General features: G+C 38.8%; 2 protein-coding genes across 3 annotated transcripts in view; both read right to left on the bottom strand.

The window, feature by feature from the left end:
- Window positions 1–21,252: 21,252 nt before the first annotated feature.
- QSER1 (glutamine and serine rich 1) lies at window positions 21,253–95,482 on the bottom strand. 2 transcript variants are annotated; one of them, XM_048215701.2, is made up of 15 exons: window positions 95,387–95,455; window positions 94,337–94,478; window positions 93,533–93,631; window positions 63,532–63,644; window positions 62,989–63,150; window positions 56,442–60,128; window positions 43,981–44,303; window positions 42,898–43,014; window positions 41,986–42,119; window positions 40,130–40,347; window positions 33,971–34,108; window positions 31,361–31,458; window positions 27,693–27,845; window positions 25,956–26,051; window positions 21,253–24,944 (listed from the first exon to the last, which is right to left on the bottom strand). In XM_048215701.2, exons 5-15 carry the CDS (start codon window positions 63,083–63,085, stop codon window positions 24,804–24,806), a joined length of 5,202 nt encoding a protein of 1,733 aa, XP_048071658.2. In that variant the 5' UTR covers window positions 63,086–63,150; window positions 63,532–63,644; window positions 93,533–93,631; window positions 94,337–94,478; window positions 95,387–95,455; the 3' UTR covers window positions 21,253–24,803. The 2 variants fall into 2 exon arrangements, with proteins under 2 accessions (XP_048071658.2, XP_026367946.3); XM_026512161.4 differs by lacking the exons at window positions 93,533–93,631; window positions 94,337–94,478 and having other exon boundaries at window positions 95,387–95,482.
- Window positions 95,483–111,820: 16,338 nt separating this feature from the next.
- The window catches only part of PRRG4 (proline rich and Gla domain 4), a 15,732-nt gene continuing 5,656 nt past the window's right edge, over window positions 111,821–121,896 (bottom strand). Inside the window, exons 3-6 of the mRNA XM_026512162.4 lie at window positions 121,685–121,848; window positions 120,025–120,073; window positions 118,250–118,382; window positions 111,821–113,382 (exon numbers count right to left, since the gene is read on the bottom strand). Of these exons, the coding sequence (XP_026367947.1) occupies window positions 113,148–113,382; window positions 118,250–118,382; window positions 120,025–120,073; window positions 121,685–121,848 (581 nt within the window). The 3' untranslated portion in view covers window positions 111,821–113,147. The remainder of the gene's footprint in view (window positions 113,383–118,249; window positions 118,383–120,024; window positions 120,074–121,684; window positions 121,849–121,896) is intronic.

Genomic DNA, 121,896 nt, shown 5'->3' with positions numbered 1-121,896 from the left:
TCCTCTGTAATTTCTCAGCTGGTTCCTGCTCACAGACATAAGATTTTCAGGCATTCAACAGACCCGTTAACTTTAGTCTGTCCCAAGCTGCATAACTGAATAAAAACACACGTTCATCGTCACTGCTTGGGAGACAAAAAAAAAAAAAAAAAAAACTCACACCAAACTCTAAAAACAAGTCTTGACAAACACTAGTATTGGGTCTTTTGAAAAAGACAGGTGACCTTAATGACCATTTTGGCAATTTATATAACATTTCAAATAATTTTTACCAGCTTGTGCTATATTTGTTTATCTCACCTGAAATGCTGTATTTCCTCTTCTGTCCCTAACCACATTCTATGCATACTGGAGGCCTAACTCAAACCCCACCTTCTTCGCTGGACAGGTTGTACTCTGATATACTCTCTGTGACCACCCGTGGCACCAAGTACATTACTATTCAGTGCGCCCTCCCCCAGCTTGTACAGATATTACCTAATGCTTTCAGCACCCACATGCTGATTGCCTAACAAAATTGGAAAATTGTCCAGGGCAGAGAGCATATTTTAACCTTTCAGATTTCTTTCAGTACCTAGCATTAGGCATATAATAGATAACTTAATTATTCTTATATCAAAATAACGGGGTTTTTAAAAAAATAACAGCTTTACAACCTAAGTGTCCATCAATAGATGAATGGATAAAGAGGAGGAGTATACATATATGTAATGGAATTTTACTCAGCCATAAAAAAGAATGAGATCTTGTCATTCACGACAACATGGGTGGAACTAGACGGTATTATGCTGAGAGCAATAAGTCAGACAGCAAAAGATGAATACCATATGATTTCACTTATAGGTAGAATCTGAAAAACAAAATAATAAACAGACATACAAGTAAATAAAATGCTTATTCATTTAGGCTATTACAAAGTCTTATAAAAACTTAAAGAGTATAGATACATGATGCTGACAATATCCCCTTCTGTTACTTAGGAAGAAGATTTTGCTCAGAGGTATTTTGCATTATTTGATATAGATTAATGTCAGTTCAAATGAGTGCATTTCAACGAATTTGAATCCATCCACTCATAATTTAAAAGAAAAAATTTAGATTTGCATGTCCTTAAAATGGTCTTTTTTGAGGATACCAAAGACCCTGGGTCTATGAGGACTTTAAAGATACTCTAGGTCCTGGGGCTTCTGGGTGGCTCAGTCGGTTAAGTGTCAGACTCTTGATTTCGGCTCAGGTCATGATATGGGGACTGTGAGATCAAGCCCTGAGTTGGACTCTGCACTCAGCAGGAAGTCTGTTTCTCTCTCTCTCTCTCTCTCTCCCCATGCCTCCCCCTCTACCCCTGCTTGCATGCGCTCTTGCTCTCTCTCTCTAAAATAAATGAATAAATGTTTTAAAAAGATACTGTAGGTCCTGAAACCAATATTACACTCTACATTAACTAACTAGTATTTAAATTAAAATTTTGGGGGAAAAAGATATTCTAGGGGTGCCTGGCTGCTTAGTCAGAAGAACACGTGACTCTTGATCTCAAGGTTGTGAGTTTGAACTCCACATTGGGTGTAGAGATTGCTTAAATAAAGAAATAAAATAAAATAAAGATGCTGTAAAAATCACAGTCTAAGGGCACCTGGCTGGCTCAGTCTGTAGAACTCTTGATCTCAGGGTTGTGATTTCAAACCTCACGTTGAGCATAGAGCTTGCTTAAAAGAGAAAGAGAGAGACACACACAGAGAGAAAATTAGTATCACAGTCTAAAATAAAATTTTCTACTGATAATGGTTTATACCATTATACACTTTTTAAAAATGCAGATTCCTGCCCCATCCCACTTTTTGATTTCCTGCTTCTGGGGTGGTGTCCCTAGCAATCTCCATCATTTTTAAGTTTATGGTCAAAATACACAGACCTTCATCATATTTAACGTGCACCACTGATACTTATAATGCAGAATGTCCGTGAACCACATTTTGAGAAATACTACTCTAAAATCTTAAGGTTTCCTTTTTCCTGAAAGAACTTTTTTCATAGAATGTAAGTTCCAAGACCACAGAAATTTTTGTCTTTTCATTACTGTATCCTCAGCACTTAGTTCAGAAGCTAGTTTGTAGTTAGAGCTCAACAATTTTTGTGAATGCCTGAAAAAAATAAAATATTTCAGATGCAGTAACTATCAAGCAAAAAGTTCCATCCCAGGGGCACCGGGTGGCTCAGTCGTTAAGCATCTGCCTTTGGCTCAGGGCGTGAACCCGGGGTCCTGGGATCGAGCCCCACATCAGGCTCCTCCGCTGGGAGCCTGCTTCTTCCTCTCCCCCTCCCCCTGCCTGTGTTCCCTCTCTCGCTGGCTGTGTCTCTCTGTCAAATAAATAAATAAAATCTTAAAAAAAAAAAATCCATCCCAAATGTATCATTTTCTCTATACATAGTGTACTTGATATAATGGTATATCCTAAGTTATTTTTTTATTTTTATTTATTATTATTTAAAGATTTTATTTTTAAGTGATCTCTACACCCAACATGGGGCTTGAACTCACAATCCTGAGATCAAGAGTCATGTGCTCTACCCACTGAGCCAGCCAGGCAACCCCTAAGTTTCTTTTTTAAAGAAGCATAAAATTTTAATGTAAACCTCTGTACAATTTTACTTGCATATTTAAATTATAGAAGATTGAGGAATAAGTAGCCCTTCATGCGATTTCAAATACGGAACTTTTTAAGTTTTCTTATTAGTTGAAAGCTATGGATGCTATGGAAGAATTAGAATAAACTATGTTTACCATAAGTGTTTTGTAGAAATATTCCAGTTATCCACAGTCCACCTTCTTTTTTCTTTATACAGACCATAAATCAACAATGACCCTTCTCATGGAACAGTGAAGTACACTAAAACAGTTGTTTTACTTTTTTTGTTCTATACAAGTTTCAATTAATTAGAAGCTAATATATATCACGGCTAATATTTAGAACAATAATGTCTCTAGCAAAGTCATGTGACTACTTTGGGCTGGTAAACTATTAAATAGAGATAAACTAGGGCCATTGTTGCCATGATTTTATTAAGGCCCCACAATTCGGCTTACATCAACCATCTTCTCTTTCACAAATGGTGTTTCTTCCCACCCCCGCCGTCCCGCAAAATGGATATAGCTTTATTTTTCTTCCAAAGCAATACGTGCAAAGTCTAAAAAATTACCTCTGGATATTTAAAGCTACAAAACTTTTTAGATTCATAAGCATTTAATTTCTCTAATTAAAAAGGAATTCAAGATACCGTTCATATATTACCCAAGGGTCAACATCAGTCAAGAAGAGCCTTTGCCCTTCAAACTTCTCTTCAAACGATCTTTAAAATCCTAAAACTAAAATGATAATAGCCTCTGCCGATAGCCATGAAACACAAAGCTGAGTACTCCGAATATTCTTCCTGTCTCACGGGTTGTTATTCCTCTGTCTCCCTGCCTCGGATACCTCTTCTTCTCCCTGCCTACTAATGTTCAAGTGTCCCAGGGCTCGGTGCTTTGTCTTCTTCTCTCTTACTCACTCCCTCACCTAGTCTCATGTTTGTAAAAACCTCTCGAAGTCTTCCAAAATTATATCTCTAAGTATTTCATTAACACTCCAGCCTCATATTTGCTGCCAGCCCTACATCTCCACTTGGGTGTCCAGTAGACACCCCATACTTCACATGTCCAAAACCCAACTTCAGGTCTTCCCGCCCTAGATCTGTTCCACACGGACTTTCTCCAGCTCAGCTAATGGCAGTGCCAGCTCTCTGGTAGCTTAGGCCAAAAGTCTTGAAGTCATCCTTGACTTTTCTCTTTCTCTCACCCCCTACACCCAATTCATGAGAAAACCTGTTGGTTCCATTTTCCAAATATATCCAGATTCTGACCATGTCCCACTATCTCCCTTCTTCCTATTACTCTGGCCTGAGTCTCTTTTGTCTCTTGCCTGGACTGCTGCAGTAGCTTCCTCATCAACCTTGCTTTTCTTTGTCCCCACCCTTCTCGGTCTTTGAACAGAGCTGCTAGAGTAGTCCTTGAACCGTAAGTCAAATAATGCCACAGATTAAGCCTCTGCATACTCTACCTTTCCATCTTTCCATTCCAGGCACACTAGCTTTCACCAGTTCCATGTACACATCAGGCACATGCCTGCCTCAGGACCTCTGCACAGCTGCTCAGTGTGCCTGCCGTCCTCTGTCCCCAATAAACACACCTTACTTCTCTCCTGATTTATTTTTTTTAAAGATTTTATTTATTTATGTGACAGAGAGAGAGATAGCCAGCGAGAGAGGGAACACAGCAGGGGAGTGGGAGAGGAAGAAGCAGGCTCCCAGCGGAGGACCCAATGTGGGACTCGATCCCGGAATGCCGGGATCACGCCCGGAGCCGAAGGCAGACGCTTAACGACTGCGCCACCCAGGCGCCCCCTCTCCTGATTTAAATGTCATTTTCCCAACAAGGACTTCCTTAACCATCCTATTGAAATACTGCAGTCACGACATCATCTTCCACAGCGTACCTCAGCACTCTAGGTCTTTCTTAATGTGGTCTTTCTTTTCCAAATTTCTTATCTCTTTCTAATACATACACTGACTTATTTTTTTAAGATTTTATTTATTTATTTATTTGAGAGAGAGAGATTAAGAGAGAGAGCACAAGCCAGGGGGAGAGGCAGAGCTGAGCAGGGAGCCTGATGAGGGGCTCGATCCCAGGACCCTGGGATCATGACTTGAGATGAAGGCAGACACTTAACTGACTGAGCCATTCAGGCATCCCATAAACTGACCATTAAAAAAATCTATTGTTTATTATCCTTTTCCTCTCCCTCCCTCAACGTAATCTCCATGTAGGCAAGATTCATTGACATGTACTGGGCACCTGGAAGAGTGCCTGGCACACAGTAGGCACACAGTAGGCACACAGTAGGCATTCAATGAATAGCTGATGATTTAAAGATTGAAAAGTAGACTCTTTCCTCCGTGCTATTAGGTTCTTTTATTTACATTGCAGAATTGTCCCATAAGCTCCATTTCAAGGTTTTGTGGTTTTTTGAGATGTTATTTATTTATGTATGTATTTATTTATTTGAGAGGGAGAGAGTGCAGATGTGCACGAGGTGGGGGAGGGGAGAAGGGGAGAGAGAGGAAGAAGGAAAGAATCCCAAGCAGACTCTGCACTGAGGTTGGAGCCTGACGCAGGGCTTGATCCCACTACTCTGAGATCATGACCTGAGCTGAAACCAAGAGTCAGTCGCCCAACTGACTGAGCCACCCAGGCACCCCTATTTCGAGTTTTTTCTTTTTTTCTTTTTTTCTTTTTGTCATTCTTGAAAGAGGAAAGGTCCATTCAAGTCTAGCATTTGCTTTAAAACAGGGGGAAGAGGGGCGCCTGGGTGGCACAGTGGTTAAGTGTCTGCCTTCGGCTCAGGGTGTGATCCCGGCGTTATGGGATTGAGCCCCACATCAGGCTCCTCTGCTCCTTCTTCTTCTCCCACTCCCCCTGCTTGTGTTCCCTCTCTCGCTGGCTGTCTCTATCTCTGTCAAATAAATAAATAAAATCTTTAAAAAAAATAAAATAAATAAAACGGGGGAAGAGGTCCTTCTTGGATCTCCACATTATACACTGTTGTGTTGTTAAGTACTTTCTCTCCGATCTTTAGACAGAGAGCTCATGGATGTAAATTTACTTTATTTTTAAAAAATATTTTATTTTTATTTATGTGTCAGAGAGAGAGCACAGGCAGAGGGAAGTGGCAGGCAGAGGGAGAAGCAGGCTCTCCGACGAGCAAGGAGCCCGATGTGGGACTTGATCCCAGGACCCCAGGATCACAACCTGAGCTGAAGGCAGATGCCCAACTGACTGAGCCACCTAGGTGTCCCTCATGGGTGTAAATTTACATGAACAGTCGATAACCCAACATCCTGAGAGCTTCTTTTCTGTGTTTGATGAAATCTCTGTATGCGGGCCAGCCTTCTCCCCTCAGATTTGGTCCAGTCCCCACTCCATATACATGGTGTGACTGTACTTACTGTGTTTCCTATTGCAACTTCCTCCTCGTGGGGAAATACCACACCACTTGCTGGCTTCTGTTCAGCGTAGAGGTGCCTGGCCTGAGGCTTTCCAACTCCTGCGGCTTTGGAAGGCCTTTGAAAGGTGGGGAGGGTGTTTCAATTGAAATGCTCCGCTGAAGTCTTGTGACCTATCCTTTCTGCCACTCTTTCTTCCTTTGAATTAGAGGCTGAGAGTTGGAGTCTGCCAAGATCTCCATTTACGCACTGTATCAACACCCTGTTTTGTTTGGAAGGACGGGTGAATGTCATCTCTGGTGTTTTTCTTCAATCTCGTCTCATTCAACACTTCGCTTGGCAGGATTTTTTTTAAATTTGGAGCATTTGGATTGTATTGACTTGTTGATGCAGAGGTTTTCCCTGTTTTTAAATTCCTCTGGCTTTTTCAGGTGCAGTTTGTCAGGAGCCAATTATAATTGGTGCTTGGAAGTCCAAAGAGTATATAATTTAATAATTACCAGTAGGGTGTGTACAAAATTTTCCATCTCTTTTGCACTTGGAAATAAGCTTGCTAAATGATTTCAGGATGCAGCCAGATTTGGGGACTGCTGGAATAGATGACCAGTGAAGCTTCTCTTTAGGATTGAGATGAAGGCAAACTCTTGTGCCGATTCTAAATGTACCCGAGAGCCCTTAAGCAGCATCCTCAACTGTCACCACTTAGCTGCTTTTTTTGTTTCAGTTCATTTATTTTTTTTCCCAATACCAAAAGGCAGGGGCGCCTGGGTGGCTCAGGTGGTTGAGTGTCTGCCTTCGGCTCAGGTCATGATCCCAGGGTCCTGGGATCGGGCCCCACATTGGGCTCCCTGCTCAGCAAGGAGCCTGCTTCTCCCTCTCCTCCCCACTCATGTCCTTTCTCACTATCTCTGTCTGTCTTTCTCAAATAAATAAACAAAATATTTAAAAAATTAAAACAAAACAAAACGAAAAGCAAAACCAAAGGCACGACTCAGAATATCAAGATACTGAAGATACCCAGTCAGCATCACTGCTTGAGGGGTGTTTCCAATTAGATTTTTTTTCTTGTAATTTTCCCGTGTTTCAGTGGCATCATTCTTTGTAGGATTCAATGTCAAGTACCATAATTTCATTAGATCTTAATTATGGGATCAAATCATTTATCCATTTAAAAATGTCTATTGATTTCTTATCAGGTGCCAATACCAGAGGTAGATTCAGGTTGGCTTGAAACTTATTGCAAATCTGTGGGCCCCCTTTAAAAAAAAAAAAAAAAGAGAAAGAGGGGGAGGGGGAGGAGGAGAATAATACAAAATTATAAATTCAAAATTAGGTACAGACTTTTGTTTCCAGGAAGATGGACTAGAAGTACAGTTTCCCATTCCTTCTAGTAAGTACAACCCAAACCCCTAAACACTACGTAAAAACAAACATAAGAAGACTCTGAAGAGTGTAGGAAAGAAGTCAGACTGACTAGGGGCCTTGGGACCCAAGAATGACATGGTGATGAGTTTTCTTTTTGCTGCAGATATTCCAGATTTAGAGATGAAGAAGCCAAGAACCTGGATATGCCCATGAGCACAGACAAAAAAGCCCCCCGAAACACCTGCTCCCTTTAGCTAGAGAGGGATGAAAACTTGAAGGTAGAAGGACTTGTTTCTACTCGTGACTCTGCCACTAACACCGTGTCTTGGTAAACACTTTCTCTCCTGCTCTCCATTGTCAGCCAGTAGCTAAATCCAGAATTTTGATTTCAAGTAGGAAGAGGAAAGGAGTTGTGGTTTTTTTTTTTTATGATTAAAGATTTTATTTATTTATTTGACACAGAGAGAGAGAGAGCAACAGAGAGTGAGCACAAGCAGAGGGAGCAGCAGGCAGAAGGAGAAGCAGGCTCCCCGCTGAGCAAGGAGCCCAATGCTCTTGATCCCAAGACCCTAGGATCATGACCTGAGCCAAAGGCAGACGCTTAACGACTGAGCCACCCAAGCACCCCAAGGATTTGTGTTTTAAGCAAAGTCTACTTTTCACTGCTTAGAATAGAAGTAATTGCACCCTGTAGAATATTTGCAGCTTGAAAAATGTATTAAAAAAAAAAAATCTCGAGGCGCCTGGGTGGCTCAGTCAGTTAAGTGGCTGCCTTTGGCTTAAGTCATGATCCTAGGGTCCTGGGATCGAGCCCCATGTGGGGCTCCCTGCTCAGCAGAGAGCCTTCTTCTCCTTCTCCCTCTGCCTGCTGCTCTGCCTACTTGTGCTCTCTCTCTAGCTCTCTGTCAACTAAATAAATAAAATCTTTAAAAAGAAAAAAAAGTTAAAAAAAATCTCACCACCCAGGAGCAATCACTATTAACATTTGAGGCATTTAAAAAAAATTTTTAACAATGCATATATTTTATGTATTTGATATTTTACTGTATATAAAATTTTGTATTTGCATATCTATGAGAAATATCTGCTTTTAAAAATACATCTAAAGGGGAGCCTGGGTGGCTTGGTTGGTTGAGCAGCTGACTCTTGGTTTCAGCTCAGGTCATGATTTCAGGGTCTTGGGATCCAGCCCCACCTAAGGTCCATGCTCAGTGGGGAGTCTGCTAATGGATTCTCTCTTTCTGCCCTGCCTCCTGCTCATGCTCTCTTTCTCTTAAATAAATAAATAAGTAAATCTATTAAAACACACACACACACACACACACACACACACACACACACACACACACACAGAGGGTGCCTGGGTGGCTCAGTTGGTTAAGCACCTGCCTTAGGCTAGGGTCATGATCACAGGATCCTAGGATCAAGTCCTGCATCGGGCTCCTTGCTCAGCTGGGAGCCTGCTTCTTCCTCTGCCTGCCACTCCCCCTGCCTGTGCTACAAATAAATAAATAAAATCTAAAAAAAAAAAAAAGAGAGAGAGAGAGAGAGAGAGAAATGACTCAGTGCATACTCTTGATCTCAAGGTTGTGTATTCCAGCCCCACGTTGGGTGTAAAGATTACTTTTAAAAAACTCTTTAGGGGTCCTGAGTGGCTCAGATGGTTAAGCGTCTGCTTTCAGCTCAGGTCATGATCTTAGAGTCCTGGGATCGAGCTCCACGTCGGGCTCCCAGTGCAGTGGGGAATCTCCTTCTCCTTCTCCCTCTGCCTCTCCCCCTGCTTGTGCGCTGTCTCTGTCTCTCTCTCTCTCAAATGAACAAATAAAATATTTTTTAAAAATCTTTAAAAATAAAAAATAAAAAAATAAAAGGACCCAGGATGAATGGCCCAAGTATCCAGAAGAAATAATTTCTATTTTCACTACTAGTTAATAAATCTTAGCTTATCTTCATCTTAATTTTTATTGCTGTGTAAATCTCAAAAGTAAAGTACCTCATACAGAATGGGTGCTCAGTAAATTAGGTAATGAATTATAAGTATTGTTTTCCAGTTAGCCAAAAAATAATATTGTTTACAATGAATGGGATTTGAGAGCTAATGTCTTTATAGGCGGTGAATGAAGAGTAAATTACACCCACTAAGCTAATCATCTACTTTCTTTAATAAAACACATATACACAGAGCAGTTAGGGCATGGACCATAATAGCATACATAGCAAGATAAACAACAAGTGGGAGGTCAGATTATGACTTCTAAGTTCAGAACAAGCAGTTCTAAATCCAATAACAGAAACTTTCTTTTAAAGAACTGGATACAATGTAGTTAGTAAATCACTTTCCTATAGTCACAATATATAATAAAAACCTAATCATGCCAACATATGTATTTGGAGTATTGCTTAATTCCCAATTAAAGGAAGGAGGTTTTGATGTTCTCTGATTTAGAAAAAACAGACCCTGCTTCTATTAAGATTCATTTATAAATTCTACATATGATAATAAAAAATGGAACATGAAGAAGAGGACTAAGGGACAACAAAAGGTAAAAGAAAATATATTCCCTAATATTTTATGGATATAATACCTTCAAAAAAACCTAATGTGAATTTGAAAAATCATTTTTATTACATGTATGTTATATACTATATATATATATATATATATATAATTTTTAAAAGATTTTTTTAAGATTTTATTTTTAGCAATCTCTACACCCAACATAGGGCTTGAACCCACAGCACCGAGATCAAGAATCCCATGCTCTACTGACTGAGCCAGCCAGGCACCCCCTATTATTTTAAGTATATTACAATTATATATAATTATTATTTTTATCATGTGCAAACATGATACAAAAACTCTTATACCAAACCAGTGAATTTTTTGCATAATATACTTAAAAATTTTTAACAGCTGGAGATTGACATCTGGCATGATAGTGCAAGGTGTTCCACTGACCCCTCACCAATGAACCTGTAAAAATTATTTTCAAAAAGCAATCAGTGGAACATGCAACTCTTGATCTCAGGGTTGTAGGTTTGAATGCCATGTTGGGTATAGAGATTACTTCAAAATAAAATCTTAAAAAAAAGTATTTAAAGCCTCTAGAAATGGCCCTAAGTATAAACAAAACACAAAGAAACATCTATTCAAGAAAATGTGTGAAAATCAGGTAAAAAAGGCAAGAGTCTTCAGTACTCAATGAACCAAGACCACCCCCTCATTTTCCCCCAACTCAGTGAGGCAGAGACTAGGGTTTCTTATTCCCCCAGCTCCCAGTGGGAGGACTTTCTTTCTGGGAGGAGCAGAATGTCAGCATTTCTCATCCTTCCCCCAACCACTTGTTTTGAGGCTAAGTCCTGGGTGAGTATGGTTGAGAGGTGGGGACTCCCTTCTTCTGCCCAGCTCCCACTCATGGAATGGAGGCTCTGCCTTGGGTGTGACAGGCTGAGAATACTGAGACCTTGATCATCCTTGCCCTGGCTCTTAAAGTAGTGGTTCCAAGCCAAGAGAGGCAAGCCAAGAAGACCCCATCTGACTTCACGGCACACACCCCACCCCAACAACAAGCACTCGGCAACCAGAGTGGTCATGTTATTCAGAGAGAAGCTTGCCTTCCCTGCCTTTAGAACCCTTGCTCAGAGATTTTGCCCAGTGGGAGAAGCAGATCATAAAAAAGATAACTACTAAGCTCTTCCCAAAAGAACTGACTTCCTTTGCAACAGAGCATGGAGACGATCAAGTCTAAGAGTACCCACAACAAAAGTGCAGTTTACGGTGAAAGACAATCAGGAGGAGATCTAGGACACAAGCTAAACTATAGGCTGGTTTTTAGAAGAGAACTGGAAATGACAGCTGAGGTCAGAACAAATACAAGACACTGAACTCAGAAACTCTTCCTTCAAGTGAGCGTTGACTGGAGTAATTTATAGACCAATTTATGCCCAGGCACAAATTGTTAAAAATGGAGCAATCAGCTGGAAATTAGTGAAGTTTAACAGCTGGGTGTGGTCTCAAGAAAAGAGAGGAAGACAGCTGTACCAAAACCACCGTCATCTCAGTGTAATTGTGGGCATACCCAAAACTGCACTTTTTCTGAGGAGCGACACCAGAGGCTTACCACCATGCAAGGGCGTAGTAAGGAAGGGAGTCGTCACTAAAATAATCCAGCCAGGCCCTAAATAAATAAGCATGTAACAAGTCCCAGAAAGGGGTGAGGACCAATACTCAGAGTTACTACAAGCTACAATATATTGTCCGAAACATCCAGTTTCCAACAAAAACTATAACAAATGCAAAGAAACAGAATAGTATGACCACACCCCAGGAAAAAGCAGGCAACAGAACTTATCTAAGAGAGTGACCAGATATCAAATTTATCAGAAAAAGACACCAAAGAAGCTATTATGAACATGTTCACAGAAATAAAGGAAGCCATAATTAAAGAAGTAAAAGTAGGTATAATGACGATGTTCCTTCAAATATCAATAAAGCTGTAGAAATCATTAAAAAAAGGAAATTATGAAGTTGAAAAGTAAAATGAATGAAATTTTAAAACTCGTGGGGCGCCTGGGTGACACAGCGGTTAAGTGTCTGCCTTCGGCTCAGGGCGTGATCCCGGCATTATGGGATCGAGCCCCACATCAGGCTCCTCCGCTATGAGCCTGCTTCTTCCTCTTCCACTCCCCTGCTTGTGTTCCCTCTCTCGCTGGCTGTCTCTATCTCTGTCAAGTAAATAAATAAAATCTTTAAAAAAAACAAAACAAAACTCATGAGAGGGCTCAACAGTACATTTGGACTGGCAGAAGAGGGAATAAGTAAACTTGAAGATAGGCCATAGAGATTATGCAAATTGAAGAACAAAGAGAACAAAAGGAATGAAGACAAATGAGCCTCAGAGAAACGTGGGATGCATTTCATACCAACATATGTATTGGGAGTACCAAAAGAGAGGAGAGAGAGAAAAGAGCAGAGAAAAATATTTGAAGAAATAATGAAGAAAAATTCTCAAATTTACTGAAAAACAATGATCAAAGCTAGACAAAGACATGACAAGAAAAAAACATACTGCAGGCTGATATCTCTTAGGAGTATGGATGCAAAAAATCTTCAACAATGTACTAACAGACTGAATCCAGTAACCTAAAAAAAGAATTACAGGGGCACCTGGGTGGCTGAGTGGGTTGAGCATCTGACTTTTGATCTTGGCTCAGGTCTTGATCTCAAGGTCATGAGTTCACGTCCGGCATTGGGCTCTACATTCTGTGTGGAGCCTACTTCAAAAAAGAAAAGAAAAGAAAAGAATTATACACCATGACCAAGATTTACCTGAAAAATGCAAGATTGGTTTAACATATGAAAACCAATTAATGTAAGAAATTGCAACAGCAGAGTAAAAAACAAAAATCGAATGATCAATCTCAATATATGTAGAAAAAGCGCTTGGTAAATTTCAATACTACACTTCATGATAAAAACCCCCCAACAAGGGGCACTGGGGTGGCTCAGTCAGTTAAGTGGCTGCCTTCAGCTCAGGTCATGATCCCAGGGTCCTCGGATGAAGACCCACATCGGGCTCCCCATGTAGCAAGGAGCCTGCTTCTTCCTCTCCCTCTTCCCCTATCCCCTGCTTGTGCTCGCTTGCTCTTGTTCCCTCTCTCTCTATCTCTCTCTCAAATACATAAATAAAAATCTTTAAAAAAAAAAACCCTCAACAAGTTAGGAAAAGAAAGGACTTTTCTAACCTGATAAAGGACATCTGCAGAAAACCCACAGCTCACATCATCCTTAATGGTGAAAAACTGGATGCTTTCCCCTAAGATCGAAAACAAGACAAGGAAGTCAGCTTCCTTTCAACATTGCGGTGGGTGTTCTAATCAGAGCGATTAGGTGACAAAATGGAGTAAAAGCATTTAGATTGTAAAGGAAGAAGCAAACTATCTCCATTTGTGCATGACATGATCTGGTATATAGAAAATCTCAAGGAATCCGGGGCTCCTGGGTGGCACAGTGGTTAAGCGTCTGCCTTCGGCTCAGGGCGTGATCCCAGCGTTCTGGGATCGAGCCCCACATCAGGCTCCTCTGCTGGGAGCCTGCTTCTTCCTCTCCCACTCCCCCTGCCTGTGTTCCCTCTCTCGCTGGCTGTCTCTATCTCTGTCAAATAAGTAAATAAAATCTTTAAAAAAAAAAGAAAGAAAGAAATCTCAAGGAATCCATGAAAAAGACCTCGGCTCAGGTCAAGATCAATAAGAACGTTCAGCAAGTTTACACAGTACAAACCAATATACAAAACTGAATTCAAGTTATCACGTTATCTAACTCTGATCGTTTCTGTTCAAAGAATTTGTTCATTTGCTCTAAGTTGTCAAATTTATTGGTATGAAGTTATTTATGATAATTTCCTTATTATCTTTTTAATGTCTGTAGGATCTGTAGTATTACCTTCACTCTCATTGCTAGTATTGGTAATCTCTCTCTCTCTTTTTCCTTTGATTATTCTAGTCCTCATTGCTACATCATTAATTTTTTTACCCTTAGGACACCTGGCTGGCTCAGTTGGAAGAGCCTGTGACTCTTGATTTTGGGGTCATGAGTTCAGGCCCCACATTGGGTGTAGAACTTATTTAAAAAAAATTTTTTTTTGTCTTTTTTTCCTGTTTCATTTTGGATAGTTTCTATTGCAGTATCTTCAAGTTCAATAATAATTTCTTCTAAAATATCTAGTCTGATGTTAGTCCCATCCAGTATATTTTTCATGTCAGAAATTATAGTCTTAATCTCTAAAAGTTCAATATATGTCCTTTTGTATATCTTGTGTCTCTCCTTCTCGAACAACTAGAGCATATTTATAATAACTGTTTTATAATCATTGTCTGCTCATTTCATTTTTCTCTTTTCTGGGTCAGTTTCTATAAATTGATCTTTCTTCTCATATGAGTTGTATTTTTAATTTTAAAAAATTTTTAATTGAAGTATAGCTGACATATATTAGTTTCAGGTCTACAACATAATGATTCAATAATTATAGACATTATCAAATGCTCACCACAACAAGTGTAGTTCCCTTCTGGCATCATACAGAGTGATTACAATATTATTGATTGTATTGTCTATGCTGTTCTTTTATCCCTGGCTTTATTTTATAACTGGAAGTTTGTATCTCTTAATCCTCTTCACATATTTCACCCATCCTCCCACCTATCTCTGGCAACCACTAGTTTATCCTCTGTATTTATGATTCTGTTTCTCTTTGTCATTGTTTGCAAGTTTGGTTTGTTTTTTAGATTCCACATATAAGTGAAATCATATGGTATTTGTTTTTCTCTGACTTATTTCACTTAGCATAATACCTTCTAGGTGCATCCATGTTGTCACAAATGGCAAGATTTCATTCGTTTTTATGGCAAAGTAATATTTCATTGTGTATATATACCACATGTTCTTTATTCATCTATTTTTTAAAAGATATTTATTTATTTATTTATTTATTTATTTATTTAATTTATTTAGCAGAGAGAAAGCACAAGCGGGGGGAGCGGGAGAGGGAGAAGCAGACTCCCTGCTGTGTGGGGAGCCTGATGTGGGACCTGATCCTGGGTTATGACCTGAGTGGAAGGCAGACACTTAACTGACTGAGCCACCGAAGTGCCCCCACTCATCTGTTGATGAACAATTAGGTCACTTCCATATCTTGGCTATTGTAAATAGTGCTGCAGTAAATTTAAGAGTACTTATATCTTTTCAAATTTGTGTTTTTGTTTTCTGGAAGAATTACTAGCTCATACAGTACCTCTATTTTTAGTTTTTTTTTAAAAAGATTTTATTTATTTATTTGACAAAGATAGAGACAGCCAGCGAGAGAGGGAACACAAGCAGGGGGAGTGGGAGAGGAAGAAGCAGGCTCATAGCAGAGGAGCCTGATGTGGGGCTCGATCCCATAACGCCGGGATCACACCCTGAGCCGAAGGCAGACGCTTAACGACTGCGCCACCCAGGTGCCCCTATTTTTAGTTTTTAAAGAAATTCCATATTGTTTTTCAGAGTGGCTGCATCAATTTACTTTCCTACCTACAGTGCCCAAGGGTTCTGTTTTCTACAAATCTTCACCAGAGTTATATTTTCTTGCTTTTTGCATTCTGGTTATTTTTGATTTGATGACAACGTGAATTTTACATTGTTGGGTGTTGGATTTTTAAAAAATTCCTTTATATATTTTTGGGCTTTGTTCTGGGATTCAATTAAGTGACTTGGAAACCATCTCTTTCAAGCTAGCTTTTAAGCTTTTTAGATGGTCCAGAACAGCCTTTAGTCTAAGTTCAATTCTGTCGCTCTAGTGAGATAATAATTTTCTGAGAATTCTACTGATGTCCTGTGTTAGGAAGTCTTTCCAATCTGATTGGTGGGAACATGAAGGCTGCTAATCCCTGTGTGAGCTCAGAGGATTGTTCTACTTGACTTTCTGGTGGTCCTTTATTTGGCCTTGGTAGTTTCCTCCTACATGGGAGCTGGTCAGTCTTAGTCGGAATCAGTACTAGTTGGAACCCTCTGCGTATCTGCAGAATTCAATCTTCATTGACTCTCTTCTCTCAGGTCTTCTACACTGCAAATTCCAGCTGCCTCAGCCTCCCCAAAGACTGAAGTTTGCTTCCTTAATTTGAGAAGACCTACAGGCTCCCTTTGGATTCACTCTTCCTGTCCTGTAGCCTAGAAACTCTCTCCAGGCAGTAGTTGGACAATTGTAGGGCTCGTCTCCCTGCTCTCAGGATTACTGTCCTTGGCTGCCTATTATTTAATGTTTGAAAACTATTTTCATAACTTTGTTCTTTTTTAAGGAAGGAAGTTTTATCTAGTCCCTGCTACTCTAGTGGGGAGACAGCAATTCATAGGTGACCGTATCCTGACAGTTGATGGTGGTTTGGATCAAGAAAATGACAGTGGAAGAGAAAAATCGGGACAGGTAAGGTTTATTTAGGAACTGACAGTATAGTATTGCCTATGTGAAGTTCAAAGTGGCAAGTCTTTGACCTCTACTTTAAGGGAGTTTCATTGTGACCCTCTGAAGACAGGGGTTGTATATAAACTATGTTCTTGATTCTGGAGAGACCAGAGGTAATTTTAAGCCTTGGGATGGCTATTTGCAGGGCAGGGTTTCAACTTCTCACAGCTGACGCCTCCGTTACTGTTAGGGACTGAACGATTTTGTCCCCTGTCCCCAATTCATATGTTGAAGCCCTGCCCCTCAACGTGATGGTATGTGGAGATGAAGCCTTTGAAAAGTAATTAGGGATAAATGAGGTCATAAGTGTGGGGTGCTCATGTTGGGCTTAGTGACCTTATAAGACACCAGAGAACTTGCTCTCTGTCACATGAGGATGCAGCAAGAAGGTAGCTATTCTGCAGGCTAGGAAGAGAGCCGTCAGCATGAACTGACTTCTGGACCTCGATCTGGGACTTCACAGCATCCAGAACTGTGGGAAATAAGTCTCTGTTGTTTAAACTACCTAATTCTAGGGTAGTTGTGATGGCAGCCCAAGAAAGCGCATGCAGTGGCGCTCAGCTACCGCCGTGATGACTTCTCTCCTGTTTCCCATTTGGATGGCACCGTGTTTGTTCACGAGCATGGACACTCTCCAAAACGGCGAGTTTTTGCTTTACCACGCTTTGTGAACGGCGCTTTAATACATAATCTTTTTGATAGTGAATTGTTTGCCAAGTCCCGCGATAACGTTAATGCATTTGCGTTAACATTACCTGTAAAACCCTGACTTCCTGACTTCTACTTAAGTCGAATACTGTTATCTTTTAATAAGTTCAATGGAGAACTGGCACTGAAAAGACCTGCTACTGATTGGCCCATTAAGTTTTTAAGTCATTGATAAAAGAGTAGGTAAACAAGGCTAATTAAAAAAAATTCATTCTGAAGCCTGGTTCTTTCGGTTAAGCTGTTGCTAGTGTTTCGAATTCTCTTGCTTCACTGCTTAAAGACTGCTGCTCTCTCATGATAGTCCTTTCACGTCCGTAGATTAAATGAAAATTAAATATAAGAAGAGAATGGACTTTGGTCTGTTGAGAAGCAAGCACGGTAAGAACTAAGAGCATGACATGCAAAGGATGGGTATAATGAGATTTTTTTTTTTTTTTAACATACCCTCTACACCCAACGGAGCTCGAACTCACAACCCTGAGATCTAGAGTTGCATACTCTTCCGACTGAGCCAGCCAGGCGACTGAGAGATGTTTTCTTCGAAGACAGAAAGAGAAAGCAGGGAGTGGACCACTGACAACAATGGCATTTTGAACCATTTACAGGTCGGCTTGAAAACACTTTAGACTGATTCCAAACGACCACTCATGTATATATCACCCATCTGTTCAACGCACACCTGTTAAGTGCCTATTGTGTAAAAGACTTGGTGCTATTGGAGCTAGAAAGATGAAGACAATGTAGATATGGCTTTAAGTACTTCACAACAGACTGCTGATAGCAGACCCGTTTCTAATTAATCTTACACTACTGTCACGAGATCAACTAAGGGCTGCCGTGGTGCGTGTGTGTATAAATTACCCGCTTAATCATTTTGCTCTAAGTCTTGCAAGTTAGTAAAAGCTTGGAAATAATGCAGTAACATCATTCTTCCTGTTCTGCTCGACCTCCCTTTTGGTGCTGCCACTGGACAACTTTGCATTTCTCTCAACATCCCAGTCTCTCTGGAATCAAAGAATATTAATAGCTTTAGAACTTCGTTTCTTACCTCTCAGGATGAGAAAATAGATCCAGATTAGGCTTCGTGCGACATGCCTGAGGACAGAGCTAGTTTAGTGGGAAGTAGAAGCCATTTTCCTGAATACAAACTAAGAATTATGCCTTTTTCGGGGCGCCTGGGTGGCTCAGTCATTAAGCGTCTGCCTTTGGCTCAGGTCATGAGGTGCTGGGATTGAGCCCCGTGTGTCCTGTCGGGCTCCCTGCTCAGCGGGAAGCCTGCTTCTCCCTCTCCCACTTCCCCTGCTGGAGTTCCCTCTCTCGCTGTGTCACTTTCTGTCCAATAAATAAATTTTTAAAAATCTAAAAAAAAAAAATTATGCCTTTTTCTTCATCCAGCTTTGTGTAAAATTCTTCCCAACCTTTGAGACTGGCTTAATCATTACTACTTCCATGAAGCCCTGCCTGAGATTCCCAAGTAGATAAACTCCCCTCTTCGGAGTATTTCGCTCACAATGAGTACTTTTAACAGAAACATTCATTTACTTTTACTGGGACTTTGTTCCCGAGTTATTCCAGCTTGAGTCTCGAGCCCAAGGGACAGAGGAATGTGAAATCACGGTCCCAGGGCTCTCTCTGCAGATGAGGACAAAATTGTGAAAAATCATGGCCCCTGCATTTCACTTCTTCATAAAATTCCAGTAATTTTTCTATTGTACGAACTCTTGCTATTGTCACTTCTTCCGATGTTGCAAGTATTTCTTGCTCACTGAGGTCATTAATGCCTTTATTGCAAAATCCAATGAATACTGTCCTGTTTTTACCTTTTTAATGTTCCCTGTGATTTTTCTTTCATATGTCCAGTTATTTGTTAACTATTTAATGATGATCAGATATTGCACTAGATGCTGGGAATGCAATGGTGAGTAAAACACACATAGGTCCCATCATATGATAGCACTAGAAAGACCACCAGTCAACCAACCTTAACAAAGTGTAGTAAATGCTACATTAGAGGAATCATAGGGTAGATAATCTGGTTCAGAGGGTTAAAACCTAGTCTGATCCAACAGAAGTGATGTTAAAATGAAATCTGGAGAATTATGTAGGAAGACTAGTTCAGCAGAGGGAACATGAAGGACTGGAGGCGAGAAAAAAAACATTGGAGGAATTTAAAGATGTTCCTTAAGCCTGGGTCACAAATGGGGGAAAAAAGGGCAGAAGTGAGGAGGGACTGTTTCATTTCATATAGTGCTTTCAAAAGTCTGGGTTAAAGGCAATGAAAAGCCATGGAAAGATTGTGAAGAGTGGAAGGACAAGACAAAGCTCATTCTTGCTGCAATTTGGGAAAAATATTTCTACCACGTCCATTATTTTTTATTCTAGGTTTTAAGTGATTTTCACCGTTGCCTTATTCTAAATACTATAAAAGGAGCTAAGTTTAAAGAAAATCTTTATTTGATTTGGGTGAAAACACCTCTCCATGGGTCACAAGTAAATTATATGTAAAACGTAAGTTACTCTTGCAAAGCAATTTCTTGACTCCTGATTAACATCACAAAATAGATAAGGTTTAACAATAGACTAATAGGTAATTGTATCTTCCTTTTATTTGAAACCAGTCAGCTCTAAATTATTCATGCTATCTGAAGAACAGATACATATACATAACCTAAAATGATCAATAATCCAGATAGTTTCTATTTCACTTTGGAATGTGCCTTTTAATCTTCATTTAAACCCGAGTATCTCTGGAATCCAGGAATTTACAAAGCCACACCAGATTGCTGGAGAGGAGGTGGGTGAGGGGATGGGGTAAACGGTGATGGGCTTTAAGGAGGCCACCTGATGTAATGAGCACGGGGTGTTACATGCAACTGATGAATAAGAGAACTCTACATGTAAAACTAATAACACGGTATGTTAATTGAATTTAAATAAAATAACATTTTAAAAAAAGCCACATCACAGAAAAGGCCAATTCATAATGCCTAATTTTGTGATTCACCCTAAATTGGGCATTGAAAGCACCTTCTAGGCTGATGTCAGGACTTAAAGTGTAGTTTATACCTTTTTCTTTACACTTTCATATTTTTTGACTTTTTTAAAAAACAATAAGTATGTAGCTTCATGATTTTTCTGGTAATAAAAACATTTCTGTATGGAAAACAAAGAGAAGTATCCTCTTTCACATCTTCCTTGAGGTCAGGTTAAATAATTGATTTTAGAGAGCTTCTCTGAGATACAAAATTCATTTTAAAAAACACTGATAAAAAGAACCAGAAAGCAACAAGACATTAACAAAGCAGGGGGAAGTGCTATTATTTAGGTTTGCAATATGGATAATTTTAATAATGACTATTCATTTTGTAAGATATTTGAATGACTATTTTCTAAAATGAACACAATTTTAGCAACCAATGGAGAATAAAACAGTGATGTTACAGAATTTTAAAACTTTTTGATAGAGATCATTGATTAGATTTAGTCTTGAACAACATAAAGTAAGTCAAAGAATGAAAAGTGTTTTTACAATCAAAACTAACTGGAGCACCTGGCTGGCTCAGTCAGTGGAGCGTGCAACTCTTGATCTCGGGTCGTGAGTTCGAGCCCCATGCTGGGCGTAGAGATTATTTTTATTTTTTTTTTAAGATTTTATATGAGAGAGAGAGAGAGAGAGGAAGCAGGAGCAGGGGGAGAGGCAGAGGGAGAGGGAGAAGTAGACTCCCCACTGAGCAGGGAGCCTGATGAGGGGCTCCATCCCAGGACCCCAGGATCGGTGACCTGAGTGGAAGTCAGATGCTTAACTGACTGAGGCACCCAGGTGCTCCTAGAGATTACTTAAAAAAGAAAAAAAAAAAACCTAATTAAAACACAGCAAATATGCTGAATATATATTTACTTGAAATACTTAATGTTTTTAGATAGCAATATGAAGGTAAAGGCAGGGCCGTCTGATTCTAGAAATTAAGGAATCAGGATAACTCGTTTTTACCTATTCAATAGCTTATATAGATATGCTCCTAATAACTTTGTTTAGGACTTTACAACACGCTATGGGTTGTGAGAAGAATTTATAACATGATGATGTTTTTGGATAATAGAATACCTCAGTTTTCAGTTCTTAAAAAAAAAAAACCTCAAACCATTCTGATTTTGTTGTTTAAAAAATTGTTTTCATTTTAATGATCTGAGTTAGTAACAAACAAATATACAAAATTGTCTTTCACATTTCCATACATTGTATTATGGACCACTTAAAACTCTGGGCTACAAATGCAGGTTTCTTTGTATCCTTAACTTCAATTACTGTCACTTATAAATAAAGGTGATGTTTGAAAACATGCATTTGTGAACACAGATGCCAAAAGTTGTACATGTAAGTTAATGCACAACCAAAAGTGTGCATTGTTCATTTGTGCAGTTACGTGTCGAATGCCATCGACACAGGTAGAAGCAGTTGTCCTGGGACAGTTTACTCTATTTGAAAAGCATTTCTGAGAAGCAGATGGAACTACAGTTTAAAACAAAAACTGTATTCTACAAATACAGTAAAATTCACAACTTGCACATCTGAAGCAACTTTTGGGACCCAAAGCTAATTCAATAACCTTGCTGCTATGTTGGTTTTATGGGAATATCTTCAAAATCATAGACTGGAAAACAGCTGTTTCAACAAAAATAAATATATATATTAAAAGGAAAGTGAGACTTTAAAAAATGTGAGGAAAGCTCTGAAAACAATAATAAGGTATGAGTCATCTGTAATTGTCATTTTTAAGTTTTAGAAATTTAAAGAAATTTAGAAACGTAAAGGTAATCTGAACATTTTCTAAGCTGTTTTAAATTAGGATTTTTCCACCTCACCAATGTTTTCTATTTGATAGTGTGAAAAAAAGCGGACGGTTTCCGGTTTCTGTTGTTAACTTACCATGATAATTCATAAGTCATGATAAATTTATGACTTCATTAGAAGATCAAATAAGTGGATACTGGGTTATCATGAAAATGGGAACAAGGAAGCTCCTTCTATACCCACTAATCTGAACTACAAATAAACACCAACACAGAATGATTTTTTATATTAAATTATTTCCAGGTATCTGGAAGGAGGAAAATCCAATCATTCTTAAAAATGTTTTCCTGAATGGTGGCAATATGTGCTTTACCTCTTTAAGTCTATCTACAACCTAAAATTATTTCTATATCATAAATTTCAAGCTCTCTGGCAGGAATGTGAATGCTAACCAGCTAGGTATTTATTCAACTTCCTACAAAGAAAGGACTCATGAATGGACATCATAATAAGAGTCCCACTTTTTGCTAAGGCCCGAGTTTGATGTCCTTGCCTATAATATATGATCAAATGAGAGAAGATGGTGCAAAACAACTGGGTCTCCTTTAGGCAGTTATCAAAGACTTGGCCTCTGATATGACAAAAACACTTGTTTCACTAAAATGAATACAACCGCCAACACTTTTCAGGGCAACTGCAGTTGAAAAGGAAATGGGTTATTTTCTATAGGAAACATACGATCAACTTGAAGGAAATGTCCCTGTTTTCCATGGGCCTTACAAAGGAGATGTGGCTAGTGATTTCAAACATGTACTTCAAGTGTTAGCTAAACTCATGACGGCTTTTAAAAATGTTTAACCATCAATGATTCAGGAAAGTAAGCTGGGGGAGTAAAGACATGTACGTATAACACTACATTAGGAGATGTAGTTATCTACTCTGCACTTTAGAAATGAAAGAAACCAATTCTGTCCAGAGTCAATAGCAGAAAGAAATATGGCTGCTTCCTACTCTTCTCCACTTAGCAAATCAATTCTATGATGCTCTCACTGCTGGTAAGTCTCATTTGAGTTAGGCAAAACAAATCTAATAGGTTACTTTTGTTTTCACAATAAACCGTTTAAACGGGTCTTCTAAAAAACGTTCAGAATCGGAAATTTTAACCATTGAGAGAAACTTCTATTATTACCTTGTCTAATGGCAGGTACAAAGATTGTTGGATTAAGGATTATTGCTTTTAATAGGATAACCACCAGAAATAAATATGTAAGCTTAACTCAGATACTCACTTTCTACCCAATGCTACAATGTTTTATTCTCAAATCAAGTCACATGTTATCTTTAATTTTTTTGCCAGTTTACCAAGGTTTTAGGTATAAGAAGTTGGCCTGTTCACTCAAAATCAAGACAACAGCAGTGTCCACATAAGCACCTCTTATTTGGGCATAGAGCAGGAACACTGCTTTCTTGATAGGACTTAAGGCACTAAATGGTGGTAAAAGAAACAAAAAGTATGATGATTAACAACTTCTTTAGAATCCTAAAAAAGGAGATCGTTTAGAAGGACACTAGTAAATCTTTTTCTCAAACAAATAAGGCATCCTGTTGGCAAACACGAATAAAACAAAAGGTCATGTTGAACCTAATACATTCACTGTCTCAGCTACACTACTTGAAACGCTAGCTATCAAACTAAAGAAAGCTACAACAGCATGTATAAAGGTTGGAAAGGCACCAAAAGGAGAGTTCTACCACTTCCAGTTCTAAGAGTTAGGTAAGCTGTGTTTAACACTGCATGTAGCCTAATTATAAAAGTATAAATTTTATTCTTCCAAATGGATAATGGTGGTTATTTTTGACTTTGGCAAATCGGTTAATCAAGTATTAGTTTAGTAAGGAACTGATTTTCATGAATTAGAAAATGACTGCAGTGTCTAACACAACTCCATTTATAAAGCTACACTAATTCTAGTATTGAATGCATATTCTGGATAACACTGAAGCAAATCCGTATAAACAAAAATGGTTACCTCAAGATAGAATTCACAATAGAAATTCAATATATAACTAAATAAGATTTACTGAAAATAATGAAAAGTGTAGTACAGATACATCAAACATAATTATAACCACATTTTCCTTGTGAAAAATACAACTATTAGTGAAATAAAATGTACAATTGAAAATTTTTCCAAAGGAAAAAACAGTATAAAGGAAAATACTTTTCTTTGAGATAGGGAAAATAGTATGTCATTGTTTTTTCATTACAATATAATTTGACACAAAAAAGCAGTCCTAGAATTGCACCAATTCCACATCCAGTTTCCTGAACATGTTAAGAGTAAAAGGAGTTCGTAAAGCAGAATGTAGTTTCTGAATTTCATATTTTAAATTGAGGATATTCTCATACAAAATGTCACATCACACCAGATCTGTTTACAGAATGTACAACACTTTCCATTTTGTGGCCAGACACGAATATAAACACAGGCGTTTGGCGCCACCTCTCTTTCCTTCTGGTGTTTAGTCGGAGTCAGGAAAAAAAATAATCAAGTTACTTAAGTGTTATCTCTCTAGCAATAAAGAAAAATTATATTTAGTGCATGCTTCATCATTTGTCAAAAAACATTTCTGAAAATAAAACTCAGTTACCCAATGGTTTACAAAATAGAAAAATCATTCATTAGGATAAAAATGTGGTGGGATTTTAGGTCCATTTCCAAAGGACTGACTTCCTTGGCAGCACCACTGTCCTTTAGCAGAGGTCATCGTGTAAGTTCTGTGATCAAAGCAGGTGTGCCCGCAGGAGACCACTGCCTGACATTCACTTATCTGAGGCCCTACACCCCCTGTGACCACCCGCCTCCGCCAGTTCATTAGTGCTGTAACATAGAACTGTCGTGGAAATGTTAGGAACACTTCTGCTGTACATGATTTAGAAGTTCTCCGAATTTTTCAAATAGGTCTTCCACCCATTTTACATTTTTCATGCAAAGTTGAACAATTTCTTCCTGTCCTAAGTCTTCATTTCTTTTCTGCACAGAAGAAATCTAAAATAAAGAGAATTATCACATTAGCTTATACTTAGCACTTTGTTAGCTCCTCGTGAGGGTTTACCGTTTCTATATCTTGAATGAAAAGGATTTTATGAATACCACCTACAAATACTAATTAAAAAAAAATTCCATCCATGGAGAATGATTATTTCATATAAATTTGGGTGAAGCCTAACCCTATCATTTTTAGCTCCGTGAGGGCAAAGAGGAAGGCTAGAAAAAAAATGGCTCAAAGCTTCTGAATTCCTTCCAATTGTGTTAAAAGGTAAGTGACAAATTTTGGGGTCAATTCTGCATTTCAGAGCATTGTAAAAATAGTCATCATATTTTGCGTGACCATATTTATTTTCTCCTTTGCTAGAGGCTAGATTTATGAACACCTTTCCACCGCTTATCATCAAATACATAAGTATAGCCTCAATCCAACTTACCTGTTAGTTAAAAAACTGGTAGTACTGATCAAAAGAGATAGTCTACAGCCATTTAAGCTTTGAGGAAATTGATCATTATATCCCACACGAAGTGGTATTATTGTATTATATACAACTTCTGAGCAACTTGAATTATAATACTTAAAAGTTACAATTAAATTTTAACTATCATTTCTTCCTGCCAACGCACAAAAATCCCTTTCTCAGCAATTAAGTGGGATAAGGCCATTCTGGTGATAAGGAAGACGGCAGGGTATCAAAACAGTGACTGAAGTGAATTAAAGCAGGATCATTATGTATTATGAGGGAAGAAAATGAAATAAAGTACCATTTATTATGGCAATGTAAAGCAAGCGTAACAGCTTAAAAACATTACCACTTACAGCTCCTGCAAGAACCTCAGATTAGTACGAGCACAACACATAAGAGAGATTCAGAATAACATTCTTTATAAGACAATGCAGACACATGTATTTTTTAACAATTCTCTTTAAGACATTAAAAAAGACTCCAGCTATAGTCTCCTTAAAGTTCAGAAAAACATTTCTTTTTTAAATAAATGAAAAAAAATTACCTCATCTTTACATATCAGATAAACATGATATTTATAATGATGGAGTGAATGATACAAAGAATACAGCTGTATTTTCTCTGGATCAACAGCAAACTCCTATAAAAAGAGAAGAGTTTATAGGCATATTTATTTCACAGAATGTTTGAGCTATAAATACTTTTACAAAAATACTAGACCAAAAGTGTCAACGGGAATGTTAAAAATAAATGACTAATATGGCTAGATATAGGCTTAAATATGGACAAGAGGCTTATTCAAAATAAGAATTTAAACTGTATTTTAGACTCTTCGTTGTTTTCTGAATATAAACACACAGTATTCCAAAAAAAATTTAAGCAGAAAAATTTAAACAGTAAACACGTAAGATGACTTATAAAGTAAAAGAATCTGTATAATCTCTTGCTTCAGAGATAAACAAGGTTAAAAGCATGGTATATATTCTTCCATAGTTTCTCATGTATAACATATATTAATGACACAAATTCTGTAATGGGAAGGCAATCCTACTACACATATTGTATTGCAACTTTATGTGTCATAACTTGTTTCTAACCTAACTAAAACTTGCATATCTTTCTATTTATTAAATATAAACCCCAACCACTATAAATTATATAAGGGCAGGGAATTTTGATCGTTTTTCACAGTTCTATTCCTAGTACTTAAAACGGTATTTGGCACACAATAGGCACTCAAAAAATTTTATTGAAAGAATGAATGAGTCTCTTTTTTAAAAGTACACAGTATTACATTATCTGGATGGCTCTTCATTTATCCAGTTTCCCACTGGTGATGCATAACTGGATAGTTTTTACAATTGCACAATGAGCAAAAGCATACGTTTTTATGCTTTTGTGAAATGTGTTTCTACAGAATATATTTTTGTTGTGAAATAGATACGTTGTTAAACTGATTTCTTTTTTTTTTTTTTAAGATTTTATTTATTTATTCGACAGAGATAGAGACAGCCAGCAAGAGAGGGAACACAAGCAGGGGGAGTGGGAGAGGAAGAAGCAGGCTCCCAGCGGAGGAGCCTGATGTGGGGCTCGATGCCAGAACGCTGGGATCACGCCCTGAGCCAAAGGCAGACACTTAACGACGGCGCCACCCCGGCGCCCCACTAAACTGATTTCTAAAAAGGCAGTAATTTTACAGACACGGAATACTGAATCTTGTGGAATATGTGCACACTCACTTATCTGTACGCATTTGTATCTAATGACAAAAAATATAGAAAATATAAATACAGGCATCAGGTAATTCCTTATCTATTCAACTATTTTAAAAATCTGCAAGCACTGGGTACCGGGGTCGCTCAGTCGGTTAAGCGTCTGCCTTTGGCTCAGGTCATGACCCAAGGCTCCTGGAATCCAGCCCTGGAGCCCTGCCTCCGGCTCCCTGCTCTGCAGGGAGTCTGCTTTTCCCTCTGCCCCTCCTCCCACTCGTTCTCTCAATCTCTCTCAAATAAAATAAACAAAATCTTAAAAAGAAAAAAACCCTGCAAGCACTAACTACATGCAGATACTGCGCAGGACAATGGAGAAAAACAAGGTAAGATGGAGTCTCTGTTCCTTGAGCTGGAGCTGCTCATTCCCACCTGAAAAGACTTCACAGATAATAACAATAGAGGAAAGTATTTGCTTGTTTCAATATTTTAAAGAGGAATTATATTAACTAGAAAAGGTATAATTATATTAACTAGAAAAGGTATAATCGTATCAATCCATGCATACTTACTTGTGCAGATTTGGTAGTTGTTTTAGAAGTCCTTAGAGTTTTCTTATTATAAGTTTTCCCATTCATTTTGATTTTAGAAATAGCAGAACCCCCACTTTTTGCTTTAGAGTCTCGAGTAATTATTGTTAGTTCGGGAAAGCTTTCCAAAGCATTCTTTAAAATAAAGCAAAAATAACTGACATCAGAAGAAAACTAATCCAAACTACTTCCAGCTATTCAAAACTTATTTTAAAAAATACAGAACTATATACATACATTTATATATGGTACACACATGTATATAGGTGGGGTGTGGTAAATATACACAATATAGAAATACACGTGGGTATTAAACAGAGCCACAAATTCTTTGCACCTCCTCCATCAAGACGTGGAATCTATTTCCTCATCCCTTGAATCTGGATGAACTTTACCCTATGACCTGCTTTATGCCAAGAGCACATGGCACAGTAGGGACTCCGTAACAAGCCAGGGAGCTCTAGAAATGCCTCTCTGCGGCTTCAAAGTAGGAGAAAGAGAGACATGGGTTTCTTCCAAGCTCTACCAATTCAACCACTGTCAACACCCTGACTCTGGGCCAAGCCCTGCTATAAAGATGCATCGATCCCAGATGAACGGGATCTCTCCCTGATGAGAACAGTGAGAACAAGGGGCATTACAATACTTCCCTGGCTTCACCACTTCTCTGCGTCTTTTGACCTCAGTTGTATGAAGAGTCTAACAGACTTTGATGCATTTTCTGGCCACAATGACACAGTAGTTACTCACTGGTAACTTAGTGGCCATGTGGCCAAATCAATTCTAGTCCACTCTTTAAAAGTCTCTGGCATGTTTTGCCCTTATCTATTTGGCAAATCATCTGGACATGAAAAACTACAAAAAATAACTGAATGATATTTGTAGCTAAATTTAACCAGTTTAAGTACTGTTTTGAGGGACACCCAGCTGGCGCAGTGGGGCACTGAGTTTACTTAAAAAAAAATGTTGTTTAAAAAGATTAAACTGAGTTACCACTATCATTTACTATTTTGACACTAAAAGGGTTCAAGTGCTCCCATTATATTTATTATTCAGAATGAAGTTCCCATTCGATAAGCTACACCATTTTATAAACAGTTACAACCTTCAGGGCCAACTCTCTTCCAGACTCGGAGTCCCCAAGCACCTTTTGTGACAAGATGCTAAAGATGATTGGAAGCACACGGATTTCAGAGAAAAACAGAACATGATTAACTTCAAAAGGCTTTAGGATTCCTAAAGTTATTGAGTTCACCATATGTAATGATGTTAATTATTTCTAAAGAACAGAAAATCTTTTAATTTTTATAATCTATTTGTAATACTTTACTATTTGAAAATTATATTGTAGTACTATGTATGTATTTTGGCTTTGAAATGTTAATTCCTATAAATGAAAATAATCAAAATTAACAACTGTAATTTCAAAATTAGAAATTTTGTGCTTTTTTCTTTGAAAATAAGAATATGAAAACTAATTTTTCAGTTGTTCGTCATAAACTATTGCACGAGCCTTAAATAGCTACTGAATCTATTAAGTTCCAAGTGGTGGCCTTATTTTAATACAAGTTATTAGAGAACTGGTTTAACTATCCTAAATGGTTAGCCAGTGGGTGTCTGGCTGGCTTAGTCAGTGGAGCATGTGATTCTTGACCTTGGGGTTGTAAATTTGAGCCCCATGTTGGGTGTAGAGATTATTAAAAAAAAAAAATAGAATCTTTAAAAATAGAATGGGTAGCCAAAACTGGTCATTTTTAAGATTTAGTAAATTTTTAGAAAACACCCACATAACAGCATTCTCTTCTCTGCAGAAAATACTGGACTAGGAGTCAGTAGACCAGATTCTTAATACTAGGTTTTATACTACCTTTTGACTTTTTTTTTCTCTGCAAGTGAATGTCAGTAGAGAATACAGGACAATTAGTAGGTTGGTGTCATTTAACTTTTTTTTTTTTTTTAAGTAAATTCTGCACCCAATGCGGGGCTCAAACTTACAACCCCAAATCAAGAGTCACATGCTCTGTTTGCTGAGCCAGCCAGGCACCTCTGGTGTCTTTTAACTTTGAACTCAACCTCAGAGCTTTAATTTTCACCTAGCTAAAATGAGTCAATTTTTACTTTTATGTGTTCAGATAAAATAGGGATGTGAAAAAGCTATACAAATTACCCAAATGAGTTGAAAACTTATATCCACACAAAAACCTGCACACAAATGTTTATATAGTAGCTTTATTGATAACTGCCAAGATTAGGAAGCAACCAGTATGTCCTTCAGTAAATGAATAGATATACTGGTATTATTCGGACAATGGAATATTATTCACCAGTAAAAAGAAATGAGCTCTTAAGCCATAAAAAGACATGGTAGAAAAATTCTTTTTTTTTTTTAAACGAGTGATTTTTTCGATCTTTTTTATTTTTAAAAGTAAGCTCTATGCCCAACGTGGGGCTTGAACTCAAAACCCTGAGATCAAGAGTCATAGGCTCTACCTTTTGAGTCAGCCAGATGCCACAGAACCTTAAATTCTTATTAGTATGTGAAAGAGGCCAATCTGAAAAAGCTACATATGGTACAGTTTTCAACTACAGGACATTCTGGAAAAGGTAAAACTACAGAGACAGTAAAAAGATCAGTGGTTGCCAGAGGTAAGGTGGGGAAGGAGGGAGGGATGAATAGAGCGCAGCGGATTTTCAGGGAGTGAAACTACTGTATGACACTTTAATAGTAGGTAACATGTCATTATACTTTTCTCCAAACCAACAGAAGGTACACCACGAGTGAGCCACGCAAACTATGGACTTCAGGTTAGAAAGACGTGTCAATGTAGGTTCCTCAGTTATGACAAATGCACCACTCTGGTGGGACATGTCGATAATGGGGAAGCTGTTCATGTGTGGTAGATGGGAACTTCCTGCACTTCCTGCTCAATTTTGTTGTGAAACTAAAACTGCTATAAAAATAAAGTCTCTTGATAAAAATAAAGAGCTATACAAATGCATAAAAAAACTTCTCCCAAGGTAGATATGACCAAATGATTCTAAATGTTGTATTTTATAATTTCAATAAGAAAAGCTGGAAATTTTTTGACTACAAAGTAGCTTCTGTGATAGATTTTGTGTTTAGATTAGCTTTTTGTTGTTCCATATTTCTGATAACACCAAAACCAATTTAGAGTTCCCAGATACATTAACGGATATAACTACATGTATCTGCCATTATGTTAAGACCAGTTTTTCCTCAGATACTGAGTAAATCAGGCATGTGAGGGAAGTTCAGTAACTATGCTGAGGAAAAGCCAATTCTAATCATAGATGAAATATGAAAATTTTGAAAAGATTTAAAAGAAAAATGACTGAAATTTGGCAGTTTAAAGGAAGTACTTTTGAAAACATTTGGAAATTATGTAGAAGGAATTCTAGATGAATGTAAAAGCCTAAAAAATGAATTTAAGCAGGGAAAAGCAAATGATTAACACTAAGAATGGGCTTAATAAAAAGACAAGCTAAACAGATTCATAATGAATAAAAATCAAATTTTCATTGGGTGAAAAATTGTATAAAACTGAGACTGACTTTCATAAGTTTCCTGCCTATTACACTCAAGACTATGATCACCAGTGAGTTGCTAATAAATCATCCGAAGGAAATACCTTGAACGACTGATCCAAATGAAGGTTTAAGAGAAGTCTCTTTCGGTTATCATTCAGCATGCTGTCTATTTTTTTCATATGAGGCAAAAGTAGCTCATCTAAAACAAAATAAAAATTGATTTTAATAGGATAAACTATCAACACAAACACGTGTTAAAAATCCAACTTTTCCTCAAAGTTAAGACATTAAATTCATTGGCGTATATAAATATTACTTTTAAAATAGTGGACACGTAGCTTTCTGAACAAAAACTAACTTGAAAAATAGGTCTGCAATAGCCAAGCGAGAAAGCAGCAGCATAGCAGGGGGACAGGATCAGAAGTCCTGGGTTTAAACCTGTATCTGCCACTAGAATTGACTGATGACAGATAAGTGACCAGGAAGCAAAATGCTTAATTTCTCTAGACCTCATTTATCATCCAAACAATAATTGTATTACAAGATATAGATTTATCTGACATTATAAAATTCTATAAAATACCAAATATAGATATATAAATATATATTTTAGATTTTATTTATTTATTTATTTGACAGAGAGAGAGCGAGTGCACAAGCAGGGGGAACAGCAGAGGGAGAGAGAGAAGCAGACTCTCCGCTGAGCAGGGAGCCTATGTGGGGCTTGATCCCAGGACACTGGGATCGTGACCTGAGCCGAAGGCAGATGCTTAACGACTGAGCCACCCAGGCGCTGCCCCAAGTATGACATTCTTAATTTAACTGTAGTTTGGGCCAAAGAAAAAGTAAGGGAAGAAAAACTATCAAAATCCAGTTTCAAAAACACAAGAGACAAACAGTTATTCCAGAAAAGGGGAGAGTAAAAGTATGATAAAGATGCCTAACTAAAACCGTTCACTTCCTTTCTCTAAAGAAGCTTTAGAAAAACTTTAAGCTCCTTTAAGAAAAGCACTTTCATCAGACTATTAATTATTTTTGGTGCTGTATTAAATATTTTAGGTTACTAGATTATTTCTTAATTTATCAGCATAATAATATATTTCATAACACTAATCACCTTTAGTAAACGTTTCTGAAATGTATATATAATCCTCAGAATCTGGCTACTAATTTCGTAGCTGAATGAAATGACTCTTTATATTTGGAATACAACCACAGCACAGCGACCAGCAAAAGAACACGCCTTCTTATTGAAGAAAAAGTCCTTTAGTGAGGAATGCATTCTAAGGTCACTATAACACACCTTGACAGTTTTATCTTTCTAGTAGTGATTAAATCTTTTCAAAAATGTTAAGAATTAACATTTCACAAAACAAAGTTTTAAACATTTGTGGATTATTTTTAAAACAGAACAAGTAATGTCTTTCCCCCTTATAGCAAATGGAGAAAAATCATAAAATAATGATAAGTATCAGGAAAAAAAATCAATTAAAATCTAACTACCCAGAAACGACCAGTACTAAGAAATATATATTCTACGAACCAAGGAGATTTGATTGAGTGAAAAAAACATATAATGGCAAAAATGCCGAGCTAGGGAATTAACTATTGGGTTTTAATTGTGGTTATTCTACCAGTAACTTGTTCTATAACTCTATGAAATACATTTAATCCCTTTGAGCCTTAATCTACAAAATAAATGTTTTAGACTAGGTAATCTCTACATCTCTTCCAGCTCTGCATGATTCTAAAATGACAGATGTACAGATTACTATCTCTGATTACGGTAAAAAAAAAAATGACGGACCAGAAATTAGCCCTTGGATTTTAATCCTTTCTCGGCTACTTGGAAATTGTGGGCTATTAAGCAGGTCGCTTAACTTCTGTGGACCTCACTGTCCTCATCTACAACATGGCTGTCTGAACTGTTTTGGGATTAAAACAGAACGGTGTATATCACAGTGTACGGAAGTAAAATATGCATTATCAGGCACTGCTGTTGAAGTATATTGTTAGTGATTTTTCTTTATTACTATCTTTGATCGCACATGTATACAATTCATTTCGATAGAAGGTAATGGAAACTGTCTCATTAATCCTTTTGCTCCTTTTTTTTAGTTGTCCTTGGAGAATGCCATAGTAGCTGAGGGGTAAATATTAGTGAGCAACATTAAATGAATGAATCACCAGTTTATTTCAGATATTAATTTCATCTCTATTTTACTGTAAGAAAAAGTTACTAAAGGAAGAGTATAAAGGACTAATATTAATGAATATAACACAATGCATGCATTGTTTTACTATTGATTGGTTAGAAAATAATTATTCTGTGATGTATCTTTTATTAGACACAAATATATGATTTTAATCTTTATGCCACTATTATCCAGTTCATCTTTCCAATTATTAGAAAGCAGAATCTATTGACATCTGGACCTTGCATGTAATACAGACACTTAGTGAAGACTTGTGGGTAGTTACATAATTTTTCCATGAGTAGAAATCAATAAAAATACATTCAATATAAAGTTGTTCAAGTACTGACAATTCAAGAATTATAGGACTACTTTATAGAATCAATATCATGGATTTGTGAACTGACAATGTACGGATATCTGTAACAAAATCCATATATTAAACACGTAACTAACAGCCAAGAATAAAGAAGATCCATGAAGCACCACCAAGAAGTACTACTTAGCAGACTGTACCATTGCTCTTCTCTAAGGCTTGCATTGTGTCAGGGTCCAAAGCAATGCTAACAAGCAGTTCCATGTAGCTCTTAAAGGTTTCCTTCATCGCTCTTGTGTTCAAAAAACGAGTGACAAAGGGAGCTGGAGGATCGAATTCTGGGAGAGTAAAAAGACGAAATATTAAATATCCTTCCTAATAACTTTAAAAACACTTATTTATAACAAGAGTTTTATAAGCAGAAAAAAGGCTGTAGATAAAATTTCTTCAAATTCAAGTTTTGCCCATTTGGCTTTTAAAAACATCCCGGGTTAGAGAGTCTCAAAGCTGGTTTGTACATCGCAATCACTAGAGAGCTTTTAAAACAAAACAAAACAAAACAAAGAACCCAGACTGCTGGACTTATTAAAACAAAATCTTTGGCGGGGGGGCGTAGGTGGTAGGTGGGTAGGGGGCGGTACCAGTAGTAATGAAGCTCAAATATCATACTTCTAAAGGTTCCCAGGTGACTCTGAAGCCCAGTTCCAGCCCAGCATTTGTAAACGTCAGCCCCACAGGAACCGGTTTCTTCTCCCCTGGCCCCCCTGCAGACATCTGCCACCAGCTTGTGCTACTCCAGAACTGATGGGTTCCCCAGATTAAAGAAACCATAAGACATCTAACATGTAAGTTAATATGCAGCCATCTCCTCTTCACTTCTACACTTACATTATGTAAAATTCTGGTCTAGAGCCAAGGCTTGTAAGAAATTTATAAAAAAAATATAAAACAGCACATGCAGAGAGAAAATTTCACTGAAATTCAATGGCAAAAACTCTAAGATTAGAAATTCCTCAATTTTTACTTTTCTCATTCAAATACATAACTTGCTAAAGAAAAAAAATCAAAAAACAAAAAAAAAAAACCCCACAGGTCCAAAATGGTGTCACTTAGGTTAAGGCCCAAAGTCAGTAAACAACCAAGACTTACTAACACCTAACCGAACTGTAGCTTCAAGCCCCCGGAAATGTAACCTTTAACCCATCAATGTGGGAATTTCCCCGGTCAGCACTAGCAAATTTACCGATAGACCCCTTTCATTCCACCTTAGGAGGGTGGCCTTGCCTAAAACAATGGATTCTTTGCTAATAATTTAATTTTTTCCACTCTCTCTCTACCTTTAAAAACCCTTCCTCTTCTGTAGTCTTTTTGAGCTCCCCTCTACTTGCTAGATGGGATGCTGCCTGATTCATGAATCGAAAAATAAAGCCAATTAATCTTTAAAATTTACTTGGCTGCATTTTTTGTTATTAACAATTATCATAGCCTTTAATCGCAGCTCTTAAAGTATGGTCCAAGGACCTTCTGGGGTTTCCCCCAAGATCCTTTTTCTGATTTCAAAATTGTTTTCATAAAAGTATTAAATGTTATATATCTTTTTCACTCTGTTTGCATTTATAAAAATGATGGGTAAAACTGCTGGTGCCTCAGCATACATCAGGGCAGTGACACCAAATCGTACTAGCAGCCATATACTTTGCCATCGCACTGCCACGCACTGTAAGAGGGGGAAAAGCCAGTTTCACTTAAAAATAGTCCTTGGGGCGCCTGGCTGGCTCATTTGGTGGAGCATGCAACTCTTGAGGTTGAGATTGTGAGTTTGAGCCCCATGTTGGGTAGAGATCACTTAATAAAAAAAGTTAAAAAATTAAAAAAAAAAAGAATAGTCCTTGGCGAAGCAGTAAAAATTATTATTTGTATTTACTATTGAGTAAATGTCTTAATATTCTGTGTGATAAAATGAGGGCTACACAGCACTTCTGTCATGAATTATGATGGTTATCTCTAGGAAGAGTTTCTATGCAACTGTTTGGGTTACAAGATGAACTAGCCACTTTTCTCCCCCTCCGACACCATTTTCACTTGAAAGGATGATTGACATACACACTATGCCCATTCAGACTTGCGTATTTGGCAGACTTGGTATTCTTAAAAATTAATGAAGTGAACTTGTCATTCAATGAAAACAACTGAGAGCATTTGCTGCCAATGATAAAATTTGAGGTTTCAAATGAAAATTAGAATTTTGAAAAACGTGTATCTACCACTATGAGCTGACAACATCCTAACACTTAAGGAGTTCACTGATGAGATCAGTGGTAGTATTAGTGTTATTTTTTGATACTGTAAAAATGATTAACTTCAATGTAAGAGCTAAAATCATGAAACTCTTAGAAGAAAATATAGGGGTAAATCTTCATGACCTTGTATTTGGCAATGGATTCTAAATATGACACCAAAAGTCTAAGCAACAGAAGAAAAAGCCATAAATTTGGCTTCATTAGAATTTCAAATTTTTGTGCATCAATGGACATTATCAAAAGTGAAATGTCACCTACAGAACACGATAAAATATTTTCAAATCATATATCTGATAAGGGTTTAATATCTAGTTTATATAAAGAATTCCCACAACTTAAGAACAAAAGGAGAAATGACCCAATTAAAAAATGGGCAAAAGATCTGAAGAGACATTTCTCCAAAGAAGATAAGGAAATGGCCAGTAAACACTTGAAAAGACGCTCCACATCATTAGTTGTTAGGGAAATACAAATCAAAACTTCAGTGAGACACCACTAGGTTTACCTACTAGGATGGCTACAATAAACAACAACAACACACCAAAACCAAAATAGAACAAATATTGGTGAGGATGCGAAGAAACTGGAACCCCATGCATTGCTGGTGGTGATGTAAAATGGTGCAACCACTGTGGAAAATAGTTTGGCGGTTCCTCAAAAAGCTAAACATACAATTATCATATGACTCAGAAATTCTACTCCTAGATGTATTGAAAAAAAGATACAAACAGATATATGTATGCCAATGTTCACTGTAGCATTATTTACAATAGTCAAAAGGTGGAAACAACCCGTGTCCATCAACAGATGAAAAGATAAACAGAGTGAACATATAATGGATAAACTTACAATGGAATAGTATTCAGCCATAAAAAGCAATAAATGTGAAAACATGCTGTAACATGGATGAACCTTGAAAACATCATGTTAAGTGAAATAAGACAGGCAGGTTTATCTGAGATATTTAGAGTGGGCAAATTCACGGAAACAGAAAGTAGATTCAAGATTACCAGCAACTGTGGGAAAGGGAATGGGGAGTTATTGCTTCACGGTTACAAAGTTTCTGTTTGGTGTGATGAAAATGTCCTGGAAATAGGTAGTTGTGATAATTGCACAACAGTGTGAATATAATTAATGCTACTGAATTGTACACTTAAAAATGGCTGTAACAGCAAATTTTATGTTATATATATTTTACCACAATTTTTTTAAATGTGGAAAAAATTGAAATAGAATATGTACATTAATGAGCTAACAGATATTTTCACATGACCAATGGATAATGTTACAAAACCATTCATGGATTAAAGATACATTCAGGGGGTAAGACAAACCAATAGATTTTATGTAACAAGCATGAGAAGTTGAAGAAACTACTACTTGCCAAGTTTATAAGATAAAAAACCTTTGAGTATCAAATAAAAATATCCATAATTGTCTGAAAATTAAAATATTTTAATTAAAATATTCTACCCTTTCCCAACTACAAATCTACATAAAGCTAGGTTTTCATCTTTTCTTTCCCTTCCTTCCTTCCTTCCTTTCTTTCTTTTTTTTTCTTCCTTCCTTCCTTAAGACTTTATTTGAGAGAGTGAGTGAGAGAGAGCACAAGAGCAGGGGGAGGGGCAGAGAGAGAGAGGAAGAAGCAGACTCCCTGCTGGGCATGGAGTCCAATGCGGGGCTCAATCCTAGGACCTCGGATCATGACCCAAGCCGAAGGCAGATGCTTAACTGACTAAGCCATCCAGGTGCCCCAAGGCTGGGTTTTCTTTATATACTTTAGCCGAAATAATATATGTAGAAGCAAATATGAAAATGCTACTCTTCGAACTACTGTTAGTCTAGGAAAATTCAGTTGTTAAAAAAAATATTAATATGTAACGGGTTTATTTTAAATAATATTTTAAAAATTTATTTTAATCGACATTTGGTAAATACCAATAGATAAAGCCACAAAAACACAAGTGTTTTGGAATCATCAATAAATCTGAAGATGATAAAGAAGTCTTGAAACAAACAGTTTTGAAAATCACCAGCCTATAAATCTGTTTATTATCAGTATTTGCCTTTTTAAGAAGCACTAAAAATGCTTACCTATTAGTGACACCTAGTGGCAACAACTCAAGTTACCAATAAAGAAAAATTTTCATCTTCAAATGTCATGTGAGGAAGCGGTACGGCTGTGTGCACATTCGGAACCAAAACCACTCCACTCTCAACAGTAGGCAGGAATGCAAACTGCAAAGATTATGTATATTGCCTTCCACACATAGTCAAAGCACTGAATTTCTTTATAAATTCTGATGTGCACACTTTAAGTAGCTTTTTTTAATTATTTTTTTTTAAAGATTTTATTTATTTGACAGAGAGAGAGCCAGCGAGAGAGGGAACACAAGCAGGGGGAGTGGAAGAGGAAGAAGCAGGCTTCCAGCGTAGAAGCCTGATGTGGGGCTCGATCCCAGAACGCTGGGATCATGCCCTGAGCCGAAGGCAGACACTCAACGACTGAGCCACCCAGGCGCCCCTAAGTAGCTTTTAAAAACAACACATTTAAACTAAACTTCTGCACTGAAGAAGACTTTTTGTTACAACTCTACTCTACTCAAATAAGCTTTAAGATGAGCTCCCAAACAATGATACTTGTAATGTCAGAAGCCAACCTGGCCATCAACCTCTACAGCACCCCCAGTGCCCAATTCATCATTCACGTTCAGCCTGAATTTCTTATGCGTCCGCCTCTTCCACCCCTACTGCAGCAACTTAGGTTCAGACTTTCAATTTATACCTGAACTATGATGTCCTGTAAATTCCAATTTTACCATGTTTTCTCCCTACATAAATCCCTCCAGGGACTCTCCTGGGCTTACAGGATCCCAGGCTTTTTAGCTTTAGCTTGGCATATGCAGCCTTCCATCGTCCTTTCCATCTTTTTCTGCCTACCTCCAACTTTATGCTCCAGAAGAAGGGTCACCAAATTTTTTCTGGAAAGGGCCAGGGGCAAGTATTAGAGGCCTGAATGGTCATATGGTCTCTGTAGCAATGACTCAAATCTGCCACCATATTAGAAAAGCAACTATCTGAAAATATGTAAATGAATCCGTGTTCCAGTTAAAACTTTACAAGAATAGGCTGCCGGTCAGATCTGGCCCACTGGCCAGTTTGCCAACCTCTGCCCTGGACTGAAATACTTGATGTTTCTTACATATATTACACAACAAGCTTGATGGCTAATGGAATGTGCGCTGGTGTGTTCTTGTGTTTTACAACTTCCTCAGATTTAGTTTCTAATAAAGTAACCACAACAATTATCTACATCTATACCTACATCCAGCCTACAAAAATGCTCTTTGGTATCTTCAACAGTTTTAAAAGTATAGAAAGGTGTTCTAAGGTCAAGGAGTTTGATAACTGCTGATCTGTTTCAACCTTTTCATTTTATAAGAGAGAAAACTGAGGCACAGAGAGGTTACCTAGCTTAGTCAAGGGCAGCTGGTTGGCTAGGGGCAGATACACAGCGGTATGAATGGTATTACATAGGTAAACATATTCAATACACACTTAAGTACACATTATCATATACATACATATATACATAACTATTCCCTACTAACCACAGTTGCAGAGTTGCTGCTTCCTAGGCTCATTTTATTCTTCCCTTCTAGCATAAACATGGACTCAGAACTTCAGAACAATGGGACTTTTAGTATAAATCATCTTATCTAATCCCCATCCTACCCAAAGAGATCGATAACTGGCATCACTATGGTTGAAACTCCAACAGTCTTTTCAGTTCGCTGCTATTTCTACTTTACAAGGTTGTATGTGTGGGCAAACCGTGCTTTCTTTTAGTGTTCAAGGAACGTGAATTTGTGTTTGTATGTACGTATATATGTATGTCTGTATTTTTTGAATTTATTTTTATAAAAGCTAGGCCGAACTTAATTAGGTAGGTAAATCCCCTGAAAAATCAAACAGTGTTGAATTGTGAGCACCACTGCTTCTCTCTGTTTACGTAGATAATCTGCAGTTATCACGGTATTCATTTCACGGAGAACTTACCCTCATCATCACTACTGCTCGAATGGACCTCAGGAGAGGAGTCCGACTGGGATGATGAAAACTCTTCTTTCCATTTCTTCCGTTTCTTTGGTGGTGGCTCAGCCTTTACCTTCAGCTGTTTAACTTTGGGTTTCACGGAAGGGGCTTTTGTAGTTGTAGTTTTTGGTGCTGGAGGGTCAGAAGTTTTACTGCTACTACTTGGCTTAGTCTGAACAGTTCTGCAATGGTACCGACAAACTTCATTAACACACTGAAATCTTGTCAAATTAAAATAAATTAGACCAAAAAGGAGTAATGCTAGTGAAGAGAAGTATATTTGATTACTTCACCAACACCTCCAAAATGAAGTCCAAGTCCTATACATCTCCAACGATGATCCCCCCCAAATCCTCTTGAAATACACTCTAACCACTGACATTCAATATTCAGGTATTAAAGGACTATTATTATTAATTCAATCTCTACTTCTCTCTCTTCATTCTTTCTCTCCCTTTATGAACTCATTTTCCTGTGGATGACGTTGTACAACCAGTGATCAGAGGCTTTGGGAAGTAATGCATGATATCCCTTTATAGTCCTATCTAGCTCTGACAATCTCAAACACTCCCAGGCTTTGGTGGAACCACGTTTTGATGTGGCGACCCAACTATATCTGTCCGAGAGCCCCTCAAGATTTGCTGTGTCAGTTCTGGAGATTCAAGTGGATATAATTTCATCATAAAATAAGGTGCACAGGGGAGCCTGGGTGGCTCAGTCATTAAGTGACTGCCTTCGTTGGGTTCCCTGCTCAGTGGGAAGCTTGCTTCTCCCTCTCCCACTCCCCCTGCTCGTGTTCCCTCTCTTGCTATGTCTCTCTCTGTTAAATAAAAAAGAAAATTGAAAAAAAAAAAAAAAGGTGCACAGCTTCCAGTAAGTTGGAATCTTAATCAAACTAGACCTTCCTAGCATTTGATTGAGAATATCTAGGGTCATACCCCCTTTTCCCATAGAGATCCCAGGAATATGGCTAGGTCATCTATCTTCCAGGTTCATGTTCCAGACAACCCAGAATCACAATAATTAATATGATGATAATTCTATTGTACACTTGCTTAGTAATGCACAGGTTTTACAACTTTTTCCAAAATTCATTTCATTTAAAATTTGAAACTTCATTATAATTTTCATTTTTTGGATTAAAAAAAGGGCTTCAAAAATGTTGTGTTACTCTAGGTCACAAAAAGCTGGACTCGAATCTTTTGACTCATCCATTTCTCCCCCCTACATTAGGGTGACACCCAAAGGACTCTGGGAAATAAAAGAATGCCCATCCCACCACAGACAGTCACGAAATTTATAGCCCCTATCTCATTACTTCAAAAGGAATCACTTCTTACATTTATTAGCTAGTACTGAATTTTCAGACTTGTATATAACGAAAAAAAATCAGGCTCTTTCACTGATGTTATTTTTTTTTTTAAAGATTTTATTTATTTATTGGACAGAGAGAGAGACACAGCAAGAGAGGGAACACCAGCAGGGGGAGTGGGAGAGGGAGAAGCAGGCTTCCTGCTCAGCAGGGAGCCTCATGCGGGGCTTGATCCCAGAATCCTGGGATCATGATCTGAGCCGAAGGCAGACGCTTAACGACTGAGCCACCCAGGCGCCCCTAATTGATGTAATTCTTTATATAAAACACTGCCAGCGTGCCTGGCTGGCTTGGTCAGAGGAATGTGCGACTCTTGATCTTGGGGTCGTGGGTTCGAGCCCCACACTGGGTGTAGAGATTACTAAAAAAATAAACTTAAAAATTACATAGCCAAAAATAAGTCTTCCAATAATTTCTATATAAATATATTACATACAAAAATAAATACCTGATAGTTTGTGAAGGCTTACTTCTTGGCTTTTTGGAACACACTCTGACATATTCCTTTTTGTTTGTGTTTTCAATGAACTTCACATATATCTTTTTGTATTTACTCTTTGCATCTCCAAAATACCCAAGGTACTAAGGAAAGAAACACTCTGAATTACATACTTATACATTCGGTACATAAACTATTTGTTGGCTTGACCATTACATTGCCATTCTTCAAGTTTTCCAAATGCAGCTCTGGCCAGGCTACTTTTCACCCTCAATAAAAATGACCTCAGGCTTATTCTTAACTGCAAGCCCGTCCATAGAAGCAATCTCATTTGGCTAATTACCAGATGCTTACTTACTTGATGCTATTAAGTAACTACATAAGTATAAAAGAATCATTTCTGTAAGTCTTCTGGTAAAGGATGTTTGACTGGCAGAATAATCAATATAATAGCCTCTGAGTCCATATGAACTCTTCATAGACTAATCACAATTAAAAAAAGAAAAAGCTTACGTATTAGTATAAAGTGACTTAATTTTAAAAAGCTGATATTCAGAGGGGAAGGGGGTGGGGGATTGGGCTAGGCCGGTGATGGGTAGTAAGAAGGGCACGTATTGCATGGAGCACTGGGTGTTATACGCAAACAATGAATCATGGAACACTACATCAAAAACTAAGGATGTATTGTATGGTGACTAACATAACATAATAAAAAATAAAAAAAAAAAAAGCTGGTATTTACATACTGACTTTATTTTAAAATCAGACTATCAGAGTATCATGTATCAAATTTTATGCTATTTTATATCATAAATGTTCAATATAAATTACATTTAAATTTAAATCATTCTGTATTTTCCTCAGGATCACTATTTTGTCAAAAAAATCAGGAAGACTAATGTAAAGAAGCATTTTACTTACACTATTGGTAGCAGCAAATTCTCTTTGTCCATCTCGAATTTCAGGAACAAATTTCTGTAATAAAGCTTTTTGTACTTTCCAAATCGCTGGGGGTTCTTTTCCTGTTTTTAAAGCCTCCTGTAATATGCAGAATTAATCACATTTATAAAAATTGACAACAGATTCTAGATTTATAGAAATCTTAGAGCTGAAAGGAAAATTAAAGACCTGTCTAGCTAAACTTCTGTTTTACCTACCTGAACTTTTGCAATAATTCTTATAAACTGGCTATTCGGTCTCTGCTAAAATTCTTCCAGAATCAGGGAGGACATCAACATGCACAGTAGCCCATTGCCCTTTTGTGTAACTATTGGAAAGTTTTCCCCCTAATAATACTGTCGCCCATTATTGACTAAATTTTATAAGAGCATGTATGTATTCAAAAAGACCAGAAACATATATGCTAAAATATTAGCAGTTAATTAATGTATGAATGGAAGGCATACAGATAATTTGAAGGTTATGTTCCTCATTACACTTTTTAATGCCATTCCTCTCTGCCCCAATTTAAATATCAAAAGCAAGCAAACAAAACCCTCCAAATCAGATTTTCTTACACCTATTTTTTAACAACAGCTACAAGTTTCCAGTATGAAATGTGACATTCTACCCATGGTTCTATAATTTGCAATCATGAAAATAAGTCAACTCTATGTTTACATCATATTCCTGTTATTTTCTTTAAACTGTTAAATTAAAAAATCATTTTCTCCAAACTCCTAACGATACAATGAGTTGGGAGCCTTAAAAAAAAAATTAACACTTCAAAACAGCTCTAATTACTAGTATCTATTGCAGCACAGGGACTAGTGAGAAATGATTATAAAACTCAGATATAAGTCAAAATTATTTTAAACTGTTTTTCAAAACATCTGACACCTGCTAGTTTGATTTTAGTATTCAACAATTATAACTTAGAATAACTATCAAAATGTAACTTTTTGCAATTCAAGCTAGATCATACTATTAAAGTCATTATGAAGGCTTATTATAGGGCACGCCCATTCAACTATGACCTTTAAAACCTGTGAACATTCAAATCACCTTAAAAGTCTCTATGTCTTCTATCTTTACCACAAATTCATCACGCTCTCTGTATTGGCCTTCTCCTCCACTTTCTGTGTTTTCCTCATCTGTAAAACCTTCTATGGCAACAGTGTCCTGTCCTTTTGCAAACTGGTCTGAAGGAAGACCATCAAGTTCGCAGGGTTTTGGGGGTTCTGTAGAGTTTATATTTTCCAGGATATTTACTGCAGATGAAGTAGAGTAGGGAGGTTCTTGCTTAACTGCACCCACAGTGGTGGAGGAAGTAGTAGCAGTAGTATTGGCAGTTGGGCTAGCAGTTGCCACCCGTAGGGCTTCTGAAACTAGATCAAGCAAATGCAAATCAGTAATACAAATAAACATTTATTTGTTCTGAGTAAAATCTGAACAGTTTAAAAAGAAAGACTTGATTATTTTTACCAACAAATTGTTTGAAACAATGAACACTACAATAAGAAATTAAAGAATGGTTGTTAATTTCGAAGAATCAAAGTGATGGAATTACACCTGGATGACGATCAGACTGAGCCCCCATCAACCTACACTTACCCCAAGTCCATTAAGTAGCAACAAAGATATTTTAAGTAGAGTCACAAAAGTGATGCAAGATAAGAAAGGGTCAACTGACCAAAGCTGTGAAGAATTCCTAGAAGAAACACCAATCTGATGCAGGAAGGGAAAACAACATCCCCCAAAATACTTTGAAGAGCTACAGAAATAAAAAGGATTATAAAATATGAAAAACTGTATGCTAACAACTTGGATGAAATGGACAAATTCCTAGAAAGATGAAAACCACTGAAAAGGACTCAAGAAGAAACAGAATATCTGAATAGACCAACAAGCACAGAGAATAAAAGAAATTAAAAAGTATCCCACAAAGATAAGCACAGGCCCAAATGAGTTCAAGAGTAGATTCTACCAACAATTAAATAAGAATGACCACCAACACATCATAAAAATACGAGGAAGCACTCATTTTATAGGACTAATATTATTCCAATACCTAAACCAGACAAAAACATCATGAAAAACCATAGGACCATTATCCCTCATGAATATAAACTCAAAAATCTTCCAAAATATGTGCAAATCAACCAACGTATAAAAAGAACTATACATTGTGATCAAGTGGGTTTTATCCTAGGACCGCTTACTTAAACAGCAATCAATCATCATATTATGATCAAAGGACAAAAACCACAGGATCATTTCATTAGATGCAGAAAAAGCATTTGGCAAAATTCAACATCATGAACTTAAACCTTTATGATAAAAACACTCAACAAGCTAAAAACAGAAGGGAACTTCTTCAACCTGATAAAGGGCATCTACAAAAAAACCTGACATCATACTTAATGGTAAAAACTAGATACTTTCCCCTAAGAAAGCCGTCTGAAGAAATAAAACAATCTTTATTTGCAGATGACATGATCTTGTACACAGAAAAGCCCAAGGAATCTCCTAAAAAAAAAACTATTAGAATTAATAAGTAAATTCAGCAAGTTTTCAGGGTATAAGATCAATATATAAAAATCAACTGTATTTTTTTTTTAAGTAAGCTCTACACCCAGCCTGGCTTGAACTCACAACCCCAAGATCAAGAGTCACATGTTCTACCTACTGAGCCAGCCAGAAGCCCCCGACTGCATTTCTATATACTTGCAATGAACTATCCAGAAATTAATTTAGGAACACAATCCCATTAATAATAGCATCAAAAAGAAGAAATATTTAGAAAAGAAGTGCAAAGCTTACATTGTGAAAACTAATACACATTGTTGAAAGAGTTCTAATGTTCGAAAGTCTTATTATCCAGGAGGAGAGTAAGATTATTAACAGATTTTGAGAATCTGAAAACACTGTAATTCCTATTATAACCAGGGAAAGAACAGAAATATTTCATCAAAATAACGAGGGGTTGGGATAGTAGATAGATAGGAATGAAACAAGACTGAGCACGTATCAATGATTATTAAAACTGAGTGATACATAAATTGGTTTAATTACACCAATCTTTCTGTTCATATTTGAAAACGTCCATAATAAAAAGTTAAGCAAATATATTTTCAAAAAGAATGTATAACTTTCATATTAGTAGAGGAAAAATGTATCAGTATTGTATAATACCCTTTTTATGAAGCTTTAAAACAAGCCAGACAAAGTATAGTGTTCAGGTATAGTATAGCATAGTATAGTATAATATAGTATAGATAAAGGGGTTATTAAGAGGTACAAATTCCAGTTATATAATAAGTAACAGAGATGAATTGTACTGCAGAGGAAATACCGTCAATAATATTGTAAAAAGTCATATGGTGACAGATTGAGAAGTACATGGAGTTGATGAAGCAGTAAGTTGTACCCTGGAAACCAATATAACATTGTATGCCAACTATACTTCAAAAAAAAAGTACAGATAGTGCTTAGGGATGTATATACAGGTGGAAAAAATTATAAAAGGAAAACAGGGAAGTGATTACTATCTCCAACTCAGATAACGGTTAGTTCTAGAGGTTGTAAGTTGGGTTTAATTTAATATTCAATTTATTTTTGTACTTTCTTGCTCTCTAATGAGTTGCATTTAACACTATAAATTTTCTTCTTTGTTCTACACTTTTGGCACATCCCATTGGTTTTGAATTGTAAATGAATTGTCCTAGATTCTAAGCGGTTTATCATTTTCAGTTTTGGTTTCCTTTTAAATCCTTGAGTTATCTAGGATAAGTTATTTAGAAGTTTTAAAAACAAAAACTTATTTTTATTTCTTTGTCCCTTTCTTTTTATCTTTCAACTAGTATTTTATAAAATGATTGCACTGTGGCCAAGGAATATGACTTAAGTAATGTCTGCATTTTCACATTTATAGGAATTTTGTGTGTGTTTTTCTTACATGTTTTATATTTCCATATGTGAGTTACATTTCACAAGAAAAAATGTTCTGAAAGAAAGAAAACAGAGATATGGAAAAATATACCAAAACAGTAATAAAATTAGTATGGTAATATTAAAAACAGAAATGGGAAATTAAATTAGAAAAAGAGATTTTATGAAAAGTAAATTTAACTTAGTAAAATTTTATGTACCTAATCACATGGGTTCAAAACATATCAAGTAAACAGGATTAGAAAAACAATCAAACATAGTTGGAAACTTTAACACACCTTTTTCAGGAATCAACAGATCAAGCAATCTAAAAACAAATAAGGATAGGGAGGATTTTAAAAACTGTTTATTATTAATAATTTCAAACATACATAAAAGTAGAGAATACAAAACCTCAGATACCATAACCCAGCTATAACAACTACGAACATTTGATATACTTCTTTTATCTGTCCGTCAACCCCTTTCATATTTGCTGGGATAGTCTAGACCTGTCATTTACCTCCAACATACACATACACATTTTCTTATATAACCTAATGTCATTTATTACATTAAACAAAACACAAAAAGATACAAAGGATTTGAACAGCATTACCAAATAAAATTTACTAGCACTTGGTATTCATGGAATATTTATAAAAATCGACCATTTACCAAGCCACTGACAGAATTTTCATAAATTTCCAAAAGCAGGCATTATTTAAGCATTCCCTTGACCAAAATACAGTAGGGGCATAAATTAGTAATAAAGGAATACCACCACCACCACCACCAAAAACCTACCAGGAAACAGGCAAAACCCTACTTTTTCTTAATAACTCTTGGGTTAAAAAGGAAATCAAAACTGAAATGACAAACCATTTAGAAAGGATGGTGAGAGCATTACAAATTGAAACCAAAGACATAGATAAAGCCAGGTATAATGAAGAAAACTTAACACTTTAATGTCATTCATTAAAAAGCAAGGATATATAAAAATAAACTAAGTATTAAACTCAAGAAGCCAGAGAGAGAACATTAAGTTGAACCCAGGGAAGATAGGGAAAAAGAACTGATTAAAGAAATTAAGAAAAAGTGAGTAAAAAAAAATGAAAACAGGAGTTAAAAAAGAAAAGTACATTGGTTCTTTGAAAAGAACCATTAAATAGGCAAACTTTTCATAGAATGGTAAGGAAAAAGATTCAAACATTTGGAGCAAGAAAGAGAACATAACTACAGAAAAAGAGGAGACTAAAAAAGTGGAATGCTATGTACAACTTTATAACAACAGATTCAAAAATTTAAATGAAAGGGATGATTTTACCAGAAAATATACCTTTATATTCTTAGAAAGTTCTACTAAATCCCTATTATATGTGGTAAACGTTTCATAGCTTAGACAAATATAAAAACTTTCCCAATTCAATGTATAAGACCAGCATATTCCTGAATATAAAGGTAAACAAGATTAAGACAGAAAACAAACAAAAAACAGAAATGAAAAACTACAACAAAAAGATTAAGACAAAAATCACTATAAGCAATAATCTCACTTATGAATCCAGGTATAAAAATCCCAAATAAGGGGCGCCTGGGTGGCATAGCGGTTAAGCGTCTGCCTTCGGCTCAGGGCGTGATCCCGGTGTTCTGGGATCGAGCCCCACATCAGGCTCCTCCGCTATGAGCCTGCTTCTTCCTCTCCCACTCCCCCTGCTTGTGTTCCCTCTCTCGCTGGCTGTCTCTATCTCTGTTGAATAAATAAATAAATCTTTAAAAAAAAAAAAAAAAAAAAAATCCCAAATAAAACAGTAGCAACTTGAATCTTGCAATGGATTAAAATCATTAATCATGACCAAGCAGAGTTCACGACAAAGTTTTCTTAAAAAGGTTCAACATTAAGAAATCAAATAAGAGATTGGGGTGCCTGGGTGGTTCAGTCACTTAGGACAGTCTCTTGGTTTCAGCTCAGGTCCTGATCTCAGGGTTGTGAGGTTGCGCCCCTCGTCGGGTCTGCTTGAGAGTCTCTCTCCCTCTCCCGCTGCCCCTCCCCCTGCTTGCACACAGGTTTTCTCTCTAAAATAAATAGGTAAATCTTTAAAAAAAAATCAAGTAATAGATTAATGTGGGAAAAGAGAAGCAGATTTACCAGAAGCTCAAAAAAGCATCTGACAAAATTCAATACCCACTGTTAATTTAAAAATATTTTTTAAGTACCTCAAAACAGGTTCAGCATTAGGAAATCAAGTAACAGGTTCATGTGGAGAAAAAAGGAGATTTATTAGCGGTTCAAAAAGGCATCTGACAAAATTCAATACCCATTGTTAATTTTTTTTAAAAAGTAAGAACCTCAAAACAGAAGGAAATTTTCTTAAAGAGTATACAGTACTAGAAACTGACAACAAATATATTTGATGGTCAAACATTACATATTCTTTTTTTTTTTTTAAGATTTTATTTATTTATTTGACAGAGATAGAGACAGCCAGCGAGAGAGGGAACACAAGCAGGGGAGTGGGAGAGGAAGAAGCAGGCTCATAGCAGAGGAGCCCGATGCGGGACTCGATCCCAGAACGCTGGGATCACGCCCTGAGCCGAAGGCAGACGCTTAACCACTGTGCCACCCAGGCGCCCCCAAACATTACATATTCTATTTAATATCAAGGAGGAGGTCAGGATGCTTGCTCTCATTGCTACTATTAAACAGAGGCTGAGACAATACGTTAAATTACCAAAGAGAGAGAGAGAGAGAGAGAGAGTGAAAGATAAAATTCCCATTATAATTACAAGACATAACTGTCTACCTAAAAATACAAGAAATGCAGGTGGAAACACTGTTAAAATAAAAATTCAACAAAAATGCCAAAACCGAAACAGAGATATAAAAATCAGCAATTGCCATACACCACCATCAGTAGCCAGTAAGAAGACAACGTGGGGAAAACTATAGTTGAAAAACTGCAGAACTTATAATATCTATGTAGAGAAAAATGAATATGAAAATACTTAATATAAGATCTCAGTAAGTAGGAAAACAATATATTCTATAAGTGGATGAGAAGACTATACTGTAAAGACAGATTTTTTTCCCTTAAAATTAATTTATGAATTCAACGTAATCACAATAAAAATACCGAAGCATTGAAGAGACTCCTACTTTCCCCTTACAGGACAATTTGAGCATCAGAAATCATGACCGTAAATTGATAAAACAATGAATTTTTACAAATTCACAGCTTCTGGTACCAAGGAATATGAAGTAAGCCCTCTAGAGCCTATTAGCACCCACGTATTACAAATAAACCTCTGAACAAAATGTAAAATTCCACTACCTGAAGACACTGAAAAGTGAAGAAAGCAGGTAGATTGGAGAGGTAAGCGCAAATTTAAATAACAATCTTTATATGGAGAGGTTTCGTATTTCTTTCCTCTCTCATCACCTAGCATTGACCAGAGGGTGACCCCGACGCAGAACTGCACAGGACACAGACAACGAAAACTCCAAGAAAATCTGTTTTTCTAGACAGGAAAGAGAAGAGCCCCATGCAAGGTGAAGAATGTGCGGGGCAAATGCCATTTCTTTTTTCTCTTTTCTCTCTCCCAGCCCTGCGCCAAGGGCAAACCAAGTCGCAAAGCTGCAATGGTGTGGCGGTGAACCAGACATCTTAAACCCTGACAGAATGCCTTTTTGGAAAAACCTGGAAACAGGGCCACTATGGCATGAAGAGTGAAGGGAATGTTACAGGACATACGTAATTATACATACAGTTACATAGTCAATTATAGCTCAATAAAGCTGGGGAGGCAGTCTATTTTTTCTCTTCTCCTGCTGTATTGCCTTAAGCCCGGGTTGCAGGTAATTGTGTCAAAGCACCAGCAGCTAAAACTCCAAGCAAAATTCCAGCTTTCTAGCCAACTGCCTAAGGAAATGGAACCCAGGGAGCTGGGCAGTATGGGAAATTCCCAGGGAGGAAACAGCTGGAGAACAGTATCCACTGATTTTGTATACGAACACATACAAGTCCCAGTTTCAGGCTTAGACTGCACCTAATGCAGAGCAGAACCAAACTAGCACAACGAAGGCTTTGAGACCTAAACTCTAACAAAGTCGACCCTTCACCCGAGTTCGGACTAACCACTGAGACAGGGACAAAGCAGCAGAGCAAAGGCTTGGAAACTGAACCAACAATGGAACCACCACCCAAGGACGAGACAGAATTTGTAGTCTGACTGACTGCTAAAACCACACAAATCAACATTCTCCAGAGGATTTTAATAGTACTCAAAATGTACAGGATACAATCCAAAAGTGCTCAATATACAAAGAAACAGAAAAATGTGACCAATTCTCAAAGTGAAACTAGATGCCACTCTTAACATGACTCCAATGTTGGAATTATCAAAGTCTTGAAAGCAGCTGTTGTAACCATGCTCCATGAACTAAGGTAGGCATACTTTAAAATGAATGGAAGTTTGTAAATTCTCAGTAGAGAAAGAGAAACTAGAAAAAAAAACCAAAGACAAATTTTATAATTGAAAAAATATCTGAAAAATTCACTGGATGGGATCAATAACAGAATTGAGAAGGCTGAAAAATCAATGAACTTTAAGATAGGCCAATAAAAATTATACAATCTGAAGAACAGAGGGGAAAAGAAGATTGAAAAAATGAACAGAATCTCTGGAATGAAAAAGTTTTACATTTGTGTCACTGGAGTCCCGTAAGGAAAGATTGGTACAGAAAAAATAATGTCCCCAAACTTCTTGAATTTGGTAAAAGACAAACATTTTACAGATTTAAGAAGCTCAGTGAACTCCAGACAGGATAAACCCTACCCAGATAAACAATTACACCACTGAAAACCAAAGAAAAAGTCTTGGAAAAGGAAAAGTTTTTCAGGCTGATGGGAAATGATACCAGAGGGAAACTTGGACTATCAGGAAAAAAGGAACTGCAACAGAAATTATAGATACCTAGGTAAACAGAATAGGTTTTTTTCCTCCTCTTAAGTTATTTAAAGTATATTTGACTGTTGAAAGCAAAAATTACTCCTTTATTAGGGTTTTCAATATATGTAGATAGATGTAATATATAGGACAAATATGTGTAACATAAAGGCAAGGGTAAAGGGACCTGTATGATTGTTAGACTTTGACATTTTACTTGAAATCATAAAAATATTAATTTTAAGTGGATGGTAATCACTAGGTCAACTACTAGAAGCATAATGCAAAAAGATATAGCCAGGAAAAGCAGAGATAAATTTAAAAACAAAATACTAAAAGTTCAAATAATGTGTTTTAGAAAGATAGGAAAGAGGAAACAAAAAAAAGGGGAAAACCAGAAAACAATAAAATGGAAGATCTAGCTATATCAATAATTACATTAAATGTAATTAACCCAGCAGAATATTCTTTTAAAGTACACATGGAACATTAATCAAGATCAAGCATATTCTGGGCCATAAAGCTAAGTTTAACAAATTTAAGAGAACTGAAATTACACAAAGTAGAAATCAGTAAAGGAAAGGTTATCTGGAAAATACCCAAATATTTGAAAATTAAATAAGTCATGGATCAAAGAGGAAGCATCGAAGAGTACTGAAAGAAAATAAAAATAATAAAAATAAAATTTGTGGGATACAGCTAAAGCAGGGTTTAGAGAGAGGTTTATAACATTAAATGCTTATAGCAGAAAAGAAGAGGGGTCTTAAATTAACAAGTTAGGCTTCTACCACAAGAAACTAGAAAAATAAGCATAATAAACCTAAATCAAGCCGGAAAAAGGAAATAATGAGAACAGCAAAAATCAATGAAATTGCCAACAAAGGAGAAAAATAATCAATAAAATCAATAAACTTCTATCCAGACTGACCACAACAGAGAAGACACAAATTACCAACATGAGGAAATGCTACCAACAACTCTAAACCCATAAATTTGACAACTCAGATAAAATAGACCAATTCCTTCAAAGATACAAACTACCAAAACAGTCAAGAAAAAATAGACAAGGTGAATAGTTCCATATCAAAGAAACTGAATTCATAGCAAAAAACTTTCTGACAAAGAAAATTCCAGGTCCAGATGGTTTCACTAGCAAATTCAATCAAACATTTGTGGAAGACACAGTACTACCCAATCTCTTGCAGAAAAGAAAAAAGAAGGGGACAGCAAGACATTACAAAAGGAAAACTACAGACCAATATCCACTGCAAAGATGGAGGGAAAAAATTAGAAAATTGAATTCCTCAACATTTAAAAAAAGATAATATATCACAGTTGTTGGGATTTATCCTGGGAATGCAAGGCCATGAATATATTTGAAATATCAGTCAATGTAATTCACCATACTGAAAGACTAAATAAGAAAACTACACAATCATTTCCACAGATGAAGAAAAAGCATGTGGCAAAATTCAACGTCTGTTCATTATAAAAACTGTTAGCAAACTAGGAAATGTAAAGAATTTCTTTAATGTGATAAGAAATCTACAAAAACCTACAGTTCACATCACACTCAATGGCAAAAGGTTGATTTCTTTCCTCCAAAGATCAAGAACATGTTCAGGGGGCGTCTGGGTAGCACAGCGGTTAAGCGTCTGCCTTCGGCTCAGGGCGTGATCCCGGCGTTATGGGATCGAGCCCCACATCAGGCTCCTCTGCTGGGAGCCTGCGTCTTCCTCTCCCACTCCCCCTGCTTGTGTTCCCTTTCTCGCTGGCTGTCTCTATCTCTGTCGAATAAATAAATAAAAAATCTTTAAAAAAAAATAAAAAGAACATGTTCAGGATGTCGACACTCAACACTTTCATTAAACACTGTTTAGGAATGTTATTCCTGTGTGTTAGGAATGAAAAAGATAGAAGATTGGAAAAAAAAAGTAAAACTACACTTATTTGCAGATGACATTATTTCCTATATGAAAAAGTCCTAAGAAATCTGAAAAAAGCCCCCTAGAATAAAAGAATTGTAAAGATTTGTAGGATTTAAGATCAACATATAAAAAAACTACTGTATTTTAATAATCTACCAATAAATAAATGAAGTTTGAAAACTTTCAAAAGTATCATTTATGATAAATAGCACCAAAAATATGTAGGATCTATATCCCTAACTATAGAGCATATGCAGGATCTGTTTGCCTCAAACTGTAAAAGACTAGTGAAAGAAATCAAATATGTTCATGAATTATTAAAACTCAGCACACTATTAATAATTCAGCTTTCTTCAAATTGCTATAGATTCAAGGAAATCAAAGTCTTAATTCCAGTGGGATTTTTTTTTTCTCTTTTGGTAAATATTGACAGCTGACTTGAAATTTTATATGGAAAAGGAAAGGAATTAGAACAGGCAAAACAATTTTGAAAAAGAACAGATTTGGAGGACTCACAAGTACACTTTTGCAAGACTTATTGTAACGCTCAGCAATTAAAACAGTATGGTATTTTTGAAAGCATAAACACATAGATCAATGTAACAGAATTCAGAGTCCGGAATCAGATTCATATAAATATGGTCAAACGATTTTGGACAAAGATGCAAAGGCAATAAGAGGAGAAAGGACTCTTTTCAACAAATGGTGCTGGAAAAACTGGACTTCTCTGTATGCCAAAAAATTAACTTCAACCCCTTACCTCACCTTACACAAAAACAAAATCAAAAGGGATCAGACTTGGGGGTGCCTGGCTGGCTTAGTCAGTAGAGCATGTGACTCTTCATCTCGGGGTTATGAGTTCGAGCCCCATGTTAGGTGCAGAGCTTACTTTAAAAAAGGGGGGTGGTGGAGATCATAGACCTAAATACAAAATGCAAAAGTTAGAAACTTCTAGAAGAAAACAGAACATTTTTGTGACCATGGGTTAGGCAAAGATTTCTCAGGACCCAAAGCATAAAAGGAAAAACAGATAAATTAGACCTCATTGCAATTTAAATTTAAATTTGCGTTTCAGAGATATTTGAGGGCTTTGGGAATTTAGAGGATACAGCGCTAATTCTGCCTGAAGTAACTTCCACAAAGTGACTTTGAAGATGGTCTTCATAGATAACAAAGTGCCCGTTAGGCTGAAAAAAATCTAGAGGGCATTCTAGCTAGAGAAAAACCTGTCCAAAGACAATTGTGAAAGGGGCTTACAGGTCCCAGGAACAATGAGAAATTCAGTTGTTACAGAAGAGGAAAAGTGGAAAGAGTGGAACCAGAAAGTAAAATAAGGAGAGGGAGAATTTTTACATATTATTCTAATGTTTTTCCCCAGAAGCACCGAGAAGTACTTTACTGGTGTGAAGGATTCTAATGAGAAGCAAGAGAGGAGTTCTTCCACAGCAGGCGGCAGTGGGGATGGTAGCGAGAGGACCTCAAAGACCTAGTATTAAGAACTGGGTTGACGGTGATGATTTTAACCCCAAATGAAACAATAACACCTGTCTGGAAGAAACTAGTCTTAGATTCATCTTTAGAACAGAAATTACAAAAGCTTTGTTCTACAACTGGAAGAGGGAATAGAACGGTAATTACAAAGCACCCTGAACTGGGGAAAAAGGAGTATAAAACCTTACTAACTAGGATTAGCCACATCCATAATGTCTTTGACTCTAACCTTGACTTTCCATTACATTAATTTCGCTGTATAACAAAACGAGAATTCTTTAGAAATGTATTAGCAGATGTTTCTGCTAATAGATTATTTGGGATACCGGTTGTTTCAGATCACTTCAGTAGTTACAGGTAGTCTTGAGTCCAGAGAGAAGCAAGGAAGTACATCACAAAGCAAGGTTTAACTTTCAAAGCACCACTGGACTTACACAAAAGAGCTAGGCAGGAATATAGGCTCTACAACCAGACAAACCTGAGTGCAGACTCCAGCTCTGTCACGTACTAGTTGTATGGACCTGCACAATGCATGTACTTGCGGCTACACCATCTGTATACTGGAGATAACAGTGTATATCTCACAACACTGCTACTAGTTCCTAGCACAGAGGTGGTGGCTATTTTATTGTAATAAATGTCTTCCCTTAGCATGTTTCTCAAAATAGTTGACATGAGGCCGAGCTTCTTGAAACAATTCCTCCAAATGTTCCCTTAACTACAGAGTAAAGTGAAACACGCACCCAAAGGTTTGGAGACATAGTCTGGAGCCTACACAAAATTTTTAAATTTTATCTTAATTATATTCATGTCCATGCTACACATACTATAACCATATTTAATAGTAAAATATTAATCATCAGGTAAAACTGACATACCAAGACAATACATCAGCTTATACTACAACAGGGTCCCCAATAAAATGCCTCATATCCATAAAGCCACTTTGAGATGTCTCAGATTAGAGAAGTCTGGATACATACTATGTAAATTATGTGTCATGTGGTAGAAAGTCAAAAAACCAGAAGTTTTCAACCTAAACCCCAAAACTTTCCTATAGGGAAGGAGCATTAAAAAAAAAAATAAGTACCTAAAATACCCACCTAAACATTTTGTCCTGCAAATTTATTTACAGACCCGCTTCAAGCTAAGAAAGCTTCAAACCTAGTCTATTAGCATAAAAATTAGAGTGGGAAGCTCTAATTATGAACCTAAAATTAAAAACTTTACCTATTTTCTTCTTTTTATCAGAAGTCGCATCCAATGTGGGTAAGGCAGTGGGGGCGCTTTTATAAATCTCATGACTGCACACTCCGGGATCTTCTTCATCAGAAGAAAATGAAGATACATGGTCTAAGTTTTTAAGTTCATTATCAACTTTTTCTGACGGGCTGTTACCCCCAGTTTCAGACACTAAAGGTGTGGGTGTCATAGAAGAAGTCTTTGGAAGTGGTGGGGGGCACAATGTACGAACAGTCTGGGTCCCTGGTCGTCTAGTCCTGTTGGGCATTCGGACGGCAAGAGTAGAAAACTGCTGCTTGGGCCCGGATTTCAGAAAATCTAAGAAAGAGGCAATAAATCCTGTTTTGACTTCTGGCTGTTTTTCCTCTACCTCTTTGATCTTCTGTCTCATTTTTTCTTGATGCTGATAGCCATCGTGGCAGCCTTCTGAGGAAGGAGGGGCATATGGCGAATACACATCCGTTCCCCTCAGATTCTGGCGTTTGCCCTGGGCAGCTCTTTTCGGCTGTTTCTGATTACTGTTGTCTTCCTCTTTCATTTGCCCCTTTCCGGGTTTTTTCTTCTGCAGGTGAAAATGCATTAAATCGTGGTTTTCTTCTTCAGTCTTGACACCAACGGCCTCCCCGGGTTGGGCCATGGCCAACAGTGCAAGAGCACTTCTAGTTGGGTTCACCGACACACCGCTGTCATCACCCCCTAAGGTGAGCTCACTCTCCGATGCGGCACTCTCTCCACTTATACTTCTACTAGAAACAAACTCCTGGCTTCTGTTATTATTTAACGTATTATCAATAGGAACTTCGCTATCCTCTTCAGATTCATGATTGGTAGCAGGCTGTTTCTTGAATGAGCCAGAACTTTGCTCCTGGGCTTCATGACTTGGTCCAACCACTGGTGAAATGACTTTAGATGCTTTATTTTGACCAGTTTCAATATGCTGTTGATCGAGAGTCATTTTTGACTGGAGGGTAGGTACTGGTGAAAGGTTTACAGCGACTTGATTTCCATTTAAGGAAATATCACTTATATTCTGTGGCTTTCCTACCGCAGCTGTTATGGAGTTAAAATCTGAAGTCACGTGCCCAACATCTAATGACTGCTGAAAATGAGATTTAGAATCACCATCTTCAACTGCTGGAATGGTTTCATTTGAAGCTGACTTGGAAAAATCAGAAGGAGTAACCCCACAAGCTGCTGCTGTAGCTGCTAAGATATCATCTACATTTGATAAAATATTTCTCTCATCACTGAGAAGCATTGCCTCTGGGAAACATATTGATCCAAGAGAAACAAAATGATTCTTTGAATCATGTTGATTTGTTTCACTGAAATGGCCCTTTGTTGTTAGATGTTGTTGTAATGGTTTTGAAGACTCAGAGAGGTCCATTTTCATGATTTCAGAACTTTGAGGATGGAGTTGCTGCTGAGAATGATCCCCATTGCTCTGAATAATATGGCCATCCATCTGAAGGAAAGGATGGACTATTTGTTGAGGACTTTGAACACGCTGTACTTGTAAAGATGCCTTTACTTGTCCTAAACCTGCCTGCAGTATTGATTGCTGAAGAATTTGCAGATCACAGGTAGAATCTAAAAGAACCTGTGTATTAGGAAGAGATGCCTGATGGCCATGCCCTAAAGAATGATTTGGAATTTGAATCTGAGATGAAGCATTAATTATGTGATCATGTTGCTCCTGGACCTTGGCTTCATGCACCTTGTGTATAAGAGCATGCTGTTGGTTGAGGTCTTTAGCATTCAATCTTATTTGTGGAGTTTGCATTAAATTAGTTGCCTTCTTAATATCAAGGGTTGGTGCACTGACTTGGCCAATTTGTTGGGTAAGCTGTGTCACTGAACCAACCATGCTTTCTTCCTTTTTTGACCCTTGTAGGGCAATCCCAACAACTTGATCCTCCAGACGAGAATTACTTCTGATCACACTCTGAGAATATCTGTCCTCTGCCTTTGACACCTTGTAAGCTGATTCTTGAACATTAATTTCTCCATCAGATAGCCTTTGGGTGGATGACTCAAGAGATACTTGTGGCTGTAATACCTGTAACTCCTGCATTGGAAAATCCTCTTCTTGCTTTGAAGATGTATACACGTTTGAGTCAAGTTTTCTTTCGGCATAAGACTTTGGATCAGGGGAAGGTATGTTGTTCTGTAAAGTCTGACGGTGAGTAGGGGATGCAAAAGATGATGACTGGACAGCAGGCAAAAACTTTTGGGACTGGGGCGATGACGACCCTTGAGTCTGAGCATTTTGGGAAGAATGCATAGAGATATAATTCTGGGTTGGGCTAGAATCTGGTAAATTCTGAGCCCGAGAGGCGGAAGAATAAGAGAGAGAAGGGGCTGTTAACGTTAGGGACTGTCCTGAAGCATAGCTTTCTGAAGGACTAACAACTGACAATACTTGTGACTGAGATGAATAACTAACCTGTGTCTGGCTAACTGGTGATAAACCCTGAGAATGACTAGATGAATAACTCTGAGACTGACTAACTGAAGACAGATCTCTCGTTTGAGCAGGATAGCTCTCATTTGTAACTGAAGATAATACTTCCTGTTGATTAGAAGAATAATTAAGTGTCTGATTTTCAGAAGTTATAGTCTGAGATGATCCAGAAAAAGTCAATGTTTTATATAAGGATGGCAACTTCTCCACTTTGTTGGACCTATAAACCTGTGAATGAACAATAGATGGCACATTATGTGGCTGCACTAAACCATAATTCTGGGACTGACTAACTGATAAAAGGCTGGGTAGCTGCGCCGTAGAATAAATTTGTGCTTGGCCCGATATGACAGAGCTCTGATTATGTAAAGGTTTGGAATAGCTTAACGTTTGCACAGGAGGAATTATACTTTGGGGCTTGGGGGTCTTAGTTGATGTTAGTGGTTGTTTTGCAGAACAGCTTTTTACTTTTGTAGCAGAAGGAGGAAACCCTGATGACGGAACTGCAGATGAGTAAGACTGAGCGAGTCCCACTGACACCTGGGAGGTCTTCTGTTGTAACCCTCCACTGCTCACCTGAGTAGACTCTCCGACGGGGCTACAGGATAAAGATGACTGCCTGCTTGGTTCCTGAAAAGTAACTACACTTGCATTTGATAGATAGCTATGTAAGGAATGCTGTGAACCAGTCAGTTGTGCCTGAACAGACTGGGTACCTGAAGGCCGCTGATGGTGTTTAATAACACTACATTCTCGAAGAAGAGCTCTTTCAATGGAAGAAGTAGAACTAGTAAAGAGAGTTGAACTGTAGGCTTGAGGAGTCTGCTGGGCTCCCCCAAGTGCTGAAGGCAACAAACTAAACTGAGGTTGTAAAAGATGGGGTGCAGACTCTTGAGCTGAGCGATATGTCGAAGACTGAGGTGGTATGCTGTTACTTAACGCAGAAGTGCCCAGGCGCTCAAATGCCAAAGCAGTTGGAACAGTTCCCTGGGAAGTCTTGATTTGTAGCAAAGGGTCATGAGGATTTAAAATTCCATTGGATGTAGTGTTAAAAGATGAATCCTGAAGCACCAGAGGTGAGGTGGTAGCAAAGTTTCTATTGCTGAAGGTGGTGGGATGCTGATAAGCAGAGAGGGCAGAGGGTGGAAGTGTTCCAGTGGTTGGCAAAGGTCCAGTAACAAACAGCTCAGTTGCTGCTGAGGAATGCATACCTAGGAAGAGAAAACATAAAAAACTTTATGCAATTACAGCACACGCGCGCGCACACACACACACACACACACGTGTCTTCACCATAGAGACTTACATAACCTTCAACCCATTAAACTCTCTAAGATTGAAAAGTCTGACAAATTAGTTCTGCATGTAAACTTCAAAAATTACATTTCAAAAACAGCTAGCTTTCTTTTTCTATTTTTATTTTTGAGAGAGAGAGAGTGTGTGCATGTGGGCGAATCTTTTTTTTTTTTTTAAGATTTGTTTATTTTCTGAGAGAGAGCGAGCGAGTGTGCGCAGTGGGGAGGGGGAGAGGGAGAGAGAGAGTCCCAACCAGATTCCTCCCTAAGCATGGAATACAATGCGGGACTCCATCTCATGACGCTGAGATCATGGCCTGAGCTGAAACCAAGAACTGGTTGCTTAACTGACTGAGCCACCCGGGTGCCTCAAAACAGCTAGCTTTCTTTCTTTTTTTTTTTTTTTTAAAGATTTTATTTATTTATTCGACAGAGATAGAGACAGCCAGCGAGAGAGGGAACACAGGCAGGGGGAGTGGGAGAGGAAGAAGCAGGCTCCCAGCAGAGGAGCCTGACGTGGGGCTCGATCCCAGATCACCGGGATCACGCCCTGAGCCGAAAGCAGATGCTTAACCGCTGTGCCACCCAGGCGCCCCAACAGCTAGCTTTCTTAAAGCAAAAACAAAATTATAAAAGTATTAGCAATTCCTACCTATAATTATTATATAAATGAGTTTATATGTGTTAGATAAGGTCATCTGAAAATTAAGAAAATAAAAATGTACATAATCTCCAGTGATTAATTTATCCTGAAATCTCAATGCAATAGCAACAGACAAGCTAAAATGTTTGTAACATTAAAATTAAAACCCAAACTGCCTACATTTAACATGATAAGTAAATCTAAAAATAAATAGTGAGGTTAACACTGCAAAGTTTCTTTTATCAAAATATATACATTTTGGGGGCACCTGGGTGGCTCTGTCGGTTAGGCATCTGACTTGATTTTGGCTCAGGTCATGATCTCAGGGTTGTGAAATTGAGCCCCACAACAGGCTCCTCACTGAGCGAAAGTTTGCTGGAGCTTCTCTCTCCCTCTCCCTCTGACCCCCCCATCCCATGCACTCTTTCTCTCTAATAAATAAACCTTAAAATATATATACACACACTTAAAAATATCTTGGATTTCAAGTTTTGGCTTCCTATGAACAAATTTCAAAGAAGATGCACGCTTATCATAAAAGCTGATCAGAATTTAGCATTGTCAAGAAGAAAATGCTTTCATTTCAGGAAAGCATTCTAGCCACATATAGCAAAAGTTAACGTATGTATACCCTTATGATCCAAAAGTTCTACTTCTAGAAATTCATTCCACGGAAATAAGTGGACACAAAGATATTTGTACAAGATACTCTTTATAGTTATTTTGCGTGCTAATAAGTAGACACAACCCACATGTCCATCAACACAGGACCGATCAAATAATTATGGCATAACTGATTAATACTATTGCTATAAACACTGATTAAGAGAATATATATGTTTTGATATGCAAAGATATCAAAGAAGAGTAAATATCAAACTGTTAACTCTTCTCTACAAAAGTGGGACTGTAGTAAGGAACTATCACTTTCCCTTTTGTAGACCTTTTTATTGTTTATATGTTTTTCACTGAACTGCCATTAAAATTTTTTTATTTAGAAACATAGGGGGAAAAAGATTCTCTGGCCTTTTCAAAAACCTTCTCTCACTTCTTCCTATTAAATGTCAAAAAAGTATTAATACTATGAAGACAGAAAAAATATAGTTATACTTAAAAGAATGAATAACATTTAACATTTATGTTTAAAATAATAATCATAGAAACTGGAATAGAAAATCTAACTAAATATATATAGTACAATTATTCCAAGAAGCAAAAAATGAATCTACTTTGTTTTATAATATCCTCTTTTATGTCACACTAAAACATTACCTCCTTGGAGCACACTGAAAACCTCTATTAATGGAATTTACAACAGAATGATAAAGTATTATTTCCTATAGCGATTACTTTGAAATATCTCCTCAAATATGCTATGACATTTCTTATTCTTTAAAACAAAACCTTAAAAAAAATCACCAACTTTCCTGTCACCCTGAAAAAAGTAAAAATATATACAAATAATTTGGGGGGAGAAATAGTTGAAAAATGGAATGTATATGTAAATAGGGAAAATACAGTAATATCAGCCAATAATGGCCTTTACTAAATAGTGATGTAATCTGTTCAAGTCTAGATAACTTTACATAACTCCAGTGATGAAATCAGTCCCAACGTTGTTTTTGACTATACTACCTACTTAGCCTGAAGTCACGAGAAACGAACTTAGCACCCAAAAAACAAAAAAGATAAACACGTGAGGTGATGGATGTGTTAATTAACCAGATGGAAGGGGACTTCTTTCACAATGTAACATACAGCAGATCACCGCAACGCACACTTTAAACATCTTACAATTTAATCTATCAATTAGACCTCAATAAAGCTGAAATGGAAAAATAGAAGAAACTGAGTGTTTGCTTCTATTAAGTAGACAAGTAACCACTTAAATTGCCAGATAAGAAGTTGAGGTCCAGGGTTTATCTCTAATAATTACCTTCTTCAACTTGTTAGTTTCTATCAGCGATAAATTTGAATTCTGTCCAATGTAAAATTGTGAAAAATCCCAGGTTTTAAAGTTCACTGAAAAGCCAGTAATTACTTTCAGCCACACTACGTAGTGACAAGGGCATAAAAAGTGTATTTTTATCAGTATTTCTTCTGGACTTAAAAATTCTGAAAACAAAGCGTCACCTGTCTGCCAGGATGGAGCCCTGAATTGTGGTAAAAGAGTAGTTCCTGAAGAAGCAGCCTGAGCGGTTCGGGATTCAACAGCAGAGAGAAAATTCATCACTGAAGATTCTTTAGTGTTAGTGCTGGCACTGTTCACACTAGTATCGAATATTCCAGAAAGACCTACATTTGAAGATAAAATATGTCATAAAGTAAAAATATGTATTAATATAAAATTATTATTTCTGTTCTTATTTTAAAAAGGAATCTCTGAAATTTGAGGCCAGAAGTTCCACAACCCTGTTTTGAAATAGCAAACAAGTATTAGTTTGACCAAGTATAGTTATAATTTAAAATCCACAAAGACCTATGAAAAAAGATCTCCCCACCAATTATATAGATATTCTCTATCAGTAAAAGATAAAGCTTTTGATTTCATTTTCATTTTCACTTTTCCCACAGCTCCATTATGTCCTGCCCACATTCATAACCCAATATGCGAAAGCTGATTTTTCTTCTTAATCACTAAATGTAGCCAGATGCATTTTATAAGAGCATTTTTACCAGTTGGCTGAGGTGTGGTAGCGTATCCAGGAAGCTGATGAGAGGCTGCAAAAGTCTGTCTCTGAAGGAGATCTGTTTCAGAGTGTGAGGGATGTCCTTCTTCATAGCTTAAACTAAAGGATAATAAAAAAATAAGTGACTGAAAAAACACATAGCTCAAACAACTGGATCAAAACATCTCTAGGAGAGCAATTATCAAAGGTAGTGGAAGTCTTTGACTAAATTCCTGACCTACACATCAATAGATCAAACACAGTCTGACAACACTGGCAAAATGAGCGAAATATATTGAGGATAGAGTAGGAAGAAAAACGATGCATAGTATTTTCCTTAATTCAACTTTATTTCCTTTTACTGGTAGAGAAGTGACAAGGCATAGTGGAAAGAGTGATATCCTGGAAACCGGGACAGCTGAGTTCACTGTCAAAGCTCTACCACTGGCTTACAGTGGGATTTCACTAAGGGACTTAATTAATGTCAGACTAAATTCCTCGTCTGTGTGAATGAAGGACTAGACAAGATAATCTCTTAAGTCCTAGTTCTAACATTTTATGGAATACCAGATAACTTGAATTAACTGATAATTAAAATAACTCACCTAGAAAATTTCAAGCCTCGACATTTTGAGAGTAATTCAGTAATTTTTCTCCCCTTGATTTTTACTTTGAGTATTTTAAACCCACAGAAAAACTGAAAAACCGCTTACTTCTCCCGTTGATTTTTGAGTATTTTAAACCCACAGAAAAACTGTAAAGAGTCCAATGAAAAACTTATACTGCTTACTTAAGACTCAATAATCGTTAACATTTTGTGACCTTTGTTTTATTTTTCTTTACACACAGATATAAACATACACACACTTTTATTAAACCACTTGAAAATAACTGGTAGACATGACACTACATCTTTGAATACTTCAGCTTTATCTCCTAGGAATCAGGTATTCTTCTGTACAATTATCATTATTAGACTTGAAGAAATTTAACTTTAAGTCAGTAATAGCACGTAATAGAGGTCATATTCCAATTTTCCAATTGTTGCCAAAATGTTTGGGATTTTAAAGCTCTTTCTATGTGGAATCCAATCAAAATTCAAGAACTGCACTTGGTTATGACTTTTTAAATTGAGAACAGTGCCTCCACCCTGCCTCTAATCCCAGATCCCTTTGGTCTTGATTTCATGGCACAGACTTGTTATTGTTGTTGAGGAATCCAAGTCAGCTGGATGTAACCTATTCCAAATCCTGGCTCTGTCTGATTGACTCTCCATGAGAAGTAAGTGATACTTTGTACTTCTTATCACATCAGATGAGGATGCACATATCAGTCTGTCTCATAATTGGTGATGCTAACCTTGAATTGGTTAAAGTACACCTGTCGGATCTTTCCATGTAGTAATTTTTTCTCCTTTGAAATGCAACTGTGAGGTGTTACTTTAAGACAGTGTAAATATCTTATGCCCAACAGTCAAAGGTTTCAGACATCATCCACTAATGATTTTTAATTTAATTAGGACACTGGAGATGTGTGGTAATTGTCGTTTTCTAATTACATCATTCTTTTAATATTTAAAAGGCGGTCTTCTTTTATAAAATAAAAATGAGCTTTCCCCCCTTTTCTCCCTCTTATGTACATGGATATATATACTTATATTTTCATATTTTTCAAAAATGCATATATCTTACACTTCAAAAATATATCACTATAGACTTAAAAATTGAAGTATAGTTGACATAATATTAGTTTCAGGTGTACAACATAGTGATTCAACAATTATACACATTATGGAATGCTTACCATGACACATGTAGTTACCATCTGTCACCATACAACATTATTACAATATTATTGACTAAATTCCCTGCTAGGAACATTTGTATACAAGTCTTTCATGGACATATGTTTTCATTTCTCTTAAGTTAAATATCTAGGAGTGGAATTACAAGGTCATAAAATAGGTGCATGTACCACTTTATATTACCATCAGTAATGAATCAACACTCCATTTTTGCTTTACATCCTTGTCATGACATGTTTTCAGTCTTCCTTTTTAAAAAAGATTTATTTATTTCTTTGAGAGAGAGAGAGAGAATGAATGGGAGGGGCAGAGAGAGGGGAGAATCTAAAGCTGACTCTGCGCTCAGCGTGGAGCCTGACAGAGGGCTCAATCTCATGACCCTGAGATCATGAGCTGACCCAAAATCAAGAGTCAGCCACTTAGCCGACTGTGCCACCCAGGCGCCCCATCAGTCTTTTTAATTTTAGCCATTCTAGGTAGGTATAGTGGTATCTCATCGTGGTTCAACTTGCATTTCCTAATAACAAATGATGAGCATGTTTTCATATGCCGACAGGCTATTCTTTCAACTCCTCTTGTGATGTTTGTTCCCATTTTTTGCCTTTAAAAAAAGTGGGTTAAGTTAGCTCTCTTATTAGGTTGCAAGAGTTTTTCTTATATTCTGGATCCACATTTTTGGGTCAGATATATGTACTGTGAATGTTTTCTTCCAATCTAATGGCTTGCCTTTTTATTTTTTAGTGTCTTTAAATAAAAAGCTTTCATCAAGTTAGTTTTATTGTGGTAAGAGCATTTAACATGAGATCTCCCCCCTTAACAAAGCATGTGATACATTAGTGTTAACCATGGGCACTATGTCCTCCAGATCTCTAGGGCTTATTCATCTTGAATAACTGAAACTTTATATCCTTTGAACAACTCCCCATTTCCCTCTTCCCCTAGCCTCTGGCAACCACCATCCCACTCTCCGCTTCTGAGTCTAACAAGGTTTTAATTTTTGATCAGCCTAAGTACATTTTTTCCCCCATAAAATCGGTGCTTTTATTTTATTTTATTTTTTTAAAGACTTTATTTATTTGACAGAGATAGAGACAGCCAGCGAGAGAGGGAACACAAGCAGAGGGAGTGGGAGAGGAAGAAGCAGGCTCATAGCGGAAGAGCCTGATGTGGGGCTCGAACCCAGATCGCCGGGATCACACCCTGAGCCGAAGGCAGACGCTTAACCGCTGTGCCACCCAGGCGCCCCAAAATCGGTGCTTTTAGAGTCGCTAATATATTCACCTACATTTTCTTCGAGTTTTAATGTTTTAACTTTTATGTTTAGATCTATGAACCATTTTGAGATAAATTTTGTGAGATAAGGGTAAAGATTCATTTTTTAAACTTAAAAAATTAAGGTACAATTTGCATACAATAAAATTCACAGGCCAGTGAGTTTCGACAAGTAAGTAAACACTGCAAAAACTAAGGGAGAAACAGCCCCATCAATACAAAGGATGCCCCCATGCCCCTTGGTAGTGAACTCCTCCCACCATCTCCTAAAGATCTAGTCTCTCTCCTTAGTTTTGCCTTTTCCAAAATGTCAAATGAATAGAATCATTTAATATGTAGCCTTTTGTGTCTAGCTACTTTCAGTTAGCTTAATGTCTTTGAGATTCATCCATGTTTTTATTTTTATCAGTGATTTATTATGTTTTATAGCCGAGCAGCATTCTGTTTTACGGACACATCAGAGCTCCGTGCTTGTTTTAAATCCATTAACAGTTTAAGAACCTTTGGGTTCTTTCCTGTTTTTAGCAATTATGAATAAAGGTGCCACAAACCTGTCCAAAAGTTTCTGTGTGAACATTAGGTTTCATTTCACTTGACTAAAAACATAGGGGGGGATGGCTGAGTTACATGGTAATGCTGAACTTTAGAGAAACTGCCTATTTTCCAAAGTGGCTATCCCTTTTGCATTCCTCTAGTAATGTATGTGTGGTCTAGTGACTGCATCCTCACTAGTGCTAAGTATTATCAATTTATAAGCTGTTTCTTTTCTTTTTAAAAATTTTAACTGTTCTAATTGGTGTGCAACAGTACCTCATTGTGGTTTGTTTTTTTAAAACATTTATTTGAGGGGGGAGGGGCAGAAAAAGAGGGAGAGAGAATCCTAAGCAGAACTCACACTGAATGCGGGGCCCCATGCGGGGCTCAATCTCACAACCCTGAGATCACGACCAGGGCCGCAACCAAGAGTCGGCTGCCTGACGGTGCCACCCAGATGCCTCCTTCACTGTGGTTTTAATTTGCATTTCCTTAATAACTAACAATGATGAGCACATTTGCTCGTCTACCATGCAGAAATCTTTGGTAAAATATCTACTCAAATCTTTTGCCTATTTTTTATTGGGTTATTTATTTTCTTGAGTTTTAGGTATTGCCTATATATTCTAGAATCAAATCCTTGGTGAGATATATGTTTTGCAAATATTTTCTCCCACTCTGTGGCTTTCATACTTATAACAATGTAGTTAGAACAGAACCATTTTTTAAAAGATATTATTTTTAAGTAATCTCTACACCCAATCTGGGTCTCAAATTTATCACCCCAAGATCAAGAACTGCATGCTCCACTGACTGAACTAGCCAGGTGCCCCTATGAATTGTATTTTTGCTGTTGTTGCTGAGAGATCTTTGCCTACTCCAATAGCTCAAAGATTTTCTCTTCTGATTCCTTCTGGAAGTTTTATAGTACTACTTTTTCCATTTAGGTCTACGATTCATTTGGAATTAATTTTTTGTATATGGTGTGAGGTAAGGGTTGGGATTCATTTTTTTTTTTTAAATTTGGATATGCAATTGTCCCAGTACTATATATTGAAAAAACTAATTTTTTACCTATCGAATTGCCATGGCACCTCTTAAAAAAAATCAACTAGCCATATATTTGTGGTTCTCTTCTTAAATATTTTGCTACATTAATATGTCTGTTCTTAGGCCAATAACACACAGCCTGATAAATGACTCATTCAGGTTGTAAAAAACTTCCAATTTTGTTCTTCAAATTTTGGCTATGCCAGGTATTCTCACACAAATTTTAGAGTCAGCTTGTCAATTTCTACAAAAAACACTGCACTGAAACTACACATCAATTCGGAGAAAACTACCATCTTAAAAGTACTGAGTATTCTAAACCATGAATATATTTATTTACTTAGGTCTTTAATTTCTCTCAGCAGTCTTTTGTAGTGTTTAGTACATAATTCTTGCAAGTATTTTGTTAAATTTATCCCTAAGTTTCTCATTTTGTTCTAAATTTTTTTTAAATTACAGCTTTACTGATGTGTAATTCGCATACCTTAAAAGTCATCCGTTTAAAGTCTATAAATCAGTGCATTTTTAGACTATTCAGTTATGCAACCAGAACCATAATCTAATATTAGAACATTCTCATTGCCTCAAAAATAAACCTGTACCCATTAGTATCACTCTGCATATCCCCCTCCATCCAGCCCCAGGCAATCACTAATCTACTTTCTGTCTCTGTGTATTTGGCTACTCAAAACATTTCACAAAAATGGAATCATACTATATGTGGGCCTTTTGTGACTCAGTATAATCTTTTCAAGGTTCATCTATGTTACAAAATGGATATACCAGTACTTTACTCCATTTTATGGCTGAACAGTATCCCATTGTACATTTTCTTTAGCCATTATAAGTTGATAGATATTTGGGTTTTTTCCACTGTTGGGCTATTATGAATTATGCCGCTATGAACATTCATGAACAAGTTTTCATGTGGATGTATGTTTTCTCTTGGGTATATACCTAGGAGTGGAATTTTTTAATCATATGACAACTCAAACATGTTCAACATTTTGAAAACTGGCCAACCAAATTGGCTGTACCACTTTACATTACCACCAGCAATGGTTAAGGGTCACTATTTCTCATCATCTTTGCTGATACTTCTTATAGCTTATGTTTTTATTATAATAGCCATCCTAGTAGGTGTGAAATGGTACCTCACTGTGGCTTTGATTTGCATTTACCTAATGATGTTGAACATCTTTATTTTATTTTTTTTTAAGATTTATTTATTTGTGGGGGCACCTAGGTGGCTCAGTTGTTAAGTGTCTATCTTCGGCTCAGGTCATGATCCCAAGGTCCTGGGATTGAGTACCGCATCGGGCTTCCTGCTCAGCGACAAGTCTGCTTCTCCCTCTCCTTCTGCCTGCCTCTCTCTCCCTGCTTGGGCTTTCTCTGTCAAGTAAATAAATAAAATCTTAAAAAAAAAAAAAGATTTATTTATTTGAGAGAGAAAGAGCACATTGCAAGGGACAGCAGGAGAGAATCCTCAAGCAGACCCCTGCCAAGTGGGCAGCCCAATGCGGGGCTCAATACCATGACTCTGAGATCATGACCTGAGTGAAATCAACAGTTGGACGCTTAACTGAGCCACCCAGACATCCCCATTTTGACTTAATTTTTGTATACAGTGTAAGGTAGGAGTCTTAGTTTATTCTTTTGCTACTCTCCCCGTTTGTGTGCTGTCTCTCTCTCAATTAAGTAAATAAAATCTTTTTAAAAAAGTAAAAAAATAATCTACACACATATATTTCCTTGTTCTATTAGCTGCCGGAGCCTAGAAATGAAGACTCCCTGGATGCAAAGAGCATACTTCTTACCCGGATCATGGCTCCTAATATCATACTTCAAGAAAAAGGAACCAGTGCTCCCTGAAGAAATGGGTCATTCTAGTACTGGGGCAGGAAATACAGAAGAACTCAAGCATCTTATAGTACCAGAAAGTAAGAAAGTGCTCATGAAAAAAAAAAAGAAAGATAGGGGAAAACCCCTACATTTACAAAGGCGTGTTAAAGGAAAAAAAAAAAAAAAGACAAAACAACAACGGCATGTCAAGGGGACACAGAAGCCAACTGGAAGACCTCCCAATGGCCAAAGATTTTAACCCTTATAAAAATCTGATAGTCACTGATTTGTTGACATTGATTATTTTTAAAGTTAAAAAAGTTACTTTATGGTTTTGGGGTTGTTTTGTTTTGTTTTGTTTTCGTAGTAATCTCTACACCGGAAGTGGGACTAGAACTCACAACCCCAAGATTAAGAGTCACATGCTCGGGGTGCCTGTGTGGCTCAGTTGGTTGAGCGTCCAATTCTTGATTTCCGCTCAGGTCATTATCTCAGGGTCCCGGGATCAAGTCCAGGGTGGGCTCTGTACCTCCGCAGGGAGTCTGCTTGAGGATTCTCTCCCTCTGCTCCTCCCCCACTCACGTTCACACTACCTCTCTCTAAAAAGTGAATAAATACATCTTAAAAAATAAAGTCACACACTCTTCCAACTGAGTCAGCCAGGCACCGTGACATTGTTTATTTTTTTAAACAAAGGCCAGATTTTTTTAAGTGTTTAAAAATTTTTTTTTGGGGGGGGGGGCGCCTGGGTGGCTCAGGCATTAAGCGTCTGCCTTCGGCTCAGGTCATGATCCCAGCGCTGTGGGATCGAGCCCCGCCTCGGCTCCCTGCTCAGCAGGAAGCCTGCTTCTCCCTCTCCCCCTGTTTGTGTTCCTTCTCTCACTGCCTCTCTCTCTCTGTCAAATAAATAAATAAAAAATGTAAAAAAAAAAAAAAAAGATTTTTTTTTTGAGATTTTTATTTTTCAGTAATTTCTGTGCCCAATGTGGGGTTTGAATTTATGACTCCGAGATCAAGAGTCACATGCTCTTGAATCAGCTAGCCAGGAGCCCCACAAAAGCCAAGGTAAAAAAAAAAAAAAAAAGATTATCCTGGCCCGGGGGCGGGGGAACAACACATCTCAAAACATGGTCAACAGATTCCCACATTTGAGCCAATGTAAGATCTCCTTTGAATAAATGTTCATTTATTTAATATAGGACCTACCCTGATAGAGTCCTTCCTAGCCCCCAAGGCTAGGGTGGTAGGGAGGAAAACACAGAACTTATATTATCCCCATACATACTTCAAAAATTACAGGAGCTAAGGCCTAGAGAAGAGGGAAGGAGCCAAGAGATAAGAGTCACAATTGTTTTAATGTTCATATTCCCAGCCTAGCATGAAACGTCAATCTTCTATCTCCTCCCCACACACTCAAAGTAGGGTAGATTCAATGTTGAAGATAAGAAGGATCAGAATTTTGCAGGGGGTAGTATCATCTCCCTTCAGTTGCTGTCACTTAAACGCCAATTAAAAAACTGATATTTTCCTAAAAATTAAAACAAACCGAAAGATTAATTATTCAGTTACTACTTTCTGGCTTAAGTCTGACTATTCTTTCCTAAGCTTCTTAATTTTTAAATTTTTATTTATTTTTTTGAGAGGGGGAGAGAGACAGACAGAGAGAAAGGAGGGGGAAGAGGCAGAGGGAGAGAGAGAATCCCAAGCAGGCTCCACGCCCAGTGCCAAGACCCATGCAGGCCTCCATCTCATGACCCTGAGATCATGACCTGAGCCAAAATCAAGAGTCAGACGCTTAACTGACTAAGCCACCCAGGTGCCCCTACACTTAATCTAATATGTTTAGCAAAGAAAATTAACTTTTAAGGCAGATGAGAAACCGGAGACAAAAAAATCTCTTCTAAATGACAGTTTGTGCAGTGATGGCATATGATCATAAGAAAAAAAAAGTTTTTGAATATATTACTGAGAATAAGCTATATTATGGTTTATATCCTGATAGCAATAACATACAAATCTATTCTTTGGGTAGCATACTCTTATGTCCATAGTAGTTAAGAAACACATTCCAAGTTTTAAAATCAATTAGCAAAAGTTCCATGAAATATGTTAAATCCCAAGGAAACAAGCCAGTACTTGCACACAAGCAATAAGTTTACCTAAGCACTGAATGAATGATTTTGCCTTATGTAGTCTGGTTTACTTTTTATGTATTTATTTTAGAGAGAGAGCCTGGCAGGGAGGGGCAGAGGGAGAGGGGGAGAGAGTCTTAAGCAAACTCTACACTGAGCAGGGAGTCCAACACAGGGCTCGATCCCACAACCCTGAGATCGTGACCTGAGCCAAACCAAGAGTTGGACACTCATCCAGACTGTACCACCCAGACACCCCACATTTAGTAGCTCTATTGCTCTCTTCTCCGTGTTAAAGAATTTGGCCACTGAAGATAGAGATATTCTGGTATAATAAAAACAAAATTCGGGGCGCCTGGGTGGCACAGCGGTTAAGCGTCTGCCTTCAGCTCAGGGCGTGATCCTGGCGTTCCGGGATCGAGCCCCACATCAGGCTCTTCCGCTATGAGCCTGCTTCTTCCTCTCCCACTCCCCCTGCTTGTGTTCCCTCTCTCGCTGGCTGTCTCTATCTCTGTCAAATAAATAAATAAAATCTAAAAAAAAAAACCCAACAAAAAAAACCCCACAAAATTCTCTTTAAGCTTTGAAAATATGGTTTTAAACTTTTCATAGTTGAGAAAGATAAAAATCCTGGATTGGAAGTTAGAAGGCCCCAATTTCAGTCCTGATTCTGCAAATGACACTAGAAGACTTTCAGCAAAACATGTAATTTTGTAGAGGCTTCATTTTCCTACTTATGAAGCCTAATGCTCTTTGTATTAACTCATATTCTGAGTCAAGCTAAATATTTTTACTTCATCTATCATACAGTATTCTTTAGTATAAAATCTGTCTTCAAAATTGAGTGTAGAGATAAATCACATGGAGTTCATATAATTAACTTTGCGTGTGGAACTCTAGCATGTCTGTCCCACTCATACCTAAATGTCAAGTAATTTATAAATACTTTATTTTAGCTAATCATAGTCTGAGAATTAAAAACAAAAACCTGAAGTATAAGAATAATCAGCCCCTGGGTGGCTCAGTCAGTTAGGTGTCCGACTCTTGATCTCAGCTCAGGTCATTTTTTTTTCTTTGAAAGACAGAGAGAATGTGCACGTGCAGGGGGGGTGGACAAGGATGTGGAGAAACCAGAACCGTCATATGCTGCTGGTGGGAACGTAAAATGGTGCAGCCACTTTGGAAAACAATTTAGCAGTTCTTCAAAGTGTTAAACACAGAATTACCAGAAAGACCCAACAATTCCACTACTAGGTATCTACCCAAGGAAAACAAAACATATGTTCAAATACTTTCATACAAATGTTCACAGCAGCATTATCTGCAAAAGCCAAAAAGTGAAAACCACCGAATATACACTAACTAGTGAAGGGGTAAACAAAACGAGCTACATCTCGGCAATGGAATACTATTCTCAGTACTTACAGTACTGGTACATGCTACAACATGCCTGAATCATTTTTTTAAAGATGTTATTTATTTATTTGAGAGAGAGAGAGAGAGCGAGAGAGGATTTAAGCGGGGGGTGGGGGGTGGAGGGAGAGGCAGGCTCCCCACTGAGCAGGGAGCCCAACGCGGGGCTCGATCCCAGGGTCCCAGGATCATGACCCGAGCCAAAGGCAGTCGCTCAACTGACTGAGCCAGCCAGGCGCCCCGACATGGATGAATCTCTAAACCATTATGCTTAGTCATAAAACCCAAACACAAAAGAACATGTATTGTATTATTCCATTTATATGAAATGCCCAGGAAAGGCAAATCTAAAGAGACAGACAATGGATTAATGGCTAGGGCTAGGGCTGAGAATGAGGACTGATTATAAAGAGGCACAAGGTTTCTTTTTGGGGTAATGAAAAAGTTTGAAGATTAGACTGTGACGACACTGTGGTAATGAAAATATACTAAAAATCACTGTAAACAATATAGGAGAATTTTATGGTGTGTAAATTAAATCTCAGTAAAGCTGTTAATTAAAAAAAAAAGAGCTGGAAGACTCAAACGGCTTAGATTCACTATCTCTAAGGAAACTTGGGCAAAGTATAGCTTCTCCGAGGCTTCACTTGCTCATTTGTAAGGCTACCTCAGAGCACAGGTAACTCCTATTCACTGTACAGCATAGGTCTTTAGGGTCATTACAAGTGGGTTTTGCAGAACATCAGAAGGCAGAAGAGAGGAGTCTGAGTATTATTTGTCCAATCCCTCCATCACAACCATGATTCCAGCCAAGCCACATCCCTCTACAACCATAGCTCCTTCTGGGCTCCAATAACTTGTCGCCCCACCCCTTCATGGGCCCGGAAGTGGCTTCACACTGCCACAACTCATTCAAAGTCTCATTATTCTTTTTTGGTTCCCTTAATCCTGCCCCCAACTATAAAACTGAGCCCCTCATTAACATGAATCAGATGAATCAAAGGAACGAAATTATGTTTCAGGCAGGGCCCTTAGCTGATAATTAGCGTAAAGGAAGAGCAACTGGTACTTTGTACCAATAAGCTATTGTTAAAACAAGTATGATTTCTTGAGATAAGTAAAATTATTTTAACTGTTCCATACATCTTTTTTTTTTTTTTTAAGATTTCATTTATTTGACAGAGAGAGACACAGCGAGAGAGGGAACACAAGTAGGGGGCGTGGGAGAGGGAGAAGCAGGCTTCCCGCAGGCTTCGTTGCGGGGCTCAATCCCAGGACCCTGGGATCATGACCTGAGCCGAAGGCAGACGCTTAACGACTGAGCCACCCAGGCGCCCCTGTTCCATACATCTTTAATGATCTTTACCTATTTCATCTTATACAAATGATACACTGAAGTTGGCTAAACAGGTGTTTTTCTTTACACTAAGAAGGTGAAATGAAGACTAGTACGGTATTTCCTGCCTGGTGGCATGGTAGAGCATATTCAAAAATCAGTCTATCAGTTCCAAGCATTATTCACACAAAGAGAGACAGACTTTGGCATTTGTAACAGATGCCCAAGAAAAACGATGCCAAAGTCAAGGCTATGAAGAGTTTCCGTCTGTTGTTCTGTCAGGAAATAAATGAAATGTGATGGTGATGTGGCATATGCTTGGCTATGTTCATAACAAGAGACACCAAGGCCTGGGTTGGACACAATTCCAAAATTCCATTTCATCATCTTCCTTTTTTATTTCTGTCATCACCTGCATTACTGACCTTTCCTTTGAACAAAGACAAAATTTTCAGATCCAACTTTTCCCATCTCCAGTATTTTTCTGGAACACTTTTCTTTTAGAAGAAATACATCTGTATAGCTACATGCAAAAGAATGAAACTGGATCACTTTCTGAGGCCATACATAAGAATAAACTCAAATATATCAAAGACCTAAATATTAAGACACAAAACCATTAAACTCCTGAAAGAAAACATAGGCAGTAAACTTCTGGACAACAGCCTTAGCAATATTCTTCTGTACCTGTCTCCTTAGGCAAGGGAAACAAAAGCAAAAATAAACAACTGGAACTATATCAAACTAGTAAGCTCCTACACAGCAAAGGAAACCATCAACAAAATAAAAAGGCAACCTACTAACTTAGGAGAAGATATCTGCAAATGACATATCCAGTAAGTGGTCAATACCCAAAATATATAAAGAACTCATACAACTCAACACGAAAAAATCAAACAATCCAGTTAAAAAACAGAGGACCTGAACAGAGGACCTGAATAGACATTTTCCCGAAGAAGACATATAAATGGCCAACAGACACAGGAAAAGACGCTCAACATCACTAATCATCACGGAAATGCATACCTAAATCACAATGAGATTATCATCTCACACCAGTCAGAATGGCTAGAATTAAAAAGACAAGAAATAACCAATATTGGCAAGGACACCCTCATGCACTGTTGGTAGGAATGTAAATTGATACAGCCACTGTGGAAAAAAGTATGGAGGTTCCTCAAGAAATTAAAAATATCATACACTTTAGTAATGACAGTTGCTAGTCTAGTCTAATAATGACAATCTATGACAAGAAATGTCATACAATAATTCTACTTCTGGGTATTTACCCAAACAAAACAAAAACACTAATTCAAAAAGATATATGCATCCCTATATTTATTGCAGCATTATTTACAAAAGTCAAGATATGGAAGTAACCTAAATGTCTATCCACAGAAGAATGGAAAAAGATGCGGTATATACATACACACACCAAAATATTAAGCCATAAAAATGAAATCTTCCCATTTGCAACAACATAGACGGACTAAGAGGCTATTATGCTAGGTGAAATAAGTTAGAGAAAGACAAATACCACATTTTACTTCTATGTGGTATCTAAAAACAAAACAATCAAAAAACAGAAATAGGCCATAAGTACAGAGAACTGGTAGTTGCCAAAGGGGTAGGGGTTGGAGAAGGGGCAAAATAGGTGAAGGGGATTAAGAAGCACAGATTTCCAAGGGCGCCTGGGTGGCTCAGTTGGTTAGACATCCGACTCTTGATTTCAACTCAGGTCATGGTCTCAGGGTCCTGGGATTAAGCCCCTGGACGGGCTTGTGCTGGGTGTGGAGACTGCTTGGGATTCTCTCTCCTACTCCCTCTGCCCCGCCCCTCACACACATTCTTTCTCTCTCTCTCTCAAAAAATAAAATATACAAAATAATAAATGAGTCACAGGGATGACTAGAACAGAACAGGGAATACAGTCAGTAATACTGCAATAACTTTGTACAGGGACAGATGGTAACTACACTTATCATGGTAAACACTTCATAACGTACATAAATGTCAAATCACTACGTTGTACACCTGAAACTCATATAATACTGTATGTCAACTATACTCAAGTTAAAAAATTTTAAAAAGAAAACCAGGGGGAAAAAAACCCCAAATACATCTGCCAAAGCAAATTATTTTGTGATTTGAATTGTTGCAATGTATTAAGTACCTCTAATGTCTAGACATTAACATATTCATTTAAGAGGTAGACAAAAATGGTCATGTGGGCCCTGGATGATTATATCTCTTTTCAGGCTCTGAAGAAATGATAAGAAATGAACAAGTATACAGCCGGTTATTTCTCACAACACAAAACATACTTCAAATTTCCCAGATTCAAATGTATAGGTGCCACGAAATGTTTTTTATTTTAGCTTCTTTATTTTATCTTATTGTTTGTGGCCTAGTTACCTTACCACATTAAATTTCTCCCTTTTATGAGAAAACTAGTACAGCTGAATTTTTACTGTATCAAAATTTTGTTCACTATTAACTTGGTCTAGGATTTCTGGCATTAGGTAAGTCAAATCTGTCTAAAGATACATATTCACCTTAACAATTCACATTTATGCATTAGATTTCTAGACAAATATTTATATACCTTTTATTTAACATAAGAACCTAATAACATTTCATAGAATAGAGAAAAAGATTTTCAGGTGAATCAAAATCCAAAGTTATGATATTCACACTTTGATACTCAATATACGGTTTTTTCTTTCTCTACAAATTTTAATACAAATTAACCAGAAATTTTCTATAAGCTCAAAAGGTTTGCTACTTGTTTCCTTAAGGATATTTCCAGAAATTTGTAAGCCCATTAACCAGACTTTTAAAACCACTACCATTTTATATCATTGTAGTTGCATTATATTATTTGTACTATCATAAGACTGACTTAGATAGCAAAGTGGGTAGAATGCTTAGGCTGCCTTAAAAAATCCTACATATTATAGCTATGTTAAAAAAATTTTTTTAAGTCTTTCAGAGACACACTATGGTTGAAAGAGAGACACATATAGCCTGAACTTTGCTTTGAAGTAATACAAAATAAATACAAAGTAGGGAGAGAAAGCAGGTGGGGGTATATATGAAACAAGATTGACCACATGTTGAAGTTTTTAAAGCTGGCTAATGAATAAGTAGGGTCATTGTATCATTCTCTCTAAATGTTTGGTTGGAAATTTTCCTTAATAAAAATACTATTGTCTGTTGTAGAGAAAAGAAACTTCCAAGTGGCTAATTCACATTCTGGATTTCTGGTTCACAAAAAATGATTAATGCAAAGGAAGAAATCACAATAAACACTAAAGGAAAGGCATATACCATATTTTGAAACAATAGGTAAAAACAATTTTATAATTTATAATTTACTATCTTAAAACTTTTTATAAACATGTCTGTTAAGTATGAATAACATTCATACTCACTCCAGAGCACACTTTATGAGGATGATGCTAAAATGACCATAAGGTGCACAACAGGTCAAGGTTAATTAGCTAATAGACCAGATTAGCTTTTAATAGCAAGTTTGAAACCATCATCTCCTATGCTATATTAAAACACAATCTATAAGTCTTAAAGCAATTAATCATTCGCATGATACAAAGGATCAGACTGAGCCCAAACCTGCTCTCGTTAAAAAAAAAAAAAAAAAGTAAGACAGAGATATTAACCAACAACAAAACACTATCTCTGGATTTGTTTTTTGTATAGCCACAGTTCTACTTAAATCCTATCCTTCCAAATCGTTCACACTTTTATTTTTGGCATTATTCTACTAGACCCTTTGTGGCTCTGGGTAAATCAAACTTTGACTTAGTCTAATGTCTATTTTAGTGAGAATACTACCAGTTGCTTTACCAGAGTAATATTCATTATGAGAAATATTTTTAAATGTTAAGCCATCTAATTTAAGCAAATCCAAGCAAAAGTATTTTAGCTTATTCACATTTTTGTGTTTGTCATGCTTCATTGGGTCAGACAAATCTGGTCTCAAGTTATTTAAATAGGATCAGTGATCACACAGTAATGAGAATGATGAAGTCATATGAAAATTTAATTATTTTATGCTTAGTTATACCCCATAAATACCTACAGGCCTACCAAACATAGGACAAGCTACAAGGTCAGGACCCCAAAGGAAACTTAAACATATGGAGGCCAAATTTAAACTCTGAATATGAGATAACAAGTCAAAACAGAATATGTAACAGCATTAAATATATTTTTTAAAAAGATTTATTTATTCTAGAGAGTGTGTGTGTGTCTGCGCGCACACACACACACACACACACACACACACAGATCAGGGGAGGGGCAGAGGAAGAGAATCTTCAAGCCGACTCCCTGCTGAGCGTGGAGCCCAGAAGCTGGGCTGGATCTCATAACCTGAACCGAAACTTATAGAAGTACCCTGCTTCTCACTATAAAATATTTCCTTTTTCAAAAGCTTATCACCTTCAAGAGTTGGATGCTTAACCGACTGAGCCACCCTGGTGCCCCAGAATTAAATATTCTTTAGTAAATCATTATTTATTGAAGTTATTATATGATGGACACATGGTAGAAAAAAACCCAACTGCTCAAGACTGTTAAACACCCAAGTTAACGTAGATGGACCAGCAATAAACGAGAGAAACATTTACTATCAAGGATTGATGTACTATAAAGAAACTTCAAGCAGGGTATTAGGCTACACAGTGATGGGGGGTGTATACCCTTTCCACTGAGGGTACTAAGGACAGACCTCTCTCACAATGTGACATTTTGAACTGAATGAAGTGACGGAAAAAGCCATGCAGATTATCAGAAGGAAGAGTGGTCCTAGCTGAGGAAACACCCCAAAGACCCCAAGATAAGAGCATTCCTACTGTAGCTGTCCAAGAACAATGAAAAACGTGTGCTTCATTCAGAGATAAAAGAGACTGAGGGCAAGGGAGAATCTGTGGTCATATTCTACAAAAAATGAAAGGAAAACAAGCCTGTGTCCTCCCATTTACCTCTTCATATTATGCAATATGTCCACACATATTAGCATACAACTAGCACACTGGTTAGCAAACGTCTACAACTGACCAAACGAAAAGAGAACTGATGGCAATTGCAAAGGCCTAGACTGGAAAGGCCTAGCTAGGCAGGCCTGAGCAAAAATTAGGAAAAAGATCACAGCAGCCCGGTAGTCATCTAGCATACTTCTAAAACTGAGAACAGCAGTAGAAGGAACAAAGGATAAACATGTAGCAAAGAATTAAGATTTTTTCGTAAGCAAATTTAGCAAAGCAGTCGACAATTTTTTGAAACAAAACTTGTAGTCTCATTTGAATTGGTGGCCAAAAAACAAAGCAAAAACACCCTTATTGAAGTACCCTGCTTCTCACCGTAAAGTATTTCTTCCCTTTTCAGAAGATTACCGCCTTCAAGCCTTTGTTCACATATCACTATTTCAATTAGCCAGTCCAAACCATTTAATCTGCACTGCCCCCCAACCCACCCTCCATTCCTCCTTACCCTGTTCTCTTTTTCCCCATCACTTCCAAATATACTAGATAATTTACAGTTATGTTTATTATTTATCATGTCTCACTCCATCTACCGCAGTGAAATTACAGGACAGAGTTCTTGGTTTTGTTCACTGATGTATCCCAAGCTCCCAAGTATTTAATAAATGAGAGGTGCTTGGTAAACATCTTGGAAATTCCTTTACCTTATGACAACCATTCAATCTGATAGAAACTCACATATCTAAATTTCTTCAAAAACTTCATGAAAGTATGTTGTAGGAAAATAATTCTAATTTTTGAAGTAACTGAGAAAGTATAACTTTTCTAGCATACATGTTAACTCCAAAGAGACTCAACATTCTTCTTAAAAGTCTCCCATCACTAATGGCTCTGACTTCTTTTCATTTGCTGACTCTACTTCATCCCAAACTCCCACCCCTCTCAAAAGTGTTCCCTTGAGAGCCAGAACACCTTGTGATGAACAGCACAGTCTCTGAAGTCACACTTCATGGGTTTAAATCCTGCCTCTGCCACTGACTAGCAGTGCGATCTTGAACAAATTAGTTAACCACCCTTGCTTTAGTTTCTGTAAAATGAGCTAACAATAGTACCTATCTCACAGACTTGTGAGAATTAAATGAGGTAACTTAAGTATCAGAACAGTGCTTGGTAGGCATTCAATAAATGCCAGTTATCACCAACAGCTAACTTCAGTTCTCAGCTACCCACTCTTCATTCTCAGAAACCTTTATCTCTGAGATTCTATTGTCTTCTATACAAATGGCTATTCAGACTCCCATAGTCACCTTTCTGGTCTTGTCAAATGAGGACAAATACTTTATTTTTAAGCAGAGATAAGAATGTCAAGAAGATAAGGATGATAAGAGACAAACAGCATCAGCATCACACAGAGATGAAAATTACTGGGCTTCACCCCAACCTACTAATTCAGAAATTCTGGGTCTAGGCCAGCAACCCATGTTTCAACAAGTCCTACGGATGATCTGAAGGACTCAAATTGGAGAACCACTGATCTAGGGTAAGATCATGTCAGGGAAGGGAATTACCAGACCCCTTTCTTCCTTCGGACATTTGTACGTGCTCTTTCCTCAGATCTCAGGGAAATGCTAATTCCACATGCAGAAAATTTTCTTGTTTATTTGCTTGTCTGATCTCCCCCCAACGCCAAGAAGGTAAGATGTACAAAAACGGATTTTGTTTTTTTAAAAAGATTTTATTTATTTATTTATTTATTTATTTATTTATTTATTTGAGAGAGACAGAGGTAGCAACAGAAATAGCAAGAGAGAACACGAGTGGGGAGGAAAGCGAGAAGCAGGCTCCCTGCTGAGCAGAGAGCCTGATGCGGGGCTCAATCTCAGGACCCTGGGATCATAACCTGAACAGAAGGCAGATGCTTAACTGAGCCACCCAGGCAACCCGAGATTTTGTGTTAATTGCCCCTGAACTTCTAATGCCTAGAAGAGATGCACAGCATATCTGTTGACCAGAATGAATTAAAGTTTCTACTTTTCTTTACTGTAACATCCTTTTCCCAGTCACCAGAAAAAGGTATTTCCCTTTTCCTTATCTTCTAACATGTACCCTTTCCAACAATCTCAGCCAATTTTCTTTTAGGTCTCCTACACCCATCTCATCCTTTCTATACCAGTATTACTACCAATCTCCTATCCCCTGTGAGGGTTAATTTTATGTGTCAACTGGACTGGCCATAGGGTACCCAAATTAAAATTATTTCTGGGTGTGTCTGTAAGACTGTTTCTGGGTGAGATTAGCATTTGAATCAGTGGACTCAGTAAAGCAGATGGCCCTTCCCAATGTAGGTGGGCATCATCCAATCCATTGACAGCCTAAATAGAACAAAAGGTGGAGGAAGGAAGAATTTGTGCCTTTTTTCCTGCCTCACCAGCTGGGGCTGGGACATCTCATCTCCTCCTGCCCTTGAAGTGGGATTTACACCATGGGCTCCCCTGGTTCCCAGGCCTCGTGAGTCAGACTGAATTATGCCATCAGCTCTCCTGGTTCTCTGGACTACAAAGAGCAGATCATAAGACTTCTCAGCCTCCATAGGTGCATGAATCAATTCCTCATGATTAAATTCCATTATATATATAAATTTCCATTTATATATGTGTGTCTGTATACATGTATATATCCACTCTATTGGTTCTGTTTCTCTGGAAAACACCGACCAATACAGATTCTGGTATCAAGAGTGGTTCTAAAGGAACAGAATTTTAAGGATGAGCTTTCTGAAATGGTTCTGGGGTTTTTGCAATTGGCTCTGTAATCTGATTAGATTTAATGATGTGAATGACTCTTTCCAGAAGTAAAGAGAGCACAGATAGTCCACGGCATGAACTTACAGAGAGGTATGCAAAATACCTGCACTGGATACTCCTTATCATCCCCTCATAAGCAGCAAAGACCTAAATAACTCTATATATACTTTCAAACATTTTTGGAAAACTAAATATAATGGATATAATGACATTGGTTGGTTGTTCCTAATGCCACTGGAGAAGTGGTGAAAAAAAGGGATGAGCTCAGGGATTTGAATTCCCAGCTCTAGGGCAGCATAAATGACCTACGAGCTTCTAGGTGTTCCTGAAGGAGAGAGAGCCTTACCTCCTGCAGCCACTGGGCTGAAATTGCTGAAAATCAGTGCAGAACCTCTCCTGTGGCTGAATTACAATGCAAGTTGAACTCTCAGCCTCACAGGGTGTGTCTACTGTTAAAGTGAGAGCATTGATTGGGAAAGGATGAGATCCTGGAAGTTGGGATGAGGAGGAGTGGGAAGACAGATGAAGCTGGGGACACTGGACCTCTAAATTCTTACTGGTCTTTACCAAAGGAAGAGGTTTCCCCACCGCCAGGGGAAGCATCCTTTCTCCCTCCTTCTGAAGGGATGAACCCTGCACTGCCTAATGAAACTGTAATGGCTTCCCCCCGAGGCATGAGCTATGTAAGACAATGCTGAGTCTCCTCAGGACCCACTCCTACCACCTCGCTTTGCTTCTAGACCTATAACTAGGACTCAAGTCCCAGCAGGTCCCTAAAGGCAAGGTACAATGTGTTAGGTCCGTGACAAAGTGTGTTTGTATACATATATACAAACTGTTTAAAGAACTACCTGGATTTTTATTTTATACAGACAGAAATCTGAGGATGATGTGTGGGAATGGGTATGTGTGTGGATCTAATGATAACATTCTTTGATCAGGCCAAATTCATAGACATGGGCTCACAACGCAGAGATTCTGCATTGAACACTGCAGCTTAGGGAGTCAGAAAAGGCTCTCGCAGTTTGGTTGGTTAGCTGATAATAGACTAAAAGGTGGCTACCATGAGTGAACTGGAAATGCCAACATGCCTTGGTTTAATGTAGAAGAAGGGATTCAAAGGCTTATGGAGATTGGAATGTTCCAGTAGATTTGTCAAGACCTACTTCCCCACATTGGGAAGGTCCAGAAGACATACCTTCCACCAATACTGTGAGGAATAAATTTCGGGGGGGGGGGTGTCCTGGCATCCTTGAAGAGCTCTAAGACCACCTGTTTCTGTGTCTCTGTGGGCCAAATCTTACCATAGAAACTGCAGTCAATCAATCGGGAAACCTAAATACAATGGGAGTCATTAGACTCCAGGATGGCTGGGTCAAGTCATTCAACCACCAAAGGAAAGGCAAACATGATTACCGTAATGGTCAGCAAAGTCAAAGCAGAAATCAGAACAATCTGAATCACATAGACCTATGATGTTGATTATGGTGCCCCTTGAAAGTGAAATAGATAGGAAGTCTACCAAATTCTTAATCTGTATAAGCACAAAATTTCTAAGTCAAGTGAACAAAAGCCTAATTCAAATAATAAAAACAGCCCTTAAGTCAATTCCCAGACTTGGGCCAGACTGCAGACTCAGAACCCTCTGAATAAAGGGGAGGCCAGGTCCCCTCAAGGGAGGACCACAGTACATTACTGAAAACGTACACTACTCATCTTTCTCCCAGCCTTCCCCAAAGGGACCTATGTATAGCCTTTTACCAAGGTAACTGTACATCAGAGAAAAGGAAATGTCAGACTTTTCAGGAACTACTGGATATGGGCTATAACCTGACACTAATCTCAGGAGACCGAAAACATCACTATAGCCCACTAGTCACAAGTAGGGACTTATGGAGGTCAGGCTCAAGTCCATCTCACAGTGGGTCAAGTGGGTCCTTGAACCTGTTCTATGGTTATTTCCCAAGTTTGAGAATGCATAAATCCCTACACTGATTTCCTGACCTGTGGAATGAGGGTTATTATGGAGGGTTAAGGCCAACTGGACGCCATTACAACTCCCTCTATCTCAAAAAATATTAAACCCAAAGCAATACCAAATTCCTAGAGGGATTGCAGAGATTGGTGCCACGATCAAGGACTTGAAAGATGCAGGGGTGGTAAGTTCCATCATATCCCCATTCATCACTATTTGGCCTACGCAGAAGGTGGATGGGTCTTGGAAAATGACAGCAGATTACTCTATGTTTAACCAGGTGGTGAATCCAACTGTAGCTCCTGTACCAGATGTGGTTTCATTGCTTGAACAAATTATAACACATTTCCTAGTACCTGGTATGTAGCTATGGATCTGGCAAATTCCTTTTTCTCCATACCTCCCATAAGCAATTTGCTTTCAGCTGGCAAGGCCAGCAATGCACCTTTACTGTCTTACCTCAGGGTTATGTCGACTCTCTGCCCCTAAGTCATAATTTAATTCACACAGATCTTGATCACCTTTCCCTTCCACAAGATATTACACAAGCCTATTACACTGATAATATTAATGCTGATTGGACAGAATGAACAGGAAGCAGCAACTACTCTAGACTTATTGATAGGACATTTGCATATCACAGGGGCACCCTACTTCAGTGAAATTCTAGGGGTCCAGTGGTACGGGATATGTTGAGATATTCTTACTAAGGTGAAAGATAAGTTGTTGTCTCTGGCCTTCGTACAAGCAATGGTTTGGCTGGATGGCCGGGGGCTTGGAAGGAACATGATTGGAAAATTGGTGACAAAGAAAGGTATATGGATACGTGTCTGGATGGGCAAAAAAATTGAAGATATTTGTTTTCTACGTGAATGCTTACCAAAGAGTGACCTCAGCAGAGGAGAATTTTAATCAAGTGCATAGGATAACCAGGTCTGTGGATACTAGAGAGCCTCCTTCCCCAGCCGCCCCTGGGCTAACGAGCAAAGTGGCCATGGTGGCCGGGATGGATGACATGCAGGGGCTCCGCAACATGCACTTCCCCGCGCTAAGGCTGATGTGCTTACAGCCACTGAGGAGTACCCAGTCTGCCAGCAACAGATACCAACACTGAGCCTCTGATAGGACACCATTTCCCAGGGTGATCACACAGCTGACTGCGCTGAACAGCTGCCCTCATGGAAGGGGCAACACTTTGTTCTCACTTGAATAGATACTCTGGATATGGATTTCCTTCCCTGTTTTCAGTGATTCTGCCAATACTATCATCTGTGGACTTATGGAATGCCAACACCTGATCCACCATTATGGTATTCCAACACAGCACTGCTTCTGATCAAGGAATTCACTTCACAGCAAAAGAAGTGCAATAGTGGGCTCATTCTTATGGAATTCACTGGTCTTACCGTGTTCCCCATCAACCTGAAGCAGCCGGCTTGACAGAATGGTGGAATGGCCTTTTGAAGGCTTTTTTATTACCAGCTAGGTGGCAATATCTTGAGGACTGGGGCAAGGTTCTCCAGAAGGCTGTATATGCTCTGAATCAGCATCCTGTTGCCTAGTACAGTTTCTCTGATTCCTAGGCTTCATGGGTCTGGGAATCAAGGGGCAGACTGGGACTGTCACCGCTCATTAACATCCCTAGTGAGCCACTAGCCAAATTTTTACTTCCTGTTCCAATGACTTTACGCTCTGCTCTTCTAGAGGTCTAAGGTCCAGCAGGAGGACTGCTTCATCAGAAGACCCAATAATGATTCTATTGAACTGGAAGTTAAGATTGCCATCTGGCTACTTTGAGCTCCTCATGTCACTGAACCAATAGGCAAAGAAGGGAGTTAACAGTGTTGGATGGGGTGAATGATCCTGACTATCAAGGGGAAAATGAAATACTCCACAATGGAAATAAGGATGAGTATGTCTGGAATACAGGAGGTCCCTTAAGGTGACCCTCAAGTATTACCATGCCCTGTGATTAAAGTCATTGGAAAACTACAACAATTAAATCCAAGCAGGACTAGTAATGATACAGACCCTTTAGAAATGAAGGTTGGGTCACCCCACCAGCTAAAGAACCACAACCAGCTGAGACACTTGGCTGAAGGCAAACAGAATGCATAGTGGAAGAGGTTGTTATGATACCAGCTATAAGCATGTAACCGGTTAAAGAAACAAGGACTGTAATGTCTTATTTCTTCCTTATTTTGTTTGTTTTTTTTTTAAAGATTTTATTTATTTATTCGATAGAGATAGAAACAGCCAGCGAGAGAGGGAACACAAGCAGGGGGAGTGGGAGAGGAAGAAGCAGGCTCATAGCGGAAGAGCCTGATGTGGGGCTCGATCCCAGAACGCCGGGATCACGCTCTGAGCCGAAGGCAGACGCTCAACCGCTGTGCCACCCAGGCGCCCCTGTTTATGTTTTTGTATGTCTGTGTGTATATATTTGTTTTCTTTTCTCTTATTTCCTTATCATGTGACATAAAATGTACTGATTTTCTATCATAGTACTTAAAGTATTGCTAATTTTACATCCTAGATTTAAGTTATGGGATAGCAAGGAGAAGAGCTAAAGGACTTAATCTGCTCTCCTGGGGAAGGGATTAGCATGTTTTCAGTTGTACACAAGATAGCTGTATCATGTTAGAAGAAATTATGATCTTGCTATCTTTATTTCGAGATTAAGAAAAGTTTAAAGGGATGCCTACAGGTATAGGGGCACCTGGGTGATGTGGTCGGTTGAGCATCTGACTCTTGGTTTCAGCTCAGATTGTGACATTAGGGTTGTGAGATCAAGCCCCGCGTGGGGTTCTATGCTCGGCGAGGAGTCTGCTTAAGCGTCTCCCTCTGCCCTTCTCCCTGCCCTCTCCTTAAAATAAATAAATAAATCTTAAAAAAAAAATAAAGAGATGCCTATAGGTGTAAAGTTGATAAGGGGTGGAAGTCTGATGGTTCATTTTATTTGTCACCTTCACTGGCCACAGGATACCCAGATTAAGCACTGCTTCTGCCTCCTTTTCCCCAGAAGGAATCTGAGCCCCACCCCCACCCCTGCTCCCTGCCTCATTCTCCTGCCCTCAGATTTACGTCATGGTCTTCCCTGGTTCTCAGGCCTTAGGACTCAGACTGAATTACACAACAGGTTTCCTGGTCTCGAGATTGCAAAGAGCAGAGCATGGAACTTCTCAGCCTCCATAATTGTGTGAGCCAATTCCTCATAGTAAATCATTAATAAATAGATAGATATCACAGTTATCATATACATCTCCATCCATATCCATAACAAATCACGTATTTCTCTGGAGAGCACTGACTAATAGAACCTCCCCCCTGTCTGGTCTGATGAATTGTCTCTCATTTGGGATCCTGTTTTCTCCCTCTGCCAATTCTAATGCAGTATGTACTCAACTGCCAAAATAATCTTATTACAATACTTTTTTTGTTCATATCATCATCATCATCATCATCATCATCATCATCATCCTTCCCAAAAACCTTTCAAAGCTTCCTACTGATGTAGAGGCTATACTCCACGGCCTGTCATCAAAGCCCTCTAAAATCTAGCACTAACACACTGTGGTAGAGTGTTACCCTGATGACCCCCCCAATGAAACACACCTTTGTACAGTCTCTCCCCCATAACTCTGCACTGGGCCCAGGACTGCTCTGACCAGTAGACTGTAGCAGAAGTGAGGCCATGCCAGTTCAAAGATCAGCCCTTAACTGGTCTAGCAGATTCCACTTTCTCCCTCTTTGTAACACTTGCTCTTGGATGCTCCCTCTTCGTGTTAATCCCTTATTCCACTCATGCAGCATGAACAATAATTCAGATCAGTTGTATGCAATATACCTGACATGCTTCCATGCTCTCCTTGAACTTTATATAATTGTTCCTTCTAAGTCTCCAAAGCATTTTTGTAACTCTTAAAAAGAAACAAATACTCTGCCTAGTAGTACAGTTATTTAATTCATTTGCTGAATATTTAACAGGTACTTACAATGTGTCATTGTTTTAAGTGCTGACAATAAAGCTAATATTCTATATGCTTACAATGTGGATACCATTCTAAACACTTTTCTGAGTTATCTCATTTAATTCTCAAGAACTCTAAAAAGTTTCCTTATTTAATACAAGGAACCTCAGGCACAAAGAGAGGAAAGGCCTCTCCACGTTCAGAGAAGGCCTGTGTGAGGTGGTAACATCTGGGAAAAGACCTGGAGGTCCAGAAGAAGCAGCAAAGCGAAGACCTGTGAAGACAATACACAAAGAGAACAGCCAGTGCAAAAGTCTTAGGACACAAATAATCTTAATCTTAGCATGTTTTAGGAACAGGCATAAAGCGTGTGGCTGAAGGATGGTAGAGGGAGTAGAATGATGAGGATGGAGAATAAGCTAAGGCTCAGATCACACAGGGCCTTGCGGGCCATGATAAAGACTTCGGATTTTCCTCTGCGTAACGCTGGAATGTTTTACATTCCAGGGTAACGACATTACCTGATTTATATTTGATTTATATTTAATAAACTCTAGAACGGTTAAAATGGAAGAAAGGAAAGCAATAGGAGGCAACTGAAATAGTCCATGTGGGAAATTATTGATGTGGAGATCAACCCAGCAGGATTTACTGAGGAAATGAATATGGGAGCAAAGAAACGAATCACAGATGGCTCCCATCTTTTGGGCCTGCACTACTAAGCAAATGGTGGTATTATTTACTGAGGTCAGGGAAGGTTAAAGGTGGACCAGGTTGGGGGGTTAAGGTGATAATCATGTTTTGGACATATTATGTTTGAAATCTTTACTCAATACCCAAGTGGAGATGACAGGGAGGCAGCTAGCTAGATACGAATATAGAGATATCGATTTGAAAGTTATTTGATTTAAATGGCAACTTCATCTAGGGTGAGTGAGGAGAGAAGGAAAAAGGATGGAACTCCAAGCCCCTGGGCACTTCCACATTTAGAAGCCAAGTAGAGAGGCACAAGTGTTTACCCTGTCTCCCCTCTGGATGACAAGTTCTTCGAAAGGCAGGACAGTGTCTTTTTCTTTTTCTTTCTTTTTTTTTTTTTGGTACCCCACAGAACTTAGCTCAGTAACAGAAACTCAAAGATGCTCAGTATATTCTAATGAATGAATGTCATCTGATTTCTCATGCTTTCACTACAGAAATGTAATACTTGAGGATAAAGGCAACCATGACTCATGTATTGTGGGCACTCAAATATTTGTTTAATAAATGAAAAAAAAAAAACTTGGACCAGGTTTTGCCAGATACATGTTGGTACTCATTGTTTCAGAGAGCACAGCGACAAAAGGTAGAAAGCAAGCAGCAGCCTACATCTTCACACTTCAAACAATGATGATCGTGGACACCCTAAACCCTTCATCTTGGTTCCCACTACAGGGTAGAGGGGAAAGATGGGGAATGGCAGTAGAGGCTGAAGCAGCAAGAAAAGGGCTTCCCATTCCCACACTAACTCAAGAGTTTGGGCCATCATGTCATAAATATGTATTAAGCACCAACTATATACCAGGCAGCAGAGTAAGTATCAAGTATACAGCAGTAAGCAAAAGAAACAGTGTCCCTCAAAGAGCTTCCATTCTGAAGAGGAAGATACCTATTACATAAATAGCATATAGATATATAATTGTATTCCTAAGAATTATATGAAAGTACAATAAAATGTACTGTGAAAACATCCATACCATCGCATAAAATACGGGACAGAGGTTGGAAGGCAGTAGGGTTCTGACATGAGATACTTTAAGAAGTCAGGTTAAGAGGTGGGGAAAGGGTTGAGTTATCTAGGTGGAGGTATCTAGGTGGATGAATGAAAGTTTTAAGGTAGGAAGGAATTTAGAATGGCCCAACTATGAGAAGAATTAATTGAGGGAAGGAAAGAAAAGGTTCAAGATTATTTAGTTTGGAGGCTACGGCAGTTACTGTGAAAAATTATGGTGGTTTGGGTCAGGATGGAGCAGTGGAAACAGAAAGCAGCAGACAATTTCAAGATATGCTTAAGAGATAAAAGGGCAGCAGGGCTTGGTGACTGAGCACACTCAACTCCCAGGTTCTGACCTGAGCAACTAGACGGACAGAGGTGCGACTTACTGAGATAGGCCTCCCTAGAAGCAGAGGCGGGGCAGGTGCAGAGAGCATGAGCTCATCACTACACGGCCGTGATATCACCAAGTAAAAGCTCAGAGAGGTTATGTGATTAGCTGATCAGAATAGGCTTGGGCCTTATAGACCTATACACAGGCATCTCCAGAGATGATATATAAAGTCATAGGCATGGATGCAATTATCCTCAGGAGAAAGCACAAGAAATTTTATCAATCCAAAGCACTGGAAAAAACGACAATATGTAGAGATCAGAAGAGTAAGAACTATTGAAGAACAGGGAAAAGCAGTGAGCCAGGAAGGCAGAAGGAAAACCAGCAAAGTACACTGCTTTGGAAGTGAAAGAAAGTACATTTCCATTGGGGGAAAAAAGTAGTCAACAGTGAGATGAACATTGAAATAAGGATACTAATGATACCCGGTCAGCCATAAAAGCTCATTTAACCCATAACATAGTCAGAATGCACTATCAGACGATCTTACTATGAAGCAGTGCAGTACAGTAATTAAACGTGCAGGCTTCAGATCCACAACGTCCAGGTTGAAATCCCGGCTCCCCGCCTTACTGGCTAAATGGCTGTAAGTATAGAATACTTCATTACACTTTAAATATATACTTACTGTCTCTGTGCCTCAGTTGCCTCATTTATAACAGGAAGGGAAAAATAATACCTACTCAAAGAATTGTTAACATTAAGTGTGTGTGTGTCTGTATGTGCTCATCACTTAAAACAGTGGCTAGCACAAATGAGTTCAGTAAATGATAGCTATTATTACTCACAACATTGTTTCTATGGGAAAATACTTTCTGAACAAAAGAAGTTTGCCTGAAATAACTTTTCACTAATTTGGGACTGTCCCTACTCCCCATAAATTGTGATCTTACAAGGTCTTTTTTCTTTCTTTCTTTTTTTTTTTTTTAAAGATTTTATTTATTTATTCGACAGAGATAGAGACAGCCAGCGAGAGAGGGAACACAAGGAGGGGGAGTGGGAGAGGAAGAAGTAGGCTCCTAGCGGAGGAGCCCGATGTGGGGCTCGATCCCAGAACGCCGGGATCACGCCCTGAGCCGAAGGCAGACGCTTAACTGCTGTGCCACCCAGGCGCCCCCCCAGGTCTTTTTTCTAAAAGCCTTGAGGGAAACTCTAGATTTAAAATTTACTCAAAAGGTCCTTACTGGAGTAGCTGACCAGTTTTTTGGGGGGTTTTTTGTTTCTCTTTTTTAAGAGAGAGAACACACCTGGGGCGGGGAATAGGCAGAGGGAGAGAATCTTAAGCAGGCTCCATGCCCTGTTTGAGCTCAGCTAAGGGCTCCATCTCATGACCCTGAGATCAAGAGTCAGACGCTTAACTGCCTGAGCCACCCAGGCGCCCCAGTAGCTGACCAGTTTTAGAGAAGCTAATATCTCTTTTTTGTTTTTTTTTGGAAGGGTACCTCTCCCACTCATTACACATTCATACTATGATCAGAAAGAACTTATATACTAGAAAATTTGAAAAACTGGTGGTAAAAAAATTGACTATTTCAAGCGACAAAGTTACAAAAACAGATATAAATCTACTTTAAACAAAGTATTTTTATTTAGTCACTTTCTGGTGCACATTCAAATACAAACACATCTATCATCACAATGATGAAACAGCCTCTCGATGTTCTGTGCAAGATATAAATAACAGGTAGAGAAAAGGAAGCAGATCTGCAGCTTCCTGATGATCATCTTATTTCCAAAAGGAGGCCAAGGTATTAACAGTATCTAAGACAGCCCCACCAAAAGTATTTCCAACTGTAACACGACAGGCAAAGATATGCTCATTCGGTCCCTAAAACTAACTTGAGAAGAACACAAATAAATGGAGATTTGTGAGACCAATTTTTATCCTTGAATTTCCCACTGACTTAGCAAGTATTATTTTAGAAATTTTCAGAAAACTCTCTATACACCCTACGGTAAAATGTTGCGAGTTTCCCCTTAGTTCTTTATTTTTTAATTGTTAAAACAACAGAAATACCTAATACCTGACAGAGATGTTATACAAAAAAAGTATTATTCCAAAGTAATGACAAATTGTTTACCATGTTCTTTCCCCATCAACTAATGAAAACCCTCCATTTCAGGACTAAGCAAAGACACAATGTAGGGACATGTCAGTAACAACTGAATGTCATTACCATCTGTTAGCTTCTGAATAGGTTACTGGAAACAAGGTGACAGACAGGCTAATTCTTTATGGATAAGTATCCATATCACATCATCACAACTAGTACTCATTTGCACCTTCAAGAAAAAACTGCCACAAAGGGGAACAAAAACATTCAACTGATATATGAATTATGAAAAAGCTTTCTGAAATGTTACAAAAATATGAATAGGCTTCTGAAAATGCAGAATACTTAAAGATTTACAGGCCATATTTCAGATTCAGTATTTTCCATACAACTGAAATGAAAGAGGACATTACACAATTTGAAGAATAAAACGAGGTACAATTAAGAAGTGTGTGTAGCCCTGTACAGATGGCCTGATCCTAACACAAGATGTTAACAAAGCAAGTTGGTGGGGGAAGGGGAAAGCCTGCATTTTCTATGCTAAAATTTAGTTGACTCCACCCCCAAAATACATATTTTTTTAAAGGGGGGGCTTAGCATTTAAGAATCAATAACTTCCAAAAAACAGAAAATAAACCTCTTTCAGATTACGTTTTCCAAATGAATCTACTTACTGTTTTCAAATGTGTTTGGGAAGTCATTCTTTGTTACTTTGATAAATAACATTTGGAAAATATGACAAGTAGATTTTAGTTTCTTGCCTCAGAAGTATTCTGCTAAAAGAAATAACAGAAATAACTAGATAGAATTTGTTCCATTTTCCTAATAAAATACTTTTCATTTAAAACATTAAAAATGCTGCACAAATACCTATCATCGTTCACTGAAGAGAAAGCAATTTTAATTTGTAAATTATCGCACTCAATGCAAAAGCTCCTTGAAAAATGATAGTCGAATCAGCACCAAAAAAAAATTAATAATGGGAAAAGTGCCAAACATCTTTCATAAAACTCCTTAAAATGTCTTAATAGTACATAATACAAAGTTATGACTATTTCTGAAAAGTTTCCGCAATTATTTAGCTCCAAATTGGCACATCACATTATTATTCTTTTTCTAATCCCAGCTCTTTTAAACAAAGGACCTAAAATTTTCTGAGAAAGCTTATTTCCCTTTTCTTGAATCAAATTTTTCTCATTCTCTCTCAATCATCCCAAGGTATTATTTAAGACAAAGACCAGCTACTCTTCACACATTATTTTCCAAATCATTAAGGTGGAACTTTCATAAAAACAAGGACGATAACCTAGAACACTGTAACATATAAAGTAAAAAAAAAAAAAAAGTTCACTTTTGTCGTGACAATAGTAAGAAATCTGATGAGATCATAAAGCCACGAAGCTTCCCGTTGGTAGCTGAGGATGAAGTCATTAGCAACCCAGGATTCCCTGGTCCTTGTAATCAGAAGCGGCACCTACCAGATTCTGCATTGTTCGGCAGAGGTGGCTTTAAAACACCCCGCTCCCGAATCGTCCAAAGCAGACCACGCCTTCCAGTTATCATTCAAATGGACCATTTCACCGTGTGGCACTACTACACATTTCCCGCGAGCTTAAATATCTAGTAAGAGTCAACATTTTAGATTTCCTTGGTCATGATGGAGCAAAGATGAACTCTTGAACCCCGCGCTACATAATGAACCAGGGTTTCAGAAGCCGAGATGGAGAAGCATGCTTCTGTTCTTCAACCTTTATGGCCTTCACTGACCACCCCCCCCAATTTTTTCCCAACTCTTAGTCACCCCACGACACAGAAGGCAAAAGAGATTCCTTACTTCCTGCTGTTGTTAAAAGGGGAGGAAACCCAAGAGTAACTTTGAACGCGTGGAAGAGAAATAGCTTAATCTTGGCCACCACTGCAAACATATGTCACCCAGCCCCGTCGCAGCTTTCGCGCCCCTCCAGGCCCCCTCCCGGGCCCCACGCCCCAGGGGTTCTCCCGCAGCCCAGCCCTCCCGGGTCCCCCAATGCCAGGGACGCAGCTCGGCGCCTCTTCCTCTCGCGCCTCCCCCACCCTCACATTGCCGGGGTCCCCAAGACCACATTGTCCGTTCCGATACAATGGAATGTCACTGCCCGGAACTCCTCGGAGCCCTCCCTCGCCCCCCCGAAGCCAGTCCCGGGTGTCCCTGATCGCCCAGTTCAGGCACGAACCCAAACTTCACCATGTGAGAGAGCCCAAGACCCGCGAGGTGACGGAGACCCACGACTCCCGCCCAGCCCTCCCTTTTACTCACAGTCCCCTACCAGCCCTAAGCGCGAATCCTGCACTGGGCGCCCCCACCCACCCCAAGACCACCTCATAGGAGTCATCATCCGCCTCTCCCAGCGCGGGCAAGAGCGAGGTAGAAGAGCGGAGGGCTCCCCGCCCGGCCCGGACCCCTGGGCGGCGCTGCACAGGGGCGAAGGCCCCAAACGCATCCCCGGCCTTTCCTGGCCCATCACGACCCCGCCGCCCACCCTCCCTACCTGGCCTTGAGGCTGGGGCTACTGCCGCTGCTGCAGCTGCTGCTGGCGGCGGCGGCCGCCGCGGCTCGGGGTTCGTAGGCCCAGGCGGGGGCGGGGGGTGGTGCGGCGGCGCTGGCGGTGGCGGGGGCGGCGGGGGGCGCGGGCGGCGGCGGCGGGTCGGCGAAGCCGGAGGTCGCGTAGTTCCTGTCCATCGTGGGGGTTGCGTAGGGAGGGCGGGCAGCAGTGGGGGCTCCTCTAGGGCCCTGTGTATGGGGGGCGGGAGGGGAGGGAGGGGGCGGGGGGAGGAAGAGGAGGAGGAGGCGGCGGCGGAGGGAGCTGCCCCCTCACATGGCCCCGGCGGGCGGACGGGCGGAGGGCGCGCGGGCCGGTCTCTGCCGGGGGAACCCAGGCCGCGGCGCGCGGCGAGGCCCCAGCCGGACGTCAGAGAAGCGGCGGCATCCGCGGCCGGGACTCACGGCGGCGGCGGCGGCGACCGCTTCGCCCCATGTTGGTGGATTTCCCAGGATGCACCTCCCGCCCCCCTCCGCCCCGCGGCCTCGCCCCGCCTCCCCTCGGCGCCCCGCGCTCGCGGCTCGCGGGCCAGGCGGGCGGCCCGCGAGGCCTCCACCGCCACCGGCCGCCTCTCCCAGGCCAGCGGGGCGGAGAAGGCTCGAGGCCTGCCGGCCCAGCCCGCTCCGGAAACCCGGAGCGGTGCCCGCCGGCGGTAGCCAACGGGCCGCGGACTTCCCGCCCTCGGCTGCTCCAAGGGGAGCTGTCCACGCTCGCCGCGCCCCGCGTGGGAAGGGGCCTCGCCTGCACTTCGCCCCGCGAGAGGGAGGGGAAATTGAGCGGAAACCCGGCGTGGGTGCTGCAAAGGGGGAGGCTTGTCAACGCTTTGCCTGGAGTTCGTTATTTGACCCTTCGAGTTATTTTGAGTGTCTCAAATACTCAGTTCCCGCATCGCGATTTCTTTCTCTGAGCCCAGTCCCAAACCAGAAACAGCTGAGCGGGCTGTTTTACAGTTCCGTTTACTCCCTTCCTGCACGAAGCTTGCTGGGCTAGAGGACCCTTTTCCTGCTGTTGGGAGAGATTTATATTCAAAGAGATTCAAATTCAAACGTATTATTTTCCAATCCTCGTTGAAAGGACCTTTCCCAGGGGCTCTTATTAACTGTCCCCACCCCCACCTTGGGGATTTTCTCATTCTGGATTTCAGAATCTTCTATCCCAAGGTAAATACTGCCTCTTCATTGATTAATCCAACTACCATCTGGATGACTTTAATTACAATACGTTTAAACTCACTATGCACACTTTGTGTTGGGAGTTTTTTGTTTGAGACTTGGGACTTCAGGACTTTACCCAAACATTTCCTACGTGACCTCCACGCAGTTTGGCGGCGGTTAATTTAATGATTATTTTGAGGATCTTATGTTATATATCAGAGGTGTGTTTCTTCTATAATCATGAGTAGTGAAACCTAGGGTTCATGGAAATCATCATTTGGTCCTTAAGGCATAAAGTTAAACAGTAAAGTTTATACTTATTGACCATCCCCCTTTAAAAAAAAATCAATACTGGTTTAACACCTATTATGTGCTTAGCACAGAAATCTGCCACTCAAGATAAGCTTAAAGGTTTAAACAAATCATGCAAAGTAGAAGACCTAATAAATTTGATACACTATCACTAATCACTATATTAAAAGCCAGTTTAAATTTCGGTAATACCTGATACTGAATCTGCTATTCCTTATGAGATGATTTTTGTTCTGGGAGATTCTGTTTTCCTCCTGGCGCCAACATCCTTTTGTTCCTATTCCTTCCTTTTTGTAAGTCTTTCGGCACCTGTGATGCTTAAGAGTCTGGTCCGGGAGTGGGGAAGCAAGGAAGTGAGTAGTCGTTATTTACAAATGAATTCAAACGTGTAGACACAAGTGATCTTGCCAATTTTATGCTGATTTCAGTATGCATTTACCCAGAATATCTTTGAAAAGTAGTTTTCCTTGGGGAAGGAATTTGCCAGATAATTTGAGATCCTGCAGAGAAGTAACGTAAATCTTCCTTACAACCTTTATTTTTCTTACTGCAGACTGGAGATCTGTAATCTAAATAAAAGAGAAAAGTTCTCACTACTAACTATTACACTTACAAGTGTTTTTGTGAGCACTAAAGTTTTGCCTTTACGAAAAGGGTAGGAAGTGGAGTGGCAGGCTATAAATGTTTTATGGCACTTAGTTTGAGATACCCACAACTGGTACTCAGAGTGAGTTATGCAGGCAATACCAAACAAGTGGCAATAAAGCCTTTATAGTCCCTCACACCATAATGTAGTTTATTTATGTCACATAAATCAGAGAAAAGATATTAAGGGAAGTTTTGGGTGAGTATTTTAAAAATAATATTACTCTGTCACCATGTGCAATGTTCCTTTGCCTGCTATTTCTATTTCAATTCTAAAATTGGGGGACAAGTTTTGAAAATCAATGACATCAAAGGCAGTTGGGTTGCAAGATGAATTGAAATCTTACACTTAAGGAGTCTTTCCTCGTCCCCACCTCCATCTTCACTTCCTTCTGAGTTTATTGTCCAGGAGTTAGTAATGCCTCAGAATACACCCATGAACCATCTCCTCACATTTCCCAGCTTTCCTCCCATCCCATCAGAAAATCGCCAAGTATTTCAACTGGTCGGAAGCTTGGAGTTAGACTGAGTAGTTCATCACCCTTATTTTGTTGAGGAAACGGAGGCCAAGCATTCAGCGATTTGCTTTAAGGTGATGGAGGCAATCAGTTGGAGGAGGCAACAGTGGAACCCCATTTCCACTGAGGCAGCCTTGTTTATTTGTTTGTTGGAAAAGGCAGAATTTGGGCTTGCCTGACTGGAACTGTAGTCATATCATATATTCCAGTGTTACAAATAGACCAGCTATTAATTGGAAAGATCCAAGGTCAAGTTTGTGGGTTGGGTTCTTGTTTTTGGGGTTTTTTTTTGTTTGTTTTTTTTGTTTTTAGTTTTTATTTATTTATTTGAGAGAGAGAGCACGCAGCGCAAGCCCGGGAGAGAGAAGGAGTAGGAAAAGCAAGCTCCCGGCCAAGCAGGGAACCCCACTCGAGTCTTGATCCCAGGACTCTGGGATCATGACCCAAACTGAAGTCAGACGCCTAACCGACTGAGCCACCCAGGCGCCCCCAAGTTTGTGGTTTTACCGAAAATATCAGGAGTATGTTTGTGGGCAGTGGGTTGATGAGGGGAGGGGGCTTAGTTAGTTTTCCATTTTTCCTTTCTCTTCTGGCATTGAGGAGAACTATGAGCCCCTGCCTTTGCCGGGGAAGCCCTGATTTCTGTCCCTTAAGCCAGCGTCAGAAATTAAAACATCAGAAATGCAGTTAAATCCCACTATGATTTTCTCTGTCTCAGGGGCTGGACCCTATCGCACTCATCTCTTACTGCTCACCATTGCCTGTCATACCCCCCAGGGAGACAGCTATGGAGGCAGAAGAGCCTGCTTCTTTGGAAGCCACAGGCTCACTCAGAGGTGTCCCTGAAAGACAGTGAGGAGGCACATTCCTCCCAGTGAGCAGAACTTCAAGAAGCATGCTTGATCAACAATTTTGTATGTACAGGAAGTGGTCTGAGCTATGGCTATGGGTGGACTCAGGCTCTGGTGAATGGCTTAGCTGATCAGGGGTCTGAAAGAATGAAGGTTGAATGATTGGAGACCAGGAGGTCTGGGGATGAAGGAAGGTAGTGGTGCAGCTGATCATGAGGTCTTTCAGTGAGTGTATCTTTTATCTCCTTGAATAGATTACAGGAAATTTAAACCTCATTCTGTAGATGATAGCTATTCTCATCAGAATAACCAATAAGTAGGAGCAGTAGAGAATGTGACTCTTGATTTCACAGTTGTGAGTTCAAGCCCCACGTTGGGTATAGAGACTACTTAAAAATAACATCTTAGGGGTGCCTGAGTGGCTCAGTCAGTTAAGCACCTACCTTTGGCTCAGGTCATAATCTTGGGGTCCTGGGATCGAGCCCACATCATCAGGCTCCCTGATCATCGGGGAGTCTGCTTCTCTCTCTCCCTCTGCCCCTTCCCCCCATTCTCTCTTTCTTAAATAAATAAACAAAATCTTAAAAATATTTTTTTAAGTCTTAAAAAAAGAATACCCAATAAATATTGAATATATATGTCCTAGGTTCTGTGCTTTGGGCTTTACATGGATTGTCTCAATTAATTCTCAAAATATCCTTACGATGTGGGTATTGGTTTTTATTAACTCCATTTTATAGGAAATGGAGGTGTAATGAGGTTAAGTAAGTCCCCACACTATGAAGCGTGTACAAACTGGTGCAAGTGAAGGCCAGCTGTGTTTGGCTCCAAAACTCAATAAGCTTGGTTCAAGAGCTGCTGCCAGGTTTCTCCGCTGAAGAGTTAACTATAGTTTCCTTTACAATTAATGCATATTTTGCGGGTACTTTAAGACTATGTAAATTCGAGGCATCGTTCTCTCACCGCTGGTTTTAGCATCTGTATTAGTTTCCTGTGGCTGCTGCAACAAATTACCACAAAGAAATGGCCTAAAACAACAGAAATGTATTGCCTCCCAATTCTGAAGGCTGAAATCAAGATGTCTGCAGGGCTGTGCGCTCCCCGTGAAGGCTCTAGGGGAGAATCCTTCTCTTCCTCTTCCAGCTTCTGGTGGTATTCCCTGATTTGTGGCCACGGCACCCAATCTCTCTGCCCTGGTCTTTATAAGGCCTTGTCCTCTGTACATCTGTCTTCTTTTATGTTTTGGGGTTTTGTTTTTGTTTTTTTTTTTAGTAATCTCTACATCCACTGTGGGGCTTGAACTCATGACCTGGAGATCAAGAGTCTCATACTCTTCTGACTGAGCCAGCCGAGCACCACTTCTCTTATGTCTTTTATAAAAGCACTTGTCGTTGCATTGGGGGCCCACTTGAGTAATCCAGGATGATCTCATCTCAAGATCCTTAATTTAATTATCTGTAAAGACTTTTTACCAAATAAGGTCACATTCACATGTTCTGAGGATTAGGATGTGGACACATCTTTAGGGGGGCCACTAATCCACTCACTGTGGCATCCACTAAGGATTCTTGTTTGAAGCAACTATTATTATGGTTACCAAATAGTAATTTTCCCAACTCCATCATTCATTCTCTAATCATTAGTTTCCATTCTTCTACAGGAAGGAATTTTCTTTCTTTCTTTCTTTCTATCTATCTATCTATCTATCTATCTATCTATCTATCTATCATCTATCTATCTATCTATCTATCTATCTATCTATCTATCTATCTCAGTACAGACTCATGAATTCTTATTTTAGTCAATGGATTTGTGCAGTAAAGGATTAACTAAGCAGGTCCATGTTGTCCAAACACTGTACATCACAAAGAAAGATTTGGCCCTTGCCAGGCTCCCGAGCGATAACTTCTAAGCAGTTGGAATATCCTGCCTAATAGTATCTTTGTTCAGGGACGTCTGGGTGGCTCAGTTGGTTAAGTGTCTGCCTTTGGCTCAGGTCATGATCCCAGGGTCCTGGGATCTAGTCCCGCATTGGGCTCCTTGCTCAGCAGGGAGCCTGCCTCTCCCTCTGCCTGCCACCCCCCCTGCTTATGCTTACTCTTTCTCTTTCTGACAAATATATAAAATATTAAAAAAAAAAAAAGGAGTCTCTTCATTTACCTGAGGACTTGGGCCATATAAGATATGCTAATGATGTGACTAATGGTGGGGTCTTTGGACCACACAGTATCAGCCTGACCTCAGGAGGGACTGGAAAATTAATGTCAGCCACCATGGCAGTCAGTCATGCCTGTGCGAGTACTCTCAATAAAAACCCTGCACGCCAAGGCTCAGATGAGCTTCCCTGGTTGGCAATACTTCACTGATTAATGCCCACAGGGCTTCACTGGGCAGAATACCGCAAGCTTGCACCTGGTCTCCTTTATACTCCGCACTATGTGCCTTTTGCCATTGTTGATTTAATCTGTATCCTTCCACTATAATAGATTCTAACTATCAGTATAACAACTTCTCTGACTTTTGAGTTCTTACAATAAATCATTGAACATGAGAGTGTTCTTGGGAAGGTCATAATCTGTTACCATATTTATTTATTTAAAACACAGGATTTATAATCTCTTACCATACTTATTTATTTTGCATGTGAGGGTGGTTTTGGGGGTCCTTGAACACAGGATTAGAATCCATTACCGTTTTGTTTTTTTTTTTAAGATTTTATTTATTTATTCGACAGAGATAGAGACAACCAGCGAGAGAGGGAACACAAGCAGGGGGAGTGGGAGAGGAAGAAGCAGGCTCATAGCGGAGGAGCCTGATGTGGGGCTCGATCTCATAACGCCGGGATCACGCCCTGAGCCGAAGGCAGACGCTTAACCGCTGTGCCACCCAGGCGCCCCCCATTACCGTATTTTTATGTTCAAACAATCCCATATTTGGCCCAATACCCGACCATTTAATTACTTTAGTATACTTTCTCCCATGAAGGACCCAAGAGAACCTCTTAAGCTGGGAATGACATGATCAAAACCATGGAAAACACTCCCTTGCCCTTCCTAATGTCCCACTCTGGCCTGCATCTTCAGGCTAGATGGAACATGGGCGTGCCAACACAAGAAGCACAATCCCTTCATAGATTTCCAAGTGTACACACTACTTAGGACTGTCCCACTATCCTCCTGTCGTCCTAGTTGTATGCAAATACAACTTGAGGCCCGTACTTTCCAGGGGTTTTGCTGCTGAAGGACCCAATTTCAACCGACAGTGGTAGAGCATGTGTTCTCAAGGCTGCAGATTCTTCAGCTACAGCCTAAGCTTAAGACACTAACGCACACTCTGCCTGAGCAGAAAGCCACCTGCAAAACTGCTTTATACCCTCCCACTTCTCTTGTTACTTCTCTGTTCCCTTTGTCCCAAAGCCCTATATATGGTGATGGTAAAGGAAGCTTATTGGGAGTGGTCTAGACCTCACCTAATTATCATGCATGATAATGTTAGTATATAGATACTAACTACTAGCATCTCATTATTTGATGTCAGGTTTAATTTTGTCGTATGGAATTTCTCAGTTACTTAAGATTCAGATATGGCAGGCTCAAATATCTTGTGGAAGTCCAAAGCCTCTCCCAAATTTCTGCAAATTCTGGGGAAACTTATAGTCTCTTGTTCAACATGTCTTCAAGTTTCTTCTGCTTCTTCCATTGAGTGATTGCTCTGTTCAAGGTAGAAACGGAAACACAGTGTGTTCATAGTTACATGAGCACATATGCGCGTGTGCTCATGGAGAACATTTGTGAAAGTAACAAAGTAAGCACTGGACTATTCATTGTACCAGTTTTATATTTCTGTTACTTATGTGTATGTACTCATTTTTCTGCTGCTCATGCAATACGGCTGCTTGCTTACAACTTTAAAACTCAGAGGAAGCATTGCTCATGACCTATTGCAGCAGACCCCTCTGGCGCTCACGTCTCATACCCTGGCTCACCTCTGAGACAATTTTGACCTACCTCATGCTCACAGCATCCTATCCCAAGACCCTGTCATCTGTCTTTCTCTATTCCGCTTTTTATGACACCACTGGAGCTCTCCAGAGTGTAGGGAGGTTTGCATCTCCCCATCAGGAGAAACACTGAATCAATGGAGAACGGAAGTCAATGGGTAAGTCAGCCTCTTGGCTTCCAGGTGGCTGCTACGGGGGAGGCATTTTGTGCCCTTCTCAGTGGTCCTCATGGAAGGGAACTCTTGCTGCTAACAACAGCAACTTTGATAATAACGCCCTCTGGCTTGTCCTTCTGTCCAGTCTCTCTCCCTGCTCTGTCATTCCTGCTGCCTCCCAATTAACTACCTGTATTCAAATCATTGTCTCAGGTTCTGCTTTCCGGGAAACATGTCTTATACTGTTATTTGATATAACTACTTAATGTTAGTGCTTTTGATTTTTATGTATGTCTTTTCATAAATGCCTGTCCCCAAGTCAAAGCAGTCATTGAATCTTCTCCTGTCAGGTAGGGATTGGCTTAGAGGACAAGGTAGAGTGAAGGAGTGTTGTGAAAAGTGTTAAAAGCTACATTCTAAAGTCATCTTCAGGAGGTCAGAACTGGGACAAACAATCCCAAAGAGGTTATCAATATAAAGTGTGAGACAAGTGAGCTTAGGTCTTTTTTTAAAAAACACCATAGTTCTTTCAAACAAACGCTTACATGCCTCCTTAGTATATAATACTGATAAAAGTGGAATCCTGAGTCTTGCTGGCCCTTTCCCTTGCTCCCCATGTCCAACTACCAACACACCTTATAAAACTCCGAGGCCTCTAGGAAGACAGTTTCAAAACTCTGGGGCTAGACAAGTAGCTAGAGCCCAGGTAGAAAGCAAAAACTGGACCCAAAAATAAGAGTTGCTGATATTCAGGAAATGGGAAGGTGGCTGCCTAACTCTTGGTGCTAGAATTTAATCTATAAGAGTTTTCTCATTTTGTGAAAATTCCATAGCTGCATCATAGTCTACTGTATTGGAATGCCATCATTCAACTAAGTCTTCATCTGTTGTTGGACATTCATTTTCAATTTTTTTAGTTTTTACACTACAAGGAGCAACTTTCTAAAAATATGTAATCCCTTTGATGCTTTAAGGGACAGTCCTACAAGTGGACTTTCTTTGTCATGGAACACAAATGCTCCTCAATGATCCTTCATGTCCTCGATGCATATTGTCAAATTATTTTCCAGAAAAAGTGTATCAATTTGTCTTCCGCCCACAGTCCATGAGAACACTATGTTGTGTGTACCCACGTCAGCATGAACGCACGGGTCCTTTCAGCCTTACCGTGTGGAAAATAAGGTCACAGCAGCCACACTTGTGCACTTTGCTTTATAGTATTGAGGAGCTTAGAATCACAACTGGTTCCTTTTCTCTTTATAGTTAGTTTTAGACCGAAGTCCCTTTGCCCCAAGCCCTATCTGAGGTACCCTTGTGACCTCAGCATCCTCACCTTCTGTGCCATCTTGATTAGGGACGCCTACCAACTACCAAAAATGCCTACCAATTTTTTCAGACACTATCTATCAAAGTCAATAAAGTTCAGTGGTTCTTCTCTAGCTGTCCCGATCTATAATGAATAAACAAAATGAAAACCTGAGGTTAAGAGCAATTCCACTTAAGAAACTTAACCTAATAGAAATGAAATCGGTTAGAGGGGCTGACATTATGAGAGTACCTATGATTATCCTTGTAAACAAAACGAAAACTAAAGATGTACTCTTTGGAGTGATGGAACACCATAGAGGTTCAGAGCGTATAGACTCAGAAGCCAGGCTTCTTTGATTCAAATATGGCTTCTGCTGCTTACTGTGTGACCTTGGGTAAGCTACTTAACCTTTCTGTGTCTCAGTTTCCTCTTTTGTAAAACTAGATAATAACAGCTGTTTCACAGAGTGTTGAGAGAATGAAATGATTTCATATATGCTTTGAACAGTGCTTGGCATGTAGTTTTGGGGTTTGGTTTCTTTAAACTTTTTATTTTGACATAAAGAAGGTCAAAGAATAGTATGAAGAATACCTTTATATCATTCATTAACATTTCATAAGTGTTAACATTGCCACATTTTCTTTCAATCTCTCTCTCACACACCATTTTATTTAACATTGCCCTAGACATTTAGCAGCACGATAAGGTGACGAAAATATAAATAAAAAAGTAAAATTCTCTTTGTTTGGGAATGTCATGATTATGTCGTAGAAAATCCTAAGGATTTACTGTAAGAAGTAGAATAATTGCGGGGCGCCTGGGTGGCGCAGTCTTTAAGCGTCTGCCTTCGGCTCAGGGCGTGATCCTGGCGTTAGGGGATCGAGCCCCACATCAGGCTCCTCCGCTATGAGCCTGCTTCTTCCTCTCCCACTCCCCCTGCTTGTGTTCCCTCTCTCACTGGCTGTCTCTATCTCTGTCCAATAAATAAATAAACAAATAAATCTTAAAAAAAAAAAAAAAGAAGTAGAATAATTGAATTTAGCAAGATCGCAGGATACGAGGTCAATGAATTTAAAAAATTGTATTTCTATATAGTAACAATAAACAATTACAAAATGAGATTTTAAAAAATTGAGACATGGGGGCACCTGGGTGGCTCAGTTGGTTAAGGGTCCGATTCTTGGTTTGGGCTCAGGTCATGATCTCATGATTGTGAGATTAAGCCCCACATTGGTCTTCATGCTCAGCATGGAGTCTGCTGCAGATTCTCCCTCTTGCTCTCCCTCCTGCTCTCTCTCCAAAATAAATAATTAAAATCTTTTTAAAAAATTGAGACATAATTCACAAACATAAAATTCACTATTTTAAAGGATACAATCCAGTGGGTTTCAGTATATTCATAAGAATATACTGCAGCCATCACCACTATCTCATTCTAGAACATTTACATCCCTCCCCTAAAATCCCTCATATCCATCAGCGAACACTCTCCGGTATCTCTTTCCTCTAGCTCCTGACAGCGACTAATGTACTTTCTGTCTCTATGGATTTACCTATTCTGGACATTTCACATAAATGGAATCATATACTATGTGTGGCCTTTTTGTTTGTTTCAAGTTTTTATTTAAATTCTAGTTAGTCAACTTATAGGGTAATATTGGTTTCAGGAGTAGAATTTAGTGATTCATCACTAAACGACACCCAGTGTTCATCACAAGTGCCCTCCTTAATACCCATCACCCATTAGCCCATCCTCCACCCACCTCCCTCCATCAACTCTCAGTTTGTTCTCTATAGTAAGAGAATCTTATGGTTTGCTTCCTTCTTCTTCCCGCTTCCCCTATGTTTATCTGTTTTGTTTCTTAAATTCCACATGAATGAAATCATACAGTATTTGTCTTTCTCTGACCAACTTATTTTACTTAACATAATGTCCTACAGCATCATCCATGTCATTGCAAATGGCAAGATTTCATTCTTTTTGATGGTTGGGTGATATTCCGTTGTAATATGTATACCACATCTTCTTTATCCCTTCATCAGGCAGTGGACATTTGGACTCTTTCCACGATTTGGCTATTGTTGATAATGTTGCTATAAACATTGGAATGCATATGCCCCTTTGAATCAGTATTTTTGTATCCTTTGGATATATACCTAGTAGTGCAATTGCTGGGTCATAGGGTAGTTCTATTTTTTATTTTTTGAGGAACCTCCATACTGTTTTCCAGAGTGGCTGCACCTGTTCTGTATGGCTTTTTTGTGTCTAACTTCTTCCATTTAGCATAATGTTTTCAAGGTTCACCCATGTTGTAGCATATGTCTGTATTTTGTGCCTTTTTACCACTGAATAATATTCCATGGCAGGGACACACCACACTTGTGTATTCATTCACAGGTTGATGGACATCTGAGGGTTTCCACTTTTTGATTATTATGAATAATGCTGCTATGAATATTTGTACACAAGTTTTTGTGTGAGTGTATATTTTTAATTCTCCTGGGTCTATATCCAGGAGTTGGAAATTAAATTTTTTAAAATACCATTTGGAATAGTATAAAAATACATGAACTACTTAAAGATGAATTTAACAAAATATATGCAACACTTATACACTGGAACCTGTGAACATTGCCAAGAGAAAATTAAAAGACCTCAATACCTTGAAAAATATATTATGGACTGGAGGACTCACAATCATTAAGAGGTTGATTCTCTTTAAATTTTTCTATAAATTAAATGCAATCTCAATAAAATTCCAAGAAGTATTTTGATTAAGAAGTTGACAAGGTCATCGAGCCTTACATCGGAAACCGGGGATGTACTGTATGGTGACTAACATAATATAATAAAAAATCATTAAAAAAGGAAAAAAAAAAGAAGTTGACAAGGTGATTCTAAAATATATATGGAAATGCAAAGTACCTTGAGTAGCTAAGATAATTCAGAGAAAGAATAAAGTTGGAGGACTTATACTACTTAATTTCAAGACTTACTACAAAGCTACAGCGGGCAAAATAGTATGGTATTGGCATAAGGATAGACAGAGACCAATGGAACAGAACAGAGAACCCCAAATATATCATCAATTGATTTTCAACAAAGTCTCCAAGATAATTTAAATAATTTGGTGGGGGAAAAGGTAATCTTTTAAATAAATCCTGCTAAAATAACTGCATAGTTCAACACGGAGGAAAAGGAATCTTGATCCTAACTTCACATACACACAAAAATCAGACTTAATGTAAAAGCTGAAACTATAAAATGTCTAGAAGAAAACATGGGAGGAAATCTATAACGGTGGGGCTATATATACAACTGTGGGGATAATAATTTTTTGGCAAGATACACACAAAAAAACAATGAACATTAAAAGAAAAGCTGATAATTGGACTCTTCTACTCTTTGAAAGACATGTTAAGAAAAATGAAAAGGTAGGGGCGCCTGGGTGGCACAGCGGTTAAGTGTCTGCCTTCGACTCAGGGCGTGATCCTGGCGTTATGGGATCGAGCCCCACATCAGGCTCCTCTCCTGGGAGCCTGCTTCTTTCTCTCCCACTCCCCCTGCTTGTGTTCCCTCTCTGGCTGGCTGTCTCTCTCTGTCAAATAAATAAAATCTTTAAAAAAAAAAAAAAAGAAAGAAAAGTGAAAAGGTAAGCCATGACCTAAGAGAAAATATTTGCTAAGCACATACCTGATAGAGGACTTATATCCGGAATATATAAAGAAATTTTAACTCAAAAGTAAGAACGTAAACAAGCCAATTTAAAAAATGGCCATAGATTTGAACAAATACTTAATAAAAGAAGTCACATGAATGACTAATAAGCACATAATAAGATATTCAATATCATCAGTCATCAGGAAAATGCAAAGTAAAACTACAGTGAAATACCACTACACACCCACCAGAGAGTGTAAAATTAAAAGACTGGTAATGGCAAGCATTAGCAAGGATGTGGAGCCATGGGAACCTTCATACATTCCTGCTGGGAGTTCCACCACTTTGAAAAACAATTTGGTAGTTTCTTATAAAGTTAAACATAGACCTGCCTATTACCAGCAATTCTACTCCTAGGGATTTACCCAAAAGAATTGAAAGTATAGGGGCGCCTGGGTGGCTCAGTCATTAAGCGTCTGCCTTCAGCTCAGGGCGTGATCCCAGGGTCCTGGAATGGAGCCCCACATCAGGCTCCCTGCTGGGAGCCTGCTTCTTCCTCTCCCACTCCCCCTGCCTGTGTTCCCTCTCTCGCTGGCTGTCTCTCTCTGTCAAATGAATAAATAAAATCTTAAAAAAAAAAAAAAAGCGATCGCTATAGCCAGCGTGGGACTCAAACTCATGACTCCGAGATCAAGGGTTGCGTACTCCACTGACTGAGCTAGCCAGACAGGCCGAGAATGCTATTCCAATTCTTAATGGCAATCAGATGCTAGAAGATATTAGAGCAATATCTGCAATATGCCAAGGAAAATGATTTTTAACCTAGAACACTACACATAGCCAAATTATAAATCAAATGTGAAAGTAAAGAAGACATTCAGAGGCACGCAAGGACTAGGGTTTGACCCACTCTTTTAGTTCCTTTTCCTTTGGGTATGCCTTGGCTAGCTACGGAATAGGCCCAATTTCCTGAAATTGTTCTCGATATTATTGTCTTTGATATGAGTACTTTAACCTGTTCAAGACTATAGGAATTATAGGAAAATGAACAAGATGAATGAAAATGGTAAATAATGAGACATTACAAAGTTTTCAAGAAACAGCAATAATATTAGTATTAGGTGTTAACTTGCATTTATATGACTTTTTAACATGCTCATATGAACTGAAAGATCATAGAGAAAGTATTTGGCCTAGGAACCGGCACATGATAAATGCTAATGGTGTACAAACCCTAAGGTGATCCCCAATGATCCCTCACCTCCGGTATTCCCACTTTTGTTAACTCTCCTCCCCTTGCATGCTGGTGGAACTTGTGACTTTGTTCTAACCAATAGAAAGTAGCAAAGGAAATGGGATATCACTGTTGGGATGGTGTGACATGACATAAGGCTTGGTTTTGCTAGCAGACACACTCCAGAGATCTCTTTGTTGGCTTGAGGAAGTGGCCATGTTGACGAATCCTATGTGCAAGCACCTTCTAGAACCTGCAAATAGCCTCTGGAGTTGAGGTTGACCTTTCGCTTCCAGCCTATAAGCGTCTTTGGTCCTACAGAGGAAAGGAAATGAATTCTGCCAACAACCTGAGTGAGCCTGAAAGTGGATTCTTCTGCATTGAAGCCTGCAGAGGAGAACACAGCCTGCTCAACACCTTGACTGAAGTCTTGTCAGACCCAGAAGAGGACCTTGGTAAGCTGTGCCTACACTCTTGACTCATAGTTACTGTAGGATAATAAATGTGTTGTTTGAAGGCACTAAATTCATGGTAATTTATTATACAGCAGAATAAAACTACTACGGTGCTCAGCAAGTGTTAATGGGTTTGAATAAACGAGGTTAGGGCTACTATAGCCTTCTTTCTGACCATCCTCTTGGCTCTGGACTGTTTAGCCCCTGCCCCAGCTCATCGAGTTCGGTACAAGAAATTCTGATCGGTCTAGTCACCTGTCTCAGGATGGTTTTTGATGTGCGATGTAGAGAGCTGTTGGTTTTTCTGTTCGACATCTATTTGCCCCTGATTTGGTAACAGCATCAACTTCTTTTGGGGAACTGTCTCTCCCCAACTTCCAGAGATAATATTCTGTACTCTGAATATAAGATGGGCACATGTACCAGGCCTGCTCACAAATTGGACCAAGTGAGGTCCCTGCATTTGGCCAATTCAAGTCTTGGTTTTATTTTATTTTTTATTTTTTAAAAGATTTTATTTATTTATTCATGAGAGACAGAGAGAGAGAGGCAGAGGCCGAATGAGAAGCAGGCTCCCCACTGCGCAGGGAGCCCGATGCGGGGCTCAATCCCAGGACCCCGGGATCATGACCTGAGCTGAAGGCAGCTGCTTAACCGACTGAGACACCCAGGTGCCTGATACATCCTGTCTTATATTTCTTTTTTTTCCTTTTATTTATTTAAAGATTTTATTTATTTATTTGAGAGAGAGAGAGAGTGAGAGCACATGAGAGAGCATGAGAGAGCATGAGCAGGGGGGAGAGGGAGAAGCAGACCCTCCGCCGAGCAGGGAGCCTGACGTGGGACTTGATCCCAGGATCCCGGGATCACGACCCGAGCCGAAAGCAGAGACCCAGCCCACTGAGCCACCCAGGCACCCCTTAAGTTTATTTATTTAAGTAACCTGTACACCCAACATGGGACTTGAACTTAACGACCCCGAGATCAAAAGTCGCATACTCCTCCAACTGAGCCAGCCGGATACCCCTGTCTTATATTTCTATTCACCCTAAGAAATACATGTGTGTGAGAATACATATACATATATGTAATATATGAACCTATATACATTTACGTACGTATGACAGAGGGTCATACATTTCTCATACAGACCTAGAATTAAGTAATAAGATCCCTGTTCTTCATAATTTAACATACCATAATTCTATAGGTTTGAGATGGGCCTGGAAAAGTATGTTTGTTTCTTCTAAACCTAGCTTTCACCAACATGTTAGATTTAGGATAAAGTATACTTCTATGCCTTAGTCTGATTTCTACAAAGTGAGGAAAATAGAGTTTGCCTCTGACCTTTCTTTCTTTCTTTTTTTAAAGATTTTATTCTATTTTAAGATTTTATTTATTTATTTGACAGAGAGAGAAGAGCCAGAGAGAGAGCCAGAGTCGGGGCAGGGGTAGGGGGTGGAGGGAGAGGTAGTAGCGGGCTCCCCACTGAGCAGGGATACCAGGACTCTGGGATCATGACCTGAGCCAAAGACAGATGCTTAACCGACTGAGCCACCCAGGCACCCCTGCCTCTGACCTTTTAAAGAGAATTAAAATAAGGGCAGAGTGCAAAGTTACATGAGAAAATAGTCCTTGTGTAAAGTCAAGGTATGACTAATGGTCATTTTTTTTTTTAATTTTAAGTAATCTCTACACCCAAAGTGGGGCTTGAACTCATGACCTCAAGATCAAGAGTTGTATACTCTATCGACTGCGCCAGCCAGGTGCCCTATAGTAGTAAAATTTTTATAGGTAATGTAGGTGGCTTTAAAAAGACTACTTTTCCTGAGGCGCCTGGCTGGACTCTTGATCTCAGGGTTTTGAGTTCAAGCTCCACGTTTAAAAATCTTTAAAAACAATAAAAAGACCACTTTTCCTAATTATATCTAAATGTTGCTAGATGATTTCTTTGTGATAAGCAATTGAAGAGACCCCAAAATCTAGAGGATAAAGTGTTTGGCAGTCTGCAATGATTGTCTTGCTTACATCTGCCTTAATTAAGATCGTGTTGTCTTAAAAGTGACATGAAAACTCATACATACGTTGTAATGATTTATACTTTCAAAACATTTAATCGGAAGGAATTACCAAATACATGTGGGTTTTAGTCTCACTTGTGTAAAAATTATAAAACAAAATACAATTTTACAAATGGTCTTAAATAATAGGAAAATGCAGTGCCTAGCAAAACAACAAGAACAGAATTTTCTGTTTTATTTATCAGGAGTATGTTATTTCTTGAGTTCCTGCGAAGAGAAAACAAATTCACATCTCCATCCACACCCACTCACGTAAATGTGTGCAAACACACTCGCTCTAGAGGTTTATAGCTTATTTTCTACCACATTCTTAAGGAAGACTGGTCATATATACAATTAAAAGAAGAGACAAAGTATAGGTTAAAATGATTATTTACGGTGTTTAGGGTCCTGTCATTAAGAGATACAAGGGATTGCTGGGTAACTTTAGTTAGTATTATTTTAATAGCAGAAAAGTAAATTAATTGTTCTAGATTCTCGAACTATTATTTATAAACTTCAACGCATTTTCAAGAGAAACAATTCTATGTAGTTGTATATAGATAATTTAGCAATGAAAATGGATGTGTCTACTCCTCAGTAGCATGGGCAACTTTATCAAGTTCTAGTCACTCCTAGATGTGAAGCCTATGTATTTGATAGTATAACAACCCTTGCAAATCCTTGCCATTGCAACCCTGTAACCTCTGAAGAATTAACTCCCTAGCAAGTGACTTTTTAAAATTACTTATTCCACTCCCATAACAAAACATGACTGATAGCGATCGTTAACAACTAAAACCTACAAATTATGGTGAATGCTATGTAATAATTTAAAACGTTAAACCAAGTGATTATATTAAGGCCACCGGTTTATATTGAAATGTCCAATTTTATGAACTATTTCCAACTACAAAGAAATCCTATTTAATAAAGAGTGGGTCTAATATTCTGACTTCGGATAACCTAACGATCAGAAATTCTTTTTTTACATATAAGACGAGAAATGTACAACCTCTATCTGTACAAAAGATAGTTCAGCGGTTCTAGCTATGACACCCATAACACAGATTTTCTGAACCATTAAAATAAACAAAAAAAGTGCTCTCTTCTTTATTGCAAGGATATGGAGTCCAAGGTTCTTATCCAACTGGTAATGGTAAGTTACTTATCAAGCTGATGATGATCAAGTTCAGGTCCAAGATGCCAACGGAACTGCTGTGGTGTCGTATACACCTGCTTATTTTTTCTTTGCTCCTTGCAGTTTGTCATAAAGGGCTGAAGGAACATGTCTCTTTGGTTCAGGGAGAACGAACCATTCAAATAACAGGAATCTCCTAAACCACCATGGCGGGCTTAGTGCGATGGGAGCGACATAGACTTTTTAAATACCCGAAACCCTTTGGCAGGCCCAGGATATGGTGGTGGTGGGGAAACGCTGTGTTTTCTGGTCAGTGCCACTGCCTGCTCATAAGAAGGTAATCCTGTGTCCTCCACTGCAGGGGGTGATGGAGTCATGGCAGCCTCCTCAGGTCTTCTGAAAATGATGGAGGGAGTGTGCCTGCCCCCTCTCACATAGGTGGCTGAAGAACTAAACAGAGGGATAGCATTTAGGTCTAGAAAGGCAGCATTTTTAGGTTAAAATGGCAATATTAAAAAACCCAACTGACGATTTTGATAGAAGTTGAACCCAATTTATTTATTTATGTTATTTATTTTTTTTATAAGATTTTTAAAAATTTATTTGAAAGAGAGAGAGATGGAGTGCACCAGCAGGGCAGAGGGAGAGGGAGAAGCTGACTCCTGGCGGAGCAGGGAGCCCGATGTGGGGCTCGATCCCAGGACCCCGGGATCATGACTTGAGCTGAAGACAGACGCTTAGCCGACTGAGCCGTGCAGGTGCCCTTGAACCCAATTTATTAATATAACAACAGTTTTATTTTACCCATAAACTCTGAAAGAGTCTTGGTATAGGGGAGAGATTGAGAGCTTTGGATTCAGACATGGATGTGAAACTGGATCCTCTCATTTCATAGCTATGTGGCCAAAGGCAAGTTATCTGTTTCCTTCTCAGTAAACTGGGGACAATAAGAGCTACCTCAGCAGAGTTGTCTTGTGTGGATTCAGAAAAATGTTGTATGTAAAGCAACTAAGCAGTGTCTGGAACGCTTATATAATAAGGACTCAAAACATGCTAATTCCCTTTTCTCCCACTCCTAAATGAGAACTTTCTCAAAAGATGGCATGAAACCAAATCCTTTCTTGTCGGAAGGCAGCATTATTCCAAGCCAAGGAGACTGATGTCACAGAGATAATCACGGCAGGTGATGCCTGTCTCTCTCCTCTGCTCCCCCTACAGTCCTGCTGCCTGGTCCATCCCTCCTAAATAGCACTTCTGCCTCGTCCCTCTTCTTTGCAAAAGTCTATCCTGCAGCCTACTTTCCGCTGAGTCAAGTTCAACTCCCATGCCTCCTTTTTAAAGCCCTCCTTATTCTGGCCTCACCTTATTTTTCACAGCTCTCTGCTCTTGCAAAATACTCTCTTTATACTCCTCTATATGTGCAATGAATTCTCTGTCTTGCCTCTGTGCTTGCTTTTTCAGATTATTGTCTTTTCCCCACTCCGTTGACCCAAGGCCAAAAATTAAAAAAAAAAAAAAAAATGGCCTAGTTCAAGTTCCACCATTTTCACAAAACTGTCAGCTACACCAGCCAATGAAAATTGAAATGCACTAGGGGTCTGGTGCCTTGAGCCTGTGTTGTCCCTTCTCACTATTGAATTATGAATTCTAATTTAAACATTAGTAAATCGATCTGTTTAGATTGTAAAGTTGGCTGTCTATGAAGTACTTATGCATAAATAAAGTTCCTAGAACTACTGCTAATTAAGATAATTAAAATTCATAGGTAATCCCCAACTTCTCGTCAATACTTACAATACTTTTCCTGACAAGAGACAGTTAAGCAGACTCAAAATACTGTACACTTTCCAAACTACGGCAGTCAATTTGCACCTCAGAACACCTCTTCCTTGGAGGTAATCATGAGATATGAAACTGGAGGAAAGGAGAGAGGGTGATTGAAGAGAGAGTGAAGTGAAGTGAAGTGAAGAAGATCCGTGTAAATCTAGGAACTGGATAGTCAGCCCTGCAATAGGTGGGGGTGACTGAGAGCATCCGTCACAGAGTTTACTTAGAGGGCTCGACACAATTCCTCCTCTGTCAGAAATCTGGAACAGGTTCCTGGTAGGCTAGTCACTTGCCACATTCATTAACTTAGGACGAAAAGTTCTATTTGTTTGCTTATAGGGAACAGGAGAGACAGATGTTTTAGTTGAACCAATAAACTCTTCCATGTTGACTTCCAAATGTGAGCTATAGGAACAATATCATAATTACATCAAAGTTGTTAAATAACCTACATGGTGATTTCTTACACACATCTTAAATGATTGATACTGGAAAGTATGCACCAATAATAATTCAAATAAACCCACAACATAATACTATGCCTATTTTCCTCCATAAAATATAAGAACTAAGAAATGAAAAGGTCTTGTCTCCTATTTCTTGGCATGTTTTGACAGAGGAATGAGACAAACTTTTCTGACAATGATCTTATTTTTTACTCTTTTCTTTCTCAAATATTTCCTCACACTTCCCCCACTTCCAGACTTGCAAAATACAGAAAGAGAACAAATAACTCTGCTAGAAGAATTTCTGGGGATAATAGATGAAAAGTACTTTAGTAAGTGTTGAAAAGTTAATCCCAAAATAAGAGAATGTCTTATAAACGTAGCGTTCAATGTCCCCTAAAATCAAAGGGTTGCTCTGAGAATCAAAGTAAGACAATAGGTGTAAAAATGATCTGTGATCTATACAGCATTATACTGTACCAACAATTAGTACAACTACTCTTACTTTCTAAAATAAGCGATATTCAGGGGCACCTGGGTGGCTCAGTCAGTTAAGCATCCCACTCTTGGTTTTGGCTCCGCTCATGATCTCAGGGGCGTGAGATCAACCCCTGTGTTTGGCTCTGTGCTCAGTGTGGAATCTGCTTAAGAGTCTCTCCCTCTCCCTCGCCCCCCCCATAAATAAATAAAATCGTAAAACAAAATAAAATAAGAGATATTCAGGGTTTTAATATTTTACAATAACATACACAGAAAACATATGTAATAATGGCACTAATTTGCTCCCTGTGCCTTTGAATTCTGCTTCTAACCTACGGCAGGCAAGAAGCTAGAAGGTTTCAGAATAAAAAGGCCTAAAGTAAGAAGATGTAGTGGTGCAGAAAAGTAGAAAAATGAAGCGAAGGGCAGAGAAGAGAGAAGAAAATACCATGCGTGAGGACACTGAATGATGACTGTGCTATCACGGGCCCTGAGCACCATTATTACACATGAGGGTACACATGGACTTTTCTGGAGAGACATTATGAATAAGGAGGAAAAGAAAGATAAAAGGAAAGAGGAGTCTGCAAAGACAAATTTTGCCTCGATCTTCATTAGTCTGAGAGTTTCCAGGACTTCCTCCCCCACTTGTAGAGAAAGCCACACTGAATAAAATTTTAGTCAAAAGTCCTAGAAAATGGAAAGGCCTTGCTCATTTCCTACCCGCTAAATAAGGGAAGTTAACAAAAGTCTCTCAGCTTAAAAGACGGTGGCTTAAGACAATTAGGCAAGTTCTTCCTTACTTTCTCTCATTTCTCAGATTTTTATAGGATTTACGAGGCCTGTGACAAACTCAATTGTCCATGCCCACAGGTCAGGTTAATGCTTCAGGGTGCTGCTCAAGAATTCCAGCTTGGGGACAGAATACAATTTATGTTGCCCCTGTCCTCTGCCCTCTTTTTGGCATGTCTTCTTTCTGCACCTTTGCTATGGGTACCCCTTAGGGCTCCGTCCTTCTCCCTCTGTCCTTTCATCACACTCAGAGAACTTGCCTACTCTCATGTCTTCGGTTTGTTTTGTTTTTGTTTTTTGTAAGCAATCTTTACACCCAACGTGGGGTTCGAACTCATGACCCCGAGATCAAGAGTCGCATGCTCTACTGACTGAGCCAGCCGGGCGCCCCATGGTTTTAGTTTTAGCCTCCAATAGATGAATCCTAATTCCATGTCTGCTGCCCTAAACTCTTAATTTAGCATAAAGAAAAAAAATGCATAGTGGTAAAATATATATAGCATAAAAATTGTCATTTTAACCATTTTTTTTTAAATATTTTATTTATTTATTTGACACAGGGAGACAGCCAGCGAGAGAGGGAACACAAGCAGGGGGAGTGGGAGAGGAAGAAGCAGGCTCCCAGCAGAGGAGCCCGATGTGGGACTCGATCCCGGAATGCCGGGATCACGCCCTGAGCCGAATGCAGACGCTTAAACGACTGAGCCACCCAGGCGCCCCCATTTTAACCATTTTTAAGTGTGCAGCCCAGTGGTATTAATTAAATTCACAATGTTGTGCCACCATCACCACTGTTTCCATAACCCTTTCGTCACCTGGTCACAATCATGATGAGCTTTTCCCAGAATTTGAAAGCGCAACTAGGACTATGTAAGCATCAATTTTGAATAGCCTGTTTAGCACCCGGTACTTTTTTTGAATAAGGTTATTTTTATACTTAGTCATCTACACTTACTGAGAAGATAATAGAGATAATAGAGAATAACTTTTTATTTTAATGAGGATGTTGAGGTTCTATTGTCCAAACAATTATGGCTGTTATGAATTTTTATCGAGCTTTATTAATGGGCTATTATCTTTAAGTGGCAACCATTTTATTTCATTCATTTTTATTTAAAGTATCAATAAAAATGGTTGAATTTAAAAGCTAATCACACTGTTTCTATTTGGGTTACCACATGGCTAGATCTGCTAATGCTGTGACTTAGAGTAACCGATGGGACTTCTTAACCTCTGGAAACAATGTGGGGACACTGGTATCTACCTCCTGCTTAAGAAGAAAATATTAAAAAATCAAGCTGACACGTGTGAATCCTCTTGTATTCTTTCGAAGGATCTTAGAAATAGCATCATTTCATTGTCTATGTAAGTGTTAAATTAGGCAACCAAACCACGGTCCCAGACCAGAGGAGACTGGAGAGACAATGACAGCTAAATGCAATGTACTATCTCAACTGGGGCCTGGAGCAGAAGGAGGACACGAATGGCAAAATTGGTGAAATCTGAATAAGGCCTGGAGTTTAGTTAACAGTAACGTATCAGTGTGGGCTGCTTTGTTTTACAAACGTACTGTGGGAATGTGAGATGTTAACAATGAGGGAAACTGGGTGAAGGATGGGAACTCTCCGTGTGATCTTTGCAACTTTCCTGTATGTCTAAAATTATTCTAGAGGAAAATATTTATTTAAAAAATAGGCAGCCATTTTTATCTATTTGAAAATAACAATATAGAATGTATAATAGTGAATTCAATATTTTTACTTGGTACTTACCTGGGATGTTGTTGCCTGTTACACTTGGTGATACAAAGATAGTAACCGAGTAATCCAAAAATAACCAAAAATACTCCAGCAGCAATTAATCCAGTCAGAAGGCCCATGACATCAACTTTCTCTCTGTTAGCATCTTAAGAGAAATCAATAAAATAACGTAGATATAACAACTGAAAAGCACTGCCTATGATTTCAATTAATTTAACACCGAATCTAATAATAATCTAATAATCTAATATCTAATAATAATAAAAATCTAATAATAATCTAATAATTAAGACTCTAATAATATTGATTTCTTTAAAAAGTCTTTGCGCTAGTGACAAAAATTTGTAAATGATACTTCTTAAAAGCCCTAGTTATAGTTTCATTTATTTTATTTTTTTAAAGATTTTATTTAGGGGCGCCTGGGTGGCTCAGTTGGTTAGGCATCTGCCTTCCACTCAGGTCATGATTCCAGGGTCCTGGGATCGAGCCCCACATCCAGCTCCCTGCTCTGCGGGGAGTCTGCTTCTCCCTCTCCCTCTGCCTGCTGCTCCCCCTGCTTGTGCTCTCTCTGTCAAATAAATAAATAAAATCTTCAAAAAAAAAGTTTTTATTTATTTATTTGAGGGAGAGAGTGAGAGAGAGCATGAGTGGGGGGAGGGGAGGAGAGGGGCCGATGGGGGACAAGAGGGAGAAATAGACTCCCCTGCTGAGCAGGAAGCCCAATGCGGGGCTCCATCCCAGGGTCCTGGGATCATGACCTGAACCGAAAGCAGACACTTAACCCACTGAGCTCCCCAGGTGCCCCCAAATTTCATTTACCTTAAATAGGTCATATTAGGGGTGCCTGTGTGGCTCAGTCCTTAAGCGTCTGCCTTCAGCTCAGGTCATGATCCCGGCCCCCAGTCAGGTCCCCTGCTCAGCAGGAAATCTGCTTCTCCCTCTCCCACTCCCCCTGCTTGTGTTCCCTCTCTCTCTCTCTCTCAAATAAATAAATAAAATCTTAAAAAAAATAAAAAATAAATAGGTCATATTAAATGGATAGTATTCAAGACTAAATATATTCTGGGGTGCCTGGGTTGGCTTAGTCAGAAGGGCATGCAACTCTTGACCTCAGGGTCATAAGTTCGAGCCCCATGATGGGGTAGAGATGCTAAAAAAATAAACTTAAAAACAAAAACGACTACACATATTCTTTGTTCAACTAGGCGTATTCTGGTATTAAATACTCAGATAACTGTACTAAGCGACACTAGCATAGCAATATAATAAAGTCTCCTCACAGCTGGGGCTCTACCTGATGGGAATGAAGGAAGATCTGGCAAAAAAAGATCTGACTAAAAAGCAGCTAGAGATGATAATACAGATAAAATAAAGATCTCCCCTCTATAGAACTTATTTAATTCTAACACCTTTAATTTATCTAGCAGCAGAAGTATTCCATTTATTTGTAATGGTAAAAAAGAGAAAAAAAATTAAAATAGGTTACCACTTGGAACTAGTGGAGTCCTACTTTTATTCTGTGCAAGTCTTGACTTAGCTGAGTTGTTTAAAACAGCTTTAAGCCTATTATCTCATTTCCCTAGTATCTCACCAAACTTGATTTTCAGTGTGTAAAGATGAATGTGGCTTCCTCCGTCTTAGATAGCCCAGTGTATAATTGAGAAATCATCCCTGGATTTACAAGGCATGTATGTTGAGCAACAACCAAACTCAAACAATGAAACTAAAATGGATTATAATAGAGAGAGGGTGGGAAGAGCATTAAATTCCATCACTTCTTGCCTTACCTGATTTTGTGGTTGGTCCTTTGATGGAATATTCCTGCCAGAACGCCATCTGAGAGAAAGGTGAATTTTCCAAGATTATTTCATTGTTTTATTATCATTTCATGTGATCCCAATGACCCGGACTGGGGTGGTAAATTCTTGGCATGTGCCACAGCTAGAATACGATTATTCAAGCTGGAGAGAGTGACTCACTTTAATTAAAGCATTGCCACCCACCATGGTTTCTCCTGACTCTGGAATTGGTCAGAGGACGACTGCCAGCTCTCTACTACTGTCCCCTGCCACTCTCCCTTCACCTGCTCAGAGTCCCTGCTCGGGCATGCGGTGAAATGATCACGTTAGTCCGTGACGGCACCAAAGGCGGAGGCTGAAGCCGTGGCCCCATTAGCAAGTTTGAAAAGGAGTCTGAATTTTTCTCTGCTCGGTGCACCCTCGGTGTGCTAGGAGATTGTACTGAAAGGGATTGACTTGGGAAAGACATCCCCGAGATTCTTTAAGTTTAGTGTCCTTTGAGAGAATGAGGCAGATTTTAAGGCAGATAAAATCATAAAATGTGTTTGCGAAAAAACAGAATAAAATTTCAGCAGGCACGACTACGAAGTACAGACTTCGTTTTCCTTCTCGAGCAGATGTGGCAGATATTAGCAGGGAATGAGAGGCTGGGCACAATTTTGGGAGAAAGAAAGAACTAAGTTCCATTAATGCCCACGTTTGAAGGTTACCTAGAGTTCCTTGTTCTTACTGACCAAAGAGTAAAGTGGAACTCTTCAGGAAAGGGAAAAGGAGCTGTGATTATTTAATTTACAAAAGTAAAGAATTTGAGTCACTTAACATTCTTTAAGAAGATGCCAGATTATAACAGGAACCGTGCTGTTGGTTTTGTACTGTTCCAAGATTAATGGACAGGATTTAATTACATTTCAAAGGAGAACTGCTAGAAGTTTCTCCCTTAAATTACACAGATACACCAAACAAGAAGCTCCTGAATGCAGAGACTAAATATTTCGTATCCTCAGTCTCTGGCAGAGCACTTGGCACATAGTAGATTGTTAATAAATACAGTAATCAGAAAAGATAAGGTCACTGGTAGGAAAAATTGCTCTGAGTCTAGAATGATTGAAGCCTGAGTCCAAGAACTAACTCAAATAATATCCTAAAATGTAATTCACTCTACTTCATGATTGTTTTTAAATATAATAAACATCACACACACAAAATCACAACACAATTGATAATTTGCCAATTATTGTACATCTACTTAATTAAGTATAAAGCCAAGTCTAAATAGGTTAATTAGCATTTTAAGGAAGTAGAAAGGAACAACAGGTATAAAATCTCGATTTTATTTAAAGCATAAAACCTCTGGGGGCGCCTGGGTGGCACAGCGGTTAAGCACCTGCCTTGGGCTCAGGGCGTGATCCCGGCGTTATGGGATCGAGCCCCACATCAGGCTCCTCCACTATGAGCCTGCTTCTTCCTCTCCCACTCCCCCTGCTTGTGTTCCCTCTCTCGCTGGCTATCTCTGTTAAATAAATAAATAAAATCTTTAAAAAATAAAATAAAATAAAATAAAGCATAAAACCTCTGATGACTGAAAGTGCCATTTTCTCAAGTATGATTTAATCAATTTCCAGCCAATTAACACTGTCAACCAAATTACCGTTTTATCTTCATCCACAAAAATCTCTCTGGCCTCTTCATAGTTACAAAGTTCTTCTGTGCACTCTCTTTCTAGGTCACCGGGCGTGAAGAGCTCCAAATCAAATCTATTATATAGCAGGTGTCTATGTATGAAAAGGTTTGCTTCTTCTTTTGCTGTGAAGACTAATAAAGAAATAGAAAGATTTCAAAGGCTGATAAAAATAGGGCAGA

Source organism: Ursus arctos, unplaced genomic scaffold, assembly GCF_023065955.2.
Source record: "Ursus arctos isolate Adak ecotype North America unplaced genomic scaffold, UrsArc2.0 scaffold_23, whole genome shotgun sequence".
Lineage (NCBI taxonomy): Eukaryota > Metazoa > Chordata > Mammalia > Carnivora > Ursidae > Ursus > Ursus arctos.
The sequence above is the reverse complement of the archived record's forward strand: the minus strand, read 5'-3'. Positions and strand labels throughout refer to the sequence as shown.

Excerpts from the sequence above, each read along its gene's own strand:
- QSER1 (XM_026512161.4), bottom strand. The coding sequence starts at position 63,085 with ATGAATTTTCTCTCTGCTGTTGAATCCCGAACCGCTCAGGCTGCTTCT. Across the intron at positions 40,348-41,985 it reads AAGCCTTCACAAACTATCAG|AACTGTTCAGACTAAGCCAA; the intron begins GTATTTATTTTT and ends GTACCATTGCAG. Across the intron at positions 34,109-40,129 it reads GAGCAGTAGTGATGATGAGG|AATTCGATCCTCCAGCTCCC; the intron begins GTAAGTTCTCCG and ends TTACTCTCCCAG.